The sequence below is a fragment of the Ovis canadensis genome, chromosome 22 (genome assembly GCF_042477335.2).
Source record: "Ovis canadensis isolate MfBH-ARS-UI-01 breed Bighorn chromosome 22, ARS-UI_OviCan_v2, whole genome shotgun sequence".
Taxonomy (NCBI): Eukaryota; Metazoa; Chordata; class Mammalia; order Artiodactyla; family Bovidae; genus Ovis; species Ovis canadensis.
The window spans coordinates 16,039,455-16,183,633 of NC_091266.1; the positions used below are offsets into that span (position 1 = coordinate 16,039,455).

At 38.6% G+C, this 144,179-nt stretch overlaps 2 protein-coding genes across 3 annotated transcripts; one reads left to right on the top strand and one right to left on the bottom strand.

Annotated features, from left to right (window-relative positions):
* Positions 1–42,390: 42,390 nt before the first annotated feature.
* CISD1 (CDGSH iron sulfur domain 1) lies at positions 42,391–60,835 on the bottom strand. Its single transcript, XM_069567833.1, has 3 exons — positions 60,579–60,835; positions 53,198–53,403; positions 42,391–42,800 (listed from the first exon to the last, which is right to left on the bottom strand). Exons 1-3 carry the CDS (start codon positions 60,601–60,603, stop codon positions 42,711–42,713), a joined length of 321 nt encoding a protein of 106 aa, XP_069423934.1. The 5' UTR covers positions 60,604–60,835; the 3' UTR covers positions 42,391–42,710.
* Positions 60,836–61,815: 980 nt separating this feature from the next.
* IPMK (inositol polyphosphate multikinase) lies at positions 61,816–114,903 on the top strand. 2 transcript variants are annotated; one of them, XM_069567834.1, is made up of 6 exons: positions 61,816–62,477; positions 82,521–82,606; positions 88,996–89,092; positions 96,390–96,562; positions 111,260–111,341; positions 112,338–114,903. In XM_069567834.1, exons 1-6 carry the CDS (start codon positions 62,288–62,290, stop codon positions 112,958–112,960), a joined length of 1,251 nt encoding a protein of 416 aa, XP_069423935.1. In that variant the 5' UTR covers positions 61,816–62,287; the 3' UTR covers positions 112,961–114,903. The 2 variants fall into 2 exon arrangements, with proteins under 2 accessions (XP_069423935.1, XP_069423936.1); XM_069567835.1 differs by having other exon boundaries at positions 61,871–62,477; positions 96,390–96,508.
* Positions 114,904–144,179: the final 29,276 nt, after the last annotated feature.

Below are 144,179 nucleotides of genomic sequence, written 5' to 3' on the forward strand. Positions count from 1 at the left end.
AGAAACAGTCTGGGTTTGGGCACCAGCTGCGTTGGAGAGTTACATTCCCAAGCTGATAGTATCTGGATATAATGCAGCAAGTGAGGCCATCCCCAGCCACTCGCACTATGGGGAAGCAATAATTCCAAGTAAGTGCTCATTACCAGGAAGCCCAGGAAAAAAACTTCCAGTGTTGTTAAATGGACAGTCCTGATAAGTCAGTCTATCACCACTCTATAGATAAAAACAAACAGTCAGAGATGACAATCAGGGCAGTTTCATTCAAAAGACACTGAGAGTCTAAGACACTGGCATTAATTTCTCCCTTTTCAAGGCTATTGTGTGTGTGTGTGTGTGTTCAGTTGCTAAGTCATATCTGACTCATTGCAATCCCATGAACTTCAGCATGCCAAGCTTCCCTGTCCTTCACTGTCTCCCAGAATTTGCTCAAATTCATTACCATTGAGTTGGTGATGCTATCTAACCATCTCATCCTTTGCTGCCCCCTTCTCCTTTTCCCTTCAATCTTTCCCAGCATCAGGGTCTTTTCCAGAGTTGGTTTCTAGGTTACTATACATACTACTAAAAGACATACAATTCATATCACTCCACTGCTTAAAAATTTCTATTGGAAGTTCAATGCCTCCGTGTACTGAAAAATACTTATCCCGATTTGTCCTTAGAGGCCTCATTTTCATCTTTTAGCTCACACATGGTCATGTATCTATGCACAATATAGTCTCTTTGCATAGAATGACCTCCCACCATGCACCTGACAAACACATCCTTCATGACCCAACTCAAATGATACAGACTTTATAAGAGGGATTGTGCTCACTTTCAGAAGCTCATATTTCAGGATATGAAACAGTCATTCTTAGCACTTGGAATATGGAATGGTTGCCAAATGCTGTTTATTGGGAAAAAGCATGATCCTGGGGAAGAAACTGAAATAAGGAATTAAACCATTTGGAGAAGTTTCTGGAGAGGTTTGCTCATTGAGTAAAAGAGCTTCTTGGGACCAGGAGGAGAGCACTGACTCTTTGATAGAATCAAAGCAACAATCTGGGCAGTTTAATGAAGACCCTAGAGAAACTAACACATTGTTCTCACCAGAAATTTTCAGAGTAGAGTGAAAAGGAAGGGTTTGATGAAAAGATTCAGGTGTTCCTGATGACTGTGGCATGATGGAACAGGGCATGAGTCAGGAGTCCAGAGTCCATAGTTTCTGAACTTAACCGTAGATAACTGGGGCAAGCAGAGTGTCTGCCCTGCTAGGAATACCACCACCAGCTCTGCCTCTTTGGAACAGAAGTTACTTGTTTCCTAGGTACTTCTGGGAGCAGTTACTGATTGCCAATTTTGCTTCTTTTCCACCTGTTCTCCATGAAAACACATTTGTCTCTGCAAATATAAGAGCTCCTTTTGGTTTCTTCTTTGTGCCTCTTTGTGACTGTGCTTTCAAAAGTCTTTGTAGGGCTTCTCTGGTGGACTAATGGTTAAGAATCCATCTGCCAATGCAGGGGACATGGATTCAGTCCCTGGTGTGGGAAGATCCCACATGCTGTGGAGCAATGAAGCCTGTGCACCAAAACTACTGAGCCCACACACCACAATTACTGAATCCGGAGCATCTAGAGCCTGTGCTCTGCAACAGGAGAAGCCGCCAGGATGAGAAGCTGAAGCACTGCAATGAAGAGTAGCCTCAGCTGTCTGCAGAGAAAAGCCCATGCAGCAGTGAAGATCCAGTGCAGCCAACAATAAGTGAATAAATAAAAGTCTTCGTGAAAGACCTCCCCACTCAAGTGCTCCCCTTTCTTTTGACCTCTGCATGCTCTTTTCGGCTGATGAGACCTCTCATTTGTCCTAGAACAGTCAACCCATGGTATGGTCTTCAGACACAGCAGGACCTTTTTCCCTTATGAGTCTATTGTCCCATAACTGAAAACCAGAGTTATCAGGAGGCGAAACTCAGTCAGGAGAGTTGGGATGGCTCAGAACAGGTGTTTGGCACACATATATAATTCAAGCATTCTCTCTTGAATACCTTTAAAAGTATTTCCAGAATATCTGTCTGCTTGTTGACTCACAGATTCTATCCTTACACCCCCCACACTAACTCTCTCTAGCTATAGGCCAGAAGATTCAAGGCGACCATTCCCCAGCTGGGGCTTGGGCTTGAAGCACAAACTTCCTTGTGCGCAAGTAAATCTCCATAGGGTCAGAACCCAGTGTTGACTGAGTGTCTGCTTGAAACTAGGCCAGAACCTAGAAGGGTATTAAGAAGGGCACAGTGCAGACAGCCTCAAAAGTTGTAAGGTCAACCGTAAACTTTTCAGGAGTGACAGGCAGGTACTTCCTTGGGTATTTTCTGTTATGTGTACCCTTCTAGGGCCTATGTGTCCTTCAAAACTGTTTTTGTCCATTTTTTAACATATTTTTTAAATGGTTAATTAAAACCAACTGAGTGCTGAACAGCAAGCACAAGAATGTTTAAGTATTTTTTGTTTTCTGTTTGATGAGGTCTGAGAAGGAAAGTGTTCTGTGGTTCCAGTCATAATCTATTTTAATAAAGTTTTAATCAGCCCTGTGTATTAGGCAGGACTCTCAGGAGAAACAGAACCAATAGGGTATATGGTACATAGATATATAAGAGGAGATTTTTCATAGGGATTTTATTACATGATTATGGGGGCTGAGATATGCCATGATATGCTGTCTGCAAGTTACAGAACCAGGAAATCCAGTGGTGTCCAAGTCTGAAGGTCTAAAAATCAAAGTAGCCTATAATGTAATTTTCAAACTTAGGCCAAATGCCTGAGATTGAGGAAGAAAAGAGAGGGGTATTGGTGTAAACTCTGGAGTCTAAAAGTCCCACATCAGGGACTCTTGTGTCCTCCTATGTCCAAGGGCAGGAGGAAATGGATGTCTGAATTCAAGAAGAGAGAGAGACAATTTGCCCTTTCTCAGTTTTTTTCTTCTATTCACCCCTCAAAGGATTAGATGACACCTGCTCACATTGGTGAGGGTGGATCTTCTATATTTTATTTTATTGGAGTATAATTGCTTTACAATGCTCTGTTAGTTTCTTCTGTACAGCAAAATGAATCAGCTTTGCATATATATATATATATATATCCCCTCTTTTATGGATTTGCTTTCCACTTAGGTCACCGCAGAGCACTGGGTAGAGTTCTCTGTGCTGTCCAGTCAGCTCTCATTAAGTGAAAAGTGAAAGTGGAACTTGCTCAGTTGTGTCCGACTGACTCTTCGTGACTCCATGGACTATACAGTCCATGGAATTCTCCAGGCCAGAATATTGGAGTGGATAGCTGTATCCTTCTCTAGGGGATCTTCCCAACCCAGGGATTGAACCCAGGTCTCCCACATTGCCCGTGGATTCTTTACCAGCAGAGCCACAAGAGAAGCCCAAGAATACTGGAGTGGGTAGCCTATCCTTTCTCCAGGGGATGTTCCAGACCCAGGAATCGAACCATGATCTCCTGCTTTGCAGGTGGCTTCTTAACCAACTGAGCTATCAGGAAAGCACCCCCCTCCCCACCCCAGTTCTCATTAGTTATCTATTTTATACATAGTAGTGTATATATGCAGGACTTCCCAGGTGGTACAGTGGTAAAGAACCCTCCTGCTAATGCAGGAGATGCAAGAGATATGGGTTTGATCCCCTGGGTCAGGAAGCTTCTCCAGAGAAAGAAGTAGCAACCCACTCCAGTATTCTGTCTGGAAAATCCCATGGACAGAGGAGCCTGGTGGGCTATAGTCTATGGGGTCGTTGCAGTTAGAATTGGCCATGGAATAACAGACTGGTTCCAAACAGGAAAAGGAGTACGTCAAGGCTGTATATTGTCACCCTGCTTATTTAACCTTTACGCAGAGTACATCATAAGAAACGCTGGGCTGGAAGAAGCACAAGCTGGAATCAATATTGCTGGGAGAAATATCAATAACCTCAGATATGCAGATGACACCACCCTTATGGCAGAAAGTGAAGAGGAACTCAAAAGCCTCTTGATGAAAGTGAAAGTGGAGAGTGAAAAAGTTGGCTTAAAGCTCAACATTCAGAAAATGAAGATCATGGTATCTGGTCTCATCACTTCATGGCAAATAGACGGGGAAACAGTGGAAACAGTGTCAGACTTTATTTTTTCGGGCTCCAAAATCACTGCAGATGGTGACTGCAGCCATGAAATTAAAAGACGCTTACTCCTTGGAAGGAAAGTTATGACCAACCTAGATAGCATATTGAAAAGCAGAGACATAACTTTGCCAACAAAGGTCCGTCTAGTCAAGGCTATGGTTTTTCCTGTGGTCACGTATGGATGTGAGAGTTGGACTGTGAAGAAGGCTGAGCACCGAAAAATTGATGCTTTTGAACTGTGGTGTTGGAGAAGACTCTTGAGAGTCCCTTGGACTGCAGGGAGATCCAACCAGTCCATTCTGAAGGAGATCAGCCCTGGGATTTCTTTGGAAGGAATGATGCTAAAGCTGAAATTCCAGTACTTTGGCCACCTCACGTGAAGTGTTGACTCACTGGAAAAGGCTCTGTTGCTGGGAGGGATTGGGAGCAGGAGGAGAAGGGGATGACAGAGGATGAGATGTCTGGATGGCATCACTGACTCGATGGACGTGAGTCTGAGTGAACTCCAGGAGTTGGTGATTGACAGGGAGGCCTGGCATGCTGCGATTCATGGGGTTGCAAAGAGTCGGGCACGACTGAGCGATTGAACTGAACTGAACTGAAAGAGTCAGACATGACTGAGTAACTGAGCATACACACACACACAGTGTATATATGTGAGGGTGGCTCTTATTTACTCAGTCTAGTGGTCACTGTCTCACACTCCCCCAGCTGTCTTGACATCCATTAGTTCAATCAAGTGGACACATAAAGTTAAGCACATCTGGGTAGCTAGAACTCTTCTTAAACAGAGCAGCTGAGTCACCTCATTCTTTAGCACAGTGTCCAGCAAACAGGCTACAGACTGTTTTCTCTGAGGCAGAGCAGTGTTTCACTGAAGTCCCAGAAGCTAGGACTAGGATTGCGGAAGGCAGGACAAAACAGGGGAGAGAGCAGATGAGTAGATGAGGCTCTAGGCCTGGCTTCTCTCAACCTCAAAAGGAACTGGAGCAGTTCAGTATGTAGCTGTTTTTCTAAACTATCTTAGTGGACGTGGGTAAGTTTCCTCATATAAACATGGGTTTAATAGCACCTACCTCATATAATAAAATGAGGTGATGCATGTGATGTGCAAGCACAGTGAGGGGATCATGGCTCTTTTCAGAAAAATGTTAACTGCTATTGTATTTGGATTCTACTTTAGACTTGGTTAGAAGGTTAGCTTCCATGTGCTTGAAAAATGGGTTTGGGACTCATTGATGTGGCCCTCATTAAAAAACTGTTTTGATAAATTATATAACTAGTACATGAATTCATTTGTGTAAATTTTTTTAAAGAAGCAACAATGACCATACAGCAGTCTCCCCTCATGTTTTCTTCTCTAAAATTGGGGGGGGGGGGAATCTCTGTAAGAAAATGTCATGAATTAACTTAGTTCAAATTTTTAATGTAAAACAGATTAAGGCAGTGATAGTCCTAGAGTGGAAAGCTGTATGTAGAGAGAATTTTATTCCCTGATTAGACGTGGTCTACTCTTTTGAAGAATTCTTCCTTCTCAGATCTCTCTCTCTTTTTTGCAATTCCATTTACCAGTTCTCTCCCTATGCCAGGACATCTCTTGCCTCTCCACAAGTATTTTCATTAACTTAGTTTTTTCATTCTTTGATACAACTTGTTATATTAGGCTATGATATAAATATTATGGGTGCAGCCTTTCATCTTCACCCCCACATTTCATCGCTCTGAGAATTTTCATTCTATTTTACAACAGTTGTTCCTTTTCCATTTTATATTGCCATGTGGTGGTAAAGATTATTCTTTAGAGGCAATATATGACTGCCCCACTGTAAATTCTCCAAGTAATCCAGGACAATTAATGACAATTTACTGAGAAAGGGATGCTAGTAACTTTTCTCCCCAGTTTAAACAATATTAAGCATGTCTATGCTATAAAAGCTATTTAACATGGACTTCCCTGGTGGTCCAGTGGTTCAGAATCCATCTGCCATTGCAGGAGATACCAGTTTGATCCCTGGTCCAGGAAGATTTCACATGCCACGGGGCAACTAAGTCCATGTGCCACAACTACTGAGCCCAAGTGCTGCAACTACTGAAGCCCGTGTGCCTAGAGCTGCAACTATTGTAAAATTTAAAAGTAAAAAGAAGTCAGCTGCTTGGCAAACAGTGAAGGGAAAACATATTTGTCCAGGAGAAAAAAACCGAGACTTTTACTTGTGAGAGAACTCCACCCATTGCTGGAGTTCTGCAACAGGAGAAGCCGCTGCAATGAGAAGCCCATGTGCTGCAACTAGAGAGTTGCCCCCGCTCACAACTAGAGAAAGCTGGCACGTGGCAATGAAGACCCAGCACAGCCAAAATTAACTAAATGAATAAATAATGAATTTTTAAATGGTTGTTAAACAAGTCTACATGATATAGCCCTTTAACAAACAAAGTCATTTCCAGGTGCCCTGAATCATGGCAGGATGTGCTTTTCTGCAAAGTCTAACAGGATCTAATTATGCACAGTTAATGCAAACCCAACTGCATAATCAATTCAAAACTGCAAGGACTCCAAAAATCAGTCTGACCTGGAAGACCTTTCTATATATAAATATATATTTCTGCCTTCTGAAAGGCAGAAAGGGGATTACTTCTGTCTTCCTAGGGGAGTTTGGTGGTTGGGCTTACCTTGGCCAAAATGGGATAAAGTGTGCATTCTTAATTTCTTTCTGTATTTCTTTCTCCTTTTCAGAAACTTTCCTCCAGAATATCCTTCTCCTATCTTCCCTCATCTTTTCCTTCTCTTTCCCCTTCCCTCCCTTGCACTTAAGACTGCACAAGAGACTTTGCTTAACCCTCAGGGTGATAAATGTTCCTTAGCATTTAAAACTCCATGCCTTCAACCTAAAAAGAGAAGGAATAAATCTTGAGGACATTATGCTACATGAAATAAGCCAATCACTAGAAGACAAATACTATGTGATTCCACTTATATGAGGTATCAAATTCACAGAGCAAGTAGAATAGTGGTTTCTAGGGTATAGGGAACAAAAAATAATAAAAGAAAAGAAAATATAAAGTAAAATAGATTGTCAGAAATCCTAAATGACATCCCAATTGTAAATATTTAAATCCAAAAAAAGTCCACATTTAAATTAAGGAAATAACTTTTAAGCCCTTTTTACATATATAGAAACTAAGATTTAAAGAGAAAAAGTTATTTTGTGAGGTCACATAACCTGTAAGTGACAGACCAAATATTCCATGTTGTTAGCCATGGCACTTTAGTCCCTTCCACTCCACTAGAATACACTTTTTCTAAATGTATAATATATGCTGTCTCAACAAATAATCCCCCTCTCTTGAGAACAGTTGATCTCTCAGTGTGGGATGTGGCATTCACTCTGCCAACCCTTCTATTAGAGAGACAGCAGATGGGTGACTCAACTCGGAGCCAGTCCCTTTTGCACACTGTCTCTGGCTTTTATTTGTGAGAGAACTCCATCCATTGTTGTCCTAAAGAAAAGATACAGACTCTATCATTGGATGATCAGGAAATGCAAGAGATGAGAAGCGACTGAAAATAAGGGAACAATCTACCTTGTAAACCTTAAAAAGAAGTCATCTGCCTAACAAACAGTGTAGAGAAAACATATTTGTCCAGGAGAAAATGTGCAAGACTTTGGGCAGAGGCCCTCTGTTTGCTAGGAGACAACTGTGCTGTTTTGATGCTTTCCTGTTGGGAAATCAGTTTAATTCAGTTCAGTCGCTCAGTCGTGTCAGACTCTTTGTGACCCCATGGACTGCAGCACGCAGGCCTCCCTGTCCATCACCATCTCCTGAAGTTTACTCAAACTTATGCCCATTGAGTCGGTGATGCCATTCAACCATCTCATCCTCTGTCGTCCCCTTCTCCTCCTGCCTTCAATCTTTCCCAGCATCAAGGTCTTTTCAAATGAGTCAGTTCTTCACCTCAGGTGGCCAAAGTATTGGAGTTTCAGCTTCAACATCAATCCTTCCAATGAGTAAATATTCAGGACTGATTTCCTTTAGGGTTGACTGGTTGGATCTCCTTGCAGTCCAAGGGACTCTCAAGAGTCTTCTCCAACACCACAGTTCAAAAGCATCAATTCTTCAGTGCTCAGCTTTCTTTATGGTCCATCTATCACATCCATATATGACTACTGGAAAACCATAGGGAAATGGGAGAGGGCAATTGTATAGAAATGGGAAAATGTCTGGCTTTTGACGAAAACATCCCATAAAGGTGCACTTATGTAAGTGACTGCTATTTAGTTAATTTCTTAAGTCTCCCCAGCCCACCACTCTAGTAGGGGATGGGAAAAAACTGAGTCACCTCTGAACATTAACATCCTACCCACCCCCAAATAAAATAAATGTTTGGCATCTGGATTGAAGTTTCTTTTGCCTTTGCAGGAAAAAGAAGGTGGAATTAGTGAGGATGTAGGTGTTGTAGTTACATAGCTACTGTAGCCTTCATACCTTAAAAAAGAAAATCACCTTATTCTGCTGGTGTTAAAATATCTCAGAAAACTGACAGGTTTAAGAACATTAAGCCTCTTGGAATAGTTTTCAGATATTTCTAACACAGAATGCTGGGGAAGGGAAAGGGAAAGAGAGAGAGTGTGGGAGAGAGAGACACAGGAACCACAAGAGAGAAAATTCATTATCAGAGGCAGGGAAACTGCAAAGTCATCTCTGAATGTCATTTAATACTAGATTCCACAATCCCCTGGGTTACTGTGTAGTTTAGAATTTGGGCAGCCATAATACAGCTGCCCTGAGCTTAGAGTATAAAGGAGTAAAATTTAATGACAATTACATTACATAGAATTATGAACACATGAATTGACCCAGTGGCATGCCAAGTGAGCTGTACACCCTGGGTACAGACTATATGAGGCTCATTGTAGAGAATTTAAGAATAATATAAAACTGCCAGCGATAAAATTCTCCTACCCACAAAAATCCTTCATTGATGTAAATTCTAGACTATTGCTACATCTCCTTTTGAGTTTTTAAAAGTACCTTTACTGCGATATAATCCACATACTGTAAAATTCACCTGTTTATACAATTAAATAATTTTTAGTATATTCACAGAGTTGTTCAGCCATCACCACAATCTGAGTATGGAACATTTTCATCACCTGTTGGGTTTTAGTAATACATATGTAAGCTTCTAATTAGCACATCTTTATTACTAATCCTTAATAGCTGTGCATACTACACAGAAGTTAATCTAGAGAATTCCAAATATACTGTTGACTTCTGACCCAGTAGAATTTAAATATATCCATTCATTTGGAAAATAAGATCATAATGATCAAGAATTGTTAGGTCTCTGGGCAGTTTTTGCCTCCAACCCTTGTAATATATATATTCTTAACATTTTAACTGCAGATTCAAAATAAGCAATAATAGATGTAAGCTTTTTGTTGTTGTTGTTGTCTTTTTTTCTGGTACGAAAATTTTAGATAAAGTTAATCAGATATGAAAATGCTTGCAAACAGTGAGAACCAGACTTGAATATCTGACAAAATACCACACCTTGAAATTGCTCCCCGTAGAGCTATACATAGAAATTGAGGATAAAAAAAGAAGAAGAAGAGCTCAAAGAATGCCAAAAGGAACAATGAAAAATCCTGGTCTTACATTGCTAAAAGAAATCAAAAGTCAATATTTGAATCCCAAGCCCTGGACACCCATTTTAAAGCAATGAATAAAAATAAATGTCAATATTTACTATTATTCATTCATTTTTTTAGATTTTGTAATGAGATACAAAAAGTTGAAAGTGTTTACTAAATTACCGAGAAAGTAATCTCTGATAAAGAAAACATTTTAATAGAAAATGTTTGATTGTGGGGACATTTGAAAGCCTCTAGAATCATTCGTGAAGACAAAGACATGAAGCATATTGCAATTTCTGGAATTTCTTGTTAAATTTTATTTTGATAACTCTGCCAAATTTATCCTCATGTTTAAGCCTTTCCCTAACTCTTTGTATGTCTGTTTCTTTTGTGTGAAAGAAACTTGTCCAAGTTAAAATTATTAAAACATGTTGTTTGCTCTAAAGATAGATCGACAAATCTATTGAATGTGAAGATATGAATAAGGTCTGCTTTGATGAAGTCACTGACAAATTTCTCTAACTCAATACCCCCAAAACAGAAAATGTAATGTTAATTATTTCCGTCACAGACAAATATGTACATATTTTTCTTTCCTTTCAAGAAATACATGAATGTAATTTTAAAACAATGCTTATTTTTCCTTTATTTTACTGAAATATTTTTAGTTTTTACCAGCATGCTTATATATATATATATAGATAGATAGATATTTTTTGTTTTATTTATATATATATATTATATATATGAAGCTAAATAAAACAAAAATTCCTCCATCTCTATTTCTTTTCTGGCCACTATTATTATTTATTCCCTTTTATAATCTTACTGAGGCTTCCTGAGTAACACTAGTGGTAAAGAATCCACCTGCCAAAGCAAGAGATGTAAGAAACTCAGGCGAGTTCAATCCCTGGGTTGGTCAGATCCCCTGGAATAGAACATTGCAACCCACTTCAGTATTCTTGCCTGAAAAATTCCATGGGCAGAGGAGCCTGGCAGGTTACTGTCCATGGGGCCACAAAGAGTCTGACATGACTGAGGGACTGAGCACACACACACAACACAATTTTGCTAGAGCTAATTTTTTCTTGTAGAATAGAATGTGTTTAAAGCAACAACAATAAAATAATCTGCTCTGTCCAGTAAGCAAGCTATTTGATCACTACGTTGATCATCTTTGAAAATTACTTTTACGTTTGGTTTCTTTTTTTTTTCAAACCTATGTTATCATAAATAAAGATAAACTTAGCTGGGAAATTCCTGGCAGTCCAGTGGTTTGGACCCTATATTTTCACTGCCCTGTGGGGTGGGGTCGAGGGGGATGGGAGTGGTGGGGAGATAACATTAATGACTTCCTGAGAGCACATCTGGTACTCACATGTGTGAGATGCTAAGACAGTTTCTCCTGTGCTTGAATCAATCATCCCAACTCAGTGGGTAGGTCTTACTGTTTTCAACTTACAGATGAGGTCTAGAGAGGTTTAGCAAAGTAAACCGGAGAAGGCAATGGCACCCCACTCTAGTACTCTTGCCTGGAAAATTCCATGGACAGAGGAGCCTGGAAGGCTGTAGTCCATGGGGTCACTGAGGGTCAGACACGACTAAGCAACTTCACTTTCACTTTTCACTTTCATGCATTGGAGAAGGAAATGGCAACCCACTCCTGTGTTCTTGCCTGGAGAATCCCAGTGATGGGGGAGCCTGGTAGGCTGCCATCTATGGGGTCGCACAGAGTTGGACATGACTGAAGTGACTTAGCAGCAGCAGCAACAAAGTAAACAAATTTACATAGTAACGTGCTTTCTAACTAGTGGATTTGAATCCAGGTCTACTTGGATGAAAGGACTTGTGTTGTTGGTGTTTACAGCCTAACTGGGAATTCAGAACCCATAATTGAAGATTAAAAAGATAAAATAAATAATACATATCAAGTGCCTGACCAACAACTTTACTGAGTCAAAAAATGGAGCCATTAAAAAAAAAAAAGAACCATCACTAGGAGCTCTCACAGTTGAGAAGGTTTTGTGGGGAGAACATGGAGCAGGGCCTGGAGGAAGTATTTATATACAGAACTATAAAAGAAAGAGGAATCTGCCTAAATATGCACATACAAAATATACATTTTCACAGAAAAGATAGCTATGGATAAAGCACATGCATATTCTTTTGCACCTTTTTAAAAATTTAATATCAGCACATAAAGGTATGCCTTAATTTTCTTTAATATTTATTCATTTATTTTTGGCTATGTCCAGTCTTAGCTGCAGCACATGGGATCTTGACTTGGGGCACGTGGGCTTAGTGGCCCCTTGACATGTAGAATCTTAGTTTCCCAACCAGGGGTTGAACCTGTGTCTCCTGCAGTGGAAGGTGAATTCTTAACCACTGGACAACCAGGAAGTCCTGAATTTTTTATTTTTAAAAATAGTGAAAAAATTCCTTCATAGAGGTTGGCATTAATAGTTTTTAACTTACCTAGGATCAAATTATTTTCTTGTAGAAACAAAAGATTGATCCAGGCTTTCCTGGTGGCTCAGTGATAAAGGATCCACCTGCCAATGCAGGAGACATGGGTTCGATCCCTGGTCCAGGTACATTCCACATGCCGCAGAGCAGCTAAGCCTGTGTGCCATAGCTATTGAGCCTGCACTCTAGAGCATGGGAGCCACAAGTACTGAAGTCCATGCACCCTAAAGCCTGTGCTGGGAAACAAGAGAAGCCACCATAGTTAGAAGCCTGAGCACCAAAACAAACAGTAACTTCCCCTCTCCACATCTAGAGAAAAGCTCTCTCAGAAACTAAGACTCAGAACAGTCGGTGGGGGTGGGCAGAGGTTGAGGGGCAGGGGAGTGGAGTTGGCCGTGGGAAAGATTGATCCATTAGTATTTGTACTGTCTTCTGGGTCCAATAAAGCAGCCTACCATGAAAGTGTAGTCAATTCATTTCAGTCCATATTTCTGGAGCCTGTGAAGACTGAGGGGGAGAAATGGGAACATATTGTAAATACTAAGAGAAGAAAAAAAAAAATCCTTCTTCACCAAAACACCCACTTTCACACAGGAGGAAAGTACAGAGAAATCTTGAAAGAAGAGCTCTTTCATGTTTTTTTTTTCTAAGGCCCCTCTCACAGCCTTGAGAAGTCTAGGACAGGCAACGTGGCGGGGTTGGGGGTCCCAGTCTTCAGGCAGGCAGGAAACTCTGGCAACAGAGGTCAGACTTGAGTAAGTACACTGAGAAAATGGATATCATCAAGGTGCTCAGCTAAGAAAAAGTCTGGGTGGTTGGTAGTGGAGAGGAGGGAGAAGCTTTAGAAGGGGAACCAGTGGGAAAGATGGATTGGGCCTCTTGAGAGGCAGAGAGGAAAGAGATTATAAAAGGAAAAGGTAAGGGGAAAGGATTTGTTGAAAATAGGTTTATTATCATCTCTTTCCTGCCTTTATCTCTTGAGTTTTTTTCTGTTTAAAGCCGCTTCAGTACCAACCTAGACTCAAGACCACTGTTTTCCTTCTATTGAGATACAAGCCAAAGCATCTGGTGGCCTCATCTTCCTCTTCTTGCCTCTTTCCTTCTCTGTACCAAATGGTTGGTGCAAACCCAGGCAGATGGTTACCTCCTTTGTAAATGGGATCTTATCCCTGAACTCCTTACCCACTGCAGCAGACAGGATACATAATGTAGGGTGAATCAATTATCTAAATGCAGGCAGGATTTGCTTTGCTGAAAAAACTCTGAGCTCTTTCTACTTCCAATTCCATCACCAGGTCCTCCAGAAAAGATCCCCTCGTATATCAACCTCAAGAAGAAAATACAGATAAGATGCTGCTGCTGCTGCTAAGTCGCTTCAGTCATGTCGGACTCTGTGTGACCCCATGAACTGAAGCCCATCAGGCTCCCCTGTCCATAGGATTTTCCAGGCAAGAGTACTGGAGTGGGGTGCCATTGCCTTCTCCGAGATGAGATACTAGTGGGAACTAAAAGTTCAGTAACTTTATAAATTCATAGACTGGAAGTTTGGAAAGAATGTTAAAGGGTCACGTGGTCCCATCATTCAACAAATATGGGAATTTCCAGACCAGTGCTCTCTAATGACAAGAAACTCTAGTAAGTTTGGGAACAGACAGCTCCAGGGATTGTTTCATTATTAACACTTCTTTTTACAATAAGTCTAAACTTGATTTCCTTGTACTATTCACCTTGTAATATCTTTAGTCATGAAATAAATTTAACTTCTCACTCCTTTGAATGCTTATAGTACTTACTGTCTATGTAATTTCTGTAGGACTTATTATAATTTATATGAGATATTTAATATGACAGTTTATCAGGGAACACCTATTGCTGCTCTATAATGTAGCAGGCATTTGCTTACATCCTATTATTATCTCAATGACTAAAACAGGTTCATACCCTCGAATCTGGAAGTATGTAAGACCATAAGCAGATAATAATAATAATTGTTAAGTGCTATCTGTACTAGAGGTTTGAAGAAAATACTATGGAACAACAAAGGAGGGAATAATAGAACAGATGGATGGGGTACCATGAAAAAACACTTACTTCATCATTAAATAAATATTTTATCTAGGTTTTGAAGGTTGCATTTGGCAGGTGAAGGAATGGGGAAGGGATTTTAGGAGACGTTGGTTTCAGAGATTTCTTTTGGGCTCACAGAAGGGCCAATTAGAGCTTGGAGACCTGCAATTCCTTGCTCCTTGTGGTGGACAGACTTTAAAGATGGCCTTCGCTGATGCTTGCCTCTGGTATTGATGCAATCATGTAATCCCTTCCATTTTATTGTGGGTGGGTCCTGTATTTTGCTTCTAACCAACAGAACATTGCAAAGGTGACAGTCTGTCACTTCAACAATTTTACTATACATGGAATAATGCCCATCTCAATAGCATTGATGAAACAAAGTCTGTATTGGGAGGCCTACATGGCAAAGAACTAAGGGTGGCCTTTGGCCAGCAACCAGCCAAAACTGAAGATGGCATCTGCTGATAGCAAGAAACTGAAGATCTCAGAACAACTGGCCACCCAGAACTGATCTCTGCTAACAATCACCTGAGTTTGAAACAGGTCCTTGCCCAGTCATACCCTGAGATGAAATGAAAGACTGGCCAACACTTTGATCTTTGGCCCCGTGGGGCCCTAAAATAAAGAGTCATGACCCACAAAAGCTGTGAGATAATAAATGTTTGTTGTTTTAAGCTACTCGATTTCAGATAATACTGTTATGTGCTGCATAACAGTATTGCTATAGATAAGTGATACCTCAATGCATTTTCTCTTCCTGTTCCTTTTCTTCTTCTTCATTATTTTCCTTTGTTTTAAAGCATCTCCTTTCTTCACTCTTTCTTTCTTTCAAAGAGAGGAACTAAGCTGACTTTTCTGCCAGTCAGTCCAGAATGTTCTCTCTCCTGTTTATTTATTCGGTTACACTGGGTCTTCGTTACCGTGTGTGGGCTTTCTCTAGTTGCAATGCGTGGGGACTACTGTTGGTTGTGGTTCACAGGCTTCTCATACAGTGGCTTCTCTTGTTGCAGAGCACAGGCTCTAGGTGCATGGATTTCAGTAGTTGCAGCATGTTGATTTAGTTGTTCAGCAGCATGCGGAGTCTTTCATTCTGGACCAGGGATCAAACTTGTGTCCCCTGCAGTGGCAAGCAGATTCTTACCTATCTGGGGGAACTCCTCTCTCTTCTATAAATACAGCACGTAATAACTTTCGCATTCATCTTTATCTAAGAGTGAGTGAAAAATGAAACTGCGCCATTGGGTTTGTGGAGTCAGAAAGATTTGGGTTTGAATCCTGATCCATGCACATAACACCTATATGAACTGAGGCAAGTTACTCAACCTCTCTGTGCTTCACTTAAAGTAAAATGGGCATAAAATTATTGAACCAGGGTGGAAGATTTAAATTTTAAGAATTTCCTTGTAGTCAAGCTGCTTCTTCTATGGGCATCTCTAAATACTATGCACTCAGTTGAGCAGCAGAAGCACTAGCAGCTAACAGTTCTCTCTAGCAACACCAAGTAGCATTAACTGCTGCTGCTGCTGCTAAGTCGCTTCAGTCGTGTCCAACTCTGTGCGACCCCATAGATGGCAGCCCACCAGGCTCCCCTGTCCCTGGGATTCTCCAGGCAAGAACACTGGAGGGGGTTGCCATTTCCTTCTCCAATGCATGAAAGTGAAAAGTGAAAGTGAAGTCACTGACGCTCAGTGGTGTCTGACTCTTAGTGACCCCATGGACTGCAGGCTACCAGACTCCTTTGTCCATAGGATTTTCCAGGCAAGAGTACTGGAGTGGGGTGCCATTGCCTTCTCCAAGTATTAACTAGTGTCAAATATAAAACAGGTCTTGATTGTACAGGAGTCCTTCACTCTTATAACATCTGGGAAAAATACCATTAGATATTAAATTTTAAGTCCTGGTTAGTTCTTCTAAGAAAATGTACTTATTCATCTGGGGAGAGGAAATAATTTGCAGATTTAACCTATTGAAATAATGGGAGATTTCAATTTTGCTTTTATTTTGCCTTTATAATGATTTAAACAGAGATGACCCCATTTTAGCAGGCTCTAATGGAATACACACCATTCACTTAAAGAGTATTCCTAGTGTCTATTTTGGGCAAAATGCATTTTACAAAATTCACCTATCCTAGAAATGAGAAAATATTTTATAGAGGAAAGTAGTCAAGTAAATTAGGGAAAAAAAAAAAACATTCCTTATATTGTTTAGAAAGAGAAGAGAAGACAAGAGAAGTGGCTGTATTCCTACTCCCAAAAGACACAGGAGATGAAAGGACACTTTAAAAACCAGGTGTCCAGAATGTCCTGGTCTCTACCACAGGGCTTGGCAGTCTCTGTATTTATAGCTTCTGCCTAGTGGAGAGAAACTGAGGAATAAAAGGAAGAAAATAAGGCAGAAATGAGAGGACAGGAAGGAAAAGGACTGGGAGGAGCACATTTTTTTTTTTTTTTGAGAAACTTCACCCTCCTTTTTTAACTCAATCACTCTCAAGGGCTACAGAAAAAATCCAAGTCCTTCAAGAAACAAGATGAAGCTCACATGCTGGGCATTTCTCAAACAGAAGTCTTAGTCTCACCAGGGTCTTAGTCTCATCAACATTATCTTGAGAAGACAGGCTAGGTGGCAGTAAGTGTAGGGAGAAACATTAACTGCTAGCTACTTCTATACGGGAAGTAGAAAAGGGAAAGGAACAGAGAAGTTTATCCTATAGGAGAGGCTATAACAGTGTTTGAGAAAGGATGCAAAAGCTAAAGTAGAGATAGGAGAAACTTTCTTCGGATCTTTGGACTGTAATGTTGGAACAGGACTGTGGAGGCCCTTTCGTTGTTGGGTTACAGGGAAATAGGTAGAAGAGGAGTCTGGGAGAAGATACATGAAAGCTGGGGTATCACTTGGGGGTTATCTCTTGGCAGTAGCCATTTGCCATCTGGTTCAGGGAACTTCAATAATTTCATATCTTGAATGCCCATCCTGGTGCTTCCTGGCCTGAGCATCAGCCCTGCCAGGGTCCCTGCCCAGGAGCCCCTCAGGTTCTTAACTATATTTTCCTGAAATCAGTGAGGCTAATAGCTCAGCCATTGGGCCAAAATGCCCCTATTCCATTTTCTTTTCTAGTTTTCAGCACCCTGGAATGAAGTACTGAAGTATCATTACTTTTCCTTCTAAACAACAATACCACCACCACACAGGTTTTAAAGGAAGTTCACTCTATGATAAATATTCATCCACAGTTTGCTTATCCCATATAAACATTTCACAAGGATCTTCCCAAAGTTACAAACTCCAGAAGCAAAGATATACCATATAAAAGAAAGAAAGGGATTTCCCTGGTGATTAGGGACTAAGATATCATGCTTCCAATTGCAGGAAGCTCAGATTCCATTCCTGGTCAGGGATCTAGATCTCACCCACAGCAACTAAAAGAGCCCTCATCCTGCAACTAAGACCCAGCTTAGCCAACTAAATATATTTTTTAAAAGTATCAAATTAAAAAAAAAATAAAAAGTAGTGTTTCTTTGGTGTACAGACACAGCATAGAACTCATCCAACTCCATGGAATAGAATTCCTCCACCACCTACCAATGGTTCCCCCAGTCCTCTATTTGAAACCCTCTGTCAATACATATGGGCTTCCCTGGTGGCTCAGATAGTAAAGAAACTGCCTGCAATGCAGGAGACTTGGGTTCAATTCCTGGGTCAGGAAGATCCCCTGGAGAAAGGAATGGCTCCCCACTCCATTCTGGCCTGGAGAATTCCATGGACAGAGGAACCTGGTGGGCTACAGTTCATAGGGTTGGTCGCAAAAAGTCGGACACAACTGAGTGACTAACACACACATCACTATGTATAATTTGCATGTCCTGACTCCAGTATTGTCACTGGATTTGGTGCTATCCTGCTGTTACCATTAGTGCCCAGAGAAGAGCTACATCCAATGGGGACTTGTCACATGCAATGAGCCCTGCTTCCTCTGCTTTCTCCAGACCTCGCAAAAGGAACCATCCACATCCCAGATCTTACAGCCCTTTAGTGTCATCGTGTTCCCTGCAGCTCTCAGTGTTCTGTGTGCGGCCCCTGGAGAGCATGACATATCCCTGCCTGTCTTGTCCAGAGTGCTCAGATATGGTCTCAGCTCCCAGCTCTAGGAACACTCTGCAAGACCAATCTCCTCTTATTGTCCAAAACCCTCTCTCCCTTGGCATACTCTACCTTCTTCCTTCTCTTTCTTTGTTTGGATCTTTTAAATCCCTTTGCTACTCCCTCATTCCTGGGGTTTAAGTTGTTCTTATTGCTTGGGTTATCAGATGGGGCCAGGGATTTTCAGATTCTAAAGGTAGGACAGGTGGTGCTAGTAGTAAAGAACCTGCCTGCCAATGCAGGAGACATAAGAGACATGGGTTTGATCCCTGGGTCAGGAAGATCTCCTAGAGGAGGGCATGGCAACCCACTCCAGTATTCTTGCCTGGAGAATTCCATGGACAGCAGGGCCAGGCAGACTATAGTGCATGGGGTTCCAAAGAGTCAGACATGACTGAAGAGACTGAGCACACAAAGCTAAGGCAAGCAACAAGGAAGAGGCACTTTCTGTGCTCTGGACAACTGATGGAGTACCTAAAAAAAGCCAGCCTTTCATGCTGTTAAAATTAGCCTCCTGTCAACACAGCTCCAATAGGCTGAAAGGATGTTTGTCTCCTTCTTGGCCTTGAGTTGCATTACCAAGTCTCCTGTCTGTTTTCACAGGCTTAGTACATATCACGAGTCATAAAAGAAATGTGAGGAAAAAAACCTTGCCCATCCATGCCTTACACCACTGTGTCTCCTAGAATTTTAAAGAAACTATTTTCAGTTTTTATTTATAGTACCTCACTCCCTCTCTCTCCCCTCCTCTCCTCTCTGCCAGTTTTCCCCAGCAAACCCTGGGCATAAGCCCATGGGGAGAGTATAGACTTGGATCAATGAAAAAAGTGAGTAGAAACGTCATGTGTTACTTAAAATCCCAGCTTCCCAGTGATGACTAAGGCTTTGGTACTAGATTAAAAGCTTGTCTCCTTCTCTCTTTAAATTATAACATATTTTAAGCATACAGAAATGCCAAGTTATCTAAAAGACCCCAGTTCAATTCCTACTACTCAGATAAAATGAATATTTATGTTCTCTGATGTTTAATATTACAGATAAAGACATTTCATCCCCCTAGTTCTTTCTGGAGAGGTAGCTCCTCTTTTGAAGTTTTGGTGATCTTGATGTATGCTTTTATAATTTTATCACATTTCTGAACACACAGCTATGTATAATATTGGTTATATAATGTTAGATATACAATACATCTGTATCAGTTCAGTTCAGTTCAGTCACTCAGTCGTGTCCGACTCTTTGAGACCCCATGAATCGCAGCACGCCAGGCCTCCCTGTCCATCACCAACTCCCGGAGTTCACTCAGACTCATGTCCATCAAGTCAGTGATGCCATCCAGCCATCTCATCCTCTGTCATCCCCTTCTCCTCCCCCAATCCCTCCCAGCATCAGAATCTTTTCCAATGAGTCAACTCTTCGCATGAGGTGGCCAAAGTACTGCAGTTTCAGCTTTAGTATCATTCCTTCCAAAGAAATCCCAGGACTGATCTCCTTCAGAATGGACTGGTTGGATCTCCTTGCAGTCCAAGGGACTCTTAAGAGTATTCTCCAACACCACAGTTCAAAAGTATCAATTCTTCGGCGCTCAGCTTTCTTCACAGTCCAACTCTCACATCCATACATGACAACAGGAAAAACCATAGCCTTGACTAGACGGACCTTTGTTGGCAAAGTAATGTCTCTGCTTTTCAATATGCTATCTAGGTTGGTCATAACTTTCCTTACAAGGAGTAAGCATCTTTTAATTTCATGGCTGCAGTCACCATCTGCAGTGATTTTGGAGCCAAAAAAAAAAAAAAAAAAAGTCTGACACTGTTTCCCCATCTATTTCCCATGAAGTGATGGGACCAGAAGCCATGATCTTAGTCTTCTGAATGTTGAGCTTTAAGCCAACTTTTTCACTCTCCACTTTCACTTTCACCAAGAGGCTTTTTAGTTCCTCTTCATTTTCTGCCATAAGGGTGGTGTCATCTGCATATCTGAGGTTATTGATATTTCTCCCGGCAATCTTGATTCCAGCTTGTGCTTCTTCCAGCACATATATATATATATATATATATATATATATACATATGTATATAGATGTTAAAATATTAGCCATATTGGTTAATGATTTAATCATTATAACCAGATAAATATTATTCACAGCAGAGCCACACACATATATTTTTCTCATCCTGTATCATATTTATTTGTTCTAGAATTTATCAGGCATCTACTAACTCCAAAATGACTTATCTGTTATTGGTTTGGCCTGGTGATCATTTGCTATTGGTTCATATTTAAAAGAAGGCACTGAAAGGCTGGCTTCAGCCTCTGAGTGGGTCAACAGGGTTTGCTGACCCGTAGGTATTACTTTAAGGTTATCTATTTAAATGACAATTGTCAGTGTTTTCTCTCAACTATTCTGAGTTGGGGTGATGCTATGAACCAGATGTTTGTGTCCACCCCACCTTTAAGTTCATATGTTGAAACCCTAATGTATTTGGAGGTAGGTCTTTGGCAGGTAATACTTTCATGGGTATGGAGACCCTATAATGGGATTAGTGTCCTTGTAAGAAGAGCGAGAGGATTAGTCCTCTCTCGTCTCTCTACCATGTGTAGATACAACAAGGACACGTTCATCTGTAAACCAGGAAGTGGGTTCTCACCAGTCAGTCACCAGATCTTCTGAGCACCTTGATCTTGATCTTAGCCTCCAGAACTGCGGAAAATAAATGACTGCTCTGTAAGCCACCCAGTCTATGATTATTCATGTTCAGTTTAGTTCAGTTCAGTTCAGTCGCTCAGTCGTGTCCGACTCTTTGAGACCCCATGAATTGCAGCACGCCAGGCCTCCCTGTCCATCACCAACTCCCGGAGTTCACTCAGACTCACATCCATCAAGTCAGTGATGCCATCCAGCCATCTCATCCTCTGCCGTCCCCTTCTCCTCCTGCCCCCAATCCCTCCCAGTATCAGAGTCTTTTCCAGTGAGTCAACTCTTTGCATGAGGTGGCCAAAGTACTGGAGTTTCACCTTTAGCATTATTCCTTCCAAAGAAATCCCAGGGCTGATCTCCTTCAGGATGGACTGGTAGGATCTCCTTGCAGTCCAAGGGACTCTCAAGAGTCTTCTCCAACACCACAGTTCAAAAGTATCAATTCTTCAGTGCTCAGCCTTCTTCACAGTCCAACTCACATCCGTACATGACTACTGGAAAAACCATAGCCTTGACTAGACAGACCTTAGTCGGCAAAGTAATGTCTCTGCTTTTCAATATGTTATCTAGGTTGATCATAACTTTTCTTCCAAGGAGTAAGCGTCTTTTAATTTCATGGCTGCAGTCACCATCTGCAGTGATTTGGGAGCCAAAAATAAATAAATAAATAAATAAATAAATAAATAAATAAATAAAGTCTGACACTGTTTCCACAGTTTCCCCATCTATTTCCCATGAAGTGATGGGACCAGATGCCATGATCTTCATTTTCTGAATGTTGAGGTTTAAGCCAACTTTTTCACTCTCCTCTTTCACTTTTATCAAGAAGCTCTTTAGTTCCTCTTCACTTTCTGCCATAAGGGTGGTGTCGTCTGCATATCTGAGGTTATTGATATTTCTCCTGGCAACCTTGATTCCAGCTTGTGTTTCTTCCAGTCCAGCATTTCTCATGATGTTCTCTGCATATTCATGTTACAGCATCCCGAACTGAGTAAAAGTGGAAGGAGAAGTGTAAAGGAGTTATAAGTAACTCATCAGGAAAAGGAGCTGCAGGTTTTCACATTTAATAACAGATATTAACTTAAACCTTCTGTTTTCAACCCAGTTTCCTGCTAAGTTTAGGCCCTGGAATCCAGTGTCCACTCATGACAACCTTTCCTCAGAATAAATTTCAAGTCATCTTTCAGAGAATGGAGGCATGGGAGGGACAGACCTGCCCACAGGAGCCTCACAGGAAATTTGATGAGGAGTGTATACAGCTTCCTAGTCAGATGTTGAATATATTCTCTTGTTTTTAGTGCTGTACCCCTTTCCCGATGGTCACAGTTACTCCAGTTCCTGAATCTCTGTAGAATTCTATTTTCTTATCAACATTTTTACTATGAGATTAAAAAAAAATTTTTTTGTTACTACAAAAAGTTGACAAATAACATAATATACGTCTGTTCCAATATCCCCCCCCCCCCCCCAACTCCCAGTTTCTTGTTTGTTTTTAAATTTTATTTATTGGGTATTTGTCATGTCAAAAATTTTTTGTTTGTTTTTAAAAATGAAGTAAAAGATGATAGCTTCTGTGTTTGTGTTAGAAAATTCCTTCCCACTTCAGGAGTTAAGAAATACTCTCATTGGAATTCCCTGGCCATCCAGTGGTTAGGACTCTGCCTCTTACTGCTGAGAGCCAGTGGGAGAACTAAAATCCTACAAGCTGTACAGCACAGCCATACAGCAGCCATACAGATATACATGTAGGGACTTCCCATGTGGCACAATGGTAAAGAATCCGCCTGCTAACGCAGGAGACACAGAGACGCAGGTTTGATCCTTGGGTTGGGACGATCCCCTTGAGGAAGATATAGACACCCGCTCCAGTATTCTTGTCTGAAAAATTCCATGGATAGAGGAGCCAAGCGGGCTTCCATCAACGGGGTCTCAAAGGGTCAGATAAGACAGCACACACACACATACACACAACAACAGTTTTGTCTTTTCTTCCCGAACTTTATAATCTTTCATTGTCTTTAATTTTGAGAGAGGATTAGCAGTTATTTTAATATCTCAGGTAGCAGCAGGTATCCCACACAATTCTTTCTTCCCAGCTGGCTATTTAATTGTTTCAGCACAGTCTTGTGAATTGTTTATTCTTTTGATGATGATTAGAAATACCACTTTTCCTTTAAGTCTTTAATTGACTTAATGTCCTTTCTAGGAGGTTTCTATTCTTTTCATAGATTTTTTTTTGGGGGGGTGTATGTAAATTCATGCTCCATTATCATACCATTTCAATTATTATTGTAGCTTAATAACAGGTTTAACTATCTGAGGTTGCTAATTTGGGGTTTAATAATAGGTTTTGCTTTCCTCCTACAGCAATCTGGAGAATGCTCTGTAAATGCTCAGGTCAAAAGCCTTGCAGTAATCCTTTCTCTTTTTCTAACAGGCTACATTCAGTCTATCAGTAAAACCCAAGCTATTCTAGTTTCAAACTATATTCTGCATCTGACCAATGTACTACTATTCCATCCCAGATGAAACTGCCATTATTTCTCTCAATTGAGTTATTGGAGCAGACTCTGGAACGGTGTCCACATTTCTGTGCTTGGTGTCCCTACAGTTATCTCCATACAGAAGCCCGTGTTGTATGTAAGTTAGATGTTAGCCTCCTGCTCAAAACCTCCAGTAGCATTTGATCTTACTCAGAGTAAAGACAAATACAAAGCTCTAACCTCATCACCGCCCACTCCTTCCTTCACTCAGCTGCAGCTCCAGGGGCCTCCTTGCTATTCTTGAAACACATAAACAAAAAACACTTAGCATAATTTACTCCAGGTCTTAAAAACTGCTGATCTGCTATCCATAACTTATTTTCCTCAGATGCCTATTTCAGTAGGCAGCAAAGAGGAAAGAAAGGGAGAAAGAAGTGCAAGTATGCTCATGTCATAATTTTTGAATAGATAGTAGTAAGACTCTACCTAACGAAATAGAGGAGAAAGTCTATTTTATAATAAAGGTAACAACTAAAATAAAAATATGAACTTCCCCAAGCTGTCAGATGAAAAACGTGTACCATTATAGAACAAGCATAGTGTATATAGTGAAAACCTATTGTGAAAAAACTAAAAATAGGAAGGAAATCCTTACAGAAACTATGGAACTGAGACTCATCTAACTATCGTATCCATAGGAGGAAATATGTTAAGAACTACCCATTGAATAAAAGACTCCTTAGTTCAGTTCAGTCGCTCAGTCGTGTCCGGCTCTTTGAGACCCCATGAATCGCAGCACGCCAGGCCTCCCTGTCCATCACCATCTCCCGGAGTTCACTCAGACTCACGTCCATCGAGTCAGGGATGCCATCCAGCCATCTCATCCTCTGTCATCCCCTTCTCCTCCTGTCCCCAATCCCTCCCAGCATCAGAGCCTTTTCCAATGAGTCAACTCTTCATATGAGGTGGCCAAAGTATTGGAGCTTCAGCTTTAGCATCATTCCTTCCAAAGAAATCCCAGGGCTGATCTCCTTCAGAATGGATTGGTTGGATCTCCTTGAATGGACTGGTTGGATTTCCTTGTAGCCCAAGGGACTCTCAAGAGTCTTCTCCAACACCACAGTTCAAAAACATCAATTCTTCAGCGCTCAGCTTTCTTCACAGTCCAACTCTCACATCCATACATGACCACCAGAAATACCATAGCCTTGACTAGACAGACCTTTGTTGGCAAAGTTATGTCTCTGCTTTTCAATATGCTATCTAGGTTGGTCATAACTTTCCTTCCAAGGAGTAAGTGTCTTTTAATGTCATGGCTGCAGTCACCATCTGCAGTGATTTTGGAGCCCCCCCAAATAAAATGTGACACTGTTTCCACTGTTTCCCCATCTATTTCCAATGAAGTGATGGGACCAGATGCCATGATCTTTGTTTTCTGAATGTTGAGCTTTCAGCCAACGTTTTCACTCTCCTCTTTCACTTTCATCAAGAGGCTTTTGAGTTCCTCTTCACTTTCTGCCATAAGGGTGGTGTCATCTGCATATCTGAGGTTATTGATATTTCTCCTGGCAATCTTGATTCCAGCTTGTGCTTCTTCCAGCCCAGCATTTCTCATGATGTACTCTGCATATAAGTTAAATAAGCAGGGTAACAATATACAGCCTTGAGATACTTCTTTTCCTCTTTGGAACCAGTCTGTTGTTCCATGTCCAAAGACTCCTAATGAATTATAAAACAAAGACCTTTATGCACTTCTCTATGTATATTCTGTACATAAAGTACTAAAATTATTCAGAAACTTTGTAAAGAAAAGGATGAACAAAAATATCCTAGGAAAATACAAATAAAAGGAAGTAAAAGTGAAAATTGCTCAGTCATATCTGACTCTTTGTGATCCCATGGACTGTATAGTCCATAGAATTCTCCAGGCCAGAATACTAGAATGGGTAACATTTCCCTTTCCCTTTCCCTTTCCCTTTTCCAGGGGTTTTTCCCAACCCAGGGACCAGACCCAGGTCTCCCACATTGCAGGTGGATTCTTTACCAGTTGAGCCACAAGGGAAGCCCAAGAGTCCTAGAGTGGGTAGTGTATCCCTTCTCCAGTGGATCTTCCCAACCCAGGAAGCAAACTGGGGTGTCCTGCATTGCAGGCAGGTTCTTTACCAACTGAGCTATCAGGGAAGCCCAAAAGGAAGTAGAGTTTAGGATATTAATATCATATTTAATTAAATTCTGTAAAACAATCACAAAGATGACACTTCATAAACTGTCCAATATACAATGAAGTTCTTACAGACAGTTATGCCGACTCATATGTACAATTTGACCAAAATGGTTGGAAATTACAGGTGAGGATGGGGGTGTGGTAGCAGTGACAGAGAATCTGGAGACCCCTGCATTGCTGTCTATGGCCTGTTTTTCAGTCACTAAGTCTGTCCAACTCTGCGACCTGGTGGACTACAGCACCCCAGACTTCCCTGTCCTTCACTATCTCCCAGAGTTTGCTCAAACTCATGTTCATTGAGTTAGTCATGCTATCTAATTATTTCATCCTTGAATCATCATTTGAGTACCATGTTCACTTTTTAGGATGTATCCAGATACTGCCTGTACAGTTATTTACCTTATGCTTTTCTTTGAAATGACATATTCTTTAAGTGAAATAAGTTTATGTAATATAAAAACTGGTAAAGGTGAATGTCATATCTAAGAAAGGAAGCTATTCCTCAGGGTTGAGAATGTAGTTCTATGTTACTAAATTCTTCAAATACAGCCAAAAATCTACCTTATTCTATAAAATCTTCTGATTTTCTTTTAATATTAGCTTAAAAGGGCAAACAACACTTGCCTGTGGTGCTTTGGGCCTTGCATCTACCAGTTCTTTGTGTTCTGTAGGTGCTGGGGACACACAAAAGGAAATCTCCCTCTCCCTCTTCTCCTTTCATCCTCAGCCACTGATAACACCATCTGTGACTATAAACTCCTTATCTGAACTGTAAACACCTTAAGAGCAAGGATTATGTCCTAATTGCATCCCTCTCTGCCTCCCTTCCCCTCCCAGAGTTTCTGGTACTTACCAGGGGTCCATTCATTCATTTTTTTGTTCAACAAATGTTAGGTAGCAGGAAAAATATTTCATAGCTTAATTGAAAAGGCTTATAAGTATAATTAGGATTCAGAAAATAAGCAGAGTTCTGTGGGCTGCAAAGAAGGGAGACCTAATCCTAACAGAGAGAGTAGGGATGGTTCCCAGAGGAGGCATTAACTCTCTGAATTGATTGATTGTTATTAAAAAAAAAAAATGTGTGGGGAGGCATTCCAAGAAGAGAAAGCAGGGTGGTATGAGATTTAAATTAGGCTGGGATTGCTGATTCCTAGAGCACGTGTTGGGAATGATTAATGACAGTGCTGGAGGATAGTCAGCCTTGGTCACAAACAACTGTGTTGAATCTGTAACTTCATACGACAACTAGCACTCTGCATAACTTGATGACTATTCATTTTTTTCTCAATGGGTTTTTTCCCCTGCATTCTATAAATTTCTTGTTATTTTCTGACTGGGAACATCTCATTTATCCTTCATGTACCAGTTCAAATGTCAGTTTTTTTGAAAAATGATCTCAACCTCTCTGTAACTCCTTTTATTGTTGTTGTTGTTCAGTTGCTCAGTCGTGTCCCTAATAATGGAATTTGAATCGATTGAACCACGGTACTTTGCACATACTTTTATTTTAGCTGTAATTATTTTGTTTATGTGAAAGTGAACGTGTTAGTCACTCAGTCATGTCTGACTCTGTGACCCTATGGACTGTAGCCTACCAGGCTTCTCTGTCCATGAAATTCTCCAGGCAAAAATACTGGAGTGGATTGCCATTTCTTTCTCCAGGGGATCTTCCCAATCTAGGATTTGAACCGGGGTCTCCCGCATTGCAGGCAGATTCTTTACTGTCTGAGCCATTATAGTTATTATTATTAATTCTCAAACTAGGCTGGAAATGTTTTGAGGTCAAGGGCTGCTTTTTAGTACATCTTTGTCTCCAAAACATCTGTTAAGATATTTCATATTTGTTCCTCAAATGACTATCTCCATATTAGTGTCTTGGAAGTGCAAAAGGAATGGGAGATTGTCATTAACTTCTCAGAGGAAATAGCATTTGCGGATGTTGAACAGAAGTGACATACACAAAAAAAGAGTGAAGGAGGGCATATATGCAAATGGAATGGCACACATGAAGATGTGCCCTTTTAAATAATATAATTTATTTATTTTTTATCATGTATTTTGGCTGTGCTGGCTCTTTGTTGCTGCGAGCACGCTCTCTCTAGTTGCAGTGCTCAGGGTTCTGTTTCAAGTGGCTCCTCTTGCTGTGGAGTGTGGGGGGCTCTAGGGTGCTTGGGCTTCAGTAGTTGTGGCTCACAGGCTTCAGAGCAGGGGCTCAGTAGTTGTGATGCATGGGCTTAGCTGCCCCTTGGCATGTGGAATCTTCCTAGAGGGTTAGAACCTATGTCCCCTGCATTGGCAGGTAGATTCTTAGTTACTGAACCGCCAGAGAAGCCCCAAAATATGATTTCTTATTAAATCATTTGGATTAAAATGATTGTCCAAGTGATTAGTGGGGATAAAGAAAATTTGATAATATTTGCATAGGAGGAAGATTGTAATAAAATTCCACTTCACACTGAGCTCTTCTTCTATTACTTTATCCTTGTTCAAACATTTTCGAGGTGGTGGAGCTATTTGTTCTTGTGTGTGCATGGGCTAGTGCAGTTGAACAGAGTACTATGACAGGTCTTCTAGTCCTGTGCTGTTGTTTAATCACTAAGCTATGCCCACCTCTTTTGTGACCCCATGGATGGTAACCCCCCAATCTCCTCCAACCATAGGATGTACCAGGCAAGAATAGTGGAGAGAGTTGCCATTTCCTTCTCCATGGATCTTCCTAAACAAAGGATCAAACCCTTGTCTCCTACATTGGCAGGTGGATCCTTACCACGGAGCCACCAGGGAAACCCATATTTTACCCCTTACTAAATGTATTTTAAGTTTGTTTTTGGCTCTCCTGTGAAGCCTTTTCCAACTATTGAAACCTCAGGGCTCCTGTATCCTTTCTGAATTTCTCTGGACTTTCTGCTGGCTTGGTTCAGTTCAGTCACTGAGTCATGTCTGACTCTTGCAGCACGCCAGGCTTCCCTGTCCTTCACTAACTTCTGGAACTTGCTCAGACGCATGTCCATCTAGTCGGTGATGCCATCCAACCATCTCATCCTCTGTTGTCCCCTTTTCCTCCTGCCATCAATTTTTCCTAGCATCAGGGTCTCTTCCAATAAGTCAGTTCTTTGCCTCAGGTGGCCAAAGTATTGGAGTTTCAGCTTCAGCATAAGTCCTGTAATGAATATTCAGGATTGATTTCCTTTAGGGTTGACTGGTTGGATCTCCTTGCAGTCCAGGGGACTCTCAAGAGTCTTCTCCAATATCACAGTTAAAAAGCATCAATTCTTTGGTGCTCTGCTTTCTTTATGGTCCAACTCTCCCATCCATACATGGCTAGTGGAAAAACCATACCTTTGACCAGATGGACCTTTGTTGGCAAAGTAATGTCTCTGCTTTTTAATACGCTGTCTAGGTTAGTCATAGCTTTTCTTCCAAGGAGCAAGTGTTTTTTGAACTTCATGGCTGTAGAAACCATCTGTAATGATTTTGGAGTGCAAGAAAATAAAGTCTGTCACTGTTTCCATTGTTTCCCCATCCATTTTCCATGAAGTGATGGGATCAGATGCCATGATCTTAGTTTTCTGAATTTTGAGCTTTAAGCCAACTTTTTCACTCTCCTCTTTCACTTTCATCAAGAGACTCTAGTTGTTCACTTTCTGCCGTAAGGGTGGTATCATCTGCGTATCTGAGGTTATTGATATTTCTCCCAGCAATCTTGATTTCAGCTTGTACTTCATCCAGCCCAGCATGTTGCATGACGTACTCTGCATATAAGTTATATAAGCAGGATGACAATATACAGTTTTGATATACTCCTTTTTCTATTTGGAACCAGTCTGTTGTTCCTTGTGCAGTTCTAACTGTTGCTTTTTGACCTGCATACAGATTTCTCGGGAGGCAGGTCAGGTGGTCTGGTATTCCCATCTCTTTCAGAATTTTCCAGTTTGTTGTGCTTCACACAGTCAAAGGCTTTGGCATAGTCAATAAAGCAGAAGTTTTTCTGGAACTCTCTTGCTTTTTCGATGATTCAGCAGATGTTGGCAATTTGATCTCTGGTTCCTCTGCTTTCTAAAACCAGCTTGAACATATGGAAGTTCATAGTTCATGTACTGTTGAAGCCTGGCTTGGAGAATTTTGAGGATTACTTCACTAGCGTGTGAGATGAGTGCAATTGTGCGGTAGTTTGAACATTCTCTGGCATTGCCTTTCTTTGGGATTGGAATGAAAACTGACGTTTTTCATACTAGACCATTCAGGTATGACCTAAATCAAACCCATTACAATTATACAGTAGAAGTGACAAATAGATTCAAGGTATTAGATCTGATAGAGTGCCTGAAGAGCTATGGACAGAGGTTCTGCTGGTACATCTTCTGCAAAGGCAGGATTATTTCTTTTGCAATTGTATACTTTTTATCTTGATTTGTGTTTGTAAAGTGACTTTTTGACTTGGAGCTGATACATGCAAAATATAAATATTTATGAGAAAGAGAAGACAAGGAAAAAATAAAAAATGAAAAACAAAACAAAAAATATGTAAATATTTACCACATATATAAATACACAGAGAGAAAGAACTGACTGTTCATTTCACCTTCCCAGATAATTATGAGTGTATTGATCCTTCTTACTAAGAAGAAAAGGGCTTTCCTGGTGGTTCAGACAGTAAAGAATCTTCCTGCAATGCAGGACACCCAGGTTTGATCCCTGGGTCAGGAAGATCCCTGGAGAAGGGAATAGCTACCCACTCCAGTATTCTTGCCTAGAGAATTCCATGGACAGAGGAGCCTGGCAAGCTACATACAGTCCAGAGTGTCAAAAAGAGTCAAACATGACTGAGCGACTAAGATGGAAAAATAAATCTTATTTCTCTTTGGAAATTAGGAGATTAAGCCTAGAGAAATGTACTTCACTTAGGAAGTGTTTTAAAAGTTTCCTATCATTTAAGATGTGTTTGAAGGCAATAGGAGATTAGAAATATTATTTGATATTACACATGGACTGTTACGAAGCTCTTCTCCTGCAAGTGTGCATTTTTTTCTGTGCTTACTGATAAAGAACAATCTCAAATCCACTTGCTTTCATCTGCTTATTATTTAGAGTTTGATTCTGCCCTTAGGGTTTACATTCTCTTCTTCATAGGACACTAATAAAACTGAACTGGATGAAACAGTTTCTTTGAAATCTTGTTAGTCAACAGTACTGTTCAGTTCAGTCACTCAGTCATGTCCGACTCTTTGTGACCCCATGGACTGCAGCACAGGCTTCACTGTTCATCACCAACTCCCGAAGTTTACTCAAACTCATGTTCACTGAGTCAGTGATGCCATCTAACCATCTCATCTTCTGTTGTCCCCTTTTCCTCCTGCCTTCAATCTTTCTCAGCATCAGGGTCTTTTCCAATGAGTTAGTTCTTCACCTCAGGTGGCCAAAGTATTGGAGTTTCAACCTCAGCATCAGTCCTTCCAATGAATATTCAGGACTGATTTCCTTTAGGATGGACTGGTTGGATCTCCTTGCTGTCCAAGGGACTTTGAAGAGTTTTCTCCAACACCACAGTTCAGAAGCATCAATTCTTTGGTGGTCAGCTTTCTTCATAGTCCAACTCTCACATCCACGCCTGACTACTGGAAAAAACATAGCTTTGACTAGACGGACCTTTGTTTGCAAAGTAATGTCTCTGTTTTAATAAGCTGTCTAGGTTGGTCAGACTTCCCTGGTGGCTCAGATGTAAAGCGTCTGCCTACAGTGTGGGAGACACGGTTTCAATCCCTGTGTTCGGAAGATCTCCTGGAGAAGGAAATTGCAACCCACTCCTGTATTCTTGCCTGGAAAATCCCATGGACAGAGAAGCCTGGTAGGCTATAGTCCATGGGGTAAAGAGTTGGACACGACTTAGCGACTTCACTTTCACTTTCTTTCTAGGTTGGTCATAACTTTACTTCCAAGGAGCAAGCGTCTTTTAATTTCATGGCTGCAGTCACCATCTGCAGTGATTTCTTAAGTTCCCCAAAATGAAGTCTGTCACTATTTCTACTGTTTCCCCATCTATTTGCCATGAAGTGATGGGACCAGATGACGTAATCTTAGTTTTCTGAATGTTGAGTTTTAAGCCAACTTTTTCACTCTCCTCTTTCACTTTCATCAAGAGGCTCGTTAGTTCTTCATAGTTGTTCTAATCTCAGTTCAGTTCAGTTCAGTTGCTCAGTCGTGTCCGAATCTGCGACCCCATGAATCACAGCACACCAGACCTCCCTGTCCATCACCAACTCCTGGAGTTCACTCAGACTCAGGTCCATCGGGTCAGTGATACTATCCAGCCATCTCATCCTCTGTCATCCCCTTCTTCTCCTGCCCTCAATCCATCCCAGCATCAGAGTCTTTTCCAGTGAGTCAACTCTTCGCATGAGGTGGCCAAAGTACTGGAGTTTCAGCTTTAGCATTATTCCTTCCAAAGAAATCCCATGGCTGATCTCCTTCAGAATGGACTGGTTGGATCTCCTTGCAGTCCAAGGGACTCTCAAGAGTCTTCTCCAACACCACAGTTCAAAAGTATCAATTCTTCGGCGCTCAGCCTTCTTAACAGTCCAACTCTCACATCCATACATGACCACAGGAAAAACCATAGCCTTGACTAGACGGACTTTAGTCGGCAAAGTAATGTCTCTGCTTTTGAATATTCTATCTAGGTTGGTCATAACTTTTCAGATTAAATGTTAATAAACTTGCAAAATGAGAAAGCTCCACTCTACCTAGTACCTTGCCATAGAAATCTGTGGCCAGGTCTCCCCCTGGTGGTCATGGTAAAAAGTACATGAGAGTCTTCAGAACTTTGCATTTCTCACTAGGATTTTTCATTCTTTGGAGTAGACATTAATAGAAAAGCTGCTGCTGCTGCTGCTGCTGCTGCTGCTGCTGCTGCTGCTGCTGCTGCTGCTGCTGCTGCTGCTGCTGCTGCTGTTAAGTCGCTTTAGTCTTGTACGGCTCTGTGCAACCCCACAGATGGCAGCCTATTAGGCTTCCCCGTCCCTGGAATTCTCTAGGCAAGAACACTGGAGTGGGTTGCCATTTCCTTCTCCAATGCATGAAAGTGAAAAGTGAAAGTGAAGTCGCTCAGTGGCGTCGGACTCTCAGCGACCCCATGAACTGCAGCGTATTAGGCTCCTCCGTCCATGGGATTTTCCAGGCAAGAGTACTGGGGTGCGTTGCCATTGTTTTATCCGTAATAGAAAAGGCTAAAGGACAAAAGGGGCTTCCCTGGTGGCTGAGAGGTTAAAGCCTCTGCCTGGAATGCGGGAGACTCGGGTTCGACCCCTGGGTCAGGAAGATCCCTTGAAGAAGGAAATGGCAACCCACTCCAGTACTCTTGCCTGGAGAATCCCATGGAGGGAGGAGCCCAGTAAGCTACAGTCCACAGAGGACAAAAGACTTCCCTGTTGGCTCAGTCAGTAAAGAATCTGCCTGCCAATGTAGGAGACAAGGTTTCTATCCCTGGGTCAGGAAGATACCCTGGAGAAGGAAATGGTAACCCACTCCAGTATCTTTGCCTGGGAAATCCCATTAGTAGGAGGAGCCTGGTGGGCTACAGTCCAAGGAGCTGCAAGAGTCCAGTATTAAACCACCAAAGGACAAAAGGGGAAGGAGAATAATGTAGCCATGTTTGGGTTACTTTTCTCAGCTTAAATTTTCAGTCTCATTACCTTTGTTTGGTGTGCTTATTGCTTCAGTTTTTTCCAGCTTCTTGTTCAGGATACTGATAAAATAAAGCGAGTAACAATCCAAGCCTCTTTACACTCAAATCTAAATATGGTTGGTTGGCTATAGTTCTAACCAAACGATAGTTTTTGATTAAGAAAAGGTTTCTTTGAATTGAAATGGTCAAGACAGATGCAATAGTAGTGATTCCTATAGCATTTTGATACACTGTTAAATAGCTAAAATTCAATAAAGGACAATAATAATTGAGTACACCTACCTGGGGCTGAGCACAGTGTGAAGTGCTTCAGATGCATTTCATCTTCATGACAGCTCTGTGAGATAGCCCTATCATTGCTGTTTTACAGGGCTCAACTAGGTTAAGTGATCTGATCAAGTTCACACAGTGGAAAACACAGAGTCCCTAGCTCTTAGTCACTTCAGTTGTGTCTGAGTCTTTGTGACCCTATGGACTGTAGCCCATCAGGCTCCTCTGTCCAAGGGATTCTTCCGGCACAAATACTGGACTGGATTGCTATGCCCTTCTCCAGGGGATCTTCCTGACCCAGGGATCCAACCCATGTCTCTTACATCTACCTGCAATGGCAGGTGGGTTCTTTACCACCTTTAATGCCACATGGAAAGTCCTTTCACTTCACTATCTTTTTGCTTTGTTAGGGACCCTCTAGCATGCTCATGGATGGGCAGTGAGCAACTAGGATGATTTTAGTATAAATACCCACTTAACCTTCTTCAAAATTACTTTGTTGTATAGTAATTTCAGTACAGTCAAGTACCCCAGTTGTTTGGGGGTACTGGGGAGATTTATGTAATGATTAAAATTTGAAACATTTTCTTTCCCAGAGCTGAAAAAAAGTGAGTCGTGCAGCATTACCAATGTCTTGGCAAATCAAACACCAAAAGCACAAGAGAATCACAGAACTGTAAACTGAACTTGTAAGTCACTAGAATTCTGGAGTTATTAAGGTTCTTACAAACATCTGAGAAGAGAAACTAAATGCAAAGGAGAAAATGAAAGATATACCCATTTGGATGCAGAGTTCCAAAGAATAGCAAGGAGAGATAAGAAAGCCTTCCTCAGTGATCAATGCAAAGAAACAGAGGAAAATAACAGAATGGGAAAGACTAGAGATTTCTTCAAGAAAATTAGATATACCAAGGGAACACTTAGTGAAAAGATGGGCACAATAAAGGACAGAAATGGTATGGACCTAACAGAAGCAGAAGATATTAAGAAGAAAGATCTTCATGACCCAGATAACCATGATGGTGTGATCACTCACCTAGAGCCAGACATCCTGGAGTCCAAAGTCAAGTGGCCTTAAGAAGCATCACGACAAAGTTAGTGGAGGTGATGGAATTCCAGTTGAGCTATTTCAAGTTCCAAAATATGATGCTGTGAAAGTGCTGCACTCAATATGCCAGCAAATTTGGAAAACTCAGCAGTGGCCACAGGACTGGAAAAGGTCAGTTTTCACTCTAATCCCAAAGAAAGGCAATGCCGAAGAATGTTCAAACTACTGCACAATTGCACTCATCTCACATGCTAATAAAGTAATGCTCAAAATTCTCCAAACCAGGCTTAAACAGTATGTGAACTATGAACTTCCAGATGTTCAACCTGGATTTAGAAAAGGCAGAGGAACAAGAGATAAAATTGCCAACATCCACTGGATCATAGAAAAAGAGAGTTCCAGAAAAACTTCTACTTCTGTTTTATTGACTACACCAAAGCCTTTGACTGTGTGGATCACAATAAACTGTGGAAAATTCTGAAAGAGATGGGAATACCAGATCACCTGACCTGCCTTCTGAGAAATCTGTATGCAGGTCAGGAAGCAACAGTTAGAACTGGACATAGAACAACAGACTGGTTCCAAATAGGGAAAGGAGTACATCAAAGCTGTATATTGTCACCCTGCTTATTTAACTTGCAGAGTATATCATGCAAAATGCTGGGCTGGATGAAGTATAAGCTAGAATCAAGATTGCTGGGGAAAATATCAATAACCTCGATATGCAGATGATACCACCCTTATGACAGAAAGTGAAGAAGAACTAGAGTCTCTTGATGAGAAAGAGGAGAGTGAAAAAGCTGGCTTAAAACTCAACATTCATTGGGAGAATGGCATTGAAATATGTATATTATCATATGTGAAATGGATCGTCAGTCCAGGTTTGATGCCTGATACACGGTGCTCAGGGCTGGTGCACTGGGATGACCCAGAGGGATAGGATGGGGAAAGAGGTGGGAGGGGGGTTCAGGATGGGGAACACATGTACAGCGTGGCAGGTTGATGTCAGTGTATGGCAAAACCAATACAATATTGTAAAGTAATTAGCCTCCAAAAAACTTAATTTTAAAAAATGAGTCTGAAAAACAAAACAACTCAACATTCAGGAAGCTAAGATCAAGGCCTCTGGTCCCATCACTTCATGGAAAATAAATAGGGAAACAATGGAAACAGTGACAGACTTTATTTTCTTGGGCTCCAAAATCACTACAGATGGTGACTTCAGCCATGAAGTTAAAAGACACTTGCTCCTTGGAAGAAAAGCTATGACTAATCTAGACAGCATATTAAAAAGCAGACACTACTTTGCTGACAAAGGTCCATCTAGTCAAAGGTATGGTTTTTCCAGTAGCCATGTATGGATGTGATACTTGGACCATACAGAAAGCTGAGCGCTGAAGAATTGATGCTTTTAAACTGTGGTGTTGGAGAAGACTCTTGAGAGTCCCTTGGACTGCAAGGAGATCCAACCAGTCAACCCTAAAGGAAATCAGTCCTGAATATTCACTGGAAGGGCTGATGTTAAAGCTGAAACTCCAATACTTTGGCCACCTGATATGAAGAACTGACTCATTGGAAAAGACTGTGATGCTGGGAAAGACTGAAGGCAGGAGGAGAAGGGGACGACAGAGGATGAGATGCTTGGATGGCATCACCGAATTGATGGACATGAGTTTGAGTAAACTCCGGGAGTTGATGATGGACAAGGAAAGCCTGGCATGCTGCAGTCCATGGGGTTACAAAGAGTTGGACACGATTGAGTGACTGAATTGAAAGGTTCTTCAGGATCAGGGACTCCCCTCAAGTGCATATGCTGGATGGCACTGTTAAATTAAGACATGTAATTCATGGTATAATATTCCCATTATAAGAGAGTCTACAGCTGGTGGTTTTCAGGGTCAGGATAAAAACAGTAACCAACAATGAAAAGTCAATGTTGTTTTAGCTTCTGTGCTAGAAGCAGCTTCCCAGTGGGTCCTGAGAAATAGTATTAAATGAGAAAGGGATGAGGTTGCTTTATATGATGATCAAAATGCTCTTCGCCCAAAGAACTGCAGAAGTGAAGAGATAAAGGTTCATGTGATGACTGCCAGGCAGACTGCAAGTTGGAAAGATAAAGGCTGACCAATTCTAAAAATATAAAATCATAATGATATTAAAGGGAACATATAATATCTTATTGTCTAGAATGAGGAGAGGAAGTCAGTATCAAGAAAGTTTATGGTAAAAGAGTGCTGTGTAGAGATGGAACACATAAGTGAAACTCCACTTTTCATAGTTGAGAGATTTCAAAATAAATTTAACACATTTAGTTAGCTAAGTTTAAGGTTGATACAGACATAAGAGACACCATCTTTCATGTCTATTTTATACATGGAGTGAGATGAGCTGCTGCCTAACCCAATAATGAGAGTTGTCAGTCAGTATTATTAGCAGAAAACCAATTTATCCTATAGTAATGAGCATGTAGAGGCAGTGGGCAATGTTCAAAGTTATTTCAAATTGGAAATAAAGCTGAGAATCTATAAAACTCTATATGCTTACAAATGAAAAAAACTTTAGAAATAGCACTTGAAGAACCAAGTCTTGACAGAAATTGGCTTCTGTTCATCTGTAAGGGTCAAGCTGGAAGAACAAGGAAGACATAGACTATCCTCAAAGACACAGGTATTACTGCAAGTGAAGAACATCTAGTTTCTACATGGCCTAGCTGACAACATTCTCAGCCTGGCACTGTTCAGTTCCATATTTGAGGTTGAACTGCCTTTAATGTTGTTCAGAGATCTTAGGATAAACATCATACCAATACCCTTAATTTAAAATCTGAATGATATTTACCCATTTGCTGATTAAAATTTGATTACTAGTCTTTCCCCTTGAGCATGATTACTGGTAACTTCAGCTCAACATGCAATTCTTTTGTTTATGAAATACTGTTTAAGTCCATAAAAAATACTGTTAACTGCACATCTGCATTTTCTAAGAAAAGTATTTCCCCTGCATTGGCAGGTGGATTCTTTACCACTGAGCCAGTAGGGAAGCCCAGATTGACATTATTTTTAATCTTGATCATGATAGTAAGTTGAGTGTAAGTAAAATCCACTTTTCCTACATTAATAACTTTGCATGAAGTTTCACTCATTGTCTTAAGTCATATATGAAAATTTTCAAATTTGCAAACTAAATATCAAGATCAATGAACCTATTGTTTTAACATCTTTATAAAATAATAACTAAGTCCCAGAACTTTAGAAAAACTCTTGGTTTAGTGGTTCCCAGACTTTTAGATTTCATGGAGCAGTTCAAGTGGGAGCTAATATGAGGCTGTCAACACTTTATTTTGCCAAGAATATTGAAACCAACTAATACTACTAACAATAGTATTTCATAAAACAATAGTTCAATACCACAAAAGTAGGGATTAATCATGTAATAAAAATGGAGTTCAAGTTGATCGTCTATCAACCCTTTTTTTCTCCCCTTTAGGGATGCTGAAATTTTAGTTGTGGCCTAGAATTGGGGAACAAATGCCTAACATGCCATTTTGTCCAAATGTTCTAATTAAAAGAGGTGGCTTTGCCTGACATCAGTTGGTGTTAAAATTGGGGAGGAAAAGCACAGCTCCTGACAGCTAGTAGAGTAAAATACCCTGAGAGACTCAAGCATTAAACATGTTGCTAATTAGGAGGAAACTTAACCAGTTAAAAAAGTTATGTATTTATTTGGCTGAGCCAGGTCCTAGTTGCAGTGTGCAGGTTCTTTAATTGTGGCATGTGGGATCTTTTACTAATAGCTGCTGTGTGTGAATCCTTCGGTGAAGCATGTCGGATCTAGTTCCTTGGCCAGGGATTGAACCCAGGCCCCCTGCACTGGAAGTGTGGAGTCTTAGCCATTGGACCACCAGGGAAGTCCTACCAATGTTCATCTTAAAATCTCTGATAGCTAATATAAAATCAAATAAATCCACCTACCTGGTAGAAAGAATTGGTGTACTGACTGCACCTGTTATAATGTCAAGGAAAATAACCCAAATCATAAACTATCATAATAATATAAACTATGTTATAGATGATATAATCCAAACTGTGAGCTTTTAATTCTATAAAGTGTTTTGTTCTCAATTACACAGTCTATAATAAATGCTTAATAAATATTTGCATGAATAGGTGTATATCACTCTAAATAGCTGCAAAACAATTTCTTCATAACATTAGAAACTTCCCAACCTGGCAGATTCTTACTGCAGAGATCCATAAAACATAAATGATATAAAGAAAAAAGACAGTGGTGGTATGGGGGAGTCCCACTTGCTTGATCTCTAATCAAAGGAAAAAGCAATTGGAAGTTTTAAGGTGTTCGAGTGAGAACAGTAACTGTACACAACACCTACTTAACTTTTAGGTTAGTAACATGAAAAGGTTTAAAATCCTAAAGGAATTCTAGTTCAAAAGCATGTAATAGAATTTTACATGACCCTGGAACTACACTTATCTAATTAAATGCTATAGTAGATCTGCCTTTCACAATAAGGTGGTCATTTCCAATTTTACCATAAACATACTCACCCACCTATACCATTGATAAAGTTTTGAGAATTGGCACTAGTTCTTTTTCTTCCGCTAGCTATAAAAATACATGACTCATAATTTATCATTTTAAATTCAAAATTAAGACTACAGAAGAATTCACTGGTGGTCCAGTGGTTAGGATCACAACTTCCACAACAGGGGGCACGGGCTCAATCCTTTATCAGGGCCCACATGCCATGGCCAGAAAAAAAAAAAAAATACAGCTTAGTCTAATTAAAGGATGGCCTTTCATCAGTAAATCTGGGAGTTCATAGATGTATTTTTCTTTAAAGCAATTCACCTTTAAAAGCATGATGCTATTGCTGACCTAGTCATACTTATTATTAAAAGGGGGGAAGAGGCATGAAAAGATTCACCATAAGAATTTTTCAGGTAGAATCAGAGTTTGTATACCATTACCAAAAGCTCTGCCTCTCTGTACACTGGTGCCAGTCAAACCCCAGAGATGGTTTTGGATGTAGTAGAAAGGATGGCTTTTATTGCTTTACCAGGCAGAGGGAGACAAACCTGGCTTCACCCTTGAAACACTGTCTCAACTGGAGACCTTGATGAGAGTTTCTCTAACAGTGGATCAAAAGTGGGCTCTGAGAAGATAAGGAACTCCTAATCTTGATGACTATGCCAAAGCCTTTGACTGTGTGGATCACAATAAACTGTGGAAAATTCTGAAAGATATGGGTATACCAGACCACCTGACCTGCCTCTTGAGAAATCTGTATGCAGGTCAGGAAGCAACAGTTAGAACTGCACATGAAACAACAGGCTGGTTCCCAATAGGAAAAGGAACACGTCAAGGCTGTATATTGTCACCCTGCTTATTTAACTTATATGCAGAGTACATCATGAGAAATGCTGGGCTGGAAGAAGCACAAGCTGGAATCAAGATTGCCAGGAGAAATATCAATAGCCTCAGATATAAAGATGACACCACCCTTATGATAGAAAGTGAAAAACTAAAGAGCCTCCTGATGAACGTGAAAGAGGAGAGTGAAAAATTTGGCTTAAAGCTAAGCATTCAGAAAACAAAGATCACAGCATCTGGTCCCATCACTTGATGGGAAATAGATGGGGAAACGTGTAAACAGTGGCAGACTTTATTTTTGGGGGCTCCAAAGTTACTGCAGATGGTGACTGCAGCCATGAAATAAAAAGACGCTTACTCCTTGGAAGAAAAGTTATGATCAACCTAGATAGCATATTAAAAAGTAGAGACATTATTTTGCCAACAAAGGTCCATTTAGTCAAGGCTATGGTTTTTCCAGTAGTCATGTATGGATGTGAGAGTTGGACTATAAAGAAAGCTGAGTGCCAAAGAATTGATGCTTTTGAACTGTGGTGTTGGAGAAGACTCTTGAGAGCCCCTTGGACTCCAAGGAGATCCAACCAGTCCATCCTAAAGGAAATCAGTCATGCATGTTCATTGGAAGAACCGATGCTGAAGCTGAATTCCAATATTTTGGCCACCTGATGCAAAGAGCTGACTCATTTGAAAAGACCCTGATGCTGGGAAAGACTGAAGACAGGAGAAGGGGACAACAGAGGATGAGACGGCTGGATGGAATCATCGACTCGATGGACATGAGTTTAGTAAACTCTGGGAGTTGGTGACAGACAGGGAGGACTGGTGTGCTGCAGTCCATGGGGTCACAGAGTCGGACACGACTGAGCGACCGAAACTGAATCTTGATGAGTTTTTTTGCTCCTTTTAATCTTGCCTCAGGTGATTTCTTGGCTGCTCTTCTCTTGATTTGCAACTGTTCAAATCTACCCTTTGGAATTCGTGGAAGATCACAATGGCTGGAGTCTTGCCTACAAGAAATGGGGGACAGAAAGACCTGGTAGAAAGCCCCACAGGGTTCCATTCAGTTTCAGTAACTTTAGATTTTGTGAAGATGTGTCTTGAAGACAAGTTTAACTAAGACATGTGCACTACTTAAAAACTGGTACACACAATTTTGGGATCAACTCTATCTACCATAATATACAAAGCAATATGTTAAAAAAATGCCAATGAGCATATTTAATATAATAACACTGATGTTTGGTTTCACTGACTTCTGTTACTTCCAAGGTAATTCTGGATTCTACATGACCGATTACTACTGAGAATTCAAGCATCTGCAAAGAAATGAGTTTACCTATTAACTTTGTCAGTTTCCAAATATGTCTGCCTATATACTATTCCTGTCTTCATTATTTTATTGCTCCTAATTATCTTCCGTTTTCATATTCTTTTCTAAATCAGCAATGAAATGCAAAGTTACTGGTCTGTCTTTGAAGAATATTATATAAAAGAAAAACTTGTCTTCAAATTTTTGCTTTTGAGATTATATAACTTAAAAGACGATGTAATTCTTATGTTTCTCTCCAAAATAGTTTCTTTTGTAACCATATGCCTGGTAATTGAGAATGAGGAAATAAAAATCTTCCCATGCCTTTGATCTACCCTCATTATCACCATTTCTGCCAAGGATGTGTGTTTAGTGTTCAAGAGACTTGGCATTATGTGCTCCAATTCCTTCAGTGTCCCCAGTTCAAGTGCTTGCCACTCCTTGGTGAGAATTCTGGAACCTAACATTTTAAGACATCCTTCATGACAACTTAAAATCTCTTATTACTTTGATCTAAATTTCGACTATTGGTTTCCTTAATGAATTGATGAAATATCCAGGAAGATGAATACAAAGAAGTTACTGTCCCTTTATTACTGACCTAGCCCACTTATAATTAAGCAGAATTAACATTCATTTTGATTGAAAACCCAGAAACTGTATTTTCTTAGTATCAGTACTACGATCAAGGAAAAAACCAAGGTCATAATAGGCTTTTCCTAGATTGTTATTAGATTAGTGTAGCTTTAATCACACCCATTTTACTTTCTAGGCTAAGTAATATCAAATGGTGATTAATTCTTCTTTGAAACTTACAAGTACAATCTGCACATACATGATTTTGAGAATAATTTAATACGTTAACTTTGGCATACAACTATATTCTAATGTCAGTTTTAAATGTAAAGAAACAGATCCTTACAAGACCAAAATAACCCACAGGCCATGAGATTGGTTTTTTGTTTTTCCTTTTTTGTTTCAACAGATGTGCACCACAATGGTTCCACATGTAAGGCAAATGCCGTGAATATGAAAGCTACAGTTTACCACACATCTAGAACCCAGGGGAGGTGAATTAGATGGAAGTGGTAGTCATTCTAATTAAACAATCAGGAAACATCATGACAAGTTGGTTTGCAGCATCAAAAGTGTCCATTTAAGTGTCTTTTTTCTTAATGATCAGAGGTCCCACGTTGTCTCCAGTTTCTTCATTGTGTTTTGTGTGAGATCCATCACAGAGTGGGAACTAGGAAGAGAAAGAATGTGAAATGTCTAACTGCAAAATCAGTATTATGTTTGGCAGAGTAGGGTGTCACTTAATTCACATATATAACATGATAACTCAGTAGATTTTTCTTGGCTACCTTAGAGATGGTTTTCTGAATGAGCATATGTAAAGTGTACACACTAAGGAGCAGAAACAAACTGACTTGTGGATAAAACACAGATCATTAATTGCATTTCCATTTGTGATATCTACTTATGGATTGAAAAACCTTTTTTATGTTTATGTACTAGTCATATTTCCTTTCGAGTGAATTGTATCCCTGACCTATCTACTGGAAAGAGTTTAAGTTCATAATTTGTTCAAAATCAATCTGTTCATTATCCTTTTGCTAATCAACTTTATAGCAATTTTTCACCCCAACCCTTTTTATTTTGCTTATTTGTTCATATCCTTAATTTCTCTACTTTCATACAAATAAGCCAGTATTTCCCTTGTTAACATCCATCATGGAGACTTCTTTCTCCTGGAGATGTGATAAATTTCCATTTGTTTTCAAGATTTCACATTGGGGAAAAGGGACAAAACTAAATATTTAACACGGTGCTTCCCCAGAGCTCACTGCAAAATAAGAAGTCCTGCAAAATATTCTGATTTGGTTTCATTTCGTATACAAAAAACATATACAGTTCTCTTGGTTAACAACATATATTATTATTTTAAAGAGGAACTACTATTAAAAACACACACACACGGGGTGGGAGTTGGGAGGGGTGGTTCAGGAGGGAAAGGACATATGTATACCTGTGGCTGATTTATGTTGATGTATGGCAGAACCAACACAATATTGTAAAGCAATTATTCTCCAATAAAAACACACACAGATACACATACAATTTTAACCTCAAATTTCCCAGGCTGACTGGATTTAAAAACACTTCTTTGATGTCCATTATCATCATGTTCTGTGGAGTGCAACTTGCAAAATGCTGTTCTAAGAACCGCACTTAAGAATCTGTTGCTTCAGTATTATTAGAAGTGGTTGCCTCCCAAACTGTTATACATTCATTCAAAATTTTATCAAAACTAAGTCTACATATAAAGTGCTTATTTATAGGTTCCACATTATCTTATTCATCAGCCTATTACGAGATAATGACTGTTTAAAATTGCTTCAGTATTAGGTAGGGCTGGTTTTCCTTCACATTTCTTCTTTGTTAAAACTTTCCAATTTATCCTGTACCTATTTATTCTTCCAAATAAACTTGAGAGTTTTTTGGCCAAGTCCTATTTTATTTCTCTTCTGTTCTTCATTCTCAGGTCTCATGCATTTTTCTGATATGAACATTTCTGCTTTATATGTTTTACAGGCATTAAGTATATATTTTCATATCTGACTATTCTTGATATATATCACATATATATAAATATATATTTGTGTGTGTGTGCCTGTATATCACTTGTTTTTTGCAAGTATATCCTCTTTATTGTTAAATGATGAAAATAAGAATTCAACAATGTTTTTAGGTGTTTCTCAGGATTTTATAATTATCAGTAAATTATTTTCTTTCCTTCTATATTTTACCTTTTATTTCATGTCAAATGATGATACCTAGAATCTTTGTTTTATTCTTTTTGTCTGGAATGTAACTTCACTCTAGAATAAGGTATACTCTTCCACTGAAGGAACCTATTTAGAAGAGTAAAGTGCTAGGAGTGTTGATCTGAAGAGTAAGATCACCTTATTACTCCATCAAGGAAGTATAATTTTCAGTACCTGAAACTAGACAATGATGGTATATAATCTTTAACCTTGATGAAATGTGTCAAAGACTAAAATGACATTCAGTTGATGTTAAAGAAGTTCAATCTTAATTTTACTATCTGTATATAATTCTGAGAGGCAGTAAATTAGTTAAAAAGTACCTTGAAAAAAACTCAAGGTATCATCATATTATAAATTTCTAGATGTAAAATCTATCCTGGGGTAGCAATACAAATGTGATATATATGAAATTTAAATTGTTTCTGTCAATAAGATGTGGCACAGTATATTCATATTACAAACAAGTCCTTGTAGCAAAAAGATGAACTCAAGCTTTCAGGGTTTTCTTGCATGGATGACAAAACAGGCCATATAAAAATCAAATGGAACTGTATTCCAAAGCAAAGAACAGCATTTCAAAGTGACATATATTTAATATACAAACACAGGTGATTTTACAGTGAGAAAAAAGGTTTGCATTGTTAAAAAAAAAACCAACACTCCATTTTTTAAATAGGGATTGACATATACACACTACTGTATATAAAATAGATTAACTATTTGGTTAATGTATACAGGAAAAGAAACTAGAGTGGATATACATATATGTATAACTGATTCACTTTGCTGTACACCTGAAACTAAGACAACATTGTAAATCAATTATACTCCTCCCCTCCTCCAAAGGGCTTCCCTTGTGGTTCAGCTGGTAAAGAATCCTCCTGCAATGCAGGAGACCTCGGTTTGATCCCTAAGTTGGGAAGATTCCCTGGAGAAGGGAATAGCTACTCACCGCAGTATTCTGGCCTGGAGAATTCCATGGACTGTACAGTCCATGGGGTCACAGAGTCAGACACGACTGAGTGACTTTCACTTTTGTTTCTCCTCCAGAAAAAAGGAGTGACTAAGTAGACCCTGGCTATTTCTTAAAAAGAAAAAAAAAAGCATAAAAGTTAATTAAGTATATAAACCTCTGCATGCCTTTAAAATGTAAACTCAGGATTCAAAATCATTCTGTTCAGAGGCCAATACATCTTTTAATAGTACTTCCTATATTACCTAATGTTAGTCAGAATAATTTCCCAAACTTCATGTGAAGATTAGGCATTCTGTATTTACCCATTAGTTCAGTTCAGTTGCTCAGTCATGTCTGACTCTTTGCGACCCCATGAATCGCAGGATACCAGGCTTCCCTGTTCATCACCAACTCCTGGAGTTCACTCAGACTCATGTTCATCTAGTCCGTGATGTCATCCAGCCATCTCATCCTCTGTCGTCCCCTTCTCCTCCTGCCCTCAATCCCTCCCAGCATCAGAGTCTTTTCCAATGAGTCAACTCTTTGCATGAGGTGGCCAAAGTACTGGAGTTTCAGCTTTAGCATCATTCCTTCCAAAGAAATCCCAGGGCTGATCTCCTTCAGAATGGACTGGTTGGATCTCCTTGCAGTCCAAGGGACTCTCAAGAGTCTTCTCCAACACCACAGTTCAAAAGCATCAATTCTTCGGCACTCAGCTTTCTTTACAGTCCAACTCTCACATCCATACATGACCACTGGAAAAACCATAGCCTTGACTAGACGGACCTTTGTTGGCAAAGTAATGTCTTTGCTTTTCAATATGGTATCTAGGTTGGTCATATTTATCCATTAGAGATTTCTTATTTTAAGATGATGAAAAGATTAAACTTTTTTTTCCCAACAAACAACAAAGAGCCAAAATGAGTTATTTCAAGAAAGGATTAGCAATTTCATAAAAATGTGCTATATGTATTAATGAAATATATTTATTAAAATTAACTCATACTTCTAAATACATTATAAACTAATGAATGGTAATTATTGGTACAAAAATTCAAGTGGCAAATTATCTGACAATATTTGTGTTTTTCAGAAAGTGTCTTATTTCATTTTTTACCTTTCTGTGCAGGAGAAAAAAAACATGTGGTGGATATATACTTTTGAGCATAATCTAGGAAGTACATCAGTTTTTGTATTAAATAATAATATAATGAAAACATGAATTTTATTAGCCCTCTTTCATTTAAAATTTTAGATGTGTTAAAAATGTCAAGCAAAGAGCTGAAATTTTAAAAAAAAGGTATATTTAATTCCGTTCATGTAGTATCAATACTTAAAAGAATCAGAAAATTGATGAGGAGAAAACGTTTAGCTCACAGATGATTCTAAATTTGTTCTAAGATGTCACTGTTTATTTATTAACAAATCCTGGGAAAAATTTTGAGAATTAAATTGGCTGCCTTCTCTGTATGTCCAGAAAACATCCTATCATTTGTTAACCCAATTAGAAAATTACAAATCCCAAACAGCTTTACAAGTAGAGAAGACAGGGTGTGGAGAAGAGATGGGAATAAATGTTTAGGGGAAAAAACCCTAGAGATCCTTGTTCTCCTCTTGGAAAGTTAGTAGACTTGGTAGGATGTTCATAAGAAAACACAAAATGTGTTTCTTCTTAATGGTTGGTTCTCACATCCCAAATTAAGCTGTTTCTGTTTTTAGGGAGATTCAACATAGAGGTAAATAAATACTCCTTGAATTATCTATTCTACTTGCAAAAATTAAAAAAAAATTGAATCTTCTTTCTCTAAACTTTGTATTTTTAATTAGAGTTTGGATTATAATTTCTAAGGAGGCTGCCTGGGGCCATTTGGCTCATTACCATAAATTGTTCTGAGGAATGAACTTGCTTTGGTTGAGAAAGAACATAAAAGCAATGAGATCTATGAGACTATAAGAGAGACTATGACATTTTCTATCATTCTTATGTACTTAACTTTAGCAATGTTAAGCACAAGATAGTAGATATAATAGGAAAATACATAAGAAAAAATTAAGACTTTACAAGACTGTCTTCATATGGATTAGGCAAGCAATGTAACCAATATTTAGAATATTGTGTCTGTGAAGAAAGGGAGTCAGTGCAACGCACCTCTAACCATTAATGGGATGGAGACTTTCCATAATCACAGCCCAGCTCCTCAAAACAAAAACAAACTCACCACTAACAAAAAACCCCAACTCAAATTCTGAAGTTGTAAAGGAAAGAAAATGATTCTCCAGTTACATTTCAATTTCAGTTGAGCTACTGACATGAACTGGCTCATCTTTCCCCTAATTTCTTAAGTCTGCTTTCTCCTTCGGTCCTTGTTCAAACTTTCTCCTGCCTACCCAATGCCCACCACATAACTCAGTAAATGATGTAACCTACCTGAGGTGTGTAGGGGATGGGAATCTAGTAAGACTGCTGAAAACTGTTCCCTTTGATATCAAGCTTCCCTCATCTTGTTTCGAAAGACTATTTCTTGTTAAGGGCGAATCTCAAATCATTGCTTGTCCTTTTGATTCCTTCCAGTCTCTCAACCCACCATGGTCTCAGATGGGATTTCTCCCTGTAGTTGTTTTAATCATTTCCTTTGTATTGGCTCCTTTTTCTCTCACTTTACTTAGGGATAGCCCTTTTGTGAAATACTATCAAACAAGCTAGTTTCTGAAGAGCAGAGGCCACACTAGGGGGGCGGGGTGTGGGTGGGAAGAGAGGAGGAATGAACCATGTTGCTGCTGCTAAGTCACTTAGGTCGTGTTCAACTCTGTGCGACCCCATAGACGGCAGCCCAGCAGGCTCCCCTGTCTCTGGGATTCTCCAGGCAAGAACACTGGAGTGGGTTGCCATTTCCTTCTCCAATGCATGAAAGTGCAAAGTGAAAGTGAAGTCGATCAGTCGTGTCCGACTCTTAGCGACCCCATGGACTGCAGCCTTCCAGGCTCCTCCATCCATGGGAATTTCTAGGCAAGAGTACTGGAGTGGGGTGCCATCGCCTTCTCCAAACATGACTAAGAGATCTGATTCATTAGGTCTGAGAAAACTACTCAAAATGTTAGAAACACACAACAGGCTACTAGTTACTGTATCTTAAGAATGAATTAGAGGGGAGATGGACAAATTAAGAGTATAGGATTTAACAGATACAAACTACCACATGTAAAAAATAGATAAGCAATATGGATTATTATTGTTGGATATAATAATATCCAATATCTTGTAATAACCTATAATGGAATATAATCCAAAAAAAACCTGAAACTGAATCACTCCACTGTACACCTGAAACTTACACAATATTTTTTTTTAACTTTTTATTTTGTATTGGGGTATAGCTAATTAACAAGCAATGTTATGGTAGTTTCAGGTGAACAGCAAAGGGACACAGCCAAACATACACAATGAAACTTACACAATACTGTAAATTGACTATACTTCGATAAAAAAAGAATGCATTAAAATTGAATTAGTTTATATCACATGAAACGTTTTTTTTGGATAGGAGCTTAAATTTTGTTATATTATTAATATTATAAAAACAACTGGTTTATATGAAGAAAAACTACTGAATATAAACTCAATATAGGCATCTAATCAAAGTTATCAGTTATAGGCCTTCTGTGCATAGACATGTAAATATATGACTTGGCACCTGTGTGACAACCTTAAAGAACCTCAGGAATGTGTGGAGTTTTCAAAAACTTCTGGAGAATAAGCACATCCACTAATTTGAAAAGCATTCAAAGTGATCTCTGAATCCACTCATGTGAGACTAAAAAGTGCCCAAGCTTCAGTGAAAATTCAGAACTGACAAATCATAGATGCAAAGAGGATTAATAATGACATAAAAGACAAGCCTAAAAAGAAAGAAGACATTGAGAAAATGGAAACATTTAAACCATTAGCTTGTGTCCATTTGTGATTTTTCCTGAAATACTTGAGATCTTAGTTTGTAAAAGCCCATATTTGCTTTATTGACCCTTTGTTGCTGTAGTTCAGTTGCTTAGTCCTGTCAGACTCTTTGTGACCCCATGGACTGCAGCATGCCAGGCTCCTATCCTTCACCATCTCCTGGAGTTTGCTCAAGTTCATGTCCATTGAGTTGGTGATACTATCTAACCATCTCATCCTATGCCACACCTTTCTCCTTTTGCCTTCAGTCTTTCCCAGTATCAGGGTTAATTCCAATGAGCTGCATCTTTGCATAAGGTGGACAAAGTATTGCAGCTTCAGTTTCAGCATCCATCTTTCAAATGAATCTTGAGGGTTGATTTCCTTTAGGATCAACTGGTTTGATCTCCTTGCAGTCCAAACGCCCAACCAAAGCAAATACTCTTGGCTTTACTCAAGCAGTCATCGTATTTCTTTTTTTTTCCATGCAGTGTCATATTTACACATTCATACTGTAACCAACTTGGACACAGCTCCTATTCTAATTATTCTGTTCAAATTTTGCCAAAAGGTCAACTGCCTAATTGCTTTACCCCACAGTCTTAGTTTAACAGTCTATTCACCTCTTTGTCTTTTGCACACACTGATGTTCATAACAAAATCTTCTTTGAAACTTTTCCCTTTTTCACTCTGAAGCCACGATATTCTTAGTTTTCATTTAACTCTGGTGTCCATTTCATCTCCTTTTTTGACTCTTTTTTCCTTTTTAGAAGACACAGAAAATTCTCCAAAGATTTCTTACTTAGCCCTTCCTTGATTTTTATCTGTACCAAGGATCTGCTGCATTCCTATTCTTGACTCACAGTTCTGCTGATTACTATCTCCAACCCTGATGTCTCAACTTTAGTCCCACACTTCAGACTGCTGTATGTTTCTATTCAAATGTTACCTCAATGTCACTCTTTGATATTGCAATTTTCATTGGTGTCCTGAAAAATCAGCCGTTCACTCCGAATTTCTTATTTCCATTGATGGCACCATCTCATCTAACCCTACAATCCTATCTTAAGCAAGACACTTCAGTGAGCTTCAGTTTTCCTCCCTCAATCTTCCACACAAATCATTCAGTTAATCCTTCCTTCACTGGCTAATCCTTCCTTCAAAATGTTTCATATATCTGTTCATTTTTCTTCATTCCCACAGTGAGCACTCTGGTTTAAGTATAACTTTATGTCTGAACTCCCTGACAGGGTGCTCCCCCATGTTGGCAGGCAAACTCCTTTCAAAGATGAAACAGGAGGGAAGGTCGCAGGGCACAATCTTTAAAAGAATGATGTAGCCCAAGGACATGACATAAACTGATTAGAACCAAAAAGGTCCAAGGTGGCAAACAAGTCAACTTCCACTAGAACTTAAGCCTCCATGTAAGATCGATGGAAAGCTGGGTTCCAGTCCCCACCACATGGGCTACAGTCCCAAGCAGGGTTCTGGCTGTGTTCGAGACCCTGCACATGGGTTCAAGTCCCAGTCTGAGGTGAACTGTTTCCTTGGTACTTAAGATTTTTGATTCGGACTTATTCTTTTGAGGAAGGAGGTACAAGGATCAGAGTAGAGTCTTCATTGATTCATCTTCCCAGGGGGCAATTGAACTCCTATGGATATCACTATGCCTTTCCAGAAAATTTGAGCCCACAGTGTAACAAGCTCTTTCTTTTATTTAAAGCACTCATAGTGCACCAACTATACACATCTATGACACCTGCTGTTTCACTATTTTAAGTGTTCTCATGCATGTATCTAGTAATAGAAACTAAATGAACTATTTTAGATCATTGACTAAAGGACCAATACAACTCTGGACTTAGGATTCATGTCAATGTATGGCAAAACTAATACAGTATTGTAAAGTAAAATAAAGTAAAAATAAAAATTAAAAAAAAAAGAAATTTCTAAAGATATTACTAAATTCTTAATTTAGTAATATCTAAATTTATTAATTTCTAAAGATATTACTTTTTATATCTTGGTGAGCAACTAGAGAATGAAACCTATTATAGGTATTAATTAAAAAAAGAACCCAGATCTAGACTATAGAATATTATTGAGGATTATTTTCTAGCAACCTCAATAGTACATATAAACAATCCCACACTCCAAATGAACAGTGCCCTTCTGAAGGAACAATTTGTTGTAATGGGACTATCAATTTTTGGTTCATATTCCGTGTGTTCATCAAGCAGTTTTCAAACAGAATGACATAATCTAAGTGGTCTGTCACCACTGGATTATACAACATCAACTGCAGCCAGAGAAGGGGGTAAGTAGGATTGCTTTCCAGTACCTGGTATGTGACTTCTTTCTTATCTGTAACATGTAATTTGTGATAATGGATTTCCACTGTGGGATGAGGTCCCTAACACAACATGCTTTCAGAAATAGATACATCATTTTTATTGTCTATGTTCTTAGGCCTCATAGTATCAAATCTATTTTATTTAAATGCTAAATAGTGGCAGTACACAGAGTATGTCATCGTATTTCTCTAAATATACCAGAAATTCTAAAGTCATTCAATGTATGAAGCTTTTCAAGATGACCTTAGAAGAACATTTTACCATCTTTAGATCACTAGCTGTCATCACTATCTAGAAGCTGCAGGTATCACAGGCATACTTCCAAATGGAACTTGATAAAATGCAATTCTCACAAAAGAAAAAAAGATACAAAAAAATCTTGTGTTAGATATTTAAATATAGGAGTTGCAGCTTAAAGAAAGCTTAGGATACAGGGTCAGTACATATGTACTAGGTAAGAAATCTTCAGGGGCAATTTTCTCATAGTTTCTCTTGATATTTCTTTTTTTAAACTAGCATTTAATTTATTAAAAAAAAAACTTTTATTTTCTATTGAGGTATAAAATAAAGACTCAGTCATGTCTGACTCCATGGAATTCTCCAGGCCAGAACATTGGAGTGGGTAGTAGCCTTTCCCTCCTTCTCCAGGGGATCTTCCCAACCCAAGGATTGAACCCAGGTCTCCTGCATTGTAGGTAGATTCTTTACCAGCTGAGCCACAAGAGAAGCGAAATACTGGAATGGGTAGCCTATCCCTTCTCCAGGGGATCTTTCTGACCCAGGAATCGAATCCAGGTCTCTTGCATTGCAAGAGGATTCTTTACCAACAGAGCTACTAGCTGATTAACAATGTTGTGATAGTTTCAGGTGAATTTCTAGATATCTCCAAAACTTATCCTAGAATCCAGGAGCTTGAAATCCCAAGAGGAGAAAAAAAAAAAAAAAAGACCTATTTCTCTTTGCATTTATTTATTATTTTAATTTTTTGTTTCTCTTTTTATTTAGGCTGCATACTCCTTTTCCTGGGATAGGGGACACTAAGACACACTTGGGGAAGAAATTCTAAACATAAGCAAAGGGATTTTTCCCTCTTCTTTGGCAAAGAATATGGTTACATTCACCGAACTCAACAAGGCTGTGATGTAACTTTATTGCATGGTGGTTATACATTTCAGTAAATATATTCCTGAAGAGTACACAGAAAATAGAGAAAACAGAGATTCTATTAAAAAGAGAAAGAAAAGAAGAAAGGATGGTGGTGGTGGTGGTGTAGTTGCTAAGTTGTGTCTGATTCTTGAGACCCTATGGACTGCAGCCCACCAGACTCCTCAGTCCATGGGACTTTCCAGGCAAGAATACTGGAATGGGTTGCCATTTCCTTCTCCGAGGGATCATCCCGATCCAACGACTCCAGGTCTCCTACATTGCAGGTGGATTCTTTACCGATTGAGACACCAGGGAAGCCCAAAGAACAGATCTTAACAATTCATGATGATGCCAGCTTGACAAGATAGTTTAAAAAGAAATGTTACATTAAAAATGACATTGACATAAAGGACTTGTTTCTCTTACCTTTTTGGACCTCCAACAACGGCAGTACACGGCTTTATCTCCCAAATCCTCCATGTCAAAAGCATGTACTACCTTGGGGTTGTCTTTCTGGATGTGAGGGTTTACCATAGATTTGTTGCGATGATCTTTAACATAAAATCTTTTGTAAGCTAGATAACCAATTGCAGCTGTTCCAGCAGCAATGGTAACAGCTGCGATCCATTCAACTAGAGTAGGGAAGGAAAACAGGAATAATTATCAAAACCAAAACGCATACTTATAATCTAACAAGAACGTTCAGGAAATGCAAGTTTTGAGTATTAAGTATCCCAACAGTCAAAGGTTTTTAACGTTAACAAAATGATCAGAACACACTGGTGTAGTAGTCCCTTGTTAAAACTTTCCCCAGCCCTTACTGAGCCCTTACTGTATATTTTCTATTGAGTGATGTTAGTTAAATTAGTGAGCCTGCACATATCTATCGCTTAAAAAAAAGGCAAAAAAACCTCATACATAATGAAATCCAGATTACAAATAAGGCCATAAAAATTCAGATTACAAACAAGAACCTCTTATCCCTCTTACTATCAGGAGATGATTATGTTAACAAAGTGATTCAGTTAAATAGTAGGTCCTATAGTCATTTAAAAAGGAATAACCTCAAAGAGAAATGCTATCCAAAGAAAAAGCAAGAAAGGACAAAATTAAACCAAGCCTTAATATTAAACATTCAAAGGAATATATTCAGCAGTATTCTGGTCTTCAAGTCACGCAAATTTTTTTTTGTTTTTTAATTTCAAAGCGTCTCATTAAAATAAGAACAAGAATATACTAATTTCATAGAAAACATAATTACAGTTAGATTCTCCTTTAATAAATTCTAAATTTACATGATCCACTAGTGAATGATGTGTCTTCTCCACAAATTCATTTTAAATTTAACGACTGTTTGTATGGCTGAGTCCTTTCACTATTCACCTGAAACTATCACAACATTTTAAACCCCAATACAAAATGGTTCGGTGTCATATATAAAAAAAAACCAATAACTAAAAAAACACGACATTTTCCTGCCCAATTATTTGCTTGACTAATAGGCCATCTATTTATTCTTTTTTTAAAGTAGCTTTTCAAGGATCCTTTGGAAATCCAAGCACTTAACAACTACCCCAGTTCCAGAGAATTGTGGAGAGAAGAGGGTGCTGCATAGTCTGGTTAGCCTCAGCCTCAGAGGAGAGTTGTCTAGTCCCAGCATGGAGTGGACTGCAGGAAGAAGTTGAACAGGGGTCAGGATAAACACACTGGACTGCGTCCCAGCATTTCCTGAGTCAGATCTTCTCAGTGTTTGAAATAAGTTCCCAGACTATCAAATAAAGCCCTAGAGAGATAAGTACAAAAAACACATTCCAAAGCCAAATAAAAACATAAAATGAATAATTAACTGTATGGCTTACTTGCACTACTGAGTCAAATTTCTTATTGTACTAATGTGAGTAATCACTGAATCACTGAATCTAATTGTACCTTACAAAACTCTAATGGAAGGAAATAACCATTCTCACACTTAGTTCCTTTTATCTTAGTCTTCTCTTCTAGCTTGTTTAATAATTTAGTTTTTATCAAGTGTTTCTAATTAGCATGTTCCTTGGCTCCTGTTTTCAACCACAGTATGCAAAAAAATTTAGTTTGTTTTTCTGGCAATGTAACCCTTCTATTCCTCTCTGCTATAATCCCCTAGAACAAACATTAACTTTATACCCTTCCCATGTGCTGCATGACTGCAAAAAGTTAATAAGTCATTCGACAGCTTCAAACCTTTGGCCTCATTGAAAGATATTTTCAGCTACATGACTTGTATAGATTTGTCTTGAATGCTATGTTTCATTAATCAAACATATTTTAAAAATTTATTTCTTTATTACAAATGTTATTTTTTTCCTCAGTGATAAAGGATATAGATTTTTTGTTTTTGGTGCCACTGTGCATCTTATGGGATCTTAGTTTCCTGACCAGGGATTGAACCCAGGCCCATGGCAATAAAGGCATGGAGTCCTAACCTCTGGATTGCTGGGGAATTCCCTGCCTTGAATTTTACCTGCTTCATAGTATCATTCTGTGGCAACTCCAAGCAGGGCTGACACTAGCTCTGCTTTCTAGTTTGATTCAAGATCTTCGTTTCTGATGCATTTTTTCAATCATGGAATTCCCTAGACAAAATATCAGGAGGTATGGGAATCCACTTAGCTAAGGGAAAGCCACTCTGAATAGCTAATTACCCATCACAAACTGGGCTAACATAGAGCTTCAAAGGTATATATTCAATTATGTCTTCTGAATGCTGAATCCTTAAGGCAGACTTAAAAGCGGGAAACAGCCAAAAGACTGAAATAAAATAATTCCCTAAATGCTGTTGATCTTAAGTTACTACTTACTTTGGAGGTGAAATATGAAGTATTGCTAACATATATGTTTTAATGGTGCTTACATATTATATAAATGTCTGAGATTGAAAACATCTACAACTGGCTAGGATTAATTTGTCTCAAAACATGTACTCTGTTACCCTAACCCAAGGAGGGTCACTTATGACAGTACATAAATTTCACGGCACCATATGTGTGCTAGGGAAATGGCTTTGCATTTGCTCCAATGAGTTTGATAGAATCAGAGTCAGATAAGGTCTTAAGAAAACTACTTCCATCCCTCCCTCCTTCCCAAATTCTAATTCTCTAACCTCATTAGAGACAAATATAAAAGTTCCCAGAATAAGAAAACTGTTGCTGCTTCATCATTTCATTACTGCAGCCTGAATCAGTCTTTCTGGCAAAAAGCTATGGATGCCACTGGCAACTCTAGGGAACAGAGAGAAAAGGGAACTACATGGAGACAGACGAGAATGATGATGGACTCCAAAGTCAACAATTACAATGGACAAAGAATTGAAAACCCAAGACAGTAAACAGATAAAAGCAATAAGCAAAACCCTAACATTTAGTTCTTGACAGTGTATACATCTATGAAGAACAGACACAATCTCAGGGTAAACAAGGGATTTTATCAAGACCTAATTTCTGAAGAGATTTCAGTTGGCACCTTTCAGACATTCTTTCAAAATTGGGGTCCAGAAATATCCTGAGCTTTATTTTTGCCTCTTCTAGTTATCCTTACTTCCCTTTTTTGTATGCCTCTCTCAATGCACAGTAGTCCTATAGTTAGATCAAATGCTTCCTTTGCTTAACCATGCTTTCTATCTATACAATTATCACATATGCCAATATAGAAAATACAAAAAAATACATTTCTAAATAATCCTTCCCTTTCTTACTTTTCCCTTGGCTTACATTCTTTGTATATATTCTTTGGTTTTCTTAGTATTAATTACAGATAGAGAAAACATCAACTTGTTCCCAAATCCCACACCCTCATTTATAACTCGTTTCTTAACTTTTCTTTACTGTGGGAACCATTTGCTTTAACCCACGACAGAAATCTCACCCTGCTTCTTTTCCTTTAGCCTCTTTTCGGCCCCAAACTGTCCTCTCCTATCCAGTGTCAACTGCCATGGAATCAGAATGTACCCTCCACCTCAGGAGAGGGGGAGGGGAGCTGTGCTTAAATCTCTGCCTTTCTTGGGTCTACCTCAGATCTGTAGGCTATGCCTGGTAATGTTTTTCTTTCCAGGACAAGTGTACAGGCAGTGTCCAATGTTAGTTCAATAAAAAGATGTAACAGATTCCTAATTTGAATTTGCTACTGCATCTGTCTATACTACTATCACATTGCTCTCACAAAAATGACTTCTCTTTGGCCTTATCTTATCCTTCAGTATCAAAGTGTGGAATTCAAATACTTCCTGAGATTAAATATAAAACTTCATTACAGAATGCTTCAGATCAACACAGAAAATAGTGTAATGAACTCCCACTTACCCTCCTCACTCAGCTCCAACAAATATCAATTCTCTGTCAATTTCGTTTCATCGATAGCTCCCAAGTCCCTTCATTATTTATTGCTTATAATCTATAGGAGCTTCATTATTTATTGCTTATAATCTATAGGAGCTATCTCCTTTATTTGCAGTATGATCTGCACCTTCCTTCTCAGATAAAAAACAAATCCTTTAAATGACTCGATAAATTTATTGAACCCAAGCAGTATTTTTATATGCTGAGATTAAATGGAATGGAAAATTATAGTTAGTTTCAATAAAAGAGACAACGATATAACAGAGGATTAGTTTTGGTTACAGGCATTGTAGTGGTGGTGGCTTCCCTGATGGTTCAGTGGGTAAAAAATCCCCTTGCAACATAAGAGAGCAAGATTGGAAAAATTTCCTGGAGAAGGAAATGGCAACCACTCCAGTATTCTTGCCTAGAAAATCCCATGGACAGAGGAGTCTGGAGGGCTACAGTCCATGGGGTCCCAAAAAGTCAGATACCACTTGGTAACTAAACCACCACCTCCATTGTAGTGCTCAGGGTTTGGGTTACATAACAAAGCACAAGGCAGATAGCCTAACACCTATTTTATACCTTGAGAGTAAAGTAGAAGGAAAGGGATTAAATTAAAGATGAGAGCAGATTCAGTGAGTTTTAGAGATAACAGAGGAGCAAGAAGTTTAGTAAACTTCCTAGAAGTCATCTATTGGGTATGAGGAAGAGTCATTCGAGAATGGGGACTCTGTAGCAGTGAAAGCTGCTTGATGTTTCTTATAGTTTCTAAAACTGCAATAAATATTTGGTGTCCTATAAAAAGGGGCTTTTCAGGTGGCACTAGTGATAAAGAATCTGCCTGCTAATGCAGGAGATGCAAGAGTCTTGGGTTCAATCCCTGGGTCTGGAAGATCTCCTGGAGTAGGAAATGGCAACCCACCCCCATATTCTTGCCTGGAAAATTTCATGGACAGAGAAGTCTATCAAGCTATAGTCCATGGGGTCCCAAAGAATTGGACATGACTGAGCACACATACAAACACACACTCACAAACATTACATAGAAAGTAAGTTTGGTATAAGAATGTCAATTATACATCAGTAAGGAAAAAAAAGTGGGTACCAAAAGCCATCTCTCTGACTGGGATTGTTGGATTACAATTCCAATTATTCATCCTCATTGCCTCTACCAGATTCATGTCCTGACCTGATCTGCATTCATTTTATTTCTAGCGCAACCATTATTTTTTAAAATTTATTTTATTATTCTTATTGTAATTTATTTATTTAATTTTTGGGTGAGGCGAGTGGCATACAGGATCTTAGTTCCCGGACCAAGGACGGATCCCAGGACCCCTGCATTGGAAGTGAGTGAGTGACAGTTGCTCAGTCGTGTCTGACTCTTTGCAACCCCATGGACTGTAGCCTGCCAGGCTCTTTTGTCCATGGAATTCTCCAGGCAAGAATACTGGAGTGGGTTGCCGTTTTCTTTTCTAGGGGATCTTCCCCACCCTGGGATCAAACACAGGTCTCCTGCATTGCAGGCGGATTCTTTACCATCTGAGCCACCCCAGAAGCTTACTATTATAAGAGACGCTTCTAAGTATAAAGATAGGTCAACTTAAAAAGTATCAGCAGATAAATGCTTGACTTTATCTTATACCTATAGACAATACATTAGAATACGTAATGAATTCACACACCTTTTCCAAAGGAATACCTGAAACAGAAGTAGCAATAAAGCTGTAAATGACAATCATCAATCAGATGAAATAATTTAGATGAAGCTTTTCTCTAAGAGATTTGCTACTCCATCTGTCCTGAGTCCTAAACACCAGACCCTCAAGGAAGTCTCCCACCCATTATTTTTTTACCTGAATATAAATAAGAATTCTGCATGCATGTACACACCCTTTAATTTTTTATTTAACGTTTATTTATATCGTGCTTTGTTGTTACGGTGGGTTTAGTTGCTAAGTAGTGTCTGACTCTTTTGTGACCCCATGGACTGTAGCCCACAAGGCTCCTCCGTCCAGTGACAAACACCATCCTATTCCCTTTATAACAATATAATATATACACAAACTATAAAACATATATATATAATTCACTTACTTAACTGAGAAAAGACATGATCATCCTCCCCCAAATCAAAAGATTTAAGCTGATTTTCAATCTATAGCAATGAACAGGTTTGGTTTAAAAACAGAGTAAAAGAATTTGAGATCTAAATGGATCTGTCCCTTGCCACACCACAGTATTTGTGGAAGAAGGCACCCGTAGAGGTGATTTACAAAGGCTTTGGGCCCCTCCTCATAGTCCTCACAACAATCTTTATGCTTTTAGGTGAAATAAAAACTTTCAAAACTTGAAAATTAGTTGTGCAAATAACCAGCTCTTATATACTGCATTAGTAACTTAAAAAGGTCATGCGTTATCACTCTCATTCAGTTAGGTAACTTTTGGCTACAAGTGAATTTTCCAATTTATAGAATCTATTACAAAATTAGGGCACAAGTTACCAGGGATCTGTTATAGAATCTGGCACTACATGAATCAATAAGGCTATTTTAAATTAACTTCTGGACAATCTTTTTACCTAACTACTTTTACAGGGAACCAAACCTTGAGGTGTGGTGTTTTATATCTGGGCAAAGATCACTTCTATCACGCAGCGGGTATACATTATTATATTAACAATTATACTACTACTAAGAGTTGCTATAAAGTGAAGCTCCATATTAATTGACTTCTAGAAAGTCCCTTAATTTTAATTGGACCTTCTCTGAAGTAACATTTCAGAAAGCTGGGTACCAGCACTAGGTAAGCAAGGCTGAGAAACTTGAAACCAGCCGTTTTCAATCCTCGCTCCAGGACTACCGCCACCGAGCGCCAGATGCTAGAGGCATAATTGAAAAAAAAGGGGGGGGGGGAACTGGTAAAACTGAAGACCTAGGATTGGGTTTCTTTCTTTAAAAAAAAAATGTGCAAAACTAAAATGTGATTAGTCATGCCTCGCTTGAGAGCTGCAGGAAATCCACGTTTTCGCTCTACGGTGATTTAAACCTTGAGACGGGGGAAGGGTTTTTTTTTTTTTCTTTGCTTTTGTTTTCACCTTTCCTTTTTCCCCAAGTCTTGTGACTTAACAGAGAGGAGTTTCAGGGGAGAACAAGAAAAGCTAGCAGCGTAGCGGGCTCATTAGGATTTAGGGTTTAGCTGGCTAGGGGAAACGAGGTCTACACCTGGGGAGATACCTGCATGGCCCCCATGGCACTTATGCCCCGCGATCGTAGCCTGATCTCACCCCCTTGCCCCATGCGGCCCGGGGAGCCTGCAGGCCCGCGGAGCTTTTGCCCTTTTGTATTTCAAGGTTACAGGACTGGCGGGAACGCACGGCAGCAGTATCAGTCCAAGCAGCTGCAACCAGTGCGCAGGCCGACAGCCGCACCCACTCCCATGCCCCACTTCACCTCGTACGCTGGAAGTCATACTCATGGCGCCGACGCTTGCAAGGGTGTGCACAGGACACTGAGCACAAACCGGCTCTCGCGGACAGCAGGAGTCAAGGTGCGACAGGCGTACGTCCTAAGGGCACTGACTCCAGGCAGCTACCGCGCAGGCGCCGCGACTGGCCGTCAGCACGTGTGTATTAAGCACCCGGGCTGATACTGAGCATGCGCGGAGCTGAGTCCCGGACCTTTAGGAAGTGTTGAGTACGGATTTTGACAGCCCCCAGAGGAGGGAGGAGGGAGAGACCGAAAGAGGTTAGCAACTGAGTTTGCGCAATCCTGAGGGGCTTGGTCCTGGAGCCCAGCGGACCCACCTTTGGAATAGAGTCCGGGCCAGGTTTTATGTCTCTCCCAGGTTTGCGGATTTATGAGGGCAGATTGTTTGTGCTGATATAACCCTTGCCATATTCGGATATCTAAGATTTCACTCCCAAGTTTCTTGCTTAGTCTGGTACCTGTAAGGCCAGGTCCAGTTTTCATTTGAAATGCCAAACACAGGAACCAACTGTGGTGTCCCATCCCAGAATCTCCCCCTCGCTCCCGGTGTGCATTGCCCCCCTCCCCCCATTTTCCCCCCCTGATTTCGACACAATTCTCCATCTATGGAGCATCTTGGAACTTGCGTTAAGGGTCCAGTGGGGGAGAGAGAGAGAGAGAGAGAGGAAAAAAAAAAAAAGCCTGCTCATTTCTTTTAAAAAACGTACTCACTTTAAAAAAAAATTAAGATTATTTCCTATCTTCTACAGTCTGAAATTAGTGTCGGTTTCAAAATTTTTTGAATAAGTTGTTTATAACTTGTTATAAGTTGTTTAGCGGCACCAATTTGGTGAGGAGGATAGGATTAAAGGGTGTTTCGAAGGCTGCCTGGTTCAATTCTTTCCGGAGCGGGGAGTTGGAGGAAGGTGATTGCGGTAAAAGGTAGTCTTCCAAGCTACCCAGGGCAACGCTTCTGCCTCCCAGCTTTTAACGAGTGACTGACTGCCTCTTACAACTGCAAGAACCAGACGTCTTTAACCCGGGGACGCGCTGAAGCGCGTACTGAATGAATGAAGTAACAGCCAGGGCTGCAGCAAAAGGCCCATCGGGTGGCGATGAGAAAAGCTCCGCTCGTGCTCGCCCCTTCCAGGTCCTTCCGCTCGCCCGGGCAGCGCCGAGCGCGCGCCCCGCCTCGGGGGGTCCCGTCGGGCGGCCTCTGGGCATGCTCAGTAGCGGCGAGTCGCGCAGTAGGAAGCTAGCGGCGGAGGCGGCCGTGCGAGCGGCGCTGACGCGCGCGCGGCAGCTGAGGGGACTGGAGGACGGCGGGAGGGGGCGGGGGCGCGGGAGGTGGGGCTGTCGTCGCCGTCAAGGCCCCGGGGAGCGCGAGGCGCCGCCGCCGCCGCCGCCGCTGCTCTTGTGCTTGGATCTGTCTCCAGGGCTGCGCCGGGATCGGCAGCCGCGGCGGCAGAGAAGCGGCAACCTAGAGCCGCCCCGAGCGGAAAATTGGGCAGGGGAGCGCCTGCGCCTCCGCGGCGTCATGGGCCCCCTCCCCGGGCCACGGCGGGCACCAGCCGCAGGAACCCCCGGGCCTCCTCGCGGCCGAGCCTGAGCGACCCTCGGGTCCTACGGAGCCCTCTCCCTCCGCCCTATTTTTTCCCCTGCTACCGCGGCTGCTGCCGCCTCAGCTCTCCGTTATGGCAACGGAGCCGCCATCCCCTCTCCGGCTTGAGGCGCCTGGCCCCCCAGAAATGCGGACCCCACCGGCGAGCGAGACCGCCCCCGAGGGCACTCCGAAGCCGGCGGGCGGCAGGCTCCGCTTCCTCAACGGCTGCGTGCCTCTCTCGCATCAGGTGGCCGGGCACATGTACGGGAAAGACAAAGTGGGTAAGTGGGGGTGGCGCGGGGCTCGCCGCTCCCCTTCCGCCTTCGCGAGACCCCGGCCGGCGGAGGCACCCGGGGGCTCACTGACCCGGCTGGACGCCTGTGTTGGTGTGCACGCCGCACCCTGGATCTCTTTCACTTCCCCCCAGAGCCTCGCGACCGGTGCAGCAGGGGCTTGAAAAGTGGGGCGATTTCTGGGATGTAGGGTGTCAGGCCTGCAGTGGGAGATGGCGAGAGAGGAGTGTCTGGTCTCCCCAGGGAGGGTGGATGTTGATTGGAAACGGCGTTTATTGTTAGTGAAAATAAGGAACTTCGTTTTTACTGGATGGGGAAGTAAATTCTCCCCTGAGCACAAGGTCTGTTTATTATAGGCGGGTAGCTAGTATTGCAAAAGAAAAGGAATGAAACGCAGATGATGCTAATCTAAGTGCTTCTCTTTTCCGTGCAGCTGCATAGCTGGAGGGGAAGAAAAAACAGTTTTGTTTTTTAATGTTTGTTTGTTTGGGTTCTGTTTTGTTTTGGGAAAGCTTGTCCTCGTTTATCTCTCTCCCCCGCCCTTTGGAGAGGTTTTTCTGATGGCTCTTGGATTTCTATGGGAGGCGTGGTTTCAGTAATGCTGAAACTCGGATTCATGGTCGAAAATACACCCTGCTGTTGTACCAGGATGGTACACTGTTAAGACAGTCATTCTTGATCATCTTTTTAAGACTGTATCTTTAGCCTGTGTAATGCCTTTTTTGAGTCACAGCGTTTAAAGCACAATCCAGGGCCTTTTTATTCTCTTGGTAATGTAAAAGTTCAGTTTAGGAACTGGAATTCACCTAGCTTACTCACACTGGTTCCTAGGCCATGATTACTTGGGGAAATCAGATGAGTATGTGAGTAATGCGGATCTTTGACCTGGAAACCACTGACGACGATTTGGTTTGTGCTGGTAAGATGATTCTGGCTTAGGCTAGTAAGATAATACTGACATTTTAAGCTGAGATAATAGGCCAAGACTGGTGGTTAAGTGACAAACCTAAGGTCATACAGGTACTGTGTGGAGAATATGGAAACCAAGAGCCCTGCCTCCTAGCACTTTTTTCCCCCCATGTTCTCAGGTGGCCCAGTGGTAAAGGATCAGCCTGCCACTGCAGGAGACTGTGGAGATGAGTTCCATCCCTGGGTGGGGAAGATTCCCCTTGAGGAGGAAATGACAACTCACTCCAGTATTGCTTGGGAAATTCCATGGACAGAGGAGCCTGGCAGGCTGGCTACATACCATGGGGTCCCAAAGAGTTGAACAAGACTGAGTGAACACACACACACATTTTGCTTGCAGAAAACCAAACAAGGATTTTTGAAAATGGATGGGACAATGTATGTATGTTAATTGTCAGAGAACAACATTTTCCAATACTTTTATCTACTTTTCTCTTTTTCAAAGTTAGAAGTTAATGATGAGTCAATTGTATTCCTTTCTTCCCTTTAAATTGTTAAATTGTTACTTCCTAAGAGACTGAATCTTTTTATTCCAGTAGCCTCCTGAGGCTCAGTTAAACTCCTGAAATGTTGAAAGAGTGAAAATTATCAGTTCTTTTGATACACCTAGGTTAGGAAACAAATAATTGTTCTCAAGTGCTTAGCTTAGAAGTAAGGAAACATTATCAAGGTGCTTAGAATAGCACCTTGATAGCATTCTCCTATATGTCCCCTCTGTTAATGGAAGTTTGAGAGTAATTATGGAATACTTTTTAATAGATTTATACTACATACCTATTGATTTATATTAATGAATTATAAAGGTGATATTCCTAATAATATTCTAGAGGCATGAAAAAAATAATTGTTTCCCTGAGGGCCCCTAAGATGGACTTATGTACAAAGGAGAATGAACAGAATATCCGAACCTAAACCACAAACACGTTAGTGTAACCACTGCTTATCAAAGTATGTAATAGTGAACCTGTTCAGAGTTATCTCTGTCTAATAACTAATGTACCTTAAAGCTACATTGTAAACAGTGACTGAAAGAGTTTGTCATCCAAATGAACTAATCAAAGTAGTCCTATAGATTCTAGAAGCTGGAATCCTTAGCTTTATTTATTATTACATTTAACTTAAAATGTTATTAGTGAAAGGACGCCTGATGATGATAATCTGCTTTATTCATAGCATGGATAACCAGATGGTCAGTAATTCAAAGTTCGAGTTTATTATGTCTCTGTACTATCATAAATCACTTAGAGTTGTCAAGTACATATTGTAGTTCAAGATGTACTTTGGCTATCAACTGAAATTCTCAGAATAAACTTTGCTAAAGACATTGTGGATTTTTAAAAAGAAATTATTACTATTCATTTAGTAAGCAGGGTTCTTCAATTTAGGGTTAATGTCTTACCTATTTCCAAGAGGGATTTGTTGGCTTTATTAAATTAAAATTTAAAAACATATATAGCACCAAGTACTTGAATAGAAAAATAGATCTTATATCGTTATAACTGCTTAAGAAGGTTATGTTATAGTTCTGATATCACGAGCTATATTTTTTGTTCTTCAGTGAAATTATTTCATCAAAGTATATTAATGTCTTGTTTTTAAGAATACAAAATATTTGCATTTTCAAGTTGTAAATTGTACATGATCTTTCAAGGTAAAAAGTTCAAATATATATCAGTGCCTTTCCCCCTATTTTCCCTCTCCCAGGGCAATCACAAACACTGGTAACTTTCTGGTGTATCCTTTCAGACCTTTGTTTCTGGTCACATATGTAAACTCAATAACACACTTCCAATTTTTTATGCAAATATATATGCAACTTCTGGCTTTCATTTTGTATTGTGTTATATAGTATGTCATATTTTCATGCTTATACTTCATCTAAAAAACTTGTATGGATAGTGGATAGTGTAGTATGGATATGTCATAATTAGTCCTCTGGTGATGAAATTTTAGATTTTCACTATTTTGTGTGTATGTGTTAAAAATAATGTATTAAACAGTCTTGTACATCATAGTATACCTTGCACATTATACAACCTTTTTTTGGCTATGCTGCAGGCCTTGTAGGATCTCAGTTCCCTTGACCAGGGATTGAACCAGGGCTTCAGCAATGAAGGCCTGGAATTCTTTACCACCAGGGAACTCCTGGGTCTTGTTTTATACAACTTTTTCTATAGATATGTTTCACAAAAATGTAATTGCTACCAATTTGAAATCCAAAAGCTTGCCAAAATGTAAAATCCTTTTTTGTTTTGATATTTAACATGTACCATTAATTTCCTTCAAATGTCCTTGAGGTTTTAAACAAGTTGAAATCAGGTATTTGTATCTTAATCCAATTTAGGATATAGAAATGAAATGGTCTATAGGGAAAAGAAGGATTTAAACTGATATTGTTCTGGGGGAAAAACCCACAACTGTTTTGGCTTACTACTGGTCTATTTTTTTTAAGATACCCTCTGAAACTAATTGACTTAAAATAATTTCAGACTTCCAGAAGAGTTATAAGAATAATATAGGGAATTTAACATTTTTCTGAATTTATCTCTCTGTATATACATATTTATTTTTTTCTTGGGCTTCCCTGGTGGCTCTGTGGTAAAGAATCCACCTGCCAGTTCAGGAGACGTGGATTTGATCCCTGGGTTGGGAAGATCCCTTGGAGAAGGAAATGACAACATACGGCAGAATTATGTCTCTGAAATCCCACGGACAGAGGAGCCTGGTGGGCTACAGTCCATGGGGTCATGAAAGAGTCAGATATGACTTAGCGACTGAACGACAACATTTTTTCTTTACTATTTGAGAGGCACTACTATCTTGTGCCTTTCTTTACACAGTAATACCTCAGTGTGTAAATCTTAAGAATGTGCTTTAGTGTGTATTTCTGTAACCACAGCACATTTAACAAATATGGAAAATTTAACCATTTGATACGGTGACAGAGCCATGGAGCACAGCCCTTAGCACCTGTCTCTGAGCTCCATTACCATCTCACACCAGACACCCGCACCCCCAAACAGGTAGCAGTCCTGTTCTGCCATTGGTTGACACCACAGTGGGCCTCTCCCACAAGCACCTGTCAGTGAGCAACCGGTAGTGGTCCTGCTCTGCCATTGGCCAGTGCTGTAGTGGTCCCCTCCCAAGAGCAACCAACTGTCGGTGAACTACCATTAGTGGGGGATTCAGCCAACAGTTGGGGGAGTGATGGTCGCCAGGTGGAGAGTGAGGTAAGAGGCAGACCCCAGCCTTTCCCTAGGGGGCCCCTCCAGCTCACCCAATCTTGGGCCGCTGGATGATCTGGGGGCCCAGAGAACAGACTGGGCGCTGTATTCCAGAGCCCTGGCCAGGGTCACCCACTGGCCTGGCCCAGGCCTGGGGACCATAGTGAACCTTTCCTCTACCCCTGCCTGTGCCAACTAATGGCAGTGGTGGTCTGCATGGGGCCAATCTGTGGGCGTTAGCTCCTGCCATTTGGGCGGCCTGAGGAGCCTGAGGGCCAGGTGGGTCCAGGGCATTAGGCTCCCTCACTGATGACAGTTGGGCAGGGTCTGGGGACCTGGCCCTGAGGGAGCCACCAGCTGAGATCTGCTTCCTCTTGCTTAACCAGGATCTGGATCTCAAAGGGTGAAAGTTGTGCCTTGGGACCTGGTTCTTTCTTATCAGAACAGAAAATAACACATTAACACATAATTTGTTTGGTGGAGAAAGAACAAAGGATCTGACCCTGCAACAACTAACCACACCCCTCGCTCACCTTTCCTTTAACACTGCTTTGCTGATAGCTCTTGGGAAGTTTGGGGTTTTTAAGGCATGAACCACTGATTTCCTTGCATGGCCCTGCAGTAAACCTTTCTCTGTTCAAGTTTGTTTTGGTATCGTTTGACCTCACTGTGTGTTGGGCAAAGTAACTTGTGTTTCGGTAATAATACAGTACTTCATCTATAGTCCATATTCTGATTTTGTCCACTGTTCCAATAATGTCTTATATTTGTTTTTTTCAGGATAGGGTCTAGTCTAGAATCATTTGTTGCATTTAGTTCTCTTGTCTCTTGGAATTCTATAATTTGTAACAGTTTCTCAGCCTTTTTAAAAATGGTAAGATTTTGAAGAGTACAGGCTCGTTACTTAATAAAGTATTATTTAACTTGGGTATATGATGGGTTTTTACGATGAGATTCAGGTTATACTTTTCTGGCTGGAATGTTATACAAGTGATATATAAGATATCCTTTTTAGGGTATCACATCTAGAGGTCCACACTGCCTATTTGCCTGTTATTAGTGATGTTCACTTGATCACCTGGTCCAAGTGTGGTTTGGCTTCTCTAGTGTATAGTTAATATTTTCTTCCTGTGTTACTAAGCTGTCTGTGGAGAGATGCTTATAATTTCATGCAAATATTGGGATCCTCATACTTTACTCCTAAATTAGACATCTAATGATAATTTTGCCTGAAGCAGCCTTTACTCTGATAGTTGAAAAATTGTGATTTTCTTTTTTTCATTCTACCACTCTATTTTAATAGTCAACATTCTAGAGTCAGTGAGGTTGCAAAGAGTCAGACACTACTGAGTGACTGAGCACTGATTCTAAGAAATAGCTCCAGGAGAGTGCAGGGGTTGGGGGGACCCCTTCCACTCACAGATTTAGAGAGCAAACTAATGATTATTAAAGGGGATGCACACTGGGGAGCAGTGAAATAGGTGAAGGGGATTAAAAGATACAAACTGAGATATAAAATTAGTTACAATGATGATTAACATAGGGAATATAGTTGATATTTTACTTATTGAAGCATAGTTGACTTTGTAAGAAAAGAAAAAAAAAAGAAATAGCTCTCTGTTATTCCTATATATGTGTGTTCTTTTTTATGATTAATTTGTAGTCATAGATTTTTATTTTATAGTGTCATAATCTATTATAGAACTTGTTTATTTTGCTGTTCAAATTGTCCCAGATTTGACCAGTTTGGAGCACTTCCTTCCTTTAACCAGGGAAGTCCACACAGCTCTGGAACCTGCCATTTCTCCAAGGAGCCCTGGTTCATTTTTAGTGGGAAATGGTTGTTAGAAACCAAGATCTGGGTGCAGGTTTGCTTGTTACCACTGGGATGTCACTGCTTCCAGGTCTTTTCAATGGACATTACTAAAAAGTGTGTATAAATATTTTAGAAATCATAATTGCATACTGATACTTCTAGTTTCATTCCAATTCCATGGAGTTCTTTTCCTGATTCTATATTTGTATTTTCCATTTACCTCAGTGAGAACCTGGCTCCCACAATATTAAATTTTTTTTAATCCTATGATCTTCAGAATTTCTGTGCTTGTACTACTGTAGAAAACAAACCTAGAATAAAGAATTCAAGATTAGATTCCTTTCATTGAGGGTATGTGGTTGGACACTTTTCAAAAGCTATTTAGATTAGGATTTGTGTGTGTGTGTGTGGCTATTTTTACTTCCCTTTTCTCCATGGTATTATTATTCATTTGAAATATGTTTGTTTCTGTTTAAATTCATTTCGCTTCCTTCAGTGATCAGTTTTTGAATGCTTATAAAATTAATATGCTTCCAAAAGCAAAACTTTTCAAAAAAGGTGTATCAGAAGTGTCACTCTCTTCAGTATCACTCCATCCCATTTCTCAGCATCCCTTGTAGGTTAACCAGTTTCATTGTTTTTGATTTATCTTTTCTGAATTTCTTGTTCTAGAATTAAGCAGATCTCTATTTTCTTCTTTTCCTTTCTTCCGACAAAAAGTAGTATGCTGTATATACTCTTTTGTACTTTGTTTTTTAAAGTTAGCAGTATTTCCTAGAAATCGGTATTAGCAGTTCATAGAGTGCTTCCTTATTGCCTTTTTACAACTTATTAGTACTCCATTGTGCATATATACCTCAGTTCTTTCAGTTTCAGTTTGGGCTTGTTTTACTGATTCGTTTATCCTAGCAGTAATACCTCACTGTCTTAATTTAAACTGCTGTATAATAAATCCTGATGTATGGTAGAATAAACATCTCACTTCTGATTGTCTTGACTATTTCTGGCCATTTACATTCAGTGTAAAAGTCTTACACTAGATTTTACCTAAATAATTGATGCTACTGTATATCATGCTTCCTTTTTAAGGAATTTAAAACATTTCTGTGTTGGGAAACTTCAAACTTAAAAGTTGCAAATATAGAATAACAAACTAATACATATTACCATTCATCTCTATTTGGCTATTAATATTCTGCCACAGTTGCTTTATCGTGTATGATAATGGTTTTGTGGAACCATTTAAAACCAAGGTGTAGGCATCATGACCTCTTGTCTATTTACTAAAAATAAGAATATTTTCTTACCTAACCGTGGTAAAATTATCAAATTCAGAATATTTATCACTTGGCTTTTGCCACTATTCCTATAATATTTCTTTATAGCAGTTTTCCCTAATATTCTTTATAGCAGTTTTCCCCCATCTAAGGTTATATACATTGCACTTAGTTATTATCACCCTCTAGTTGCCTGTCATATGGAGCAGTTCTTAAAATTTTTCCTTTATCTTTTTATAACTGTGAAATATTTGAAGACTATAGGCATATGACTTTTAGAATGTTCTTCAAGATTCTCTAATTATTTCCTTATGATTAGAATCAGATGAATGCATTTTTCTAAGAATACCAAATGAATTATGTTGTTTTCTTGAAGCATCATATCATACAGCACAGGATGTCAGTTGCATTACTGGTGATATAACTTTGATCAGCTGATTAAATGATGTCTGCCAGATTTTTCCACTGTTAAGTTTAATGTTTCCTATTGCAGGTAAATAATTTGAGAGGAATATTTTGAGACTGTTAAACATCCTGCATATCATTGGCATTTTCACCAAATGTTACAAGCACTCATTAATGATATTTGACCAACTCAACTTATTACCGTGTTAGCTGGAAAATGATGTTCTAATCTCTTATTCCTGTTACATTTGTTAGTTGGCATTCTTCTTTAAGGAATACAGATTTTCTTTCTCTCTCTAATTCGTAGGATGGATGGCTGGGTTTTCCAAACTTCTATGGATCTTAGCCTTTATTGTTGCTGCTTAATTTTAATGATCAGTTGTCCCAGATTTTGGCAGTGGGAGCTTCTTCAAGCTGGCTCCTGTGTCTTTTTAATGTTCCCATATTTTGAAGCATTTTCTCACTTTGTGGCATGAAAAGATGTCCCACGTTCATCTTATACCTTTCGGGTCCCAGCCTTAGAATAAGACACTATTTTCTCAAGAACCTAGTTCATTTAAGGGTTGTTGTTGTTCAGTTGCCCGGTCATGTCTGACTCTGCAACTCCATGGACTGCAGTATGCCAGGCCTCCCTGTCCCTCACCATCTTCTGGAGTTTGTCCAGTTGGATTCATGTTTATTGCATCAATAATGCTGTCCAGGCACCTCATCCTCTGATGCCCTCTTCTCCTTTTGCCCTCGATCTTTTCCAGTATCAGGGACTTTTTCACCTGTTCGCATCAGGTGACCAAAATACTGGAGCTTCAGCATCACAGAAGAGTAATGTCTCTGTTTTTCAACACACTGTTTTGGTTTGTCATCGCTTTCCTTCCAGGAAGCAATTGTCCTCTGATTTCATGGCCTGTAGTCACTGTCAACAGTGATTTTGGAGTCCAAAAAGAGGAAATATGTCGATACTTCCACCTTTCCCCCTTCTATTTCCCATGCAGTAATGGGGCCATTCCATGATCTTAGTTGTTTTAATATTTAGTCTTAAGCCAGCTCTCTACTCTTTTTCACCAACACAAAAGAATATGTTACACATGGACATCACCAAATGGTCAATACCAAAATCAAATTGATTACATTCTCTGTAGCCGAAGATGGAGAAACTGTATATACGGTCAGCAAAAGCAAGACCTAGAGCTAACTGTGGCAAAGATGATAAGCTTCTCATAGCAAAAGTCAGGCTTAAACTAAAGAAAACCAGGAAAAACACTAGGCCAGCCAAGTATAATTTAAATCAAATCCCATATAAATTCACAGAGGTAATGAATAGATTCAAGGGACTAGATCTAGATAGCAGTGTGCCTGAAGAACTATGGACAGAGGTCTGTCATATTGTGTAGAAGGTGGCAAACTAAACCATCCCAAAGAAAAAGAAAAGCAAGAAGGTAAAGTGCTTATCTAAGGAGGTTTTATGAGTAGCGGAAGAATGAAGAGAAGCAAAAAGCAAGGAAGAGAGGAAAAGGTACATCCTTTGGGGATAAATCGTATTTAAAAATCAACATCTGGGCAACAGGTATACTCATTGCTTCTTGATTGTTATTACTATTGGTCCTTTCAGCAGAATGAATTAAGACGTAATTTCTTGCTGGTAAAAATTAAAATTAATATTCATATCTATAATTAAAATCTAATATCACAGGGTTCTTCTCCCTGTTCTATATTCATATCTCCCTTTTTTCTCAGAAAACTGTCTTCCCAAACATCAATACGTTTACTCATCTTGGAATTTTTAAATCAACTGTGCGTTCCTGGATTAAGGTCTATATGTTTGTGATAAATTGTTGTTCAGTTGCTCAGTCATGTCTGACTCTTTGCAACCCCTTGGACTGTAACATTCCAGGCTTCCCTGTCCTTCACTATCTCCCAGAGCTTGCTCAAACTCATGTCCATTGAGTTGGTGATGCCATCCAAGGATCTTGTCCTCATGCCCTTCTTCTGCCTTCTGTCTTTCCCAGCATGAGGGTCTTTTCCAATGAGTCAGCTCTTTGGAAGCATCAGGTGGCCAAAGTATTGGAGCTTCACTTTTAGCATCAGTCCTTCCAAAGAATATTTAGGATTGATTTCCTTTAGGATTGACTGATTTGATCTCCTTGCAGTCCAAGGGACTCTCAGAGTCTTCTCCAACACCACAGTTCAAAAGCATCAATTCTTCAGCACTCAACCCTCTTTTATGGTCCAACTCTGTTGTATGTACGTGACTACTGGAAAAACCATATCTTTGACTATAGGGACCTTTGCCGACAAAGTAATGTCTCTGTTTTTTAATATGCTCTCTAGGTTTGTCATAGTTTTTCTTCCTAGGAGCAAGCATCTTTTAATTTCATGGCTGCAGTCACCGTCCACAGTGATTTTGGAGCCCAAGAAAATAAAGTCTGTCACTGTTTCCGTTGTTTTCCCATCTATATGCCATGAAATGATGAGAGCAGATGCCATGATCTTAGTTTTTTGAATGTTAAGTTTCAAGCCAGCTTTTTCACTCCTCTTTCACCTACATGAGGAGGCTCTGTAGTTCCTCTTCGTTTTTGCCGTTAAAATGGTATTATCTGCATATCTGAGGTTATTGATATTTCTCCCAGCAATCTTGATTCCAGCTTGTGATTTATCCAGCCTGACATTTCACATGATGTATTCTGCATACAAGTTAAATAAATAGGGTGACAGTATACAGCCTGACACACTCCTTTCCCAGTTTTAAACCAGTGTGTTGTTCATGGTGGGTTCTAACTGTTGCTTCTTGACCTTCATACAGATTTCTCAAGAGGCAGGTAAGGTGGTCTGATACTCCCATCTCTTTAAGAATTGTCTACAGTTTGTTGTGATCCACACAGTCAAAGACTTTAGCATAATCAATGAAGCAGAATTAGATGTTTTTTTTCTGGAATTCTCTTTCTCTTTCTGTGATCCAGCGGATGTTGGCAATTTGATCTCTGGTTCCTCTGCCTTTTCTAAATCCAGCTTGTGCATCTGCAAGTTCTTGGTTCATGTACTGTTGAAGACTATCTTGGAGGATTTTGAGTATAATAACCTTGCTAGCATGTGATATGTGTGCAGTTGTGGGGTAGTTTCAATATTCTTTGGCATTGCCCTTCTTTGGGACTGTAATGAAAACTGACCTTTTCGAGTCCAGTGGCCACTGCTGAGTTTTCCAAATTTGTTGGCATGTTTGGATTTGCTTTCTTAGTGTTTTTATTAAAGATTTCTGTGACTGTATTCATTTGAGATAATTGCCTATAATTTTAAGTCTTTGTTGAGGTTTTTAAAAATGAATATGCTGGCTTCATAAAGTGAGCAGGAAAATGTTCCCTACTTTTCTTGGTAAAACGGGTATCTTTTTCTGTAAATGTTGGATAGAATTTACTAATGAGCACATTTTGGCTTCATTTGTCTTAGTATATTTACAAATATGAAATCAATGTTTTTGGTATACATAAAACGTTAGTGCTAAGTCGTGTCTGACTCTTGCGATCCCATGAGCCATAGTCCGACAGGCTCCTCTGTCCATGGGATTTTCCAGGCAAGAATACTGGAAGGGGTTGCCTTTTCCCTCTACAGGGGAACTTCCTGACCCAGGAATTGAACCCAGGTCTCCTGCATTGCAGGCAGATGCCTTACCGACTGAGCTATGCAGGAAGCCCTTGGTATACATCAGTTCAGTTCAGTTCAGTTCAGTTCAGTCACTCAGTTGTGTCCGACTCTTTGAGACCCCGTGGACTGCAGCCCACCAGGCCTCCCTGTCCATCAGCAACTCCAGGAGTTTACTCAAACTCATGTCCATTGAGTCAGTGATGCCATCCAACCATCTCAGCCTCTGTCGTCCATTTCTCTTCCCACCTTCAATCTTTCCCAGCATCAGGGTCTTTTCAAATGAGTCAGTTCCTTGCATTAGGTGGCCACAGTATTGGTATACATAAATTAACTTAAATTTTTTATTCTCTGTCTAAAGGTGTTTGTACACTTTAAATTTTTTTTAATAATTTTTATTTATTTTTGGCTGTGCTGGGTCTTCATTGCTGCATAGGCTTTTCTCTAGTTGCAGTGAGCTGAGACTACTCTTTGTTGTGGTGTGTGGGCTTCTTACTGTGGTGGCTTCTTTTGTCGCAAAGGATGGGCTCTAGGTGCATGGGCTTTAGTGGCTGCCGCACATGGGCCCAGTAGTTGCAATTCCTGGGCTCTAGAGTACAAGCTCAGTAGTTGTGGCACACAAGCTTAGTTGCTCTGTGGCACATGGGATCTTCCTGGACCAGGGATCGAACTTTGTCTCCTGCATTGACAGGTGAATTCTTTACCACTGAGCCACTGGGGAAACCCCTATCTAAGCTGTTGAATTTATTGGTGTGAAGTTCATGGTTCATTTATGCTTTTAATGTTTGTAGCATTTGTAGTGACATCTCATCTTTCATTTATTTCTAATAATGATTATTTGTTTTCCTTGATCTGTCTAGCTAGAGGTTTATCAGTTTTATTGATCTCAGAGAACCTTTTAATTTCACTGATTTTTTTCTGTTGTCCATTTTTATTACATTGATTTTTTTTTTTTTGCTCCTGTCTTTCTTTAATATGTTTTCCCCCCTGCATCTTAAGTTGGAACCTTCTTTCTTTTGCAATATAAGCATTTAAAACTATGCATTTTTCTGTAAGCACTATGTGGTACTTTTAGTTGCATTCCACAATTTTGATATATTGGTTTCATTATCACCTAGTTAAAATGTTTCCTAATTTCCCTTGTGAATTTTGATCCATGGATTAGTTAGAAGTGTGTTTATATTCTGTCTATTTGGTATTTTCCCAGATGTCTTATCATTACTTCCATTGTGGTCAGAGAATATTCTCTGTGTGATTTTTTTTTTTCTGTAGTCCAGCAGATGGTCAGTTTTGGTAAAAGTTCCATTTATACCTGAAAAAATATATATATTCTGTTGGACGTAGTATTCTATAAGTGTCAGTGTAGTCAAGTTGTTTGATACTGTTGTTAAAGTTTTATATATCATTACTCATGTTCTGAATACTTGTTTTTATGAATTATTGAGATATCTTTTCAGTTTTTGTTTCATATATTTTGAAACTTTGCTACCATTGTGTCTTAATGAAACCTTCTTATCATTATGGTATGTCCTTTACATTCAGTATTTCTTTTCTTGAAGTCTGTATGACATTAGCGTAGTTTGATATATAAGAATATTAACATATCAACTTTCTTATGAGTAGTATATCTTTTTTTAATCCATCCTTTTAACCATTTTTGTTTTTATATTTAAGTTTTGTATTAAAATGTCTAGGAGTTCCCCCCCCCCCCCATAGTATTTATGATTCTCTGGGCTTCCTGGCTCTACAGTTTGTTTTTATTAGTTTTAGAACATTTTAGACATTGTCATTTTGGTCATTAAAAAAAAGTCTTTAATAACTTGGTTACATAATTGAGATTATGCAGAGTATGTAATTATTTAGTGTATATGTTTTCCTGTGTCAAGTATGTTTTCTATTAATGAAAGCAAAATATGTTTATTATAGAAATTTCTGGGAAAAGTTACCAAAAAAAAAAAATTAAAAATTACCTAGACTATTCCATCTGCAGATAGAAAAAACACACAGTTGTTTTTTTTTTTCCTCTTTTTGTGTTTCAATTTGGGTAATTTCTGTTGCATGCAGAAATTGCATGCATGTGTGTGCTAAGTCACTTCAGTCATGTCTGACTCTTTGTGACTCTATGGACTGTGGCCTGCCAGGTTCCTCTGTCCCTATGGATTCCTTGTCCCCACATTTACTGATTTCTTCCTCTCTTGTTTTATGTCTACTGGTAAACCAATAGAAAGCAGTTTTTAATCTCTCTTACCATGTTTTTTATTTCTTACATTCCATTTAACTCAAAATTTATCTGTGCTGAAATTCCTCATCTTTTCATGCATGTCTTACCTTTCCTGTTATAGTTTTTAATAGATTAATTATGGTTTTTTAAGTTTGATAATTTTAACATCAGTGTAATCTCTGAAACTGTTCTGTATGTTGCATTATCTCTTGGCAGTGTTTTTTCCCTTAGTTTTTTATATGACTTGTAATTTTTTAATTAAAGTCTGGATATCATATGTAGGACTGAAGTAACTGAGGCAAACAGTATTTATGCCTGAAATGAATATACCTCTTCTGCTAGGCTGTTAATGTTGGTGATTGAATCAGTCTAGTCAGGAGTAGAGCCAAGTGTGAATTATGTTGTAGTTACCTTCTGTTGTAGATTGACTGTTGTGCCCTCCAAAATTAATATATTGAAACACTAACTCCCAATATGATTGTATTTGGAGACAAGGCCTTTAAGATTAGTGAGGAAAGGCCTCAACCCATCTTCAGTTAGTTTAGTCGCTCAGTCGTGTCCGACCCTTTGCGACCCTATGGCTTCCCTGTCTATCACCAGCTCCCAGAGCTTGCTCAAACTCATGTCCCTTGAGCCAGTGATGCCGTCCAATCATCTCATCCTCTCTGCCGTCTGCTCCTGCCTTCAATCTTTCCTAGCGTCAGGATCTTTTCCAGTGAGTCAGTTCTTTGCATCAGGTGGCCAGAGTATTAGAGTTTCAACCTGTCTTGTCTCTCTTTTATAAGTTTTGTCTCCTCCCCCCCCCCCCCGCCCCCCGCCGCCTCCCCTATGCAAATTAGGGATAGCTAGGAAGGGGGTGTGTTTGTTTCACCTGAGGTATTGGTACTGCGATTTTCTTTTGTTCTAATTTTGAGGGCTTTTCAGTTTGTCTTTTAGCCATTCCTTTTTCTTATTATAACTAAACAAGATCATAAGGTGGGGCCTGATCCGATAGGATTACTGTCCTTATAAAAATAGACATGAGAGGTATACTCTTGTTTCCCCACCATGTGAGGACACAGTGAGAAGGTAGGAGGTGTCCACAGACCTGAATGACGGCTCTTTCCAAGGAACCTGGCACCTTGATCTGGGCCTTCTAGCTCTATAACTGTGAGAAAATAGATTTGTGTTGTTTAAGCATCCAATCTTTGGTATTTCAGAAGTACAAGCAGACTAATATACCTCTAGTGTATCTTGGGCTTGAAATTTCTCTGTTGTACTCTTATGTTTAGAGTGAGAGTGATTTGCTGGAGGATTTTTCTCAGTATTCCTTTCCAGCCCTCTGCTTTAGGTCTTCTTTGCACCCATGCTTCAGAAGTTTTTTTTTTTTCTCTATGTTCATGCCCCTCCCTCATCTGTAGACTGCTGTTGCTTATTAGTGACAGACCATGTCAGAAAGTGAGAGCTGGCCCAGGGCATGGGGGGTCTTGGCTTTTAAGGGCTCGGTAATTTCATGTGCTAATGAGGGTGGTGAGTATTCTTGTTAGGTCTGGGAAGGGTGGGGATTTCCCAGGGTTTGGGCCACTGCCCACCTTCTGACCTTTTATGATCTAACTGTCTCAGCTTAAGTGGGGGTGACTTTTAGTACTGGTTGTGGTTGTATGTGTTCAGTTGTGTCCCACTTTTTTTACCCCATGGCCTGTAGCACACCAGGCTCCTCTGTCTGTGGAATTTTCCAGGCAAGACTATTGGAATGCATTGTCATTCCTTTCTCTAGGGGATATTCCCGACCCAGGGATCGAACAAACCCATGTCTCTTATGTCTCCTGAATTGACAGACAGGTTCATTACCAACTGTACCACCTATTGCAATGAAGGTATAATGAACTAAAGGTCAATGATTGGGCTGTTCTCAGAGCCACCTTAGTTTTAGCTGGTTCCTGCCAGTCTGTATCCCAAGGGTTGCACCCCTTCATTTATCTAGCATGTGTGTCCTACCCTTTTCCCTCCTGTCTCATGCTCCTTTTTATTTTTTGTGGGAGACAAACTCTTTAGCAAGTGAGTTTCTTTCTCTTCCCCCAGCGATAGACAACCTCTGGAGTCAGGATTTATCATGCTTTTCTGGTCCCTCTTTGCCTCCAGGATTAAGGATTTTTTCCCTCTTACTATTCTCCCCATCTTTGTGCCTTGGGGGCAACATGATTTACCCCCCTTACCCTAGAAGTTTTAGAATTTTGTTCACAGGGGAAAAGGTTCTGGTAGGAACTGTTCTTTCCTGTAGTCGTGTTACCTGAAAATTGGGTTTCTCTTGGTGGGTGTTGAGCCAAAAGACATAACCAAGTCAAAGATCGGGAGAAGAAGGATTTATTACCTATAGCAAGTAAGGAGCTCTTTCCCAAAGCAGTGTCTCCCCAAATGGTAAAATTGGGGAAACTTTAAGTTAAGGAATATTCATGAAGGGGCTTGAGGAGAGAATTCAGTATAGAATTGGTGCAGAGATCGACAGACTCCAAGTTTTAGTTGATTGAAATCACAGAGGGTTCGAATAGGAAACCTCATCATTCCATCCTTCACTTGAGTAGGGGTGTAGTTCCTGAACAGCTATGATCTGTATCAGATTGTTATAATATATAACTTGAGGAGGAACTAGGACTTTATCACTGAACTATTGTTTCTTGGGGCTTCCCTGGCAGTTGAGAAGGTAAAGAATCCACCTGCAATGCGGAAGATCTGGGTTTGATCCCTGGATTGGGAAGAACGCCTGGAGGAGGAAATGGCAACCCACTCCAGTATTCTTGGCTGGAGAATCCCCATGGACAGAGGAGCCTGGCAGGCTACCGTCCATAGGGTCACAAAGAGTGGAACACTAGCGAGCGACTAAGCACAGCACCGCACATTGTTTCTTGACTGCTTTTCCTTTGTTCCTGCAATCCTTCACTTCATTGTTCAGTTGCTAAGTTGTGACACTTTGTGACCCCATGAACTGCAACATGCCAGGCTTCCCTGTCCTTCACTATCTCCCAGAATTTACTCAAACTCTTGTCCATTAAACTGATGATGCCATCCAACTTCCCTTAAGATTGTTAATTACTGTGTCCTGTTCAAGGGCAAGCATTGTGGCCAGGCTTAGATCCCCAAACAACTTAGACCTAAAATGATTTCTCTTATGTCAAGAAAGCTGTGCCTGGTTCTTTTTCTCCAGGGACTCCCTGCCCTATCTGCTTACAGGAATGGTGTCTACTTCCTCAAGGACTGTACCTTTGAGGGTTGCTTTTTATCTTTTTATTCAGGTTTTTTTTTTTTTTTTTTCCTTTTATTCCAGTCTTTTTCTTGGACAGAGGAGAGGGGTTTCTGGAAAAGATGTTGCAAGTGTTTTGTAACTTTTTGAAGTCAGTATTCTCTCCCTAACCTGTATTTTATTATTGTTAACTGTTTGTTAAAAATATTAGCTAAATTATTCTTACTGCCTTGAAGGTAGTCCCATCTTGCCGTGTGCTACCATAAGCAAGGGAATGCTCCCATTGGGCATATCATAGTGGTTAGATTATATGTTTGTAGTTTGCAGTCTCAGTGCGCTAATGGTTTCAAGAAAAGTTATAATTTTGTAGATTATCTAACTTTTCCTTATTTTAAGATGGGAGTGGTGTTCTTTCAGCTTTTTGTATACTATGTAGAAGTGGAAGTCCAGAATTATTTTTCTGACCCATTCTCATTTCTCATTATGATACTCCAACTGTGTATTTGTTAGAATACTTGATATTATCCTACAGGCTGCTAGGGCTTTATTCCGTTTTTCTTTTTAGATACTTTTTCTCTCACTGCACTAATTTAGATATTTTCTATAGACCTTCCAAAGTTTATTATCAGTCTCTTTGATTGCCTATTCTTAATCATCTGCTGATAATTGTATTTCAGATACTGTGTCTTTTTACTTCTAGAATTTCTTTTGGTTCTTTTTTAGACTTTGCATTTCTCCCGAAGTATCTATTTAATGTTTATATCCATTTTTTCCTATAGTTTCTATTGCATCATACTTATAATTATTTTAACATCCTTGTTTGGTAGTTATAAGTACTTGTTCATCTATGTATCATCATCTGTTGACTGTGTTTTCTTTTGGTTATACATCACACTTCCTTCTTTTGTTATGTCTCAATTTTTAAATTGAAGTTTGGATATCTTATTTAAAATAACAGTGAGAAGAAAGAAAAGAACCCTGGGAAGTGAATATATTATTTTTTGTTTTGTTTTGTTCCACATAGAGTATAAGCCCTTCCCCTCTGTTTAGCGTGAGGAATGATAAATCATATTCCCTCTAGAATTTAGTTGAACTGGTGCTGGGCTGCATTCTTAGATTCAGTTCATGTGGTGTTGGCCCAGCCTTCCAAGATGTTTCTTTTCTTATCCTGACTGTTTTTCAGCTGTGAGGGATTTGGCTGCAGTGTAAGATACTAGTGGTTTACTTTTAGATCCTATAATTCATTCACTGGGAGAATGCCTGGTATTACTGTCTCCTTCTCCATGGCTTCTTTCTCTGAAAACCTGGAGTGGTATTTTTCAGAGTGAATAGTGTGGGAGAATTTCTGGATCAAGCAATCTGTTTTTGTATGAGGACTATTGTCTCTAATCCATCCTGCTACTCCACACTGTTGTCTACAGTCTCATTTCTGCTTGCCTGCTAAGATGTTTGTCTAATGGCAGACTCACCTGTATCTAGATGAGGTATCTGCCTCAAGGTGGGGAAGCTTCATAGTTCTCTCTTCACTGATGAATGCTCCCTGCTCCCTCCCAATTTAGCTCATCAGTCCTTTTTTTTTTTTTTTAATAAAGTATTTTTAAGGTTTATTTATATATTTATTTTTGGCTGTTGATTAAATTCTGCGTTTTTGTTGTTGCTGCACGCGCTTTTGTCTAGTTGCGGAGAGGGGGCTAATCTGTAGTTTTGGCGCATACACTTCTCATTATGATGGCTTCTCTTGTGGAGCACAGGCTCTAGGGCTCGTGGGCTTCAGTAGTTTGTGGCATAAAGGCTCAGTATCAGCTCCTGGGCTCTAGAACAGAGGCTCAGTAGTTATGGTGCAGGGGCTTAGTTGCCCTGCGGCATGTGGGATCTTCCTGGATCACAGATGGAACCTGTGTTTCTTATGTTGGCAGGCTGATTGTTTACCACTGAGCCATCAGGAAGCTCCAGGGCTTTTTTACATCTGCCTTTATTCATTAGCCCATTGAAAATATTTGTTACCGTGGGTGTGAAGGCTCTCCCAGACTTTGGGAACAGCTATGTTAGACTGTTCTTTGAAGTCCCAAAATCTTTTCATTACTTACCAACCAATCTTACCCATATGAATTAATGTTTACCTTCCTTATATTCTATAAGTAGCACTTAAACAAACTCAATTACTATATCTTTTAGGTTGATAGTTTATAGATTAAATTCTGCATTTTTGTTCTTAAAAATTCCTGACACTTGCCAAAGAAATAGAAACTTAAGTAGTGTATTTTATCAAAATTGGAAGTAGATTTATTTGAGTTCTGTTGTGTTCTAACTGGCATGATTTTATGAAATCTCAATATATGAAAATTTAAAATTTTCACATATAAATGAAAACCAGCCTCCCCTTTGAGTGGGCATGTCGTAAAATGGTGCCTCTTCTTGTCCAGGCTTGGCGCCTGATTTCAGCTCCTACATTTCGCATTGGCTTGTTGCCCTCATGCTATCAGTACAGCTTTACACAGTGCATCTGACTCAGGAAAAAACTTTAGTTGCTTTCTTATAACAGATGAGATAAACTTAAAAAAATGAAAAAATGGGAAATTCATATAGAACCACCGTTAACATTTTTTTGTTTGCTTATAAAAGTGAGATCAGTTTATGCTGCTGCTTTTAATTTGCTTCTTGAAAGTGAAGGTCACTCAGCAGTGTCCGACTCTTTGCGACCCCATGGACTATACAGTCCATAGAATTCTCCAGTCCAGAATTTGGGGTGGGTAGCCTTTCCCTTTTCCAGGGGATCTTCCCAACCCAGGGGTCAAACCCAGGTCTCCCTGGGCATTGCAGGTGGATTCTTTACCAGCTGAGTCACAAGGGAAACCCAAGAATACTGGAGTGGGTAGCCTATCCCTTTTCCAGTGGATCTTCCCGACTCAGGAATTGAACCAGGGTCTCCTGCATTGCAGGTGGATTCTTTACCCAACTGAGCTATCAGGGAGGCCCAATTTGCTTATTTAACTATAAATTAACATCTCCTGGAAAGTCTATTGCTGAAGAATTTCTATACAAATTTAAATATGTTCTATTTATTAGAAGGTCTGAGGGGGCTATAAGGGGCATAACAGTTGGAGACAACAAAAGGAAGCTATTTAGAATTTGTGTTCCTGGTGCTTTGCCTATAACAGGCACTGAAATATGTTGTTTGAATGTTTCAGTTTCTGAAATAAGTAAAAAGAAACTGTTAAATTTATGAAATTGGCTATTAAAGCATTTTAGAATATCTTATTTTTGTTCTGTAGGTATACTGCAACATCCAGATGGCACAGTTTTGAAACAATTGCAGCCGCCTCCAAGGGGTCCAAGAGAGCTGGAATTTTATAATATGGTAAGTGAAGTAAGATTTATTTTGTATTCAAAGTGCTTTTCATAATTTTATGCTGCTGACTCAGTAAGAAATACATTTGATAACATGTCTTCTTAGTACACTGTGTATGTGACTGAAACAACAGCTCAAAAAAAACACAATGTTTATCTTTACTAACATATTCTATATTTTCTATTCTATTTCATTTTTGAGTGATTCTTATTTTGATATACTGAATTAATTTTGATTGATGGATTTTGACCTACATTTTTGAAAAATACTTAGATGATAGACTGTATTTTTCAGAAATGCTGAGTTTAAATAAGTACTTTTTTTTACTATAGAATTTCTTAGAGCCTTGAACATGAGCTAGTGTGTACTATGAAACTCCAAAGGAGAGTAGAGGGGAAGCGTTGGTGGACAGTTAACATTTAATTAACCTTATTACTAGGAATAATTTTTAGAAGATTCACAATGTTTTGCAACCATCACCTCTATCTAGTTAACAGAACATTTTCAGCACACGCAAAAAACCCTGTACCCAATTAAGCCACGGTGTCCTATTCCTCCCTCAGCCCAATGTCTTCCACCCACCAACCTGCTTTCTATGGATTTAGTTATTCTTGTGGCTAGCTTCTTTTGTTAAGCATGTTTTTAAAGTTTGTGGTAGGCATTAGTACTTTGTTCCTTTTTGTGGCTGAGTAATACTTCATTAAATTTACATACCACATTTTGTTTATTCATTCACTCATTGAAGGACATTTGGATTGTTTCTATCTTTTGGCTTTTGTAGATAAGGCTGTTATGAACATTTATGTATTAGTATTTGTTTGAATACCTGTTTCTAATTCTTTTAGATATTAGAATTGGATATGGAGTGGAATAACTGGGGCATATAGTAATTCTACATTTAATTATTTGAGAAACTGTCAAAAGTGTTTCCCAAAGTGCCTGCCCTATTTTATATTTTCACCACTAATATATGAGGATTCCAGTTTCTCTATATCCTCATCAATGCTTGTTAGTTTTGTTTTTATTTTTAAATAGGCATTCAAGTGAGTGTGAAGTGTTAATCTTATTGTAATTTGCTTTGATTTTCATATGTGACTTGTAAATATTTCCCCTCTTCTCTGAGTTGTCTTCATTTTCTTGTTAGTGTCTTCTGAAGTGCAGACTATTAGTGTCATATTTAATGTCATGAAGGTGAATGCTCATATTTTCTTTTAAGAATTTTATAACTTTACCTCTTAAATTTAGGTGCAAGTAAAAAGAGAATGCGAAACAAAAACCAAATGCTTGCTAGTAATGCTTTACCAACTCATGTAGCAACGACCTGTGGGTTAGATACACTGTTAATATTCTTTTTATACTAAAGTATGATTAATTAAAATAATTTGACCAGAATCATTCAAATAGTTAATGATGGTCCCTGGATTTGAACATAGGCAGTCTGGCAGTAGAATATGCTTTCAATTGTTGACACTTCCTCTTTTTCAAAGAAAATATTTTATATTTACTCTGTAAAAGTCTTGCACATACTTTGTTGGATTCATTCTAAGTTGAGTTTATTCTTATTTTTTGTTTCTGTTGTAAACAGGATTTTTTGAGTTAAGTTTTCCAATGGTTGCTAGTACACAGGAATGAGATATTTGTGTGGTGTTCTTACCTGCAATAATCTTGGTGAACTCTTAGTAACATATTTATCTGAGACTTTCTAACAATTTTAGTTGCTTTCTGTATAGATGGTTACATCTTCTGTGATTGGAAACTCTATTTGTCCCTTTTGAATCTATGTACTTCTATTGAGGCTTTCTATATAGTTCAGTGTGATGAACTGAAGCAATGGTGGTGGGAATCTTCTCCTCATTTAGTAAAAGTGCTTCTAACATTTCCCTGTTAAAGTATGACTTTCAAGCTAAGTTTTTGAGAGATACTTCTCCACAGATTAAGGAAAGTGCTTTCTTTGTGAGTTAAGATTCTCTCAAGGAACACATGATGGACTCTATCAGTTTAATAAAAGGACTGTTTACAATGATGTAGTCAGAGTTTAAGGTCACCTGCAAGAGAGAAGGCTATACCATCTGTAGGCCTGGTCAGCATGGAGAGGGAGTGGTTGCTGGAACTCAGCAAGGTAACTTGAAGAGAAGACTTGAACTGATAAGGAGGAACCTAGAGAAGTAAATAAGTGACCTCAGCTGTTCACCAACCCCCTAGTCTCTTGTACCAGGAAGAGACAATGCAGGAGGGCAAAGATTTTCTGTATCTGTTGAAATGATCATGAGTTTCCTCTTTTAATCTGTTAATGTGGTAAATACCCTTGTTCATTTGCTAAGTTGTGTCCAACTCTTTTGACCCCATGAACTATAGCACACCAGGCTTTGCTGTCCTTCACTATCTCCCAGAGTTTGCTCAGACTCATGTCCATTGAGTCAGTGATGCCATCCAACCGTCTCATCCTTTGTTGCCCCCTTCTCCTCCTGCCCTCAGTCTTTCCCAGCATCAGGGTCTTTTCCAGTGAGTCAGCTCTTCATATCAGGTGGCCAGAGGATTGGAGCTTTAGCTTCAGCATCAATCTTTCCAAGGAATATTCAGGGTTGATTTCCTGTAGGATTGACTGATTTGACTTCCTTGCTGTCCAAGGGGACTCTCAAGGGTCTTCTCCAGCACTGCATTTTGAAAGCATCAGTTCTTTGGCACTCAGCCTTCTTTATGGTCCACCTATGACATTTATACATGACTACTGGAAAAACCATAGCTTTGACTGAGATGGACCTTTGTTGGCAAAGTGATAACTGTTTTTTAATACGCTGTCTAGCTTTATCATAGCTTTTCTTCCAAGGAGCAAACGTCTTTTAATGTTGTGGCTGCAGTCACTGTCCACAGTGATTTTTGAACCCAGGAAAATAAAATTTGCCACTGTTTCCACTTATCCACTTTTTCACCATCTATTTGCCCTATAATGATGGAACCAAATGCCGCAATTTTAGTTTTTAAAAGTTCAGTTTTAAGCCAGCTTTTATACTCTCCTCTATGGAATTCTCCAGGCAAGAATACAGGAATGGGTAGCCATTCCCTTCTCCAGGGGATCTTCCCAACCCAGGGATTGAACCCAGGTCTCCTGCATTGTAGGCAGATTCCTTACCATCTGACCCACTGGGGAAGCCACTGGTAAATGCCATAACAGATTTCTAATATTACATTACCTTTGATTTTTGAAATAAAACATACTTGGACATGTCATTTTTGTTTTTTAATAGCATGCATTACTGGGTTTTGTTTGCTAGTGTTACATATATAAGATTTTTTCCAGCTATGCTTATGAATGAGATTATTATTTTCTTCACATATTGTCCTTGTCTTGTTTTGATACTAAGTTTCCTTTAGCTTCATAAAATGAGTTTTGAGGGACATTCTTTTTTCTTTTCTGTGGAAGAATTTGTATCAGATAAGTATTTTATTCCTTACACTTGATAAAACTTACCTATAAATTCATCAGAGCAGCCTGTTGACTTGTCTCTTTTTCTTCCATAAGTCCTTTCCATCTTTCTTTTCATTTGTTCCTGGGAAAGGATATATTTTTTAACTAATGATTCAATTTCTTAAATGTTTTGATTTTCTTTGTTAATGTGGTATTAAAATATAGATTATAGTTTTATATAATTATCCACCTGATAAAGTTCTTCATAGTATTTTTTAAAATGCTATGCTAGTTTAATTATGACTCCCTTTTTATTCCTGATATTGTTTATTCGCTGTTTTTTTTTTTTTCTGTATTAGCTTGACCCAGAGCATTCTTTACTCTCCCTCTTTCAGTATCTCTGTCCTCATCTAGGACTGATCCTAAGTTCAGAGATCCTTTGGTTCAGGTCTTCAGAGTGGACCTCTGAGCCCAAATATCACTGCTCAGCTTAGTACTTTGGGTTTCCTCTTTATTTTAGATCTCTGTGAATTTCCTTTTTTTAATCATGGGAGCTCAGCTATGCATTTAAGAAAATATTATATTTTATCCTACATTTCTAGGTACAGAGTTGTTTAGGTTATCTTGTTTGGCATGTTGTAGTAAAGATCAGTCTTACTGCTTAAGAAAAAATATTTAACGTAAGAGAAAGTTGATGTTTCTACTCTTCTAGTTCTTTTATCTTTTCACTTATATCGTGGACTTCTTCAGGTAAGCACATAGAGATGTATTTGGCTCCTCCATCTTGTTAGGTCATCATGAATACTGTGTCTTCAATGTCTTTGTGCCAGGAACAAAGGGATTTGGTAAGGTACACCCTGCTTTTAATAACCTTGACCAGGAAGTGACTGATATCATTTCTGCTCACATTTCAGTAGGGGAAGCTGGAAAATAACAGTATATCACGTTTGGTGCGTTTCTGCCATACTTGAGTTTATTAAATAGAATTATGTCATATATAACTACTTGATGTGAATGTGGTTTGACATATATAATTAGAATTCTGATACTGAGATTTCATAAGCATTTTACATGAGTAAACTTAAATGGTTTTGAGTACTTACGTAGACCATATTTGGCAAGAGTTAATGGGTAAGATGTCTTGCTAGTCATTATTATTAGTAGACCTATTTGGCAAGAGTTAATGAGTAAGATGTCTTGCAAGTTATTATTAAACCTTTTATTTTGTATTGGAGTATAGCTGATTAACAGTGTTACGATAGTTTCAGGTGGACGGCAAAGGGACTCATCGTATATATACATGTATGCATTCTCCCCAAACTACCCTCCTATCCAGGCTGCCACATAACATTGAGCAGACTTCCCTGTGCTATACAGTAGGTCCTTGTTGATTTTCCATTGTAGATATAACGGTGTGTACCTGTTAGCCCAAACTCCCTAACTATTCTTTTCACTCACCCTTTCCTGGACAACCACAAGTTCTCTCCCTCAGTCTCTGAGTTTGAAACAAAAAATATTTTCTTTCTGCTTTTCTAGAAGAAAAATTAAAAATCTAGTTCCAGGATATCTGCATATTGTTTTCTAGAATTATTACTGGTTATACATCAAATAATTAAATGAATAGTACTTAGACTTACACTGAGTTAAATGATACATTTTTTAAGGTAAAATCACAATTTCCTTACAGATATAAAATAAACACATGTTAAAGATTTTGTTTAAACTCATTTAATGAGGTAAGTGATGCGAAAATATTGACTTTGTGTGCCGATGCCAAACAGAAATATGGAAATAGTTATGGAAGAGAGAGAAAAAGTGACTTTATTTCTTTGCCAGGCAAAAAGGGAACCCAGCAGGCTATCCCCTCAAGAACTGTGCCCCCATCTCTGGGCAGTAGGGAAAGGTCTTAACAGACATGAGGTGGGGGTAGGAGATAAGGATCAAAGCAGTGACTGGCTTGCATTCTTCTGATGGGTTAATGGTGAGGTAAGTAGGAGTCAGTGTCATCAGCTTTCAGGTTCAAACTTGTCTGGGGTCAAAACAGCTCAAAGATCATGTTGTGTGTATCCCTTGATGGGGAAACAGGAACTTCCCGCAAGGCTGCTCTTGACTGTTTCTCCCTGGTGTCACTTCGCCTCTCTTTCCTATTTAGTAACTGCTTGCATCTGCCCATTGGAACTCAGGGAAGGTCATGGAGGCTGAATGAAGCCTCTTTTGTGCTCAGGAGCCTCACAGGGCCCTACTTAGTATCAGAAAGAACTAAGCAGACATTAAAACTAGTTCAAAAGAAAAGTCAAAGAATCACAAATTTATATGGCATAAAGGGAAGGTGAAATGAGTGTACACAAGAACACTGTAAACTCTCCCTTTCCAGGAAGGTTGGAGGGAAGTCAGTAATCCTCCTCTGTTGCTGTTAAGTGGTCAGTTGTGTCTCACTCTTTATGACCCCATGGGCTGCAACCAGCCAGGCTCGTATGTCTACGAAATTTCCCAGGCATAAGTATTCGAGTGGGTTGCCGTTTCCTTCTCGATAGGATCTCCCTGACCCAGGAATTGAACCCATGTGTCCTGCAAGTCTCCTGCATTACAGATGGATTCTTTACTAACACTGAGACTCCAGGGAGGCACAGATCCTCCTCTGGCCAGAATTTATTCTTTGTCTATGGACAAGAATTCTTTCGCATTTGCTAAGAGTTATCTACAACTTACTTTGTTGTAAAATAGTTCAAGGACAGTGAAAGGCTAGGATTAGATAACCAAGAATATGCTCTAAATAATACAGAGTTTCTCATTGGAAACACATAGAGATTTCTTTTTTTCTTTTTTTTTTTTTCTTTTAGCTTATTCCAGACTTAAACTTATTAAATTCCAGTTAAAACTCATACTAGATAAATTATGATTCATTGTATTATGTTATTTGAGAAATGTCTGGAGCAGTTAGAAAGCATTACAAGGAACTAACTTGGAAATGTTCCATTTCTCTTTGTTTCAGGTTTTTGCTGCTGATTGTACTGATGATATTCTTTTAGAGCTACAAAAATATTTGCCAAAATATTATGGCATCTGGTCACCTCCTACTGCACCAAATGGTAATCTTTTCTTTAAAATCCATCTTTTAGTCTTAATTCATGAGAATTGCTTTTTAAAAGATTTAAGTAAGATTAAGCCTTGTATTATTAAAACAGAATATATGTGTTTTTCTTACTACTCTTTCTCTTATTCATTAAGAAAACTAATTAATATTTTGCTTTTCATAACCAGTTTCTTAAATAGCATATACAAATTAATGACCAATTTCTTAAACAATTGAATGAACATATATATATGTGTATATATATATACACACACTAGTACTTAATACTCTTAATTATCAGATGTTCTTTTTTCCAAACATTTTGAGCAATTTCTTTTCCCATTTTGAAAAAATAAAAATCAAGAATTTTCTTTATATAACTTCCTTCCTATCTTCTGTTTTGTTCCTTCATTCCCTACTTGCATGCTTTAAAAAATATTGGTAATTTTCTTATAGAGGACAAAATTTCTTATGTAAGGGCACAGAATTTCTCTCTTAATATTAGTTAATACTTGAAGCAGTATTTGCCACATTAAGGCCTTTGACAGAACAGACAAAAGTCAGTTAAACTGGTAACATGACTGCTAACCATTGAAGAAGATTCATGAATGAGGGAAGAATTTCAGACTTGACTGAGTTTAAGAAAAACCCATAGTCTTGCTAAAATGCAAATTAATAGGCTCAACTCCCAGACATTTTGATAATGCATATCTGTGTTGGAGTTCATGATATGCTTATTAAATGAAAGTGTGTTTGTTGTTTTTTTCCTAGTGGATACAGAGCTTGAACCACATTTTGAGAACAGGACATGGGAACTCAAGTTTGAGCTTGTTCTTTCCTTCAGTTCTTTGTCATTACTTGTGCTAGGTTTCATTAATAAGGAATCATAGTATCTCTTGTGAGTATCCTCAGATAATAGTAAATCAATGGTTCCCCAGGATTTGTAGGATTCTTCTGTGCTTCATTTGAGGAGGCAAGGGACTTGAGCTTTGCTCTGCTCTGCTTTTCCTTTCTTTGCCTCCTTCCTCTCCTCCCCCTTCTCCTCTCACTTTCCTCTTCTTCCCTTTCCCTTTTTCTTTTCTCCCTCCTATTTTCTTTCCTTGCCTTTCTTCCCTCTTCCCTTCCCTCCTTTTTCCTTATCTAATCTGTATCTAGTTAAATGTTAAGTTTAAAAAATTATTTAGAAGGGGTAGAGAGAATTCTCTGGTAGTCCAGTGGTTAGGACTCCACGCTTCCACTGTAAGGGGCACAGGTTCAAGCCCTGGTCAGGGAACTAAGATGCTGCATGTCACAAGGCACAACCAAAAAAAAAAAAAAAAAAAAGTGGGTCAAATAATTGAGCCAACAGCATCATTATTTTGAAAAGAGAGTATACAAGAAGAATCTGGGTAAGAGAAGAAATGTTTTAATTGAAACATTTTATAGTCTAGAATTATATAATTTAAAATAATTTAAAAATCAAAGACTTGCTAGCAATCAACGCCTTTTTGGTTTTCAATATCAAATAATCCTGAGGGATATCTGTGCTAATGTAGAAAGATCAGAAACTTTGAAGTCAGAAGGCTTGGCTTCTTCGTTGGATATTTCCAAATTTTGTAAACTACTCTTAACTCATTAACCTTTTGGAGCTCCACTTTTTCTTCTATACATTGAAAATAATATCACGTGGAGTTGTGAAAATGCATGTAATTTATGTGAAAATGCTTTGTAAACTCTGAAACTCTTATTTGAGTATAAATGGAGATGTTGGTACTATAAGTTGAAAAGATGAGGTGACGAAAATGAGAAAAAAGAGGAGAAAATATAAAAAGAAGTATACATGTAAATAGATGTGGTCCTGTAATACCAACAATTGCCTTAGGAGATTTCCTATTCCTTTGTAATCTTTTGAAAAATATTTTATTTTTTAAAATTAAAAACATTTTTTCTTATTGGCCACATTGCAACTTCCTGGGAGTTCCTTTGATCGGGAATTGAACTTGGGCCACAGCAGTGAAAGCACTGAATCCTAACCACAGGACAGTCAGGGAACCCCCTTCCTTTCTAGTTTTTAGTTCTGGAATTAGAACTGCACCACAGAGATTGTTAAGCTTTGATCTTTCTGATTTTATCATTTTGATTGTAAATGACACAAGTATAAGATGGGAAACTTTTTGACATCTTTAGTCTACAGGATCATGAAAATAAATATTTTCTTAAATTTTAATAGAACATTGTGATTTGCATTACTATACTTTACATAGTATTAAATTGATATAATTTATTTCTCAACTCTTTTTCCCGTCTTTCTACTTGAGCATCTTTATTTATTTATTTATGGCTGTGCTAGGTCTTCGGTTACTGCATGTAGGCTTTCTCTGTAATTGTGGTGAGCAGGGGCCACTTTTAGTTGCGGTAAATGAGCTTTTCATTGCAGTGGCTTCTCTTGTTTTGGAGCAAAAGCTTGGGGCTTCAGTAGTTGCTGCATGCGTGCTTACTTGCTCAGAAAGCATGTGGAATCTTCCCAGATCAGGGATCAAACCTGTGTCCCCTGCCTTGGCAGGAAGATTTCCTATCCACTGCTCCACCAGGGAAGTCTCAAGGTAAAGTGTTATACAACTTTGTATAATTCTTAGAATCCAAAGTTGTAAAACATAGAAATATAGAAAGTTTTGCCAGTTTGCACAGCAAGTTATTGTCACTTAAAGGAAGCATAAGGATATCCTGACCAACAGTTTTTTACCTTTTAAATTTTTTATGGCAGTTTTATTGACATTTAATTTATGTACCATAAATCTCACCCATTTAAAGTGTATAGTATAAAAAAAAAAGAAAAAAAATAAAGTGTATAGTATAGTAGTTTTTAAATTACAGTCATAGAGTTATACAAAGATCACATTAGCAAACCTTAGAATATGACTAGTGTTTTTTTTTTTAAGGTAAAGCATTTGTTACAATTATATTTGAAGATTTGAAACTAGTTATATATGTTAAATCTCATTTTACTTGTGTATAAGCACATAGATACCTAATTACATGTACCATCAAAATTTATTTGGAGGAATAGAAAAGTATATCTTCAAGTAGGTTTGAGCAAATTGAGAGTTCTCAAATGTAATCTCTAGTCTCATTGATTGATAGATTTATGGATCTCACTGCTAGTCAGGTTTTAAGAAGCATGGATTAAAATAAGCTGTTCCCTTTCTCCCCCTTCACCCTACATTTGGAGACTCAAGGGCTCTTCTATTTATAATTCCTTATAGTTCAGGCTTCTGTTGCTCTCAGAAATAGCTGATGATTGATGTAAAAGGCAGAAGAAAGGCGTCCTGTTTTTCCATTTGGCTTCATAAATGGGCAGGGTTTCACCACCTGGCCTTTTTTACATTTTTGGAGGTTCAGAAATGAAGATGGTAGCCAATGCCTAGATAGGGTGGGAACGAATGTGATGAAACGTGGAACCTATGTTGTAATGATCTATATCATCTATATTCATTAAGAGGATCTGAATAAATCTTCAGCTCTCTAAATGTCCTCACCTTTGTCTTTCCTTTAAAGGAATAGTTATCTCATCTTTACTGTTTATAGTTATTTGCAGATCTTTCAGTTTTCCATAATATTTCAAATGTTTTTATTTTTTCTCCTTTGTTACTGGGGAATTTTCTGCCTTTTTTTTTTTCTTAGTATCAGGACTGTATTCCAGCAGCAGAATATTTTTATGTGTAATGTATTAGAAAACAATGTAAGCATTTAATTTATATATGATAATTATATTTAATTGTATATATTTGAATAGAAAATATATTTAAAATAGAAAAGCTTTTTCATTCATAGTAACCTTGTGTAATCTTAAACATACTATCGTCAGTAGCATGAAATATATAAATATTTTGAGCATATTAACCTTATTGTTGGTACAGCCACTGATAAGTCTTAACTTAATAGACTGCTTATAAAAGCATGAAGTGGTATATTTTGGACTACCTGGTAGATATTTTTTATGATTTTTACCTCAAAAATTTAAAGAACTATAGAAATTCTATATACATTTTCCATAAATTAATAGGTAACAGATTTCTCTCTTACAATCATAGAAAACTATACTTCTAGTCAGTGTGACTTCTTATAATGAGATCCATATATTTATGAAAAGTAGATGTCCTGTTATTTATTACACAAATATTAAAACTAAGCTTAATGGATTATCTCTTAGATTTGAGGTTCACAAATGTCAGTCTTTAGACCTCTGACAGACTGACTGGCTTCATCAGAATCTGTTGTACTAAATAGAGCTTTTAAAAATTTAAAAAAGTAAATATTGTTATTTTTGATCATCTATATGCTTTATATATGCATTAATTCATATGTATATATGAAAAAATCAACTTTTCTTTATTTTTTAATATATAAAAATATTAAATGTTTTTTAACTTTTACTTTCCTTACAAGTTACCTCATAGCAAACAGTCATAATTATTTTCCAAACATCATATCAATATAGTTTAATTTATTTCCTTGACTTTGGTCAAAATGAACCTAAACTATTCCAGATAGAACACTATCTTATTCTTAGTCCATCCGATTTTTGGGACATATTTTCTATATACCTAAAAATTGAGAACTATTGTACCATTCTATACCCAGAGGGGCTTTGGCTGAGTGTCCTTTGTTATCTGTAGCATTGCCTTATAAATGAGGCTCTCCTGTAGTTAAAATGCCTTTGATCATTTAAGTTATTGTCTTGAGATTGACTTACTTTGAATTAAGCTCTCTTGCATTTTTTTCAGAGAAAATCAGTATTCAAATTTATTTCTAGTGATGATAATCTGAAAAAAAAAATCAATGTAAATCTCAGTTCCCACATCATGTCTCATTTCCCTATTTTATTCAGAAGGAACTGTGGCAAACTGCTAGATATATAACCTTTTTTTTTTTAACTATGCATCTCTAAAGCAGGTTTTGATGTTGATTTTTTTTTTTTTTTTAGTAACTTAGAGGGAAAGAGAAACAAGAATCTCAAAATTTCAACTTTTCACTTAGAGAACCAAAAGAATACAGTAAACCAACTCTCAGTAGGTCTTAATTTAAGGATTATGAACTTGAGGCTAATAATCAATAATTTAGCCATTTATATGTATGTGTGTATGTGTGTATATATATATATATATATATATGTTTTATATGATTTGGTAATTCAAATCAAATAAAGCATATCAAGAATCTGAAAGTAAGATAAAAACACATTTGCCTAGTCAAGTATTAGCCACTCAGTCACGTCCAGCTCTTTGCGACCCCGTGGGCTGTAGCCTGCCAGATCCCTCTGTCCATTGAATTCTCCAGGCAAGAATGTTGGAGTGGGTTGCTGTTTCCTTCTCCTGGCGGTCTTCCCCACCCAGAGACTGAACCCAGGTCTCCTCCATTGCAGGCAGATTGTTTATCATCTGAGCCACCAGGAAAACCCTTGCCTAGTCAAAATAAATGTCAGATAAAACTGATGATACTTAGGCCTGTTTACTGAAGGAATGGCTCAACTTATTACAGGATGAAGAAGGCCAAACCCAAAGTCCCTTTGGGCAGAAAGAAAATGAGAAGGGCAAACATTGAGTCACTCAAGCAGACATTTATTATATTCCTACTGTAAGGAGAGTTTGTATTTGTATTTTTCCCTTTCCCAAGAGAGGATGAAATAGGGATTTGAAAAAAGTCTTTAGCTTCTCTTGTTTCTGTTGTTTGTTCAAAAAACAGTTTTTGTCTTTAATCACTACCAAATTGGCAGGTAGAAAATAATAGCCCTGCACTGAACTGTAGATGCTGTGATCTTTAGCTAGATTTGCACACTATCTATCTTCCCATGTATAGCCTTACCTCACAAAGGCCTTCAAGGTTTCTTGAGTTATGGAAATTAATGATGATAAACTTGTGAATGCTAATGATTTACTGTATTGGGATCTAATTATAATTAGTCTCTTCTGATATTTGAAACATAAGCCTTGTTACTGAAATTTTTATACAACTTTAGGGAGAGGATGGATCCCTTTGTTTCTCTTTCCTCAAGGTAGCTGAAAATGGGAAGAGTGTGAAGGGGACTGCTGTGCTTCCTCCTTCCCCATCTTATCATACTTTCCTGTGGTTACCTTTTTAAAGTACAGAAATGGGGTGGGTTCCAGTTTCTTGAGTAGGATATTCCTACTTGTCTCATTATGTCTCACCATCAACAGGTTCATGTCTGTGTCCAGACCTTTTATGTTGTTGAAAATGTCCCTTTGTTAGAACCTTTCTTTTAAATGTGGCATACTTCTTTTAGTTTCTGTGAGTGCTAGTCTCTTAGGCTACAGTTCATTTTTTGTCTCTTAACTTCACCTGGTTCTACACAATCCTCCCTCTCTCCATTTTCCTTTGACTAAGGGAAAAGATTTTAAAACATAAATTCATTTATTTCAAAAAATCAAACCTTGTTACTTTGATTAAAAAGTAAAATATTTTCTGTTTGTAAGGAAAGGTTTTTACAATAAGGGCTTCTTATGACATGACTGAAATTTGTGATCTCATTCAGAATTTTGTTTGGGAAGATTTATTCACCTAGGAAGGGGGAAAGACTTTCTTTCCTTACTTGTTTCCCTCAGTACTCCCAGACTTGTATTTTCAACCTAAAACTATAAGGTCGGCTACAGTGTATGGTAACTGAGATGTTTGTAATTTTTTTTACTTGAATCTCCCATTATAATAGTTTTCTGAGGGAAGGTGTAAACAGGATGCCAAAGTTATTTACAAATAAACTTTGGAGGACTTTTTGTGTTCTAAAAAGCAGGGTGTTTCTTTTTCCTTTAGGACTAGTAAGTCTAGAATGTATATTTGGCATCAACATCATTTGGATTAATTTACCTTTCTCAGCCTATACCTGTTGTATCCTCTGTGGAAAGGATTTATTCCTTTTACTATTCTTAAATGAAGAATTTAAAAAATTGTTAGAATAATAAGATGCCTGCTGAGGTACATAGGATGTAAATCATGTTCAAAAAGAGAATGTATTCAAGGACAATTTTTAAAAATTATCTCATTCCCTTTTTAATGCTCTTGGAAGCCTTATATCTAATTCAGACCTTTTATTTATGGTTGAATATTTATTACACCTCTTGCAAGAGTTTCTCTGTGATATTTATACCTGTTATAAAATTTATTAGTCAGTCTTTTTTTTTCCCTCCAGGTGAAGTAATAATAATTGTTGACTCTGGATTAGTTTTAACTTTTTTCTCAGTTTTAAGATTTCCTCATTTTTGTTTTCTCTTAAGTAGTAATATGTTTTCCTATTACTAATTAGGGTTTTTCTTTAATAACAGATTTATACCTAAAACTGGAAGATGTGACCCATAAATTTAATAAGCCCTGTATAATGGATGTAAAGATAGGGCGGAAAAGCTATGATCCTTTTGCTTCATCTGAGAAGATTCAGCAACAGGTCAGCAAGTACCCATTAATGGAAGAGATTGGGTTCTTGGTGCTTGGCATGAGGGTAAGAGTGATTTTTAGTGTAATACATACATTTCTCATTACATGTTTTCTTGAAGGTTATAGATGTCACATATATTTTAGAATTAGGTTATCCATAACTCCTCAGTGCAGGCAGAGATTTTTATCTCTTGTTCACTGGTATATGGGCAGTGTCTGGATTTATTCTGAGATGCAGTACATGATTAATAAGTGAATGAGTGGCTGAACTTCAAAGCTCTGACTCTAGTAATTTTATTTTAAAGAAGTTTTAAGTTTAGTGCAAAAGAAATAATATGATAAATGAATGTGATATTATTTGTGATTTTTTTTTTTCCCCATGAGAAAAGTGCCAGTAATTTTTTCTGTATATTTAAAACAAAAAAGAGAAATAAATTAGGTTACTGGTTTAAGAATGTGATTTAAAGCCATTGTTTTCTTTGCTTATTTTTCCCTGGACTGGCAATTTACAGTGGGCTCAGGTGGTCAGTTCTGATCTCATCCAGAGTCCCTCTTGTGACTATACTCATCTGATGGCTCCTCTGGGTCTAGTTGATCCAAGTGACCTCACTCTTATGTCTTTCAGTTCAGTTCAGTTCAGTCGCTCAGCCGTGTCTGACTCTTTGCGACCCCATGAACTGCAGCATGCCAGGCCTCCCTGTCCATCACCAACTCCCGGAGTTCACTCAGACTCACGTCCATCGAGTCGGTGATGCCATCCAGCCATCTCACCCTCTGTTGTCCCCTTCTCCTCCTGCCCTCAATCCCTCCCAGCATAAGAGTCTTTTCCACTGAGTCAACTCTTCGCATGAGGTGGCCAGAGTACTGGAGTTTCAGCTTTAGCATCATTCCTTCCAGAGAACACCCAGGGCTGATCTTTAGAATGGATTGGTTGGATCTCCTTGCAGTCCAAGGGACTCTCAAGAGTCTTCTCCAACACCACAGTTCAAAAGCATCAATTCTTCAGTGCTCAGCTTTCTTCACAGTCCAACTCTCACATCCATACATGACTACTGGAAAAACCATAGCCTTGACTAGACGGACCTTTGTTGGCAAAGTAATATCTCTGCTTTTCAATATGTTATCTAGGTTGGTCATAACTTTCCTTCCAAGGAGTAAGCGTCTTTTAATTTCATGGCTGCAGTCACCATCTGCAGTGATTTTGGAGCCCCCCAAAATAAGGTCTGACACTGTTTCCACTGTTTCCCCATCTGTTTCCCATGAAGTGATGGGACCAGAAGCCATGATCTTAGTTTTCTGAATGTTGAGCTTTAAGCCAACCTTTTCACTCCCCTCTTTCACTATCATCAAGAGGCTTTTTAGTTCCTCTTCAGTTTCTGCCATAAGGGTGGTGTCATCTGCATATCTGAGGTTATTGATATTTCTCCTGGCAATCTTGATTCCAGCTTGTGCTTCTTCCAGTCCATCATTTCTCATGATATACTCTGCATATAAGTTAAATAAGCAGGGTGACAATATACAGCCTTGATGTACTCCTTTTCCTGTTTGTCTTACAAGTTGATATTAACTGTTGGCTGGGCTTTTTCCCATCAGGTTCCTTCCAGAAGGCTGACTGGAGCTTCTACATGTACTATATACATTTTAGGGAGGCAAGAATGAAAGCTACGAGGTCTGTTGAAATCTAGGTTAAGAAGTCACCTTCTGTCACTTTTATGAAATTATATGGGTCAAAGTATGTCACAGGGCAATCCATATTCATAGGAAGGAGAAGACTCCACTTCTGGTTGTGGAAAAAGAGAAGTCACAATATGAATGGCAGTGTGCATAAGGATGTTGAGGCCCTCTTTGCAAACAGTATGCCACAGTTAGGTAATGCGGAATGAAATTCTATAAACAAGTGATGCCTATTTAAACCTTCACTGTTTTCAAATCATTCACCCTTCCACTTTCCTCCTCTTAGGAGATAATTTTGGCTTCTGCTTCAGAAAACATAAGCCATTATACAGGGTTTCCTTTAATTTCCAGCTAAGAGACATACACATCTAACCTGCATATGCTTTCATTTCCTCATTATTCCTCTCTACATTGAAGAATTTTCCATCCTGCTGTCAGAGGCAGCCCTTCCCTTTGCCCTCTGGATTGTCTTTCTCTTCTGCCTCTTCTCAACCTAATATTGTTGATTCTGTCTTGTTATTTTATTTTATTTTTTATCTTCAACTTTGGTCTCTCTTTAGTTTTTCCTTTTTGTTTCAAATAATGTTCAAATCACTCTCAATTGAAAAAGAAAAAAAATCAAAACCCACTTTTATCCTGCTCTGTTCTGCAGCAGTGCATTTAAATTGCTTCCTCTTTGTACCCAAGCTTGTTATATTTGTTACTGTTTCCTTACTTGCCGTGCTGTATTCTTTAACCCATTTTAATCTGGCTTTAGCTTCATCATGCCACCAGACTGGTGCCTCATGAAGGTCCCTAATGATATCTCTGTGTCACTAAATTCAAATGGCATTTTTCATTATTCATCTTACTTCACTTTTAAAAGCAGTCTTCAACATGAGCATGTCCTCCTTGAAACATTCCTTTTGTGTCCATAACACTGCAGTCTCTCCTGTTCTTTCCCTAAGAGCACTTTGCAGTCTTTTTTTTTTTTTTGCCAGCTCATTTCTTTATTCTTTAAATATTGAGGTATTCCATTTAGTTCCATTTACTGCCTTCTGTTTCTTCTCAAGTAGTGTCCTTTATTCTCATTGATTCAGTTTCACTTACACTGATAACTCCTGAACATACATATCTAGCCTCTGGTTTTTCTGTGATCTCCTAATCTATATAACTAACAGCCTATTCAACATTTTACTTGGATAACTTAAAGACATCTAGGACTAACTGTAAAAAACTGACTTACATCCCTTTTGCAAAATAACAACCAAAGCATTAACAGCAAATCTCTTATTCTCCGTGTCAGTGAATGACATTATCATACATCCAGTTTTATGAAGGCGAAACCTTTTAGTACCATCATCTCTCAAAGCCATCCATCAATTTTGTTGATCTTAATTTTCAAGCACCTGAGTCCCATTTTCAAAATTACTCCTCTCTAGACAAGTATTTTACCTCTCAATTTCAGTTTTGTTCTCTTCTGGTCTGTTCTCCAAACATTTTAAAATGTATATCTAATTTTGACATTCCCCAGCTTAAAAATTCTTCAGTTGGTTTCCATTGCCTTTATGTGTGTGTGTGTGTGTGTGTGTGTATAGACACACAGTAGAAATAAATAAGGCACTGCCTGATTTTGCTCTCTGTGTGTTATTTCCCCAGACAAATAGAGGTTCCTCTGTTTGTATTTTTTAATAACGTTTTTATTGAGATATTATTTACCCACCATTCAATTCACTCATTTAAAGTAGCAGTTCATTGGTTTAGTATACTCATAGAGTTGAGCAGCCATCAAAGTATTCAACTGTAGAACATTTTTTTCATTACCTAAAAGAAAAGCTATACATATCAGCAGTCACTTATTTACAGCTCTAATCTGCTTTCTGACTGTATAGCTTTGCCTCTTCTGGACATTTCATATAAAGGGAATCATGTAATACAATAGGTAGTCTTTTGTGACTGGCTTCTTTCATAATGTTTTCAGAGTTCGTCCATGTAGTTAGCACAAATCTGTATTTTATTCTTTTTTGTTTTTGTATGGATATACCACATTTTGTTTATCCATTGATCAACTTTGGGTTGTTTCCACTTTGGGGCTGTTATTAATAATGCTGTTATGAACATTCATGGTACAAGTTGTTACGTACATATGTTTTTTAAGGTATGTAGTTCCTGAATTTGAGATTAGTGAATGCCATGATTAAATTTAAATTTTAAAGAAACTGCCAAAGTGTTTTCCAAAGTTCTTACACCATTTTATATTTCTACCAATGATGTATAGGAGTTTCAGTTTCTCTGCATTGTTACCCAAAGCCCAAACCTTGTTATTCTGCCTCTCTTCTTTTTTTATAACTTATTCTAGTGGCTGTGAAGTGGTATCTCATTGTGGTTTTTATTTACATTTCCCTAATGGCTCATGGAATTGAGCCTCTTTTCTTGTGCTTATTTATCCATGTGCATCTCATCTTTGGAGAAATGTCTATTCTGGTCCTTTTCCCACTTTTAATCTGGGTTATTTTTTTCTGTGGGTTGTTTTTTTACTTTTTTGATAATACCTTTTGAGTACAAATGTTTTTTTTGAAATCTAATTTAATTTTGCCTTTTGTTGTTTGTGCTCTTGGCTTCATGGCTAAGAAACCATTGCCTAACCTCAAAGATCACTGATCACAGCTAATATAACAATATAGTAATAATAAAAAAAGTTTGAAATATTGCAAGAATTACCAGATGGGACACAGAGACATGAACTGAGGCAAATGCTGTTAGAAAAATGGCTCTGATAGACTTGTTCATTGTGTTTTCTTTTTCTTGGGTGTATAATGGTAGTTCTTTTTTTGTTTTTGAGGAACTTTCATACTGTTTTTTATAGTGGCTGTACCAGTTTATATTCCTACTAGTAGTACTCAAGGTTTGCCTTTCCTTCATATTCTCAACAGCACTTGTTAGTTTTCCTATCAAATTGTCTGACTTCTTTATATGTTTTGAATATTAACCCTTTACCAGATACATTGATTTGTAGCAGGTATTTTCTCAGAATCACACTGTCTTGTTTTTGGAGCAGGGGGGCTGTACCACATGGCTTGCTAGATCTTAGTTCCCTGATCAGGGATTGAACTCTGGCCCATGTCAGTGAAAGCACTGAGTGCTAACCACTGGACCACCAGGGAATTCCCAATAACCACACTGTTTTTATTAATGTAGCTTTGGAATAACTTTTGAAACTGGGAATTGTTAGACTTCCAACTTTGTTCTTTTCCAAGATTGTTTGGACTACCTAGGGTCCCTTTGACTTCCTTGTGAATTTTAGGATCAGTCTGTCAGTTTCTGCAAGCAAGTGTTCACCTGGGATTTTGGTAGAAATTATGTTGATCTGTAGATTAATTTGAGTTCTCCTAATTTTATTCTCATGGCTTTCCTTTGTATAGTAGTTAGCAGTTTATAATTACATATAGTTTGCTTATCTGAGAAAGGATATGATTGCAGTGTGAAATAATGAATAAGAATGAGAATATAAATATAGACTAAATTATATAATTCTAGAATATTAAAATTGGGAGATATAACTTGAGTTTTAATAGGAGTTCTATTAGGATTTTTTTTCAGATAGTTATTTCCTTAGTGTTTGGTAAATTTATTAAACTGTTCAATCACAATGGGTTTATAGATTAGTACTAAAGATAGAGTTGGATAATTTTAGAATAAGTGTTCCAAATTTAAAAAATTTTCCTCCAAGACAATCATGCCCAATTTAAATTAAAAAAACAAAACAAAATCCAAAACCAACCCTCACTGAATATACTGAAGTTTACCAAATATATCAGTTTTAAATTGTTTTTATATTATGTTTAACCAGTAAGTAGGAAGAGGTTTGGTGGGCAAAAGAAAATGCCAATTTACGATTTCCTTATAATTAATTACATGCCAGCAAAGGTCTGTATAGTCAAAGCTGTGGTTTTTCCGGTAGTTGTGTATGGATGTGAGAGTTGGACTATAAAGAAAACTGAGTGCTGAAAAATTGATGCCTTTGAACAGTGGTGTTGGAGAAGACTCTTGAGAGCCCCTTGGACTGCAAGGAAATCAAACCAGTCCATCCTAAAGGAAAAATCAGTTCTGCATGTTCATTGGAAGGAAGGTCTGATGCTGAAGCTCCAATACTTTGGCCACGTGATGTGAAGAACTGACTAATTGGAAAAGACCCTGGTCCTGGGAGGGATTGTGGGTAGGAGGGAAAGGGGACGACAGAGGATGAGATGGCTGGATTGCATCACCAACTTGATGGACATGAGTTTGGGTGAACTCTGGGAATTGGTGATGAACAGGGAGGCCTGGTGTGCTGTAGTCCATGGGGTCGGAAACAGTCAGTCATGACTGAGTGACTGAACAGAACTGAATTATATATAATTATTTCTCTATAAATATAAGGAGTTTATTCATATAAATATATTTATAGGAACTTATTACATTAAGGAATTTATTGCTTATAAATACATAATTTCCTTATATAAATTCCTGACATTAATTAATTAAATCTTTTGGTTGCACTATGAGCATGTGGGATCTTAGTTCCTTGACCAGGAATCAAACCCATGCCCTCTGCATTGGCAGCACAGAATCTTAAGCACTGGACTGCCAGGGAAGTCCCAGGAATTCCTTGTTTTTAAATGACTGTCAACAATTACACTGTTATTTCCTTGATCCCAAGATGGTATAGATGATAAGACTCACTTTGATTTAATAACAAAAGATTTAAGATAATTTGTAACAAAAAAGAAACAAAATAGGAGCTATAAGAGCAAATCAGTCAAGAGAGGAGGAGTATAAAGTGACTTTGGAAAAGAGAGTATTTTGAATTGGCAACAGGGAAAATAGGTAGAAAACCAAGAAGCAGAGCATTTTTTGAACTAGTTGATGAAAGGTGATTGTAAGTTTATGTAAGGAGCATATATATAGGCAGGTGGAGTGTATTTTAGCTTAAAGTATCAGACTTGAGACAAGTAAATATATCAGCAGCTTGCTTTGGGACTTTCTGCCTTTTTCAAGTAGCGTTCTTAGTGGTTAACTATTAAGTGAATGAATGGTTGTTTAATTTTCCAGTTTTCTATTGACTTTTTAAACGTGCTGTATAACTGTGGGGATTATTATATTTATTGGACTTCCCTGTTGGCTCAGGCAGTAAAGAATCTGCCTGCAATGCAGGAGATTTGGGTTCAATTTCTGGGTGGGGACTATCCCCTGAAGAAGAGAATGGCTAACCACTCCAGTATTCTTACCTGGAGAATTCTGTGGACAGAGAAACCTGTTGGGCTACAGTCCTTGGGGTCGCAAAGAGTCAGACATGACTGAGAGACTAACACTTAAAATATTAACTGCAAATAATTGAAATACAATTTGTAGAAATTCACCTGAAATTTCTTTAAAACATGTAATTCAAGATTTTAGTTGATTTATACTTGTCATTTTCTCCCCCTCCTCATGTCTTCCAGGTTACCTTTCCTTTAAAAAAAAATAAGTATCTTTTTTTGTTACCTGTTTAGATATTTTCAAGGTGGCACTGTTAACTCTTGATTTACAAATGTCTTTGTAACTGATCAAGACTGGGTAGTGGGTTGAGATTGGAGACATTCTCAGATCTCTTTACATTCTAGCTTTAACTAGTAGAGTAGAAGTAAACAGACATGCCTGAAATGAACATTGAGCATTGTAAATGAGCATTGTAAATCAACTATACTTCAATAAAAAATAAATGAATAAATAACTAAGTAGAGAGAGAATATAAATAAAGGTGTCTCATTGAAACTAGTTAGCTTTAATCTGTAGGTGAAATCTAGATTTTTCATATGTGAAATTTAATTTAGCTCAGAAAATACATCCCTGGATAGTAGAATGGTGAAGTTTTGAGAATCCTTTTTTTTTTTTTGGATTCTATAAACATTTCCTAGTTGGTAGTTTTGGAGAAGGCAGTGGAAACCCACTCCAGTACTCTTGCCTGGAAAATCCCATGGGTGGAGGAGCCTGATAGGCTGCAGTCCATGGGGTCGGGAAGAGTCGGACACGACTGAAGCTACTTAGCAGGAGCAGCAGTTGGTAGTTTACATGACTGCTGCTGCTGCTAAGTCGCTTCAGTCGTGTCTGACTCTGTGACCCCATAGACAGAAGCCCACCAGGCTCCCCCGTCCCCGGGATTCTCCAGGCAAGAACACTGGAGTGGGTTGCCATTATATGACTGGGTATTTGAAAATTCTTCTCATTTATTTTTGTATTTAATTTTATCACATTATTTATTTTCTCAATTTCATCTTTTTATTTCAAGATAAGTGACACATAACATTGTGTATGTTTGAGCTGTACAGCGTATTGATTTGATAAATTTATATATTGCCATCTTATTGCCATATAGTATTAGCTAATACCTCTGTCACTTTGAAAATCCTCTTTTACATGTATTTCTGGGCATAGAGAACATGAGTACTTTTTAAAAAATCACTTTCTGGATATAATTAACTGTCCTTATGAAAATAATTTTTCTTGCAGTCAAATGTAATTTTGGTATATATATAAAGTGTTTTTGTTTTGTTCATAGTAACACTTTGTTCAAGATAAATTGTTTTTCTTTAAATAGGCTGCTAAGTGTATGTAAAAAGAACACTGTACTATTTGGATTTTTTGAATAAAGTGAAGCATTTGAGATAGAGAGTAATTAGCCATATCATACTGAAAGTTATAAAATACCATTTTCTAAAGCAATGTATTCTTAATGCTTCTTAAAAATATTTAATTAAAAATTAATGAAATACATCGCTGTATGGTTCAGATGCCAAAAAGTATAGAAACATATACTGCAAGAAGTCAGCCTCCCCACACAGGATATTATATTAATAGTGATTTTTTTTTTTCCTCACCAATGTATCCTTCCAGAGATATTTGTTCCTATATTGCAAAACCATCTACTTTGAACACTGTTCTGTATCTTGCTTTTTTTCTGTTTAACATATCATGGAGATTTTTCCATAGTGGCATTACCAGCTGTCTGTAATGGATCGTTTGACTTGTTTCCAGTCTTTTGCTATTACAAATAACGTTTGGAATGAATGACTGGAGACCTTCCTCATTTCACCAGTGTGCTAGTGTATTTATGGAATAAGTGCCTAGAGGGGAATTGAGCTTGTATGCATTTATAATTGTGGTAGATACTGGCAATCTGCTTGATACAAAGCAGTGATTTTGAACCAGGTCAGTTTAGTCGCTCAGTCGTGTCCAACTCTTTGCAATCCCATGAACTGTAGCATGGGACTATTGCAGCATTCTAACTGTTGCTTCTTAACCTGCATACAGATTTCTCAGGAGGCAGGTCAGGTAGTCTGGTATTCCCATCTCTTTAAGAATTTTCCACAGTTTGTTATGATTCACACAGTCAAAAGCTTTGGCATAGTGAATAAAGCAGAAGTAGATGGTTTGAACCAGGGGCAGTTTAATTTCCCAGGGAGTCGTTTGGCAGTGTCTGGAGATACTTTTCCATGGGGATTGTTTTGATCCCTGTCTCCTGTACAGTGTCACAAACCTCATTCCGTAGTTCATCAGGCATTCTATCTATCAGATCTAGGCCCTTAAAATTATTTCTCACTTCCACTGTATAATCATAAGGGATTTGATTTAGCTCATACCTGAATGGTCTAGTGGTTTTCCCTACTTTCTTCAATATAAATCTGAAATTCGTAATAAGGAGTTCATGATCTGAGCCACAGTCAGTTCCTGGTCTTGTTTTTGTTGACTGTATAGAGCTTCTCCATCTTTGGCTGCAGAGAATATAATCAATCTGATTTCGGTTTTGACCATCTGGTGATGTCCGTGTGTAGTCTTCTCTCATGTTGTTGGAAAAGGATGTTTGCTATGACCAGTGCATTTTCTTGGCAAAACTCTATTACTTTGCCCTACTTCATTCTGCATTCCAAGGCTAAATTTGCCTGTTACTCCAGGTGTTTCTTGACTTCCTGCTTTTGCATTCCAGTCCCCTATAATGAAAAGGGCATCTTTTTAAGGAGCTAGTTCTAAAAGGTCTTGTAGGTCTTCAAAGAACCATTCAACTTCAGCTTCTTCAGCATTACAGGTTGGGGCATAGACTTGGAATACCATGATATTGAATGGTTTGCCTTGGAAACAGAGATTCTGTCGTTTTTGAGATTGCATCCGAGTACTGCATTTTGGACTCTTTCGTTGACCATGATGTCTACTCCATTTCTTCTGAGGGATTCCTGCCCGCAGTAGTAAATATAATGGTCATCTGAGTTAAATTCACCCATTCCAGTCCATTTTAGTTTGCTGATTCCTAGAATGTTGACATTCACGCTTGCCATCTCTTGTTTGACCACTTCCAATTTGCCTTGATTCATGGACCTGACAGTCCAGGTTCCTATGCAGTATTGCTCTTTAGAGCATCGGACCTTGCTTCTATCACCAGTTACATCCACAGCTGGGTATTGTTTTTGCTTTGGCTCCATCCCTTCATTCTTTCTGGAGTTATTTTTCCACTGATCTCCTTAGCATATTGGACACCAACTGACCTGGGGAGTTCCTCTTTCAGTATCCTATCATTTTGCCTTTTCATACTGTTCATGGGGTTCTTATGGCAAGAATGCTGAAGTGGTTTGCCATTCCCTTCTCCAGTGGACCACATTCTGTCAGACCTCTCCACCATGACCTGCCCGCCCTGGATTGCCCCATAGGCATGTCTTAGTTTCATTGAGTTAGACAAGGCTGTGGTCCTAGTGTGATTGGACTGACTAGTTTTCTGTGAGTATGGTTTCAGTGTGTCTGCCAAATTCAGACTTAAATTGAAGAAAGTAGGGAAAACCACTAGAACATTCAGGTATGACCTAAATCAAATCGCTTATGATTATACAGTGGAAGTGAGAAATAGATTTAAGGGCCTAGATCTGATAGATAGAGTGCCTGATGAACTATGGAATGAGGTGTGTGACATTGTATAGGAGACAGGGATCAAAACCATCCCCATGGAAAAGAAATGCAAAAAAGCAAAATGGCTGTCTGGAGAGGGCTTACAAATAGCTGTGAAAAGAAGAGAAGCAAAAAGCAAAGGAGAAAAGGAAAGATATAAGCATCTGAATGCAGAGTTCCAAAGAACAGCAAGAAGAGGTAAGAAAGCCTTCTTTAGCTATCAGTGCAAAGAAATAGAGGAAAAGAACAGAATGGGAAAGATTAGCGATCTCTTCAAGAAAATTAGAGATACCAAGGGAACATTTCATGCAAAGATGGGCTCGATAAAGGACAGAAATGGTATGGACCTAACAGAAGCAGAAGATATTAAGAACAGGTGTCAAGAATACACAGAAGAACTGTACAAAAAAGATCTTCACGACCCAGATAATGACGATGGTGTGATCACTCATCTAGAGCCAGACATCCTGGAATGTGAAGTCAAGTGGGCCTTAGGAAGCATCGCTACGAACAAAGCTAGTGGAGGTGATGGAATTCCAGTGAGCTATTTTAAGTCCTGAAAGATGATGCTGTGAAAGTGCTGCACTCAATGTGCCAGCAAATTTGGAAAACTCAGCAGTGGCCACAAGACTGGAAAAGGTCAGTTTTTATTCCAATCACAAAGAAAGGCAATGCCAAAGAATGCTCAAGCTACCGCACAGTTGCACTCATCTCACGTTAGTAAAGTAATGCTCAAAATTCTCCAAGCCAGGCTTCAGCAATACTTGAACCGTGAACTTCCTGATGTTCAAGCTGGTTTTAGAAAAGGCAGAGGAACCAGAGATCAAATTGCCAACATCCGGTGGATCATGGAAAAAGCAAGAGAGTTCCAGAAAAACATCTACTTCTGCTTTACTGACTATGCCAAAGCCTTTGACTGTGTGGATCACAATAAACTGTGGAAAATTCTGAAAGAGATGGGACTACCAGACCACCTGACCTGCCTCTTGAGAAATCTGTATGCAGGCCAGGAAGCAACAGTTAGAACTGGACATGGAACAACAGACTGGTTCCAAATAGGAAAAGGAGTACGTTAAGGCTGTATATTGTCACCCTGTTATTTAACTTCTATGCAAAGTACATCACGAGAAACGCTGGACTGGAAGAAACACAAGCTGGAATCAAGATTGCCGGGAGAAATATCAATAACCTCAGATATGGAGACGACACCACCCTTATGGCAGATAGTGAAGAGGAACTAAAAAGCCTCTTGATGAAAGTGAAAGTGGAGAGTGAAAAAGTTGGCCTAAAGCTCAACATTCAGAAAACAAAGATCACGGCATCTGGTCCCATCTCTTCATGGGAAATAGATGGGGAAACAGTGAAAACAGTGTCAGACTTTAGTTTTTGGGGCTCCAGAATCACTGCAGATGGTGACTGCAGCCATGAAATTAAAAGACACTTACTCCTTGGAAGAAAAGTTATGAGCAACCTAGATAGCATATTCAAAAGCCGAGACGTTACTTTGCCGACTAAGGTCCGTCTAGTCAAGGCTATGGTTTTTCCAGTAGTCATGTATGGATATGAGAGTTGGACTGTGAAGAAAGCTGAGTGCTGAAGAATTGCTGCTTTTGAACTGCGGTGTTGGAGAAGACTCTTGAGAGTCCCTTGGACTGCAAGGAGATCCAACCAGTCCATTCTGAAGATGATCAGCTGTGGGATTTCTTTGGAAGGAATGATGCTAAAGCTGAAACTCCAATACTTTGGCCACCTCATGTGAAGAGTTGACTGATTGGAAAAGACTTTGATGCTGAGGGGTATTGGGGGCAGGAGGAGAAGGGGGCGACAGAGCATGAGATGGCTGGATGGCATCACTGCCTCGATGAATGTGAATCTGAGTGAACTCCGGGAGTTGGTGATAGAAAGGGAGTTCTGGCGTGCTGTGATTCATGGGGTCTCAAAGAGTCGGACACGACTGAGCAACTGAACTGAACTGAACTTGAGATACTTTTGTTTGCCACAGTTTGGGGATAGTCAGTTTTCCTGGTATGTTTGAGACCTGATTTTAGTGAACTCTTCAGATTCCATTGTTTATTTTCCCATGAGTAAACATGCTCTTTGTTCATCAGATACATTTCAAATACCTTTTTTTTTTTCTGTTTATCTTTTGATATTTGAATGGCAAAAACACTATCAACATTTTAAAAAGCATATTGTATGTGGTAGATTGAGTTTTAGTTGGAAATGCCTTCCCTGGTTACCAGTTATTTAAGGATTCTGCCATCTTTAGGTGGGAAGGCATTTTATTTTGTTCAGTTTGATCTTTGATGTATTTGGATTAATATTAATATTTTAGTATAAGTTATAAATACAACTTATTTTTTTCCAGATCCCCACTGAATGAATGATACTAACACCATTTAATAATCATTCATCTTTTTCTACTAGTTTAAAATACCATTATCACATACAGGCTTCTCATGTGTTTTTGATTCTATAATATGTTTTATTAGAATTATTATCCTGAAGAGATATCTCTACTCCTGTGTTCATTGCAGCATTATACACAATAGCCAAGATGTGGAAACAACCTATCTGGGAGCAACCTAAGTGTTCATCTACAGATTTATGGACATAGAAGGTGTGGTTCTTTACACAGTGTAATATTATTCATGCATTATAAAGAAGGAAGTCCTGCCATTTGTAACAACGTGGATGAAACCATGCAATAATGCAGTAAACCAAAGAAAGACAGATACTGTGTGGTGGCACTTACATCTGTAGTCAAGAACAGAAACTCAAAAGACAAAGCTGATTTCATAAAAACAGAAAATGGAATTGGGCTTTCTAGGGACTTGGGGAAGGGAGAAATGAGATCAGAAGATACAAACTTTCAGTTATAAGATAAATTCTTATAAGCTAATGTATAGCATAGTGGCTACAAGTGTGCTAAGTCACTTCAGTTTTGTCCAACTCTTTGCGACCCTGTGGACTGTAGCCTGCCAGGCTCCTCTGTCCATGGGATTCTCCAGGCAAAAATATTGGAGTACGTTGCCATCTCCTCCTCCAGGGGATCTTTCTGACCCAGGGATTGTAGCTGCGTCTCTTACGTCTCCTGCATTTGCAGGTGGGTTCTTTACCAGCAGTGTCACCAGTTAATAATACAATATTCTTGAAATTGGCTGAGAGTAGATCTTATATACACACTAAAAATTGGTTAACTGTATGAAGTGGTGCATGTGTTTATTTTCTTGATCTTAGTAATCAGTCTACTATGTTTAGTTTTAATTCAGTTGCTTAGTTGTGTCCGACTCTTTGAGACCCTATGGACTGCGGCACACCAGGCCTCCCTGTCCAACCCACTCCAGTATCCTTGCCTGGGAAATCCCATGGACAAAGGAGCCTCGTAGGCCACAGTCCATGGGGGTCTGAAAGAGTGAGACATAAATGACCGATTAACACTTTCACTTTTCCATATAATCTCTTTTACATTGTATCTTATAAGTACTTTGCACATAAGGTTCATGCCTTCTGTTTATTCCTTTGTTTTATTTCTTAACTTGATTTATAAATGGAGTCTTACATTTTCTAGTCAGTTGTTTGTATATATGAAAGGTTATTTTCTATTTACTAATTTGTGCTGTCACCATTTCAGGTTTTTATTGTTTGTGTTAACTTTTTAAATTGATTTTTCCAATTATATAACCATTATGTACAAAGGGTAATATTTTTTTCCTCCTTTTCAAATTATGCCTCTTATTTCTTTGTAATCTATTTGGATTTGCTAGAGGCTCTGGAACAATATTAGGTAATAATAATGATAAAAGGTATTGTAGTAGAGTAGTTTTTGTGGGAGTTTCTTCTATTTTAAGACAGATACTTCCTTATTTCATTTTTAAACTTGAGACTAACTTTTGATGGATTAAAATGGATAATTTTTTCATATTGGAAATACTTAACTATCTTTTTAGAGAGTTTTCATCAGTAGTGGATATAAATATGCTAAATGCGTTTTCAGCATCATTGATATGACACTATGACTCTCTTTTTTCATCTTAAATCCATTAGAATGAATTATATGAGTAGATCTTCTCATCTTTAGCCATCCTTTCATTGCTGGGATAAAACCCCCAGGGTTAAGGAGTATTCATTTTTAATATTCAGTATTTTTTTCTGACAGGTTTATCATGTTCATTCTGATAGCTATGAGACAAAAAACCAGCACTATGGAAGAAGCTTAACAAAAGAAACTCTAAAGGATGGTAAGGATTGAAAAACCATACTTCAGTGCTTTTTATTACTATAGAATTAATCAGAATAATTCTAAAGTGATTTCAGTTTTAATTCTTCTTTGGTATAGTGATTCAATTCTCAATACTGTCTTAACATATATACTTCTAAAATGTGTATGGCCAAGATATTATAAAAGCAATGATAAAAGACTTCCATATATAATGTTCTGTTAAAGTTTATTATTAACTGTACCCAGGATGAGGAAGAAGTTGAGTAGTATAAATAGAGATTGGCTCTATATTAAAATATTTCTCAGGCCAATATGAATATATATTTTTAGCAGTTTTTATACCAAAGTAGGGGAACAGCAAAAATCAAATTCCATGGATTCCCAAATATGATAAAATACGCATAAATAATTTTAAGAGGCCTAATATGATAGGCTAAAACATTAAGTCTCAATATTGAATAACATAATTAACTTGGACTACTGCTAGTCTCCAAAGTGAGCTCACCTTTTGTGAAAAGGCTGGTTTAATTAGTATTGTTGAGAGCATAAAAAATTAAGTACAGTTATGATTTGGTATTTTGGTAATGGGCTATTGACATAATTGAAAATGATTATGCTTTGACTCTAGGTTCTAGATTAGTTCATGATTCTAACAAACATATAGTCTTACTATAAAATTCTTCATAATAGCAAATGAAGAAAATCTTGGAATCCTGTTCCTTAAGAGAATATATATAGACGGCACTAAACTAGTAGTCTACTTGTAGTAAATTTCTTGTCTAAATAATGTGTTTTGCTTTACTTAAGTGTCATTTGTATGTTTTCTAAGAAGAACATCTTCACCAGAAATTAAGTTGAGCTCCAAGATTCTGTGTTTAACTGGAATTCTTATCTGTTTGCTTAATTACAGGGGCTGATGGGAGAAAGTTTAATAATTGTATCTAAGATGAAATTACTTCCCAAGTGATGGTTATTACATAATTTCATTATAATCCTAGTATTTTCCTTCTTATAGGAGTCTCCCATTTTTTTCATAATGGATTCTGCTTAAGAAGAGATGCTATTGCTGCCAGTATTCAGAAGATTGAGAAAATTCTCCAGTGGTTTGAAAGCCAGAAGCAGCTTAACTTTTATGCAAGTTCATTACTGTTTGTTTATGAAGGTTCATCTCAGCCAACTACTACAAAATTGAATGACAGGACTTTGGCAGAAAAGTTTTTGTCCAAAGGTCAGCTCTCAGACACAGATGTACTGGAGTACAATAATAACTTTCATGTGTTAAATTATACAGCGAATGGAAAAATAGAAGCTTCAGTGGGTAAAAGCTTGTCCAAAATGTATGCTTGTCACAGAAAAATGTATTCAAAAAAGCATCACAGTCAGACTTCATTGAAAGTTGAAAATATAGAGCAAGACAATGGGTGGAAAAGCATGTCACAGGAGCGTTTAAACGGAAATGTACTTTCCCAACTGGAAAAAGTTTTCTACCATCTTCCCACTGGTTGTCAAGAGACTGCAGAAGTAGAAGTGAGAATGATAGACTTTGCTCATGTGTTCCCTAGCAACACAGTAGATGAGGGATATGTTTATGGGCTGAAGCATTTAATTACTGTACTGCAGAGCATATTAGACAATTGAATCTTTTGCTGCAGTCTTTTAAAGGGGTGGGGCAATCATAACAAAGAGCAGCAGTTAATAACTCTGCACTTGTAATGCTGTGTAAAAAATTTGTATTGTGAGTCTACATTTTGTCTTTATACTTTTGGTAGAAGAGTTAACTTTTTTATAATCTTACTCAGGAAAACTAATTATTCATTAGAAAACTATAAAGAGTAAAGAAACTTAGGAATGTTATGCAGGGAATGTGGTGGTACGTGGCTTAAATGTCTGTTGGCTCAAGCAAAATGCAAACTATTATTCAATCATAATGAGTCTAGTTTGTTTTCTGTAGCCATTTATCATGAAACCTCTGTCTACCTGGCCATGGTGAGCCATATCTATAACTCATTACATTATTAAAACACTTAAAAAAATGTAGAAAGCATAGGCTGATATCCTTAGTATTGCTATGTATGAAATTATTAAAACTGGAGAGAATTCTACAGAAAAAAGTTATTCTTTAGGTTTTGTATTAAAAGTTCAAACCAGCGTATCAAAAGGTGCTTCTTAGTAAAATGATTTAGAATTATTGCATTCCAAAAGCAGATTTTTTCCTTTCATTTTCACTTATATACATACTTCATGAAAAAGATCATTGAAATGGATAAAAACAACAACAACAAAAGTCTTAAAATTAAGGGCACTTATTAGTCTTGCCAGGGTTAGGGAAAAGAGAAGATATTTGCCAGGAACAAAATATTTTTTTTTAATGTTTAATTTATGAGAAAATTGGAATATGTATTTACTACATTGTGACAAGTATTTATAAACCATAAAGTATCTTGCCTTTTACTCTGTAGCTTCAAAAAGATGGATGATTGAAGCTCTTTTTGTTTCCCCTTTAAATAACTCATTTTGAGGTTTTTCTTTTATAATTCATGTATTTGTATGTGCCCTTTTAGTTAAGCAGTGGTATGACTGTATGTTGCTAAAAAGCGTTTTTCAAAATTCTAATAAGCAGTGAAGGATAACATTCAGTTGTCAAAAATACCATGTGTAAATTAGTACATCATACAGAGCTTGGTGCATATCTAAATTCATGCTTCTGTTTCATTCTTACTCAAAACAGTTTTATATCATATTCAAGAGAGAGATTATAATTTAATTTCATGAAAGGGGCAGTGCTAATTTTCTTGGAAAAAGTAGATCTGTAGGTATTATCTCTGTTTCACATTCATCACCTTAAAAAAAAAAAACTAGGTATTTTCAGAAACATTTAAAACTTTGAAATTAAATTTGCAAAAATGTTAAATGTTTGTTTTCATTGAGCTTTGATTTACCAGCAAAATGTCTTAAGTAATTAACAGTCTTGTCGTATTCTTGGAAGTTGTTTTAGAGTTGTGAACTGTTAGACTCTTCCCTTTCTTTTCCCCTCAGAATTAAAATACCCTTTTTTAGTGTGAAGGAAAGTATCACAGTTTTATCTCACCTTCCCAACCCTCTCTCTGAATGTGCTTTTATAATCATCTGAGCACAAAGAGAAGTATGAAATTAATTCTATGCTTAGTAAATTTATTAAGCTTGTATACCTTTAAAATTCACATGCATTTATTATAGCAAAATTTGATTATTTTACATTTTTTACTTAGGGTCAGTGTAGGTATTTTCCATAAGGACTTCATATGTTTGCCTATTGCCTAAATGGGTATCGCTGTAGCTTTTTTTGTGGGGATGAAATTCAAGTCATAGTGAATAGAAATTTTGTTTTGCTTTTTTTGTCCTACAATGTGGACTTTTGTTGTTGTTGTTACTTGGATAGTGATTCAGTAAATCTTAAGCTGAGATAATGAAACACTATTTTGAATCTTAACAAGATACTTTTTAGTATGGGATAGTATCAACCTATTACAATGAATTAATTTAAGTATTATCATATTTTTTGTGCATTTTAGCTCAATAAAATGTGAATCTTTTGTTCCAGATTTTCTTTATCCATATTTAGAAATGATAGATTTGTAAAATCAGTGTCTTACCTTTTTGATAGATAATGTTTTGTTTTTATAAAATGAGAAATACTTTTATCTTTTGTTCTTCAGGGAAGGGATTCACCTTTTATTCTGTTTACATTTTTTTTTAATCACTGTTATTCATTTGGTGTTATTGTATAAGTAAGCTTACATGTAAGAGAACAAGTATTGGTTTTCGTTTATCTACATGTGACTATTTTATTGTCTAGTCCAGTCATTTAACATTATGCTGAAATTTACCACTGTGGGGATGAAAGATCACTAGTCACCAAGCATATTTAAACATTTAAATGTTTAAGAAATAATAATAAGGATATAGTTTGGGTTAATAGGATTACCATAGTTTCTTCTCCCTAGAAATCATAAATAATGATTTTTGTGTATTTCTTATGAAATGCACTCATGAAAAAGACTTTGATTATGAATAGTGAATAATACATTTCTCTAATAAAAATTTAAATTGTATAATAGTTTTATAATAAAGTATTTACAGTAATCAGTATTTTAATATGGATAAAAGTTGCATAGATTCAGATAAATTTAAAATTGATGATAAATGCTAAATATTTTATCTAAATAGTTTTTCAAGAAACAGTTGTGAAAATGTGTGTATTAAATGACTCTAAACTGGAGCATGTGGTATTTTCAACTCTGTATTCATTATTTGTTTAATGTGTCTGAAAATTGTACTTTCTGTGCCTCTTTACACTACAGTTTGCTATTGTGGGGCTTTAGATTGTGTTCAACTGAATAAGATTTTTTTAAAATTTTAATTGAGTTTAATTTACTGTTTTATGATTTCCAAGATGATCTTCATATCTCTGTACTATATGTATATGTATTATATATCAAATTTATAATGTAACTTAAGATAAAATTAATTTTCAGAGGTATTTCAGTTGCAGTTTTCTCATTTCATGCAACTGAAAACACTTTTGTTTCTAGGATTTGGAATATTAAAGAACATGTAGGATGAAAAAAAATGGTAGAATAATGAAAGAATTTTATTTGTGAAATTACAGAAATTTTGTCCACTATTTTAAAGCATTGTCATCATTTTAGTACCATCTGCTCTTAGTAGTTTGGCATTTGATACTGTAAAATTTGATTTGCTTTAAAAATTGTTTACAGTGCTTTGTAATAATCTTCCTTATCCAGTGCCTTTAACCTTGATTTGATATATTTGTAGCCTTGGTTATCCTTCCTTACATCCTGTAATATCTTCATAGCCTACACTTAAATTAAAAAAAAAAAAGTCACTTTGGCCAAGTGAAGAAGTAGCAATTATCTGCCAGTGCTTTGGGAAAATATGTAATGTTGTCTGTGGAGGCCAGGCATCTTAGTTCATTCAGAAATATAAATGGGACAAACATTTTTAACCCCTGAATGTAAAGTTGTGATCCAATCAGACAAAGCCCTAATATTTCCAACATTCTGTCTAGATTGACTGGGTTCAGGGCTAAATGAAAATAGAGATATGGAGAAATGCTTATTTAAAGGTAATAGTTAACTAACGTTCAACTTCATGGGAAGATAAGTAATTGAGTTGAGATGAAGCAACTAACAATATGTTAGAGGTTAAAAATAATAGTTTGCCGCATTGTACCCTCTATTTGACATTTGAGTTCAGCTGTAATTATTGATAGCATTAAAAGGCCTTAATTTTTCTTGCTGGTAAAGGTACGTGTACTTAGGCTGATCATTTAGAGTAGTATTTTAACATAGTATTACTGTGAAAAACATTCCATTACAAATTCACAAGCAAATTACTGCACGTTTAAAAAATTGTACTTTCCAATTTACTGCAAGTATTTTAGACCTCTGTCTTCAAATCATAGGTATTTTAATTTGGCAATGAATATGAAATTACTTTTTGACTTAAATGGTCATATTACTAAAATGCTTATTAATATTTTAGGAAGGTTGGAATCTCCATGTTTTTGGATTTAATATTTAAATTCTTATTACTTATTTTGATAGTATTTAGTAAGAGGAAATAGTACCCATGCAATTAAACAAATTAGAATATACTGTAAAGAATTGTTTTTTTTTTTTTAATTGTTGAAATTTGTCATCACTGGGGTTAAATTTTGGCCTGGTATTCACTTACAATATACATTAACACATTTAATTATGAAGTAAAATAGTCTTAAGTATGATGTATGATACACCTATATATAAATGAAAATGGTGTGCACAAAGACACTTTACTGTGGGAACTGAACTGGAAGATTTATGAAAGCATGTGAAATTGCACCTAAAATTGTGTTGTTAGTGACTATGCTAAATTTATTGTACTTGATGAATGAATGTATTTAGTCAAAGTTACTTTGGTTTAAATGTCTAAACAATGTCTTTTTTAAAAAGTGTAATTTGTACTATCGATGAGGGGGGTATTCTTGGACTGCAGGGGTTGTTGTCAGTGTGTGATTTGTGTTTTTATAGTGTCATCTAATGTGATATACCAGTTTTTATATAAGTGATATTTAGGTAATTCTAATAACTGTATATTTGACCATTTATTAAAATGTTTTGCATTGGAGCTTTTTTCAGTAATTGTGATATGCTCACAGACTCCTGGTAATTTGAAAATAACTTACTTATTCAACAGATATTTGAGTACATGTTATATACCAAAAATTATAGGAATCATTGGGGAGTCAAAGATGGTTAAGACAAAATGTTAATAGAAGCATATACATTGGAAATGAAAAAGTATGCAGACTATTTTGTATTAATATTTTTTTCTATCTTTGGAATCAGCCTAGTAGGAGGAATAGACTATAAGAGAAAAATACTGACTTAACTGTGAAAATATATACTATAATTTAAAACTTCAGATATAGGTAAGATATTTTTGCATGTATTTGAAACTTCATGAGTCACTTAGTCTTTCATTCATTAATTAAAGAGAGCACAATCTGACATCTATCTACCCTGTATCATGCACTGTATTTGGCCTTGGAGATTCTAAAAAGCTGAATAAGGGATCTAGTACTTGGCCTCAAGATATACACTGTCTGATAGAAGAAAAACATGTAAATGGGGAAAATGTTATTGGGGCTATGATGCATATTTATCAATATCCAGCAAAGATGGAGAAGGGGAATCAGTTCTGATGGCATGTAAGAGGGTGAACACTTCACAGCAATTGTGAGTCAAAGCTCTCAAAGGTTGTGTGGTATTACCTATGCCTGCTGCTGTGCACTGTAGGGAGAAGCAGTGCTGTGTGAAGTACACTCCTTCAGTATCTTTAGGATTGGTTTCAGAAGCCCCCACAGATACCAAATCCACAGGTCAAGCCCCTCATATAAAATGGCTAGTACAGTCAGCAGTCCATATTCATGGGTTTCAAATCCATAGATATAGAGGGCCTGCAAACCATATGTAAGTGGACACACCCAATTGAAACCTACAGCCTTTTTAAGACAGGCTCTTTAAGGAAGAAGGAAAAAAAAAGACTGCCTGCCTAACCACTGAAAACAATAGGGAAATCCACTGCCATGGTCTCCAAGTTATGGCTAAGTATAAGAACTAAATAGAGCCTGAAATGAAATAATAAATGAAAATAATAGTAGTATAATTAAGAGTAAAAAGTAATCACTTGGAGATTTTTTTTTAAATGCAGATTCTGATTCAGCATGTTTGGATGGGGTTTGTGATATTCCTGATTCATGGACCACACTGAATAGCAAGGTTTTCAAAATGTTTTTGTGTAAGGTAGAGTGTATAGTGGAACTTTATCCAAGAAATACAGCCATTTGAAAGCTAGGAGAGTTCTGGGAAAGAAAATGGTTTACAGTGTGAGAAAATAGAATCAACAAGGGTTCAAGGTAATGGCCATTCTGTCAGGCCATTAAACCTTCCTTTTGCAACAGATCTTAAGAATTCTGTAATCAAATCATAGACATTCATTTTCTGTTATTTGCATGTGAATGTTGACTAATTTGGCAAATGAAGAAAACATCCTATATATGCTTGATAATTATGTTGTACTTGCCATCTAACAACATTCTAGAAGTATTTTAGGCATAAATGACATGGTATCATTGGCTTAGATACTCTGAAATAGTCAGATCTGTGTGTTTCTAAGAGAAGTCAGTTAAAATTGTTATTTAAGTTAATATAATTTGACAAACTGCCTTGGGGTGGGCAGAAAAAAGTGATGAATGGTGGAAGAACCATGTGGACATGTTAGTCTATGGGAGAATGAAAGAATATCACCTCACACATTTTGAAGAGTATGAATTTAAGTTAAATATATAGGCTTAACGTACAGATTATAGAGCTTGGATCCAGTTCAAAGAGTATTTTGGTTGTTGTAAATTTGTTTAGAAGCTGTAATACAACTTTAAGTTCTCATCCATCTTAACTTCCGTTTTTCACTCTAGTATGGTTGACTCTAACCCATTGTAGTTTGAGCAAGCTCTGGGAGTTGGTGATGGACAGAGAAGCGTGGTGTGCTGCAGTCCAAGGGGTTGCAAAGAGTCAGACGCAAAGAGTCAGACAGAGGCTGACTGAGCGACTGAACTGAACTGAACTGAACTGAACCGATCTAGGTTATGCCAGAGGCAGAGAAGACAGTCTAAGCTGCAGTAGCCTGGCTACCCTGTCAGCAATTATTGCTGCAAACGCCTCAAAATGTAAGTGGCATAAACACTAACCATCTTTTATTATTTGTATGGATCTGCAAGTTAATTGAGTGGTTCTGCTAATCTTGGCTGGACTTGGGCACCTATAGTCAGCTGGCAGGTTGGCTGAGTGGGGCCTAGTGAGGATGGGTGGTGAGCTAGTCCAGTCAGGCAAGTCCAGGCATTTTCTCTTAATAGTAGTTTCGGGTCCAAGAGATGATTGCTAAATCCTGAGTCAGTGAGGGAGGACTCTACAGAAAGACATGCCAGGAGGCCATAGGGCAATCAACAGCATGCTCTAATCTCAGACGAGCTCACATGGGGCCCCAGAAAATCAAGTCATATCATGTCATTAATGGTCCATGGTTTTTTATCAGGAAGAAGTATTAGATCAGGTTCAGTTCAGTTCAGTTCAGTCGTTCAGTTGTCTCTGACTCTTTGCAACCCCCTTGAACTACAGCACACCAGGCCTCCCTGTCTGTCACCAACTCCCAGAGTTTACTCATGTCCATTGAGTCAGTGATGCCATCCAACCATTTCATCCTCTCTCGTCCCCTTCTCCTGCCTTCAGTCTTTGCCAGCATCAGGGTCTTTTCCAATGAGTCAGTTCTTCACATCAGGTGGCCAAAGTATTGGAGTTTCAGTATCAGTCCTTCCAATGAATATTCAGGCCTGATTTCCTTTAGGATGGACTGGTTTGATCTTCTTGCAGTCCAAGGGACTCTCAAGAGTCTTCTCCAACACCACAGTTCAAAGCAGCAATTCAGCACTCAGCTTTCTTTATAGTCCAGCTCTCACATCCATACATGACTACTGGAAAAAACATAGCTTTGACAAGATGGATTTTTTTTGGCAAAGTAATATCTGTGCTTTTTAATATGCTATCTAGGTTGGTCATAACTTTTCTTCCAAAGAACAAGCATTTTTTAATTTCATGGCTGCAGTGATTTTGAAGCCCCCAAAATAAAGTCTGTCACTGTTTCCACTGTTACCCCATCTATTTGCCATGAAGTGATGGGACTGGATGCCATGATCTTAATTTTCTGAATGTTGAGTTACAAGCCAACTTCTTCACTCTTCTCTTTCACTTTCATCAAGAGGCTCTTTAGTTCTTCGTTTTCTGCCATAAGGGTGGTATTATCTGCATATCTGAGGTTATTGATATTTTTCCTGGCAATCTTGATTCCACCTTGTGCTTCATTGAGCCTAGTGTTTTTCATGATGTACTCTGCATATTGGTTAAATAAGCAGGGTGACAATATACAGCCTTGACATACTCCTTTCCCTATTTGGAACCAGTGTGTTGTCCCATGTCTGGTTCTGTTACTTCTTGACCTGCATACAGATTTCTCAAGAGGCAGGTCAGGTGGTCTGGTATTCCCATCTCTTTTAAGAATTTTCCACAGTTTGTTGCAATTCACACAGTCAAAGTCTTTGGCATAGTCAGTAAAGCAGAAGTAGATGTTTTTCTGGAACTCTTGGTTTTTCGACGATCCAGTGGATCTTGGCAATTTGATCTCGTTCCTTTGCCTTTTCTAAATTCAGCTTGAACATCTGGAAGTTCACAGTTCACATACTGTTGAAGCCTGGCTTGGACAATTTTGAGCATTACTTTACTAGCTTGTGAGATGAGTGCAATTGTATGGTAGTTTGAACATTCTTTGGCATTGCCTTTTCTTTGAGATTGGAATGAAAACTGACATTTTCCAGTCTTGTGGCCACTGCTGAGTTTTCCAAATTTGCTGACATATTGAGTGCAGCACTATCACAGCATCATCTTTCAGGATTTGAAATAGCTCAACTGGATTCCATCATCTCCACTAGCTTTATTCGTAGTGATGCTTCCTAAGGCCCACTTGGCTTTGCATTCCAGGATCTCTGGTTCTAGGTGAGTGATCACCCCATTGTGGTTATCTGGATCATAAAGATCTTTTTTGTACAGTTATTCTTGCCACCCTTTCTTAATATCTTCTGCTTCTGTTAGGTCCATACTGTTTCTGTCCTTTATTGTGCCCATCTTTGCATGAAATGTTCCCATGGAATCTCTAATTTTCTTGAAGAGATCTCTAGTCTTTCCTATTCTATTGTTTTCCTCTTATTTATTTGCATTGATCACTAAGGAAGGCTTTCTTATCTCTCCTTGCTATTCTTTGGAACTCTGCATTCAGATGGGTATATCTTTCCTTTTCTCCTTTTCCTTTTGCTTGTCTTTTTTCCACAGCTATTTGTAACGCCTCCGCAGACAACCTTTTTGCCTTTCTTTTTCTTGGGGATGGTCTTGATCACCGCCTCCTGTACAATATCACGAACCTCCATCCATAATTCTTCAGGCACTCTTGTCTATCAGATCTAATCCCTTGAATCTATTTATCACTTCCACTGTATAATTGTAATGGATTTAAGTCATACCTGAATGGTCTAGTGGTTTTCCCTACTTTCTTCAATTTACGTCTGAATTTGGCAATAAGGAGTTCATGATCTGAGCCATGGTCAGCTCCCAGTCTTGTTTTTGCTGACTGTATAAAGCTTCTCCATCTTTGGCTGCAAAGAATAGAATCAGTCTGATTTCTGTATTGACCATCTGGTGATGTCCATGTGTAGAGTCTTCTCTTGTGTTGTTGGAAGGGGGTGTTTGCTATGACCAATTCATTCTCTGGCAAAACTCTATTAGCCTTTGCCCTGCTTTATTCTGTACTCCAAGGCCAAATTTGCCTGTAACTCCAGATGTTTCTTGACTTCCTACTTTTGCATTCCAGTCCCCTTAATGAAAAGGACATCTTTTCTGGGTTTTAGTTCTAGAAGGTCTTGTAGGTCTTCAAAGAACCGTTCAACTTCAGCTTCTTCAGCATTACTGGTAGAGGCATAGACTTGGATTACTGTGATATTGAATGGTTTGCCTTAGAAACGTACAGAAATCTGTCATTTTTGAGATTGCATCCAAGTACTGCATTTTGGACTCTTTTGTTGACTATGATACCTATTCCATTTCTTCTATGGGATTTTTGCCCACAGGATAGATATAATGGTCATTTGAGTTAAATTCACCCATTCCAGTCCATTTTAGTTTGGTAATTCCTGAAATGTCGATGTTCACTCTTGCCATCTCTTGTTTGACCACTTCCAATTTGCCTTGATTCATGGACCTAGCATTTCAGGTTCCTATGCATTATTGCGTTTATAGCATCGGACTTTACATCCATCACCAGTCATATCCACAACTGGGTGCTATTTTTGCTCTGTTTCCATCTCTTCATTCTTTCTGGAGTTATTTCTCCACTGATCTCCAGTAGCATATCAGGCGCCACCTGGCTTGGAGAATTTTCAGCATTACGTTACTAGCATGTGAGATGAGTGCGATTGTGCGGTAGTTTGAGCATTCTTTGGCATTGCCTTTCTTTGGAATTGGAATGAAAACTGACCTTTTCCAGTCCTGTGGCCACTGCTGAGTTTTCCAAATTTGCTGGCACATTGAGTGCAGCACTTTCACAGCATCATCGTTCAGAATTTGAAACAGCTCAACTGGAATTCCATCACCTCCACTAGCTTTGTTCGTAGTGATGCTTTCTTAGGCCCACTTGACTTCACATTCCAAGATGTCTGGTTCTAGATTAGTGATCACATCACCATGACTATCTGGGTCGTGAAGATCTTTTTTGTACAGTTCTTCCGTGTATTCTTGCTACCTCTTCTTAATATCTTCTGCTTCTGTTAGGTCCATACCATTTCTGTCCTTTATCGAGCCCATCTTTGCATGAAATGTTCCCTTGGTATCTATACCAGACCACCTGACCTGCCTCTTGAGAAATCTGTATGCAGGTCAGAAAGCAACAGTTAGAACTGGACATGGAACAACAGACTGGTTCCAAATAGGAAAAGGAGTACGTCAAGGCTGTATATTGTCACCCTGCTTATTTAACTTCTATGCAGAGTACATCATGAGAAACGCTGGACTGGAAGAAACACAAGCTGGAATCAAGATTGCAGGGAGAAATATCAATAACCTCAGATATGCAGATGACACCACGCTTATGGCAGAAAGTGAAGAGCTAAAACGCCTCTTGATGAAAGTGAAAGAGGAGAGCGAAAAAGTTGGCCTAAAGCTCAACATTCAGAAAACGAAGATCATGGCATCCGGTCCCATCCCTTCATGGGAAATAGATGGGGAAACAGTGGATACGGTGTCAGACTTTATTTTTTTGGGCTCCAGAATCACTGCAGATGGTGACTGCAGCCACAAAATTAAAAGACGCTTACTCCTTGGAAGAAAAGTTATGAGCAACCTAGATAGCATATTCAAAAGCAGAGACATTACTTTGCCAACTAAGGTCCGTCTAGTCAAGGCTATGGTTTTTCCTGTGGTCATGTATGGATGTGAGAATTGTACTTTGAAGAAGACTGAGCGCCGAAGAATTGATGCTTTTGAACTGTGGTGTTGGAGAAGAGTCTTGAGAGTCTCTTGGACTGCAAGGAGTTCTAACCAGTCCATTCTGAAGGAGATCAACCCTGGGATTTCTTTGGAAGGAACGATGCTAAAGCTAAAACTCCAGTACTTTGGCCACCTCATGACAGGAGTTGACTCATTGGAAAAAACTCTGATGCTGGGAGGGATTGGGGGCAGGAGAAGAAGGGGACGACTGAGGATGAGATGGCTGGATGGCATCACGGACTTAATGGATGTGAGTCTGAGTGAATCCCGGGAGATGGTGATGAACAGGGAGGCCTGGCGCGCTGTGATTCATGGGGTCGCAAAGAGTCAGACACGACTGAGCGACTGAACTGAACTGAACTGACCTGGGGAATTCATGTTTCTGTGACTTATCTTTTGCCTTTTCACACTGTTCATGGGGTTCTCAAGGCAAGAGTACTGAAATGGCTTGCCATTCCTTTCTCCAGTGGACCACGTTTTGTCAGAGCTCTATACCATGACCGTCCATATTGGGTGGCCCTACACAGCATGGCTCATAGTTTCATTGAGTTAGACAAGGCTGTGGTCCATGTGATCAGACTGGTTAGTTTTCCGTGCATGGTTTTCAGTGTGTCTGCCCTCTGATGGAGAAGGATAAGAGACTTATGGAAGCTTCCTGATGGGAAAGACTGATTGAGGGGAAAACTGGGTGTTGTTCTGATGGGTGGGGCTATGCTCAGCAAATCTTTAATCCAATTTTCTGTTGATGGGTGGGGCTTTGTTCCCTCCCTAGTATTTGACCTTAGGCCAAACTATGGTGGAGGTGAAGGTCCCATGCAGGCACCATTGCACTCAGTGCCCCATACCCTGCAGCAGGCCTCAGCTGACCCATGCCTCTGCCAGAGACTACTGGACACTCACAGGCAAGTCTGGGTCAGTCTCTTGTGGGGTGACTGCTCCTTTCTCCTGGGTCCTGGTGTGCACAGGTTTTATTTGTGCTCTCTAAGAATCTGTTTTCCAGTCCTGTGTAAGTTCTCATGGCTCTATGGTAGGTTAATGGCGACCTCCTCCCAGAGGGTTTATGCCATACCCAGGTCTACTGCACCCAGAGCCCCTGCCTCTGCAGCAGTCCACTTCTCAGGAGACACTCAAACACAGTTCTGGCTCAGTCTTTGTGGGGTCTCTGGGTCCTGGTGTGCACAAAGTTTGTTTGAGCCCTCTGAGTGTCTCTGGTGGTATGGGGTTTGATTCTAGACTGATTTTGCCCCTCCTACCATCTTGCTGGGGGTTCTCCTTTGCTGCTGGATGTGGGCTGTCTCAAAGTCGTTCCAGTGCCTCCTGGCCACTGCTCCTGCTGTGGTGCTGCTCAGCAAGTTTTAATTATGAAATGCATCAAATATCCAATGGATATATTATTATTATAGTCACCATGCTGTGTACATTATATCCCCATGAATGACTTACTTTATGGCTGGAAGTTGGTACTTTCTGAAATACAGAAAGTATTTCTGTAATATATAACTTCTCCCCATATAAAAGTATTTCTCCCCATATAAAAGCTGACTTAAAACTCAACATTCAAGAAACGAAGATCATGGCATCCAGTTCCATCATCACTTCATGGCAAATGATGGGGAAAATGTGGAAACAGTAACAGTTTTCTTGGGCTCCAAAATCACTGTGGCTGGTGACTGCAGCCATGAAATTAAAATATGCTTGCTCCTTGGAAGCAGAGCTGACAAACCTAGACAGTGTTAGTAAAAAAGCAGATCACTTTGCCAACGAAGGTCCATCTAGTCAAAGATATGGTGTTTCTAGTAGTCATGTACGGGTATGAGAGTTGGATCATAAAGAAGGCTGAGCGCTGAAAAATTTGATTCTTTCAAATTGTGGTGCTGGAGAAGACTCTTGGGAGTCCCTTGGACAGCAAGATCAAATCAGTCAATCCTAAAGGAAATCAACCCTGAATATGATTAGAAGGACTGATGCAAAAGCTGAAGGTCCAATCCTTTGGCCACCTGATGCTGGGAATGATTGAAGGCAAAAGGAGAAGGAAGTGACAGAGGCTGAGATGGTTGCATGGCATCACTGACTCAATGGACATGAGTTTGAGCAAACTCCAGGAGATAGTGAAGGACAGGGAAGCCTGGTATTCTGCAGTTCATGGGGTCGAAAGAGTCAGAGACGACTTAGTGACTGAACTACAACCCATTTTGTACCACTCACCCTCCACCTCTGGTAATCACCAATCTGTTCTTTGTGTCTTTGAGGTGTGTTTTTTTTTTTTTTTTAATCCACATATAAGTAGGTTCCAAAGATCCTACTGAAGGATCATGACTGAAGTGACTTAGCACAGTAACATAAGTAGGATCAGGTGATGTTTGTTTTCTCTGTTTTTGTTTGTTTGTTTTTTGTTTTTCCAGCCAGTATAATGCCTTCAAGGTCCACTATGAGCAACATGGAGGTACTCTGCATGGTAAAGAGGATGTTGAAAAGGCCAAAACTAAATACTGGATTATTTCTATGTGAGAGTACTGCCTAACACAGGAAAAGAGTTTAAATACATGCTTAATTACATTGATTCAGATTATATACATGAATTAAAATTTTTAACTTGTAGCTAACCAGAGAGTTTTTTATGAATATATAGACAAAGTATATGTAAATTTCAAGATGTGCCATGTATGGAAATGTTTATTTTAGCTTTTTTCCTCTTTGAACTATTTTATTGAAGTACAAATCAAGCTGGTTTAGCAAAAATTTATGATTTAAATTTGTGAGCCGTCACCACAGTCCAATTTGGGAACTTTTTCATTAACCCCCAGATTTCCTTTAAGCATATTGCACTTTTTTCACCGTTCTTAACAGGACGGAGAGAGGAAACCCGGGCGCGCGCGCGCGCGCACACACACACACACACACACACACACACACGTCTCACTTTAAGTGAAAAGAAAAATTACCTAGTACCACCTAGTGGTTTTTGAGTAGACAGCAAGTTGATATCTTTATTCCTGAAATCCTGAGATTCATGTTTCCTTGTTTTCTTCCGTGGGGTCACTAAATCAGCTCTAAATATTTACAGTTTATGAATGAAATTCAATTTGAAAGTATCTACAAAATTATCTAAAACCATTACTAGATAAATTTTAAATGCTTAATTAAAAATTATTGGCATTCTTCAAATGAAAGTTTACTTGAAGTCTCAATATGTTTAGCTGATAAGTGCTTCACAACTGAAGCAGGGATGGGGACTGGTTGTTCCCCTACTTGATGAAACTAATTTTATAAATACAGGACTGGAGGAATACACAAAAATAAAAGAGTGATTGGGTACTAGGAAATGAATAAATTTTCCTCTTGGTCTTATTTCTGTCTCGAGTGTGTATTCATAGTTGAACACTTTTATTTTTAAAGGTGAATATCAAAATTTTAAAATATTGCAAAAATATCCAACAAAGTCTGTGAAAGACAGTAATTTTCCATTACTTCCCCGTTCTGGATTCTTCCCTATTGGTGGCAGTAAATACATCACTCACAGGCTAGGACTGAAGACAGTAGCTAACACAAGGAGCCCCTGACTCAGCCTCACAGCTTGACTTTTTTGCTGGAGACCCCACATGTTACCTGAGTTCATTGGAGCTCAGTGACCCAAATTTAACTAAATTGTGATCAACAGTGTAATATTTGTCTGGTGGAATGCACATAACCTTCCTGAACAACAATACCTTATTCTAGAAATATGTTTCAGAGAAACAATAATTTCAGTTTATAATTAAAAATGTCAAATTGAATAATAATATAATTACCTAATGTAAGTTCCAATTCTGCTTTAACTCTTACTATTTGTGTGATCTTGGGCAAGTCACTTGACCTCCATTTGCTGAATATCTCTCAATTTAAAAGCTGGAGATAATAATGCATGTATACCATATAGTAAGAATGCAATGAATGTTAGATATCATTGCTATTGTTTTACTATTAGTATTATTTTCTTAGAGTGGTGTATGAGGGATGGCTTAACCTGTGACTGTAGAATAAATCTTGTCACACCACTTTCATAGGTGTAAATACAAAATTAAAAGTATGGGAATGGGAGGGCTCAGGTGCTGTCCTTGGTTCTGAAACCACCATCACTCAGGAGGGCAAGATTGTTGTGAAACCTTAGGATATCGGTGATTTCTAAGTGACGGGAAATGTGTACACACACACACACACACACACACGCACACACACAGGAGGGGGGAAAGTGTGAGGAAGAGAGAGAGAGAAGCATAGCTCTGGAGAATTTGCCAGGATGATGAATGGGAAAAAAAATGGTGCTTTGTATTTTCAAATTTCACTTCTTGCTATCATGAAGACAGAAATAAATACCTTGCTTTTGGCAGAAAGCTATGGGTGTGTATATAGGGGGTAGTTTACATATTTCTTCCCTTGAACTATCATTGTTGTATTTTCTTGTCACACTAAGTAATTGCTTTGAGATTAGTATTTAATCACTAAGCTGTAAGTCCCGTGAGGGCAGAGACTGGGTTTTGTGCACCCTGATGAGAACAAAGAATAATGCCTCTTTCTTAGTCAGCTCAAGCTGCCTTAACAAAATACCATAAATCAAGTGGCTTAAATAAAAATAATTTCTTTCCTCACAACTCTGGAGGCTAGAGATGTGAAATCATGGTGTCAGCATGGTTGACCCTCTTGCTGTGTCTTGATATGGTAGAAAGACAGAATGAGAGAGAGAGAGAAAGAGTCCTCTGGTGGCTCTTCTTATAAGGACACAAATCCTATCGCTGGGACTCTAACCTTATGACCTCATCTAACCCTAATTACTTCCCAAAGGCCCAGCCTCCAAACACCATCACACTGGGATTTAAGGCCTAGACATGGATTTTGGGGGGGGGGGGTGGTGGATGAAAACATTCAGTTTATGGCAACATGGAAAGTGGGAAGTACACAGTGCCGGTCACACTGAAGGCCCTCAAGAAATGGCAGTTATATACAAAGGGAAAACTGTAATCTGGGTCTCAGCGTTTCAGTTTCACTATGTAGTTCTTTTCCATGTTACAGGTAACATATTATGAACCGGGTAGCAGCATGTACAGCTTTGTCATTGTCTTTGTTTCCTTAGCTACATGCACCAGCTCAGCATGGAAGATGTTCAGACTGGCTCTGCTGAGAGGCAGTGAGACAGAGATGTGAAACACATCAAGATGGAGCCTGAGCACCAGAAAAGGTCCTGCTTTCAGTGGAACAGTTGTTGGCTGAAGCCTATGTGGACTGCGTTCTAAAGGTAGTTTAACATAGCATACAGTCACAGGTAAGACTTGCAGAGCTGTTATTATGGGCCAGCTATTCTAAGCTCTTATATATGTTGACTCATTTTAGTAATTACAAAAACTCTTAAGGGGTAAAAAAAAAAATTGCAATTTCACAAATGGGGAAACTGAAGTAAAAACATGTAATGGACACAGTTCAGCTCAGACACCATCTTTTACCAACTTTGGTGTTTATAGCTCCTCTTAATCATTTTCCATTTTTGCCTATCTTGTACCTACCCTTCCCTGCTAAACCTCTCCCAAGACTTCAGAAGTAGGCTTGGGTACCAGCGAAGGGTAATGCCTCTGCACAGACACATACCTGATACCAGCACTGACTCTGATAGGCAGCCAGTGGCAGCCCAGGAAAGAGGTAGTGTTGTCACTTCCTACATTATTCTCTCTTTTATGCACTTTTGGGGAACAAATGCAAATGTTAGATGGATTTTGCTTGTGTATCTACATTTCTTTGAGTGCTATGGGGGACAGCAGAGAAGAGGTAGAATAAAAAGTGATATTTCATCCCTGTTCAGTCAATGGGGTGAGGATCTTGGACCCTTGATCAAAGATCTGCTGGCCCTTAATGTAAGTGCAATGACCTTGAACTCTAGTGCTAGCACCTTGCTTTGTATCACAACCCTCCACCTCTTGGTTTTTGCTTTCCTACCCACTTATTCTCATTTTCCTGCTTGCTTCTATCATGAGTCAGTCATAGGTGACAATAGGTCTCTTGATTCTTTCTGTGTGTGACAGAATCTTAAGATTTTGCCTTGAAGGTTGAAGACTAGAATGTTTCTGTATGAAGAAATCAGACTTTTATAAACTGATAAGCCTGGGCTATCTTGTTTCCTGGGAAATAAGTGTGGAAAGGGTCTGAGAGGAAATTATGGCTTTTCATATTAATTGAGAGGAGTCAGTTATTCCAAAGAAAATATTCTGCTCTGTATTCAGTTAAACAATGTATTTGTCAAATACCCATTCATTTAATAGAGATATAAAAGAGGTGTTAAAATTCTTGTCATAGCATGCAAGGAGGTTTATACATTTTTTTAGGGTGAAGAATTGAAAAGATAAAAACATTAGTAAATCATGGAATATCATGAACAGAAATGCAAAATAGTCTGATTTTAAGTATACATAGTTGACTGCCATCAGTCCTCAGGGTCTGAACTTCCTAATCAGTTCCACTTTATAAGACCACAGATAGCATTTATTTGAAAACTCCATAAAAGGTACATGCTTAAAAATTAAATATTTTTTCTTTCCAAAGCTAATTTTGGCATGTTCTTGAAACCCAAATCTGAGCAGCAAAGACATTTTTACAACTAAATGAGAACATCAGAAGGGAGCTGGAACCTTCATAGAAGTCCAAGGGTAAAAATAATAAATTCATTTAAGTCGACTGTAACAGAGCATGCCAGCTCTCTGCTCAGTATCCATTCTCTGCTCCTTCAACAGTAATGTAAAACGCCAGTTATCATCTTGGTATATGAAAGCCATACTATAAAATATACATATCCCAGACCTTAAGAAAGCTCTGAGGTGTCATGTATAGTCATATGACCAAGTTCTGGACTGTTGGTTTTGAGCTGTGGTCATGTGTGTATTTTTCAGGCCATGTACTTTTTAAAGGAAGGGATTTCCCATTCCTCTCTATTTCCTTCTTTTTCCTGATGTCTGGAATGCAAATGTGGACTATGCAGATGTGTGTAACAAACCAGCCTTGTATCTCATTGTTTTCATTTGCTTATCTCTGAATATTAATGAGGCTGAACATATTTTCATATACTTATTAGTCATTTAAGCACAGCATCTAACTCAGAGAATTGAGGAGGGTAACAAAGCACATCCAAAGAGGTAAGAAGATAAGAAGTAATAAAGATTTCTGTTTTTAACCTTAATTCTTAATGAGTGCTTGTAGAACAATCAATTTCCTTCTAAGTGTTGGCTTAGCTATGTCAAGCAATTTTTTACATGAGTGGTGTTTTGTTCATGTTCAGTTCTAAGCAGATCTTTATTTTCTCTGTTTGTTTGTTTGTTTGTTTCACTCCATGAGTTACCTGGTCTTATGTTATTTAATTTTCAAGCATTTGAAAGCTCTTAATAACTATATATTTTTAGCATTAATTTCAAATTTTATTGCACTATGGTTGAAGTAATCTGAGTTGTATATTGATCTTTTGGGATTTATTAAGATTATTTCAAAGGCCTAAAATTGTTTACTTTTATAAATGTTGTATGTGCATCCAAAAAATATATATTCTTAATGGCTCTGTGTGTGTGTATTCCAACATTTAATATATTTGATAAATCCAGTACAGTATTAATTGTTCATATCTTTGATATCATCACTTATTCTTGTCTGTTTCTAATATTACTTTCCAAGAGGACTATGCTGTAAATATATAACATAGTTTTAGAATTATGGTTGTTCTTTTTAGAATAATGCCTTTTGCAATTATTTTGATGATCATCTTATGCTTCTGGTATTTGCCAAACAATTATAGAAGTTGATTGTGTTTATTTCTTGGCTTGATTAGATCTTTTCAATGATTTTGGCATTTGGAGGGCATTCTTGAGAGGGAAATTTTATTTTAGTTATTATTTCTCTCTCTCCTACTCTGCTCATCCACTCTTCTTTAGTGGTTTCAAAACTGTAAAAAGAAGTGTGAAATTTCAACAAGAATGGATATTTTCAGAGAGTTTTACCCAGAATGACAACATTACAAAAAGATTTAGCTGAAAATGTGGGGACTGTGCTGAATGAATGGTTATGCTTAATACTGGCAGGGTCGTGTATCTCTGGGAGGGGAGTGTGGAAATGTATGTTGAATCCATGTTAGCAAAAATCTTTGAAATGAAGCTCTTCATTTTATTCTGCAGACTTTATACAGTTCTGAAATACTCTGTTGGTTTGGCTTTGCTTCTGGTTTCTTAATAATAGAACAGGGAAAACATTTACTTACTATTATTCTCAACGTTGTCATGTAAGCTACTTGTGACCGTTTGTGACATTATTTGAAGATCTGAAATGATAAACTCCCAATGTCTGAAAAATTATTTCATTATTACTTTCAAAAAAATGTCATCAGTGAATGTCTACAGCTATATAAGTGATGTACCTAAAGTCTCTGGCTGACACAGTTTGACTTTTATCATGATTTAGTATTCTTCTGGATCAATGATTCCCTAATTTGACAGTGTTACCAGGAGACCAGTTTGAATTATAGCTGCTTAGAGTTCCAGAAATATAAAGCCAAACGTGTCATTCCTTTATTTTATTTTATTATCACTTACTAGCTTGTATTGCACTATAATTATTTAGCTCATTGTATTAAAAACTTATATTTTCCCCCCAGTATTCATTGTTCTCTCCCCAATTTTTAAACTCCAATTTTTGGTTCAGTGTTTGGTTCCTCAGAAAAAAAGAACAGATTTCCCAGCCTCTTTTATAGCTGCTGCTGCTGCTAAGTCACTTCAGTCATGTCCGACTCTGTGCGACCCTATAGATGGCAGCCCACCAGACTCCCCTGTCCTTGGAATTCTCTAGACAAGAACACTGGAGTGGGTTGCCATTTCCTTCTCCAATGTGTGAAAGTAAAGAGTGAAAGTGAAGTCGCTCAGTCATGTCTGACTCTTAGTGATCCCTTGGACTGCAGCCTACCAGGCTCCTCCATTCATGGGATTTCCCAGGCAAGAGTACTGGAGTGGGTTGCCATTGCCTTCTCTGACTTTTGTAGCTAGATATGGCCAAATGATTATGTTCCAGTCAATGGGATGTATCTGGAGGTAATGTATAAAGTTGAGGGGGGAGGGAAATCTGTCTTCTCTTATACTTTCTTATATTTGTTGGGGAGATAAAGATGTAATAGTTGGAGCTACAGCATTTATCTTGGACAATGAGGTGACCTTTAGACTAGAAATCCTACAGAGAACAATAACAAGATAATTAAGTTTTATGTCTTATACTACAAGTACTTAAACAGTTCTGATATGACTACCATTTGGCTTCTTGAATATGAGAGAGAAATAAACTTCCATTTTTGTTTAAATCACTATGATTTTTAGCTATTTTGGCACTCACATTCTAATATAATCTTAGCTAACAGACTCTACAATGTTTTTGCATTATCAAACATACACTTTCCATTCTTCAGGATATACTATCTCAGTTTTCCTATTTTTATACATGTGATTAGATGAGGCTGAGACTAGTCCCCCAGTTTCAAGGAAGGGCATATGACCCTTGCCTCACCAATCATAGCATTCCATCTAGTGGGCCTCAGTGATTGGTTCACAGATAGTCATGGGATCCATCCCAGACTAATGAGGTACAATCTGGGACTTTTATTGGAACTAATAGGAAGGAGAAGCTCTTTTTCCACCACAGTTGATTATCTATGAGGACTTGAATCTGAGTGCTTGTCTGAAAGAGAGGCCAACACAGGAATAATATTGGCGTGGAGTTCACACACACACACACACACACACACACACACACACACACACCAAAAGATTGTAACATCATTTGAGCGCTTTGTTCTAGCCATCCTTGAAGCTAAATATTCCTGGCCTCTAATTCAGTTCAGTTCAGTTCAGTTACTCAGTCGTGTCCGACTCTTTGTGGCCCCATGAGTCGCAGCACGCCAGGCCTGCCTGTCCATCACCAACTCTCAAAGTTCACCTAAATTCATGTCTATCGAGTCGGTGATGCCATCCAGCCATCTCATCCTCTGTCGTCCCCTTCTTCTCCTACCCCCAATCCCTCCCAGCATCAGAGTCTTTTCCAATGAATCACCTCTTCGCATGAGGTGGCCAAAGTACTGGAGTTTCAGCTTTAGCATCAGTCCTTCCAAAGGACATCCAGGACTGATCTCCTTTAGGATGGACTGGTTGGATCTCCCTGCAGTCCAAGGGACTCTCAAGAGCCTTCTCCAACACCACAGTTCAAAAGCATCAATTCTTCGGCACTCAGCTTTCTTCACAGTCCAACTCTCACATCCATACATGACTACTGGAAAAACCATAGCCTTGACTAGATGGACCTTAGACGGCAAAGTGATCTCTCTGCTTTTCAACATGCTATCTAGGTTGCTCATAACTTTCCTTCCAAGGAGTAGTGTCTTTTAATTTCATGGCTGCAATCACCACCTGCAGTGATTTTGGAGCCCCCCAAAATAAAGTCTGACACTGTTTCCACTGTTTCCCCATCTATTTCCCATGATGTGATGGGACCGGATGCCATGATCTTCGTTTTCTGAATGTTGAGCTTTAAGCCAACTTTTTCACTCTCCACTTTCACTTTCATCAAGAGGCTTTTTAGTTCCTCTTCACTTTCTGCCATAAGGGTGGTGTCATTTGCATATCTGAGGTTATTGATATTTCTCCTGGCAATCTTGATTCCAGCTTGTGTTTCTTCCAGTCCAACGTTTCTCATGATGCACTCTGCATATAAGTTAAATAAGCAGGGTGACAATATACAGCCTTGAGGTACTCCTTTTCTTATTTGGAGATTTAAAGGTCAGCCCATCATGTGTAGTTTAGGCTTAGCAGGATGTACCTTGGAAAGCAGCTCCTGAGAAGAATTCTGCCACTGTAATTCTTGGAAAACGAATGCTGTGCTCTGAATAAGTGTGTCTCTCCAAAGTTTGCAAGTTGAAAACCCAGTGTCAAGGCAATGCTATTAGTAGGTGGGGGCTTTGGTAGGCAATTAGGTCCTAAGGGTCAAGCCCAAGTGAATGGGATTAGAGCCCTTAAAGAGGCTCCAGAAGGCTAGTATGTCTCTTTCACCGCATGAGGATACAGTGAGAAGTTATCAGTCTGCAACCTGGAAGTGGTCCCTCACCAGAGCCCTACTGTACTGGCATGTTGGTTTCAGACAAACAGCCTCCAAAGCTGTGAGATACATGTTTCTGTTGTTTATAATCTGTTTTGTTATAGCAGCCTGGAAGGACTAAGAAAATACTGAGGGGGAACAGAAAACACTTGTTTGATCACATACAATGAGAGTTTTATAGTGGCAAGAAGTGGCTTTGCTGAAAAAAGAGAGTGTTCAGTGCCCAGAAGTCATTAGTTTAGGGGGTTCACATGCTAGAAGCTGGTCAGAGCTACTTACCTTGTAGAGCTTCAGTTGAGCCAGCTCACTCCTACTGAGCAAACTCTTTGCCAGATCACCAAAAGGATGGGCAGTGATGAGAGGGACAGTAAGGGGGCAGGTGTAGGTGGAGCCACCGAGGCCACCCATCAGGCTTACAGCTTGTCTTTTTCCAGCCAATGTGTACTTTCCTGACACGACTAATTTATTTTGAATGGATATGCTTTTTTTGTTCTAGAATGTGCCCTCAAAGGGTAACTTACAGGTTGAATACTCTTGCAAATGAACTGCCATAGAGTGTGTTTCAGGCATATGTGACCTAGGACTCAGTATGTTGGTTTGTATATTCAAGAGTGTGGCTATATTTGTTTTGTGCCTCCAAAGGGTAACAGTTTCAATTCTCTTTGGAAAATGAGCTGCTGGAGAGTGTATCTAAGGCATATATGACCCAGGACTTTTAGCTTTCTGTCTATTTGAAAGAAAGTCTCCCAGGAGCTTCAACAGAGAAGAGGAATATGTCATGGTTATCTTGAGCATCTATGATGATAATTAGTGACCAGAACATCCCAGGGTAACAAAAAGCCCAAGACTCTCTGAGAGTATTGTATTTTCTCTATCTGTTCTTTTGAACCTAATCCAGAGATGGGAATGGGGCAATGAGTCAGTTGTCTTGATGGATGCATGTGTTGTTGTCTACAGATAGGGACTGTTGTTTTTAAATAGGTTGTCTAAGCCTTTGGGTAGGAGACTTCTATTTTACCTGCTTCTTCTCTACCACTTAATGACATCATTTTCCAGAGGTGATTGTGGACTGGAACACTGTCACATTCTGTATCTCTGTCTGTTGCATGTTCAAGAATTTCTGCAATTGCAGCATGTAAAAGACAGCTCTGCTGTGGTGCCTTTTATAAAGGAAAGGATGGGCCAAGCTGCTTCTGGTTTTGATGAGGATTGCAGGAAACAATACCAGGGGCATAGTGAGGGGAGGAGTCTGGAAGCAGGTAGTTGGGAGATAAAGGAACATGTGATGTGAGCTGCTAACAGACACAATCACTGTGGATTCCATTATCTCCTGGCTGTGTGATCCTGCACCAGTTACTGAACCTCTCTCTGCCTCACATCTGTCTGAAAGTGAGAATTATAATAATACTTTTTTGGTTTGAAACCTTAGAGTTCCCTGGGTGAATGTTAAAACTGGCCCCCATTCATGGAGGGTAGGGAGAAACTGAAGAAAGAGGCTGACCACTGTTATATGGCCTATTTAGTAAGCAAGAAAATTTACATGTGAGGTTTGTTTTGTGTGACCACGAGATGAGTAGATCTCTGTACCTGCACAACAGAATCTTAAAAGTTTATACAGAGGTCTTCAGGGGTTCAGTCGCATATACCATCCAGAGGGTATCAACAACTCCTTCCTCTTTTAAGGCTACATCCTTGAATTGGCTGCTAGTATGGGGACAGTAAGCACAAGTTCATTCTAAGGATGAGGAAGTGGATGGGGAGCCTCCCACTGTCTGGGTCCAGCTCAAGGGCCAACGTGCAGTACATCCTTTCAGTGACCTCCTCCAGCACGTCTACCCCATAAAATTGTCACGGAGATTAAATGATTCAATTTCTAGAGTGTCTGCTGTGTAGAGGTATGATGGTAAGCAATAAAAGTGCTATTTTTTGTTAGGATGACTATGACACTAATTATAATTATTAAGGGCATCATGGTGGCTCAATGATAAAGAATCCATCTGCATTGCAGGAGATATGGGGTCGATCCCTGGGTTGGGAAGATCCCCTGGAGTACCAAATGGCAACCCACTCCAGTGTTCTTGCCTGGGAAATTCCATGGATAGAAGAGCTGCAATCCATGGGGTCACAAAGAGTCAGACACAGCTGAGCACACATGCATGCAAGGACATGCACACACGTCCTGGGAGAGGACTCGCATTTTGAAAGCATCTGGCAAAATACATCAGTCAGTATCCAATCTGATGAAAGAAACCACAAAATAATTTAAACAGGGATGTATCCTATAAAGATCTATTAAATGTTGAGAAAAGGGTAACTGTAAGATAAAAGAAGACTTTATAGTGTTCCTAGACTGAGGGAGAGTACACAGGAAAGACACACCTGGAAGAAGGGCTCACCCTTAAGGCTGGGGTTCAGATTTTGTTGGAAAAGTTGTAGTTACAGCCCACTGGATGATAAAAAATTTTGATTTGCATGGTCTGCATATTCTGGGCAAGCAGGAAACAACTCTCCAGGAACATGTCGGGTACAGGCATGTGGCTGTACGGAAAGAGTGAGGGCACAATTGAGGGTTGCCATCGCTATTCAGAGAGCTCTGAGAAGGTGATTACTAGGTCAGGCTGAGGCTGCAAGATCGTCAAAAGACCATACATTCTGGCAGCTGGCTGGGGTCAAGTACTACATTTTGCCCTCACACCAACACCAAGGACTGACTCTGCAGCCACAGCGAAGAGCAGGTATCTTTCCTTTAGAAATGTTCCCTTAGCACCCTCTACTGAAAATGTTTTAAAACTGCACTCACTGTAAAAGAAATGCGTTAAGAAAATCCACTTATTGCAGAGCATGTGCAATAGGGGTGCATTTAAGGTAAAGCTGAGAGGCAATACATTGATAACTGGCACACAGGGTTTTCTTGTGGTTCATAGTAACTGTTCAATAAATGTTGGTCTGATATTTGCCCCAAAGCAACTGGATGAGCTAGTCATATTTGACATAGAACACTGGCTTGAAAACCCTCCCTCTAGCATTACTTTTGTAACCCTGGACAAGTGACTTATCTTCCCCAGACCTTGGATATTTCATTTATAAAACAAAAGAGGTGGACTAGGTACATAGCCTCCAATGTTCACCTTTAAGATATGAAAATATTAAAATACAGTGCAAACCCCCTTGGCCTCCAGAATCAAGCAATCAAAGGGTGTCCCTTGGTCTGTAGCCACAAAAGCCAGGGCGCCAGTTGTGTGTAGAAGCTCCTCTCCAGGAGATACTGTCACCCTGGAGATCAGCAGAGGGAGAGCAGGAAGGTGGCATGTACCGATCTTAGTCCCCCGAGTATCCAGCAGGCCTCTGTCCCTTAGTCCAATGCTTGAAAACTAGCAAATGAGCCTCTTTTACAGGAAGTCTGAGTGCTTTGCAAAGGGCTGCTTCTGTGCTGAGCCCTGAGGTGAGTAAGTTGTGTGGGGACCTAGGAAGACCTGTTTCTCAGTTCTCCATAGCTCTGTGGGTCTTGTGGATGCAAGCTCCATTGGTTTTCACAGCCAGATATTTGGGGGGGATTGTCTCGCAGGTGCAGGCCTTAAAAGTTGGGGTGCCCAATGTGGGATAAAACCTTTCCTTCCTCAGGGAGAAGTTCCAGGTTTCTATTTTTCTTCTGATTATGGTTCACCCCACAGGAGGTATGGTTTATGATGAGATTGTGTCCCAGCCTCTTCTATCCTTTTGATGTGTTTTTTTTTTTTTCTTATTTGCCAGCTATATATATTTTTTAAATTTATTATTATTATTTTTTATTTCTAATTTTTTAACACCAAAATCATTTTATATTGGGGTACAGATGATTAACAATGGCTTGGTAGTTTCAGGTGAACAACAAAAGGACTCAGCCATATATATACATGTATCCATTCTCCTTCAAGCCCCCTTTCATCCAGGCTTACCAGCTATTTATAAAGGATTTTTTTTTTCCCCCTGAGGAAATTATTCTGTATGTAGCTATACATGAGTGTGCTACTGGGGGGAGATGACTTCAGGATCTTCCTATGTCACCAGCTTAAATTGGAACCCCTGAAATAAAATAAAATTTGAATAGCAGCAGCTGCTACTGCTGTTTAGTTGTGAGTTGTGTCTGACTCTTTTGGACCCCATAGACTGTGGCCCACCAGACTGCTCTGTCCATGGAATTTCCCAGACAAGAATTTGAATAGCACAGTCCCTTTAATACTGCTGTGATATGATAGTATATCAATTATCTTATTGAACATCAGCTTTCAATAGATGAGGATGTTGATATATAGGTGTCCTTCAGTATCTGTGGGACACTGGTTCCATGACTTTCTTGGATACCAAAAATCTGTGGATGTTAAAGTCCTTTATATAAAATGGTGCAGTATTTGCATATAACCTGTACATATCCTCCCATATACTTTAAAATCCTCTCCAGTTCAGTTCAGTCGCTCAATCATGTCCGACTATTTGTGACTCCATGGACTGCAGGATGTCAGGCATCCCTGTCCATCACCAACTCCCACAGCTTGTTCAAGCTCCTGTCCATTGAATTGGTGATGCCATCCAACCATCTCATCCTCTGTCATCCCCTTCTCCTCCTGCCTTCAGTCTTTCCCAGGATGTGGGTCTTTTCCAATGAGTCAGTTCTTTGCATCAGGTGGCCAAAGTATTGGAGTTTCAGCTTCAACATCAGCCCTTCCAATGAATATTCAGGACTGATTTATTTTAGGATACACTAGTTGGATCTCCTCGCAGTCCAAGGGACTCTCAAGAGTCTTCTCCAACACCACAGCTCAAAAGCACCAATTTTTTGGTGCTTAACTTTGGCTACTGGAAAAACTATAGCTTTAGACCTTCGTCAGCAAAGTAATGTCTCTGATTTTTAATATGCTGTCTAGGTTGGTCATAACTTTTCTTCCAAGGAGCAAGTGTCTTTAATTTCATGGCTGCAGTCACAATCTTCAGTTATTTTGGAGCCCAAGAAAATAAAGTCTCTCAGTTTCCATTGTTTTCCCTTCTATTTGCCATGAAGTGATGCGACCAATGCCATGATATTAGTTTTCTGAATGTTGAGTTTTAACCCAAAATTTTCACTCTCCTCTTTCACTTTCATCAAGAGGCTCTTTAGTTCCTGTTTGATTTCTGCCCTAAGGGTAGTGCAATGTGCATATCTGAGGTTATTGATATGTCTCCCAGCAATCTTGATTCCAGCTGTGCTTCATCCATCCTGGCATTTTGCATGATGTACTCTGCATATAGGTTAAATAAGCTGGGTGACGATATACAGCCTTGACATATTCCTTTCCCAATTGGGAACCTGTCTGTTGTTCCATGTAAAGTTCTAACTGTTGCTTCTTGACCTGCATACAGATTTCTCAAGAGGCAGGTAAGGTGGTCTGGTACTCCCATCTCTTTCAGAATTTTCCAGAGTTTATTGTGATCCACACAGTCAAAGGCTTTGGCATAGCCAATAAAGAAGTAGATGTTTTTCTGGAACTCTCTTGCTTTTTGATGATCCAGTGGATGTTGGCAATTTGATCTCTGGTTCCTCTCCCTTTTCTAAATCGAGCTTGAACATCTGGAATTTCACAGTTCACGTACTGTTGGAGCCTGGTTTGGAGAATTTTGAGCATTACTTTGTTAGCATGTGAGATGAGTGCAATTGTATGGTAGTTTGAACATTTTTGGCATTGCCTTTCTTTGAGATTGGAATGAAAACTGACATTTTCCATTCCTGTGGCCACTGCTGAGTTTTCCAAATTTGCTGACATATTGAGAGCAGCATTTTCACAGCATAATCTTTTAGTATTTGAAATAGCTCAGCTGGAATTACGTCTTCTTCAATGCTTTATTCATAGTGATGTTTCCTAAGGCCCACTTAACTTCAGACTCCAGGATATCTGGCTCTAGGTGAGTGATCACACCATCATGATTATCTGGGTCATTAAGGTCTTTTTTGTATAGTTCTTCTGTGTATTCTTGCCATCCTTTCTTAATATCTTCTGCTTCTGTTAGGTCCATAACATTTCTGTCCTTTATTGTGTCCATCTTTGCATGAAATATTCCCTTGGTATCTCTAATTTTCTTGAAGAGATCTCTAGTCTTTCCCATTCTGTTGTTTTCCTCTATTTTTTTGCATTGATCACTGAGGAATGTTTTCTCACGTCTCCTTGCTATTCTTTGAAACCCTGCATTCAGATAGGTGTATTTTTCCTTTTCTTCTTTGCCTTTAGCTTCTTTTCTTTTCTCAGCTATTTTTAAGGCTACCTCAAACAACCATTTTGCCTTTTTCTTGGGGAGGATCTTGATCACTGTCTCCTGTACAGTGTCACAAACCTCTGTCCATAGTTCCTCAGGCACTCTGTCTATCAGATCTAATCCCTTAAGAACCCCAGGATTAGTAGAAGGAAAGAAATCTTAAAAATTAGGGCAAAATAAATGCAACAGAAACAAAAGAGACCATAGCAAAAATCAACAAAGCTAAAAGCTTGTACTTTGAGAGGATAAATAAAATTCACAAACCATTAGCCAGACTCATCAAGAAACAAATGGAGAAAAATCAAATCAATAAAATTAGAAACAAAAATGGAGAAATCACAACAGATAACACAGAAATACAAAGGTTCATAAGAGACTACTATCAGCAATTATATGCCAATAAAATGGAAAACTTGAAAGAAATGGACAAATTCTTAGAAAAGTACAACTTTCCAAAACTGAACCAAGGAGAAATAGAAAATCTTAACAGACCCATCACAAGCACAGAAATTGAAATTGTAATCAGAAATCTTCCAGCAAACAAAAGCCCAGGTCTAGACGGCTTCACAGCTGAATTCTACCAAAAATTTAGAGAAGAGCTAACACCTATCCTACTCAAACTCTTCCAGAAAATTGCAGAGGAAGGTAAGCTTCCAAACTCATTCTATGAGGCCACCATCAGCCTAGTACCAAAACCTGACCAAGATGCCACAAAACAAACAAACAACAACAACAACAACAAAAAACCCTATAGGCCAATATCACTGATGAACATGGACGCAAAAATTCTTAACAAAATTCTAGCAATCAATCAGAATCCATCAATATATTAAAAAGATCATACATCATGACCAAGTGGGCTTTATCCCAGGGATGCAACGATTCTTCAATATCCACAAATCAATCAATGTAATACACCACATTAACAAATTGAAAAATAAAAGCCATATGATTATCTCAATAGATGCAGAGAAAGCCTTTGACAAAGTTCAACATCCATTTATGATAAAAACCCTCCAGAAAGCACGAATAGAAGGAACATACCTCAACATAATAAATGCTATATATGACAAACCCACAGCAAACATTATCCTCAATGGTGAAAAATTGAAAGCATTTCCCCTAAAGTCAGGAACAAGACAAGGGTGTCCACTCTCGCCACTACTGTTCAACATAGTTTTGAAGTTTTGGCCACAGCAATAAGAGCAGAAGAAGAAATAAAAGGAATCCAGATTGGAAAAGAAAAAGTAAAACTCTCACTGTTTGCAGATGACATGATCTTCTACATGGAAAACCCTAAAGACTCCACTAAGAAATTACCTAGAGCTAATCAATGAATATAGTAAAGTTGCAGGATATAATATCAACACAGAGAAATCCCTTGCATTCCTATACACTGAGAAAACAGAAAGAGAAATTGAGGAAACAATTCCATTCACCATTGCAACGAAAAGAATAAAATACTTAGGTCTATATCTACCTAAAGAAACAAAGAGAAGGCAATGGCACCCCCGCTTCAGTGCTCTTGCCTAGAAAATCCCATGGATGGAGGAGTCTGGTAGGCTGCAGTCCATGGGGTCTCTGAGGGTCAGACATGACTGAGCAACTTCACTTTTACTTTTCACTTTCATGCATTGGAGAAGGAAATGGCAACCCACTCCAATGTTCTTGCCTGGAGAATCCCAGGGACAGGGGAGCCTGGTGGGCTGCCCTCTATGGGGTCGCACAGAGTCGAACATGACTGAAGTGACTTAGAAGTAGCAGCAAAGAAACAAAAGACCTGTATATAGAAAACTATAAAACACTGGTGAAAGAAATCAAAGAGGACACTAATAGATGAGAAATATACTGTGTTCATGGAGCAGAAGAATCAATATAGTGAAAATGAGTATACTACCCAAAGCAATCTATAGATTCAGTGCAATCCCTGTCAAGCTACCAACATTATTTTTCATAGAGCTAGAACAAATAATTTCACAATTTGTATGGAAATACAAAAAACCTTAAATAGCCAAAGCTATCTTGAGAAAGAAGAATGGAACTCCAGGAATCAACCTGCCTGACTTCAGGCTCTACTACAAAGCCACAGTCATCAAGGCAGTATGGTACTGGTACAAAGACAGAAATATAGATGAATGGAACAAAATAGAAGCCCAGAGATAAATCCACACCCCTATGGACAACTTATCTTTGACAGAGGAGGCAAGAATATACAATGGAGAAAAGACAATCTCTTTAACAAGTGGCGCTGGGAAAACTGGTCAATCATTTGTAAAAGAATGAAACTAGAACACTTTCTAACACCGTACACATAAATAAACTCAAAATGGATTAAAGATCTAATGTAAGACCAGAAACTATAAAACTCCTAGAGGAGAACATAGGCAAAACACTCTCAGACATAAATCAGAGCCCGATCCTCTATGACCCACCTCCAAGAATATTGGAAATAAAAGCAAAAATAAACAAATGGGATATAATTAAACTTAAAATCTTCTGCACAACAAAGGAAACTATAAGCAAGGTGAAAGGACAAACTTCAGAATGGGGGAAAATAATAGCAAATGAAGCAACTGACAAAGAATTAACCTCAATAATATACAAGCAACTCCTGCAGCTCAATTGCAGAAAAATAAAAGACTCAATCAAAAACTGGGCCAAAGAACTAAACAGACATTTCTCCAAAGAAGACATACAGATGGATAACAAACACATGAAAAGATACGCAACATTGCCCATTATCGGAGAAATGCAAATCAAAACCACAATGAGGTACCAGTTCA

Bases quoted from the DNA above. Each gene is read 5' to 3' on its own strand.
- CISD1 (XM_069567833.1), bottom strand. From the start codon at position 60,603: ATGAGTATGACTTCCAGCGTACGAG. The intron at 53,404-60,578 runs GTGAAGTGGGGC...TCCCTACTCTAG, and splicing joins TATGACTTCCAGCGTACGAG to TTGAATGGATCGCAGCTGTT. The intron at 42,801-53,197 runs GTAAGAGAAACA...TTCTCTTCCTAG, and splicing joins GTTGTTGGAGGTCCAAAAAG to TTCCCACTCTGTGATGGATC.
- IPMK (XM_069567834.1), top strand. From the start codon at position 62,288: ATGGCAACGGAGCCGCCATCCCCTCTCCGGCTTGAGGCGCCTGGCCCC. The intron at 96,563-111,259 runs GTAAGAGTGATT...TTTTTCTGACAG, and splicing joins TCTTGGTGCTTGGCATGAGG to GTTTATCATGTTCATTCTGA. The intron at 111,342-112,337 runs GTAAGGATTGAA...TCCTTCTTATAG, and splicing joins AAAAGAAACTCTAAAGGATG to GAGTCTCCCATTTTTTTCAT.